The 144,179-nt window shown below is 39.6% G+C and overlaps 7 protein-coding genes and 1 long non-coding RNA gene across 13 annotated transcripts; 6 read left to right on the forward strand and 2 right to left on the reverse strand.

Annotated features, from left to right (window-relative positions):
* The first annotated feature begins 2,556 nt into the window (after positions 1 to 2,556).
* Positions 2,557 to 14,032, forward strand: LOC108424279 (acetylcholine receptor subunit alpha). The gene is made up of 9 exons (XM_017692190.2): positions 2,557 to 2,762; positions 4,927 to 5,069; positions 5,902 to 5,946; positions 6,304 to 6,413; positions 7,776 to 7,971; positions 8,364 to 8,601; positions 11,789 to 12,012; positions 12,972 to 13,211; positions 13,527 to 14,032. The coding sequence occupies exons 1-9, from the start codon at positions 2,717 to 2,719 to the stop codon at positions 13,653 to 13,655; spliced, it is 1,371 nt and encodes a 456-aa protein (XP_017547679.1). The 5' UTR covers positions 2,557 to 2,716; the 3' UTR covers positions 13,656 to 14,032.
* Positions 14,033 to 15,618: 1,586 nt separating this feature from the next.
* On the forward strand, positions 15,619 to 26,149 carry wipf1a (WAS/WASL interacting protein family, member 1a). Its single transcript, XM_017692356.2, has 8 exons — positions 15,619 to 15,700; positions 19,167 to 19,252; positions 19,533 to 19,662; positions 20,175 to 20,312; positions 20,427 to 21,341; positions 21,420 to 21,617; positions 25,158 to 25,271; positions 25,618 to 26,149. Exons 2-8 carry the CDS (start codon positions 19,202 to 19,204, stop codon positions 25,677 to 25,679), a joined length of 1,608 nt encoding a protein of 535 aa, XP_017547845.2. The 5' UTR covers positions 15,619 to 15,700; positions 19,167 to 19,201; the 3' UTR covers positions 25,680 to 26,149.
* A 373-nt stretch (positions 26,150 to 26,522) lies between these two features.
* On the forward strand, positions 26,523 to 41,269 carry gpr155a (G protein-coupled receptor 155a). The gene is made up of 16 exons (XM_017692357.2): positions 26,523 to 26,792; positions 27,162 to 27,604; positions 28,139 to 28,538; positions 30,079 to 30,247; positions 31,451 to 31,606; positions 32,382 to 32,465; positions 32,611 to 32,731; positions 32,866 to 32,950; positions 33,774 to 33,864; positions 34,228 to 34,429; positions 34,593 to 34,688; positions 38,051 to 38,181; positions 38,693 to 38,788; positions 38,875 to 38,939; positions 39,035 to 39,172; positions 39,507 to 41,269. Exons 2-16 carry the CDS (start codon positions 27,181 to 27,183, stop codon positions 39,715 to 39,717), a joined length of 2,469 nt encoding a protein of 822 aa, XP_017547846.1. The 5' UTR covers positions 26,523 to 26,792; positions 27,162 to 27,180; the 3' UTR covers positions 39,718 to 41,269.
* scrn3 (secernin 3) lies at positions 40,645 to 46,060 on the reverse strand. 4 transcript variants are annotated; one of them, XM_017692362.2, is made up of 8 exons: positions 45,922 to 46,060; positions 44,797 to 44,953; positions 44,407 to 44,588; positions 43,863 to 44,062; positions 43,276 to 43,488; positions 43,009 to 43,171; positions 42,589 to 42,769; positions 40,645 to 41,790 (listed from the first exon to the last, which is right to left on the reverse strand). In XM_017692362.2, exons 2-8 carry the CDS (start codon positions 44,950 to 44,952, stop codon positions 41,629 to 41,631), a joined length of 1,257 nt encoding a protein of 418 aa, XP_017547851.1. In that variant the 5' UTR covers position 44,953; positions 45,922 to 46,060; the 3' UTR covers positions 40,645 to 41,628. The 4 variants fall into 4 exon arrangements, with proteins under 4 accessions (XP_017547851.1, XP_017547849.1, XP_017547848.1 ...); XM_017692360.2 differs by lacking the exon at positions 45,922 to 46,060 and adding an exon at positions 45,310 to 45,421; XM_017692359.2 differs by lacking the exon at positions 45,922 to 46,060 and adding an exon at positions 45,223 to 45,302.
* cir1 (corepressor interacting with RBPJ, CIR1) lies at positions 45,463 to 52,118 on the forward strand. Its single transcript, XM_017692358.2, has 10 exons — positions 45,463 to 45,626; positions 47,081 to 47,175; positions 48,223 to 48,296; positions 48,419 to 48,432; positions 48,572 to 48,624; positions 48,742 to 48,790; positions 48,943 to 49,060; positions 49,961 to 50,067; positions 50,489 to 50,574; positions 50,904 to 52,118. Exons 1-10 carry the CDS (start codon positions 45,555 to 45,557, stop codon positions 51,787 to 51,789), a joined length of 1,554 nt encoding a protein of 517 aa, XP_017547847.1. The 5' UTR covers positions 45,463 to 45,554; the 3' UTR covers positions 51,790 to 52,118.
* A 3,049-nt stretch (positions 52,119 to 55,167) lies between these two features.
* Positions 55,168 to 57,818, reverse strand: sp9 (sp9 transcription factor). Its single transcript, XM_017692192.2, has 2 exons — positions 57,678 to 57,818; positions 55,168 to 57,193 (listed from the first exon to the last, which is right to left on the reverse strand). Exons 1-2 carry the CDS (start codon positions 57,696 to 57,698, stop codon positions 55,886 to 55,888), a joined length of 1,329 nt encoding a protein of 442 aa, XP_017547681.1. The 5' UTR covers positions 57,699 to 57,818; the 3' UTR covers positions 55,168 to 55,885.
* LOC108424281 lies at positions 57,757 to 91,545 on the forward strand. Its single transcript, XR_001857616.2, has 6 exons — positions 57,757 to 58,129; positions 63,341 to 63,476; positions 68,549 to 68,639; positions 81,434 to 81,654; positions 85,605 to 85,685; positions 89,316 to 91,545. It is a non-coding gene; the product is annotated as an uncharacterized LOC108424281 (long non-coding RNA).
* Positions 91,546 to 125,918: 34,373 nt separating this feature from the next.
* Positions 125,919 to 133,977, forward strand: sp3a (sp3a transcription factor). Of its 3 annotated transcripts, none has more exons than XM_017692363.2 (8): positions 125,919 to 126,073; positions 126,354 to 126,451; positions 126,634 to 126,729; positions 127,305 to 128,345; positions 128,566 to 128,794; positions 129,456 to 129,645; positions 130,278 to 130,474; positions 131,469 to 133,977. In XM_017692363.2, the coding sequence occupies exons 1-8, from the start codon at positions 126,067 to 126,069 to the stop codon at positions 131,786 to 131,788; spliced, it is 2,178 nt and encodes a 725-aa protein (XP_017547852.1). In that variant the 5' UTR covers positions 125,919 to 126,066; the 3' UTR covers positions 131,789 to 133,977. The 3 variants fall into 3 exon arrangements, with proteins under 3 accessions (XP_017547852.1, XP_017547853.1, XP_017547854.1); XM_017692364.2 differs by having other exon boundaries at positions 126,643 to 126,729; XM_017692365.2 differs by lacking the exon at positions 126,634 to 126,729.
* Positions 133,978 to 144,179: the final 10,202 nt, after the last annotated feature.

A 144,179-nucleotide genomic window follows, 5' to 3' on the forward strand; every position in this document is an offset into this window, starting at 1 on the left:
CTTAATAAGCAGAGTGGTGTATAATCTAGGTGGGCAGTGTCAGAAGGGGTATGTTAGAGTTCTCAAAACATCACCAGCAGCTGTGTGTTCATGTTCGGACTGAGCTCTAAAGAAACTGTTAATCACACATAGAGCTGAGATGAAAAGAGCAGGCCTGGGCCTCATACAGGGCTGGAAGAGCTGTGCGTGTTTGTGCTGTCTGTACACTCTAAGCATCTACCTCTGCCTCTCTCTCAAGGTCGAACGGGTTTAATGCAGCCAGGACAAACACGTGCAGGGCTGGGATTCAGGTGGCCCAGGCAATATTTTGTGCATGTGGGTCTGTGTGGGTGGGTGAGGTACTGATCTCTCTTAATTCAGCAGTTGCCAGAGCTGCCACTCTGTCTCTAAATAAGATGAATGGTGCAGGGGGGTGGGTGAAGGAGTGATGGGGGAAGGAGGCAGAGAGAAATGGTCTGCTGGTGGATGGGGGGTGTGTGTGGGGATGTTGTTTCGGTGTGTAGCAGTCAGGGCCACATGTACAGGGACAACAGCTCTGCAGGGGGGACGAGAGATGCAGTAACATTGTAGGATGCACAAATTCTCATTTATGTTCCACTTACATTTACAGCATTTGGCAGATACTCTTATCCATTATAAACTTATTCCAGTACGAGTCTGATCGTATGAAGCTAAAGAACTGCCAGAAGCAGGAATCAGTGCTGATACATAAATGCATAGAGATATAGGGTTTTATATATTTTTAACGCCAAGCTATGACCTCTCAAATTCAACTTGTGATTAGCATATATTAGCAGTATGTATATGTAAATCTACTGTATAAATTATTCTTGTGTATAAATAATAAAACAATGTTAATAGACAAAACTATTCTAAACTTTTGAAGTGTATTGGAATTAAATCTGATTAGATTAATGTATAGTTACAAATGTCTTTTCCTTCTCCTATAAACGTATTATATATTGCAGATATTGAGGCTCTGTTACGGAAGTGATGATATATGGACAATTTAACGGGAAATAGTGCCTAGGATCATGTCAGGGAAATTTATATGATGATGGTGATGTTTTTGTAATTCATTTGCATCTTTGTGGTCAGGAAATTTGTTCGGATGTCTAGCAAGATAAGATACTAGTTTGGTATATATATTATGTCAATAGCAGATGCAGTACAATAACATATCATCTCTACAAAAAGGATACAGATGTTTTGGTGCATTATAAAGATTATCTTGGAAATCCAGTGTTTTTTCTGTCTACAGTTTATTCATTTGTATTGTGTAAGTTACTTAAAGAAAAATATCAGGAAAAAAAGGATTACATTTTATTTTAGAAGCCTTTTGAACTCAGAATGTATCTTCAGATATTGCATTTGCTAGATATTTGCTAGAAATTAGGGAATACAGGAAAGACAGGAAACCTAAATTTAGCTCACTTAAAAATGATTGTATTTGAACGATTTCTTGACAATCTGGCATAAACAAATACATTATCCAATAATTTATACAATTTATAAAATAAAGTGAAATACTGTGATAGACTGGTGACCTGTCCAGGGTGTATCCTGCCTTCCGCCCGATGACTGCTGGGATAGGCTCCAGCACCCCCCTGCGACCCTGAGGGAGAAGCGGCTTAGAAGATGGATGGAATTTAAAGTGAAATATTATTCTTAGTGTTGTGTTTGTGTTCAGTAAATATTTCAGCTCAGTTCAGTCATTATATATTTTTCATAAAAATAAACAATTAAAAATAACTGTTTTTTTTTCATGTATATAATGTTTAATTTTTTACAGTGCAATTCTAGAAGTCTACATACACAAATGATGAATACTCACAAACTATTTCTCAAACACAGCCTGAACACCGAGCAGGTGAAGTACACTGAAACCTTAATGTGACATTAGCGCTGCAGGTTGTGGAGGGGAAAGAGCATTAGAGCTGCAGGGGGGGCAGGTGGGTTATTGAGGATGGGTGCAGTGATGTCAGATTCAGCCATCTGGAAAAGTCCAAGCAAAAGCTGGGGCCTCTCAGCTCCAGTTTGTGGAATGATTAGGCCATGATCTGATATAATAAGCCCATGCTGACTGGGCCTTTTGACATGTAAAACAGTCATTTATAATGTGCACCCAAATGCTAATACATTTTTCAGTATGTTTCACAGGAGTACTAATACATCCAAAAGACCACTTCTTAAAGGAAAAGCTTGACCAAGCCCTGACCAGAAACTGTAATACATACAGTATGTTGTTACAGTACCAAGCCAGCACCTTCCACGCTGGGGCTTTAGCTAGTAGTGTTTTTGTTGTGTAATTCTTGTTCATACATTCATGTATTCCTAAATAATGTAAACATATAAATAAGTAAATGTAATGATTTATAATGGTGTTCAAAGATCACTTCTATACTCTGTTACACTAACGCCATGTTTGTGTGTGTATGGGTGTTGAATGTGGAGGACACATGAGCGATGGATTACAGAAATATTTGTCTCTGGTTTCATGTGCTGGATGGCTGAAGACTGTATGTGACTGCTGTGCCAGTCAGCAGAGCAGGACAGAGTGCTCGGTGGGCATCTGTGAGACTGGACACACCAAAACCATTCAGAGCAGATATGAACAACAGAGGTTTTGAAGAACTTAACTAAGTTGGTATTGCTTCCGAACTGCTGACAAGAGAGAGTGACTTGACTTTACTTCATAGATACCATTGACAGCAACATGAAGTGGGTTCATTTGGTTTCTCTTCTCTTAACTGTAATTACAGGTAATATTTTTTTTCACTCTATAATCTGTAAAAAGTTTAAAGGCATGTGTAAATTTATGTTGTGCATGTTGCCGTCTATATAATGTGCTAGCAAAAATGAAATGAGTGCCTAAAATAATATTTCACTGTAAGCTTTTCATTATTGAAAGTGCTAGACAACTAGAGCATCAAGTTTGTTAGTGGAGTTTTGTCACTAAAAGAACCAATGCACAAATCATTACGGAGGTTCAAACATTTTCTCATTTATTTCACATATATTACTATATGTGGATGGTTCATGGTTTTGTAAATGTTTAAGTAATCTTTAAACAATATTCAGCAAAATGTTTATCAACCTTTTCGTCGGCCTATTCCTATCCTCACGGCAAAACCTGATTCTAACCTGAAGATTAAAGAATCATAGAGCCCAAAGTGTATTTTTACCACTTGAACGTCAACTGAGAGAGAGAAAAGAGGTTTATTGTTCAGTTGTAAAGTATGAGGTGGAACATCCCTCTGTTTTTAGACTGCACAAAACATTGATTTGATTGACAGCTACAAATGTCCAAGTGACTGCTGGTGACTTTATTCACTGCCCCTGCGGGAATCTTTATGTAGTTACTGCTTGTTGAGTCTGATCAATGTGAATGGAGAGATAAATTGATAAAGTTCTAAATTTTAAAGAGGTCATCTGTGTAAATATTAATTGAAGTGCGATTTACACTTATTTTGAATAAATCTATAAAAGGCCGAAGGAGAGATTACTGTTGCTGGTCTAGTGACAGAATGTAAAGAAGACATTTAATGGCACATTAAGGCTGGGAAATGTTGACATGAGACACCAGCGTCCTGGATGATAAACATGGAGCAGAACTCAGAAAGGCTTTCCGGTAACTCTAGAACTAATGGAACTTTCACACGTTTCCTCTCAACTCATCTCCAGCTGAGAGGCTGCCAAAACGACACACAGCATAGCCCAATCCCCCACCCAGTCTCAATTCAATTTATTTACTGGGACTACAGTAACACTGTCTAAACTTATTTTTTACAATTTAAACTGAGAAGAACTGGTACGTTTGGGTATCACTAATCCACTCAATGCTACGCTAATACATGCTTGATTCTGGCACATTTTATACTCTTAAAAAGGTGCTGCAAAGAGTTTTATGGAGTGAATTACCACCTTTGGTTCCCTGAAGAGTTTTTGTAACAAACCCACCTTTGAAAGATTCTTTTAAGGGAAACTGTGGTCTACAATCTGTTGCATGCATGCCTACTCACATCCTTTATCAGTGCCACAGTAGTAAACAAGATTTCCCAGTGTAAAGACAAGGAAAAACTCCTTCAGATGTATCTTAAAGGGGGAGGAACTTTTGAAAACTACAACTTCTTTGATTTTTGGTTCCTTGTTTGTCTTAATTAGATGGTGAATGCATAAGATACCTAACATTTCTGCTAGGAAGCCAAATATCTTATTGCAGCTGTATAACTGTAGTACTCTTCAGATCTTTACAATGCAGAGAACAGATAATCAAACAGCAGATAAAGATAGCTATGCTGGTTAATATATTGTGCTTACCTCAGTTTGCCTTGTTTTTTCTGGCTGAAAGGGTAAAAATCTTGTCTCTGATGGCCATTTTTGCTGAATAAGGTTGAAAACACTGTTTTCTTTACTATGTTTTTTATTGAATTAATAAGGTATAAGGTATGGTATATTAATATATGGTATAATAAGGTATATTAATGCTAGCCTGGTTGTATCTATTTCTCAATAGACTAGCAGTTACACCAAAGGAATTCCTAAACATGGTAGGATATATTTGCATAATGCATGCAGGTTATTCTAGTGAGAGAACAATGGCAAACAAAAACATGCAAATGATAGACAATTGTGAATTCTGTCATACCAATGAGGCTGAGGGATTGGATGCTGCGCTATGATCTGCTGCATGACATAAAGAAAAATATATGAAACTACAGTTTTAGGTTACAATAAACCAAAATTGGTCTAGCTCCAAAAACGTTTTGGCACATTTATTTTTAAGAGTGTATTTCAAGACAACCTGGTGATAGTCATTCAACGAGTCATGCGACAGAATACTGTTTTGTATTGATCAATGACATTGTATACTGTACTGTATTGTATACTGAGTGTTCTACTGCTTTGTTGTTTTGTGTTGAGCAGGGCTGGTGTGGTGTTCAGAGGACGAGTCTCGTCTAGTTAAAAATCTGTTCACTGGGTATAATAAAGTGGTCAGACCTGTCAATCACTTTAAGGATGCAGTCGTGGTCACTGTAGGACTGCAGCTGATCCAGCTTATCAGTGTGGTATGAGTTACTGTTATCACTCTATAAATACTTAAATATTTTTTTCATTGCTCATAATATTAGTGTGCTGAACATGTAGTGACCACTCACATACAGTCATATGTAAAATGCAAAATGCATATGCACCCCTGGTTAAATGAATGTTTTGTTGATTTTCTAAGTTAAGCTACTTAAGCATTTGGCACTTTTTGCCCACACACACACACACACACACACACACACACACACACACATACACACACACACACACACATACACACACTGGGATAGGTGCTGGAGCCTCTCCCAGCGGCCATTAGGTGGAAGGCAGGAAACTCTGGACCCTGGACAGGTTGCCAGTCCATCACAAGGCAAACACACAGAGGGGCAATTTAACATCTCTAGATGGCCTGACTGCATGATTTTGGACTGTGGGAGGAAACCAGAGCACCTGGAGGAAACCCATGTAGACACAGGGAGAACATGCAAACTCCACACAAAAAGGACTCTGGTCACCCAGCTGGGGAACCCCTTCTTGCTGTGAGGCAACAGTGCTACCCACTGCACCGCCGTGCCACCTATGGCATTTTTATACTAATTTAATGCACAATTTCTATTGATCTGCTGAGTTTAATATATTGGTCAAATTTAACAGTGTTGAAAGTGTGCCATAACTTTTGCATGTTAAACTCAGCAAATAAACAGTAATTGTGTTTTCTGTAGAGAATTTGTACTTATTTTCGCTTAGAAAATCAACAAAACATGTCATTTGCATACAACTACACGTGACTATATTTGGCAAATACTGGAATTAAACGTGAAACCTATTTTATTTTCATCTGATCTCTGGCAGGATGAGGTTAACCAGATCGTCACAAGCAATGTGCGTCTGAAACAGGTAAATACTTTAAAATAATGGTTTTGCCAACGTTCTTTAGTAAAGGCAATGGGTATAAGCAGATGAGTGAAGACTCAAGTTATCATTTAATGTGTAGGAATGGTTAAACAGCACTGTTCTGTGATGGATAGCTTTTAAAAATGGTTCTACATATAACCAAAAAGGGTTTTTTTTGGTTCTATATTGAAGCCTTTTTGCTAAGAGTATGTTAAATGGTATTTCCACTGGCATTGTTCCTTGTTAGTTATTAAGATTTGAGCACATAATATGACTTGATACTTCTTTTAAGGCTTTTAATATGATGTTATGCTTTATCTCTCTTATGTTTATTGCTTAATCCACTTTTCCGGCCTTTAGCAATGGAAGGATGTGAACCTACAGTGGAACCCAGAGGACTACGGAGGGATAAAAAAGATCAGAGTTCCATCTACTGACATCTGGAGACCTGACCTTGTTCTCTATAACAAGTACGACATCAGGCCACTCCCTTTTGATCTGATTCTTCTGCATTTGAGCATGCTTATGCAATCTGAGCTGATGGACTCACAGACTCACGTAAGAATGACGTGTTCTGTCTCATGACTAATTCACTCAGGGGGAGATTTGCGGGTGTGTATACGCAGTCTATGTGTAATGTAAAAGGGAATGAAAGAACACTCATACTCATATTGCAGAAAGCTATATCTGGACTTCTCATCACATTTTCCTACCTGTCACCATATGCTGTGCCTAACACATGTGCATACCCGCAAACATACACACAACCATTTCTCCCTGACAACCAGCTTGCTGTCTGTGAGACCCCTACCCGTTGCTATGCTGGTTGGCTGGCACATGGTACAGCAAGGGTGGTGTGATGCCAGGACCGTGGCAGTCTCCAGGCAGAGCTGTCTGTGCTTGTTAACCTGATTCTCTTCCTCTTTTTTATTCCCTTTTTATTCAATTTTCCCTTCACCTCCACATTTCCCACTGTTTCCCAGTGATGTTCTTGCAATTTGAGCTTCCCTCACACTTTTTTACCCTACTCAGTAAAGTCGGTTGTTTTCAGAATAACATTTTTGTGAGATGTGGTAGGTGGTTTAAGAGCCCCTTGATTATGGTTTTTCAATCAGGGGTACTTAAAGGGTCCATATTATGGAAAACCAAATGTCCTCACTTTTTAAGATAAAACTGTAAAACATGCCACACATGTTCCAGTTCATATCATTCATCAAGCTACAAAACAGGCTTTATTGATTCATTCAATTTTTTTTTCATATTCTTTTATTTTCATGTGCCCATTCATGCTGCATTTACAAGGAAAGTCTCAGCTCAGATCAGTTTAAAGCAGGCAGCCAATCAGAGGTCATTTACACATCATTTACAATAGTCCAAAAGGCAGTAAAGGGCCTTAATTTTTATGAATAAAGAGAAGTTGTAAAATGCCAATGTAAAAATCAATTATAATGGGTTTCATTCCATAAAGCTAAGGGGAAAAGCAAAAAGGTAAGATATAGATTTATTAAATTTGTCCTTTAACTGTGATCTAACACAACTACTAAAGCTGGTATTAAACCCCTTAACCACTGGTGGGCCCAACATTTTATTACATACTTTTAGAACCGAAGAATAGCTCAGCCAGTTTGCACTGAAGTCCCCATATTTACTGAATAATAAGCCTTAGTATGTAATAAGCCTTGGATTTTTAGGGGTTAAAGGATGAGTTGTGAGTAGAATCAGGGGAAATCACCAAACTGTACTGGACTGCAGCCCTCTAAGAGTGGAGCTGAATATGTCAATTCTAAACCATTAATACTCTTCCTGTTCCCTCTTTTATTTGTCCCTAATAGCGCAGATGGTGACTTTGCCATTGTGCACGAGACTAAAGTTCTACTAGAGCACACAGGAATGATCACATGGAACCCTCCAGCCATCTTTAAGAGCTACTGTGAGATCATTGTACTTCACTTCCCCTTTGACCTCCAGAACTGCAGCATGAAACTCGGGACATGGACCTTTGATGGAAACCTTGTCGTCATCAATCCTGTAATAACATTGCGTAATTACCAAGGATCACCAATAATGAATGAATTTGATAATAAATATGAATGAATGATAATAAATAATTACTTCAGGTTTATCAGTTTATGCAAATAAATTGTGCCACGTAACCATCCAGCATGGGCCTATATGTACACAGTTTAATATGGAACGTGATCAGATACACCTGACTTTATTATAGAAGTTCAGTTTTACAATGCATGACACACCCTCTATTGTACGAAAATGCTATCAGTTCAGTGACCCAAGTGTGGCATTATGGCTTAATCAGTCAACACTTGCTTCAGTTAAATAATTTTACACTGCATGTTTATTGTTTCAACTGTTAAATTACACTGCAGCCTTCATTAACCTGTGATTGTTCTTCCCATCTTTAGGACAGTGATCGGCCAGACCTGAGTAACTTTATGGAAAGTGGGGAGTGGGTGATGAAGGATTACAGAAGCTGGAAGCACTGGGTTTATTATGCCTGTTGTCCCGACACACCCTACCTGGATATCACCTACCACTTCCTCATGCTGAGGCTGCCGCTCTACTTTATTGTCAATGTGATCATCCCCTGCATTCTTTTCTCATTCCTTACTGGCCTGGTCTTCTACCTGCCCACAGACTCAGGTACTGGGCAAACATGCACTTTGTGGATGGACTGAAGATTAGAGGGATGGATGCATGGATGGATGGATGGATGGATGGATGGATGAAAGGATGGATGGGTGAATGAATGTTTGGACAAAAAAACAAAATGGATGCAAAATCATGATTTCTGTTCAAATCTGTGAGGTATGCAATATTGTGCTGCAGAATATTATATACTATGACAAATAACAAATAGAATGCTTAGTTTTAGATACCCCTTTCAAAAAGAACCCAAAAAAAGGCTTCTTTGGAGTGAGAAAATGGATATGGTGGAAAAAATGAAAATATATAGGGGTGGATGGATGGATGGATGGAATAGATATATGTATGAATGTGTGTATAGATGGATGGATGGATGGATGGATGCATGTATAAGTTAGATGACAGAAGAACAACTGGATGTATATGCTTCATTACCAGGATGGTCTTCTATTTCTGTGATGGGATTAACTTCTGCCTGCCGTTTATCTTCAAACTGACTGCATGTGTGACTGACATGAGTCCTGTCTGCTAAAGCTGAGTGTCTGCACCTCTGATGTGTGTGTTTGTGTGTGTGTGTGTATGTGTGTGTGTTTGTGTGTGTGTGTGTGTGTGTGTGTGTGTGTGTGTGTGTGTGTATGCATGTTTGCATATGTATTCATGTTTGTGTCACTGATATGTGTATGAGATGAGTATGTGTGTGTGGTAACTCTGACTGTGTCCCAGGCTCCATCTCATTAGGCTCTCAGAAGCTCTGGTCTCACTATATCTGCCAGTGTGACTGCTGTAATGTATTATACATCACATGTCTCTCTCTCTCTCTCTCTCTCTCTCTCTCTCTCTCTCTCTCTCTCTCTCTCTCTATTCAGTATGCTGTGATGAGATTTGGTTGCTAAGGGCTCATAACCCATCAGATTGTGAGCCCAAGCTTACTGTAATAATCATAGTGTGATTGTAATTTCATGGGTGACCAAAATGCTGTATGTAGTTTGTTGTTTGGCTATGTGTTTAATCTGAGGTAGTTTAGGTAGGTATGCACTGATATGAGAAATGTAGGCCAATGACATCCAATATTTACCATATTCACATATGCCAAATCCAATATCCTGTCAACTAAACATTCTGCTTTTCTGGAGTACAATAATAGAAATTTCAGTCAAATGTGAACATCTGCCTGATGCTGATAATTTTTAAAAAGCTATTGTGGTGCTGATACTGTTATGATTCTGATATTATTGTGAATCTCTAACTTTGGAAAATCTTTAGTAAACTAATACAAAATAGTGTGTTAGAGCCAGAACAAGCATAGTTCAAAGCAACGTCCACAAAATCAGCCTGTCAATGCTCAGCGTAGACAGCTCAGTCACTGGTTGGTGTCAGTGTTGATTTATCAGCTTGAGAAGCAGGAGGGTGTTTAAGTCTCCAGCTCAGTGGAGTGTGATAAAGGCAATAGTGCTCTTCAAACTCCATAATCAGCACACAGCTCTTCCCGTGTAACGACTCAGTGTAGATGTCCAGAGGCTGGTGTTAATGGACAGATCCACCAGCTTTACATAATGTTGCATTTTTGTGTTCCCACCTGAATTGTTTGAGGAGTTGTATTAGCGCTACTGGACTTGGTTGCTCTCAGCATATTTCACATCATGTCAGCATATTGACAGAGATACTCTCCACAGTACAACACAGAGGTATTGATTAGGTTGTTTAATTAAATTAACAGAAGTGTACTGTCAGCCTTTTGGCAGTGGATTAAATGATTAAGACATGCATATATATAGTCTTTCTTTATAATAATATTGAAAACAGCTTTATAATAATATTCAAAACATATTAACTGATTAACAATGAACAAACAAAATACATACATAATGACAAGAAACCACACTTGAAATGTTCTGGATCATCAGTAATTTTGCTGTTTGTGTTGCTATATTCCATAAGTGTGTTGTCTCGTGGTGTACAGCTGAGCAATGAACACATATAGCTTTGTCAGTCCAACATTGCCCTTCAACCTGACCTTGGGGCTTACTATGTGGTGTGAACTCATTAAATGACTATGTATAGACAGCACTGAGGCGCCACTGAAGTTTAGGAGCCTCCTGCACACATTTAGCCCAACTGATGGGCCGCCTGCTGGTAATGTGCATTACCACGACAGCTGAAGGGTGTGTAATAGGATCCTGTGTTAGTGCTTTTGACATGAGTGGTGAAAATGCTCAATTAAGATCAGCAAATTCACATATTCAATAATTGAGTGATTTATTAACTCTGGGCACTCTCAAATCCATTTTCATAATCTCAATAGTTCAATTAATTTGACTTGCAATAAGGACTAAAAGTATACACATTTGCATCACTGTATGCCTGTGACCATTCTGCTCTAAACAATCTTGGCTTCTCAGAATAATGAAAATGATGTTGTAATTAAAAACTTAACAATTACAACCATTATCACATATATCTGGGTTTAATACATGTCTTAAAATGGAGTCCACCATTTCACCATTCATGCTGTGGTGGAAGTGACTGTGCTGTAATTTTAACATTTTTTATATAAAAATGACAGACTATTCATCATACTATCATACTACACTCTTTAAGAAAAGATGGCTCTTTAAAGGTTTTATGTAGAACCATGAACACTCAAAGAGGCATTTACATGCTTAAATAGTTCTTTGCATTGTGAAATGGTTCTTCAGATTGACAGAGAATGTGATGTATATGATTCTACACAGAACATTTTTGTAAAAGATTCTATACTCCACCAAAAAGGGTTCTTCTACTGTAAGAAGCTTGACATTGTAACAATAGTGAAAGCTTCTTGGTGCTATATAAAACCGTTTTCAAAAAGGTTCTATGTACAGCCAAACAACCTCCAACGTTTGGGGTTGTGGAAGAAATCAATGGACCGTAGTATTCTTTAAAAAAATAACTATTTTTAATACAATTCTTTTAAAAACGATATCTTTATTACAGATTTTTACTTTGTAAGATTAAACATCTATCTGGGGCTGGGGCAAAGGTGATATAATTCATACATAAACCACATTTCTAAGGGATGGAGGCATGGAAAAAAGCTATATGAGAAAAAAAAAGAAAATCTGTGACTTTTAGAAAAAATCCTCCCCTGAAACTTAAATATACCCTTAAACACCCAATGTGTGTGTATGTATGTTTGTGGGTCTAGGTGAGAAGATGACCCTCAGTATCTCTGTCCTGTTGTCTCTGACTGTGTTCTTGCTGGTGATCGTTGAGCTGATCCCCTCTACTTCCAGTGCTGTTCCACTCATTGGCAAATACATGCTCTTCACTATGGTCTTTGTCATTGCCTCCATCATTATCACCGTCATCGTCATCAACACGCACCACCGCTCTCCTAGCACACACACTATGCCTGCTTGGGTCCGCAAGGTGGGTACAGCAGCCACACCTCTCATCACAAAATGAGCTTAAGGCAGCAAGCAGTCTTTTGATTATTAGTATATGTGAGTTCATTGTTTGTCCTTCTGGGTCTTTGTACAGTGGCTTACACTAGTCAGGTGCTTTATTCATTTGATATATTATACAGGTTTATACAAAGGAAGTAGTCTTCTAGACAGTCTGTCATGAACCACGTGTGCATTTAAGAGTACAAAATGCAACTAAATGTAAGATATACAGTGTTTACCAGCAAATGTGCTCAGGTTTACACCATGGCAGTGTTGTTATTTATCATACCCTACTCAGTGCTGCCACCTAGCCAACAGAGGGCCCCATTACCTCTCAGCAGCCTTAGTCCTGAAGTAGCCCAGTCAAGCACGTACCCTGTTCCCAGAACACTTAACACAGCTAATTTTCGAGCCCACCCTGACCTGAAGTGGGTGTATCAGAGCAAAATAAAAAAAAAAACACTATCATGTTCAAGAGAGCACTACTTCAGGGCAAGGAGTGATAACCGCTGCTTTACAAAACCACACACCAAGGAACAGAAGAGCTGCATACTTTTTATCTTGACCTAATGTCATTTCTCATTTAATTATATTTGTTTTTGAGTGGTTGCATTTGTATGTATTCTGAGAATCTTTTCCATGCCTAAACATCCTTTTTAGGGTCAGTTTCCTAAAGTAGGATTAAGTGTGGTCAGCGCAGGATTTTGAATGGAGGTTTTTAATTGAAATGGAAATATAGTCCATGACCAGGTTCAGTCCTTTGTTATAAGGCCTTTAATATGAGTATTACACTAATGTCTGATTTGTCTTTACTCAATTAGTTAATCAGCAATCAATCAATGCATTTCTAATAAAAAAAAAACAATCAAATAAGTAGGTAACTAAGTAAATAAATAAATACATAAAATATCTGTCATTTATCTCTTCCTCTGTCTTCTTCAGATTTTTATTGAGACCATCCCCAACATGATGTTCTTCTCCACTATGAAGCGGCCTTGTATAGAGAAACAGACAAAGAACATTTTTGCTGCTGATCTGGACATCTCTGATATCTCGGGGAAGCCCATGCCCACTGCTGTGCCCTATCAGTCACCCATCACCAAAAACCCAGACGTGCGCAGCGCTATAGAGGGCGTCAAATACATCGCAGAGACCATGAAATCTGACGAGGAGTCCAATAATGTAAGACCATGAAGTGTTTATCATTATTTCTTATATTCTTTAAAAAGTTCCCCATGGCAACTTGATTTTTTTTGGGGATTATTTAATAATATTTTTTTTATAATTGTTGTTTTCACTGTTTTTGTCTGTTTTTTTTTTTAATAAAAAAAAAACCTTTAAATAATTTTTTCTCCAATATGAGAGTGGACTTTAAACATACTAAAAATATCAATGCTGTTCTCTTCTTGTTTCAAATATACAGCATTTTGGAATTAAATGCTTTAATCTCTCTCTCTCTCTCTCTCTCTCTCTCTCTCTCTCTCTCTATCTCTTTAGGCCTGTGAGGAGTGGAAGTTTGTTGCCATGGTTCTGGATCATATTCTGCTGTGTGTGTTCATGTCAGTGTGTATAATTGGAACAGTTGCTGTGTTTGCCGGACGACTCATTGAGCTTAGTGTGTTATAACATGGCTAAGACATTATGTTCATGTTTTAGGGACCTTCACATTATATTACTTATTTTCATATATTACATATTACTTATATTCATAATTCAGGTACTAAATATGCAAAATTATAATGAAACATAGCACAGTGTCCACAGCTAAGCCGCTGTTTGCTGTATAATAATGCTTTCTGATCATTTTGTGTTTTGTCAGTTCACTCGTCTCATGACAAAGACAAGGCAGACAAAGCAGTGATTGCAAGTAGATTTATAAATATAGTATTTTATTAAAGTTAGGATACTTATATTTATATATTGAGTCTATTTCTTATAACATTTATACTGCTTTATTATGTGTCCTAGTTGTATAATAAAAACATTTAAGTCTTATTAAATTATCACATTCTTGCTCATCATTTGCTACTGGTTTACTGAGATTGTATATACCTTTTATATACCAAACAGTAGTTGTTCACAGGCTCACATGTCCTCTTTTTAAGCTGGCTTCCTCATACTGCAGTGAGTTATTCCTGCTCTACTTTACTGCAAACCAAATAGGGAGATACTTACTCATTTCAAGTGACTGGCTGAAAAGGAAGCAGTACTCAAACAGCTCATTTGTTCTCCCAGATTCATTCACTGACTCTTGCTTGAGTTTGTTGTACACAAAATCTAAATATCTAAAATCTTCGTTCTCTGAAATGATTCCTAGTTATGAAGTATGATCTCTGAATGATTGTGTTTGGACACCCATTAACCTCTTAAACCAGCTGACCAGGTCCAGATTTCCTTTTCTGACTCTCATATCCACATAACTTACGTATTCGTTTCACAGTAGAAACTGAATGATTCACAGTAGCTTTTAAGAGTTTAAGGAATTGAATGCTCCTTGCTGTGCTGCAAAAATGATGGGAATTAAAATGATCTCAGGCCTTTGCTCCTTGATGTGTTGAGACTGTGTCTCAAAATATCCTCACGTAAAGGTGGAATAAGTGATTCTGGAGAAAGATTGTTGATATTGTTGAACTCAACAGCAAAACAAGTACACCCTTTACTTCAGGGCTCTTTCAGAAACTCCACCTCTCCAAGTTCATGGACACATATTGGCAATGACACTGGGCTAGCGAATTTCATGACCATTAAACCTTTCATAAATGTGAAGCACATACTGACACATACCATGTCATTAGAGCACAGCAAGTAATGTAACTAATGTTAGTAAGGTTGTGGGTTAACAAACTGTCACTACAATTGCTATTGGGAAACCAACCAGGTGGAATTAGCTATCACAAACATTAACAAACAGACCAAAACAATATTGACCTATTGATTCTGTAAAACAATGAGTCAATGTTACCTGTTGTCAAGCAAACAGAGCAACCTACTCATCCCTTTTCATCCTTTTCACATCTTTTTTTTACCAAGTTCTTGTTCAAACTTTGTTTTGTGGCTTGGTCCAAGCTATTAATATATTTTTTTCTCATTAACAGAGCCATGGCTGTGTATGAACAGCAGATTTTCTTCCAGTGCCCACATTAAAAATGGTCAGCTAGCAGACCATGAGGAGATATTTCCTGAATTTGACAAAAAGTGTATACATTTCCAGTGCATAACTGAATGAAACTACATCTGCTACAGATCAATACCAAACCTCAGGTGAAGAGAGCAGTGTAACACATTCAGCTAAAAGGAATTTTGTAATGCTTTTGTTATTTCGTTTTTATTTTCAGTTTCAAGCTGTCTCTGGAAAGGCAAAAGGCCCTATTTTTCCCTGAATTATATTAATCACGTAGTTCCTCTTTCTGTGAATGCACTTAGCAGGAGCTCACATATCTTCTCATTTACAGTAGCTGTTCTCATTCTCACTGAGAGAAAGGGTGAGGAAATGAGTGTGTAGCATTCGTTTGCATGCTGTGCGTTATGGCCCACTCCCCTGTGTGAGACTATGCTATGCACCTTCCGATTGGTCTGCTGCATAGAGAGAGAGAGAGAGAGAGAGAGAGAGGAAGTTCAATGCAACTGTCTGCACAACTGTGGAAGTAAGTTCTCTACGGCTTCATACACGGGTGAGTCCAGCTTTTTGTGACTAGAGTGAGGGAAAATAAGGAGAGATAGGGTCAAAGGAGGAAAGAGAAGCTGTGGATGAGAGCTGGGGCATCCTCACGGGTCAAAGGTTGATGTTTTTTGATCTGAAGGTGGTTGTTTTTTTTTGGGCTCCACCTCAGAGGAAACTCAGAGGAGGAAATGTAACTGACACACACTGAGAAGGACAGAAATTTTCTGTAACCAGGCTTATGATATGGCCTGTGCTTTAAAAAATGATCATGAAAAATGATCCTAATGTGCTTACTTGTTAGAAACTGGTTATTTGCAGTAATATACATAATGCAAATTCATCACATGCAGATTCTTAAAAGTAAAGGTTTCTAAATGTATTTTGTCTTTTATATTATGTGGAAGTTCTCAAAAAGTTTTTGAAAGGTTCTTCAAACATCTTTTTCACCAAAATGGTTGAAAGTTTCTTTAGGGAGCTCAAATTTGTTAATCTGCATCATCACTCAAAACCACTCTTTTTCCACCTTTATTTTTAAAAGCATATGTTTGTAATACATTTTCAACAGCATTCATTTTTCAGTATGTATACAACCCTCATCAGGAAGGGGCAAAACTTCTTTTGGGCCTGTGATTTTGTGTCTGCCTTCAATCTTCATACAAACTCACACAGCTTGTTTATAACTGAGCTCTTTGCTGTTCTTTTTTGATTGTGGTAAACAGCTCTAAAACTGCCAAATGCATTTCTCAGATATACATGGCTTTTTTCATTTGTTCATCTCTTCACTACTCTCGACTCTTTACTTAGAATGTGTCTCACTATTCTTGTCATTCTCTTTAGAAGTACTTCTAAAGAAAAAAAAAACACAAAAAACGAAAAAAACAACAGAGCAGCACAACATTTTGAGTGATTTTGCAAAAAGGTCTGCAACAAATATCATGAAGTAGCCCATAGCATGCCTCTTCATATTGAATCCCTGTAACAGGTCCACATGTAGCCTCCTAACCTGTTACAGTGCATCAAACCCTCAAAATCAGTAGCATGCGCCTGTGGCTGAGTGCACTCTAACTGCAGAGGAAATGGTGATACACATTTTGCACAGAAGACATTTGTAGGGGTTTATGCTTCAGGAAGTTGCTGTGACCTCTTCTGCAGCAGATACTTAGACCACTGCTTCCCTCAGTGAAGCATGCTGATTCCACTCAATGCCTAGGATCCAGTGCTGCAGTTAACATACACAGCACTGTGTAAAATTACTGACTTTTGCACAGTACAGTAGCATTAAAATTATCTTAACTGTTGCAATCTTAACAAGATTTTGTATCTGACCTGAGATCTTGCAGGACTGAATTTCAGGCTTCTCTGACAACTGAAATTGTTCCTCATCTGAAATACCATGAAAAGCATGCTATACTGAAAAAGTTCAGTATTTTCATATCATTTGGCAAATTGGCAGCTGTTTCAGAATTACATAGAAACAGCAGCTGCACACCTTCTTTTCCTGATACAATATCAGGACATGCATCATCTTATATGTAGTACAGTGGCCCCCAAAGGTATTTGGACATTTGACCCATACTTAAAGGTATTAAGTTTATTGTGTTAAGAAGGAAATTCTCAAAGCAAGTGACTTTTCATTTAAACAGACATTCCAAGACGAAAGGTGGCAGGTGAGTTTCAAATTATCGTTTAAACCATTTTCTGCAGGTTTGCGTTCAAAACTTTTTCAAAAAATTTTTTTTATACAAGCTCGCTAAAACTACTGTATGAAAAACAGCTCCAGACTTTGATATTTCCACCCCTGTACCTGACAGTACATTTAGTGCAGTCAGGTTGAAATTCTATTCCAAATGTTCGCCACAGAAATCAATTTAATGCTTTGCTAAGTGTGTTTTTCTCTAAAACAAGTATAAAACTGTCAAACCATTACCAATGGTTGAAAAAAAAGTATTTCTGAGACCACTGTATATGGTACAGCCTGTATGTATATAATGAACTTTTGACATGCAAAATCCTAAACCTAAGCCTAATCTTCACACAAGTAATGAAAAATGAAAAAAGGAAATATGTAGATTTTATTTTAATGCTTTTTTATTGCTCCTAATTTACACTCACACACGCTCACACATACAAAAGACTGTTCTGTTTATGTGTGCATCTAACACATCACGGAGGCAAAACCACAGAGCTAGAATGTAAAAATGTATTTAAAGACTAAGGAACTGAAATGAAATCGGATGCAAATGTCTATGATACAGGATGTATATTAAAACACTCAAACACACACACATACACACACACACACACACACACACACACACACACACACACACACACACACACACACACACACACATTCTAAGCCGCTTCTCCCTCAGGGTCATGGAGCACTGATGCAATTTTCTTTAACTGTATCAATGTTCGCGGGGCAACCCTGAGAGAAAAGAGGCTTAGAAAATGAAATGTGTGTGTGTGTGTGTATGTGTGTGTGTGTGTGTGTGTGTGTGTGTGTGTGTGTGTGTGTGAATGTATCAATGTTTAGTATAGCCAGACTAACTTGATGTATCACTGGTGGCAAATATTTTAATCCACCTGCCTGAAATATCTGGTGGAAACCTGAAACACACATGGTCAACACTGTTTGTTACTCAATCAGTCAGTGACTCAGTAAGTGACAGCACCTCTTGTAAGCTGACCTGCTGGGGGGTCCACCAAAAAATGTGGCATCTCGGTGAAGCATCTGTACAGCCTGGGGCTTCTGGGCTGGAGAGCAGAGTACTGGTGAACCTGCCGATCTCCGGTAAGCCCTGGGCTATTGTAATCTGGCATCAGTCCTATAGTTCTGGACAAGTGGAAACTAGCCAGATTCTGCACAGCCTGCCATGTTAAATTAGGGAAACATGGACTAGAGTAATGCTTGCATCACTTGCCTTGTTTAGCTTCAAGTGACAGTGAACACAGGTAATGAGGTCACAGCTGTTCTCTTGAAATGACCTCATAAGGCAGAAAACACCATGTGTAACGTAAATACATTTATGGTGTAAAGAGACAAAAAAAAATCTACTATGCTAAAACCCATTTGTTAAAAAGCATTCAACCCAGTACACCACTGCTTGGTGCCATGCTAAATGTTTGGGTTTAGACATGAGAACTAAACTTCAAGAAAGAGGAAGCATACAAACAGTCAGTAACTTCTTGTTTTGTTAGTGAACTTGGCTGTGTTATTCTTGGGTTTCTGCAAATCTCCTTCACTGCTTATGAGTAGCTTCTTTACCTACTACAGGAAGATTAAGTGTGAAAGCTCTGTTGTGAGAGTGACTGTGTGTGCGGTGCCAAGCAAGTTAGTGTGTGAACTTTGAGGTTATGCATAGCATTAAATGTGAACACAAAAGACTATTGTAGTCTCTCTCTCTCTCTCTCCCTCCTTCTCTCTAATCTCTCTCGATCACTCTCTCTGCAATGCTTTGTGTGGTCTTTAGGTGCAGAGTTGGAAAAGGATTAAAAAGAAGAGAATATGCCTGGACCTCCACCACCACCACCTCCACCTCCTCCAACATTTGCCTCGGTAAGACATACAACTGATAAGTGAGTGGAAGCAAATTATCCTGATCCCTACAAAAGATAGCCAGGAGCAGACTTAAATTATTCATATTAAGATATGTTATTTTATACACCAGTACATTCTATACAATACGCTTTCCCACAAGAAGTGTTCTTATTCACCTCTGAAACATTGCATAGTCTTGCAAGCAGGAAACTGTTTAGCGTTTGTAACTGTAGAGAGCCATCTAGTGGTGACTTTGACTGCATTAATAGTCTCAGTAACTGTTATTCATCTGATACAGGCAAATACAGAGAAACCAGTTCTGAAGAAATCTGAACAACAGGGAAGGAACGCTTTGTTAACCGACATCTGCAAAGGCACCCGCCTGAAGAAAGCTGTCACTAATGACCGCAGTGCTCCAGTCTTTGAGAGTGAGTGACCTCTGCAGTTGTGGGATATGCACACCATGCAATGACAGCGCACATTAATAAATTCTATTTAGCCCACCAAAACATTAAAGTATGAACAATACTAATAATGTGCTGCACCATTGTGAAACATTACTTTTGAAATTTGTAATTTGGATTTATTCTGTCAGTGTAAACTCCTTAGTATTCTTTTGTATTCTTAAACAAGTATATTCAGCACACGAAGAGTTAAAAGGTTTTGTTGCAAAAAACACATTATAAACACTTTTGGAACATTTTCATTTATTTATGATATATATGTTGTTGGATTTGGCTTTACACATAAAATGAATATTAATGCTATGTTATGATTAATACCATTATAAAATAAAAATGGGTTTTCCATTGACATCTGCCGTTATTCTTTTCAAAAACTTGTTATATCTGAAATCACTACAAATGGACATACAGCATTTTGAACTTAAACATTTTCGTTGTTAAGTTCTTTCTTAAATAAAATAATATCTTTCCCACAGAGCCCAAAGGAGGAGGAGGAGGAGGTGGGGGAGGAGGAGGTGGAGGTGGCTTTGGAGGCGGAGCTCCAGGTGGGTTAGGTGGACTGTTCCAGGGTGGGATGCCAAGACTAAAATCCCCAGGAAGCAGAGACACCTCTGGTAATTATTATTTAATTTCTCATAAAATAAAAGCAACACTAGTGGACAGGTCAAAATGTGTGAAATTGCATATTTCCTTGTATGGGATGTTAATGTCCATTTATCTCTAACCAGCAAGGCCACCTATGCCTCCTTCTGGTGGTAGATCCCCCACACCGGGTGGTGGTGCTCCTCCTCGACTTTCTGGCACTCTTCCTGGGCGAAGTCCCATGAACAAGGGCAGCATCCCACCTGTGCCTGCCTCTATGCCGTCCCCTCAGCGCAATTCCCATCCCACTGGCCCTCCTAGTTTACCTGGAGGTCGACCCCCAAACTCCTCCCATTCTACACAATCCACCACACCGGGCCGACGCCCCAGCCTACCCCCAACCCCTGCAGGTGGTCCTCCTGGGCGGCAAACTAATTTACCCCCACCTCCTGTTCCTTCTAGTGGTCGTCCACCACTTCCCACAGTTCCCTCTCTCTCCTCAGATGATTTTCCTCCTCCTCCACCGTCCATGGGAGGAAGCAGGGGATCTTTTCCACCACCTCCAGTTCATTCTAGTGGCCGTCCACCACTTCCCACAGTTCCTTCTGCCTCTTCAGATGATTTTCCACCTCCTCCACCATCCATAGGAGGAAACAGGGCATCGTTTCCCCCACCTCCAGTACCCTCTAGTGGTCGACCTCCACTTCCCACAGTTCCTGCTGCTTCTTCAGATGATTTTCCCCCTCCCCCACCACCTGTAGGGGGACATAGGGCATCGTTTTCTCGAGATGGACCTCCACCACCACTGCCTCCAACAGGAAATAAACCACCGGTCCCTTCAGCGCCAAGGCCTACAGGCAATACTCCACCACCACCCCCTTCAGGAAGAGGAGACTTACCTCCGCTGCCACCTGCACCACGGGAGGAGAACAGAACTCCTCAGAGACCTCCATCGTCAAGCAGCCTGCCCCCTGTCCCACGTCCTGGAGGCTCTGGCCCACCTCCACCTCCACCCAGTGCAAGACCACCACAACAAGGAAGGAGCCCATCTGTACGATCGGGTATGAATCTTGGCCAGGTTTCATGTGTTTTTAAGTATTCTGTGGTTCAGCATAAGAAATGTGGATGTCTTTCTATAGGTCCTCTTCCACCTCCCCCTCCATCAGGAGGAAGCAGAGGTGGCACTCCACCTGCACCACCTCCTAATCGTCCTGGAGGAGGTGGAGGAGGTGGCAGACCTCCTCCACCCCCAGACCGGCCTGGAACAGGGGGCTTTCCTCCCCCACCTCCCTCCACCATTGGCAATGGCTACCAGAGCTCCCCACAACACAGTCAAGGTATGGAATTTACATGTACTCATGCTGTAGATGAAACTTCCATGAGGTCTGCCTTACTTTTGACCTGACTGGTCAGCAAAAAAAAATTGTGGAAAAAATAAAACATAAAATGTGGCTTGTGTAAAAATTATGGCAGATTTTATATTTCATGTTTTATTTTTATGTTAACCTCAGCAAAGAATTAAAAAACTGCACTAAAATGTACAAACAAATGCCATATTTAAGTTTCCTCCTTTTAGAGGATGTGATATTCACTGATAAAATCAACAAAACATGTAATTTGGCCAGGGGTATTCAAACATTTGCATATGGCTGCACAGAGTTCAACATGTTAGTGATACTGTAACATGCTGTTTCATTGGAAATAATGTTAATTTTGTGAAAATGCTAGCGATTATTTGTCCCACAGAGATAAAATATGTCTGCGAACTTAATGAGTGCTTGCACACAAATTTGGAAATACGTCATATTAGTGTGCACTTTAGCAAAACCCACAAACCCACAACTGGAGTGATACTCTCAAGGCTACATCTTCAGGAACTTCACTTATGGTGTGTAATTGCACCATATTCCAGTGCAAAATATGTACCTCTCCCCTGGGAAAGTTAATGTAGTATGCCTTTATTACGTAGTATTACTTTTTATTTTGAACAAAATAAACACATTTTTTTGTGATTAATAGACATTACTTTCACTTTTTTAGAAAATATTTATCACACCTTTTTCCATGTGATGCACACTTTTATTTTTAATTTTTGATTTTCTCGTGTCATGTTTCATTCATTTACACCTTTCAAATGTATAATTTCACAGTGGAACATGTTGAACTAAATTTCTGCATGTTACCACATGTATTTATGTAAAACACAGACATAAATCATCTCAAAAACATAAATCAAAACAAAAACATCTTAAGGTGTAACATCACAGGATTACTTCTTATTTACATTATGTCCCATATGTTTACGCACACACCTTCTGGGTTGCGAGAGGTGCTGGAGCCTATCCCAGCAGTCATCGGGCAGAAGACAGGATACACCCAGTCCATCACAGGCAGACATACACATTCACAATTTAGCATGCCCAATTGGCCTGACTGCATGTCTTTGGACTGTGGGGGGAAACCGGAGTATCTGGACATGGGGAGAACATGCAAACTCCACACAGAAAGGACCCTGGTCACCCGGCCGGGGAATCAAACTCAGGCCCTACTTGCTGTGAGGCGACAGCACTACCCACCGCACCGTGCCGTGCCACCCCATAGGTTCATATGTAAAAAATATTTTATTGACACTCCACATATGACATGAACAGCTTGTGACTTTTCTGTAAGATAAAAATCACAGTAAATGTTTCTTCAGCCAGGCTGCGTAGTTTGTTACCATTAGGCTGTGGTTACCAAGCAACGTAATTTGGTGCGCTAATAAATAATTCAACTAATGAATGCACTCATGTGCACAGCATATCAAGTACTTTACATCAGCTTCATATGTGGTTCAGGCAGTCAGAGTTTAGAAGCGGAAATAGATTTTGAACCTAGACTAAGCCTTGAAGGGGAATTCCACCATACCAGGAGGAATTTTAAATTTATACATAACTAAATTGCTAAGATATAAAAAGTCATTCAGAGTGTGTTGATTAAAAATGATTCATGCAAGAGAAACTTACATGAAATACTAACAAACACATCACACCATTCCTGACATATTGTTTTATGATGGTTTTGAGACATCTTTGACTTAAAACATTTTTATTCTTTCATGGTGAATACGTGCATGTATTATAAAGCAAAATAGTATTTACAATTAATAGTATCATCACTTTTAAAAACTCAGAAGATGTGTAGATTCATTGTTGAACCTCTGGTTTCTATAACCACCAATGTAAACAAATCTGAGTTGGTAAGTTTCTCTGCAGTGAACCATTTCACGTCAGACCACTCTGAATAGCTTTGTTAACCCTCTATTGCACAATGTTGCCTAAGGGCAACAAACTCATTTTTCTTATTTTGCAATAACATTATACATATTTAAAGACAATGAAATGATTAACAATAAAGGGAAGAGATTGTGTAAGTCAATAAAAAGCTTGTGCTTAGCCATACTCTCTCTTAGTGGACATTTCTAAACCTCTTTTTAGAACATTCAGTATCAGTTTTTTGTTATTTGCAGAAATAACAGCATTGTATAACAGTGGAATGGATTTAGCCAGGTCTCAACACTGCAGGGAACATGGCTCTATATTTCTTTTTATTGTCGCACAATGTTTCCTCAAGGCGACATACTCCAAAAGGTCCCTTACAAAAATCTAAATCTAAAAAATCTAAATTTATTTCTTTTTTTTAATGTTTTTAAACATAATAATCAAGTCCAAAAAAATTAATCAAGAATCATTTTATTCAAGAAAAGTGAATTGAATATTTGTTTCAATGTTTTCATAATGTGTGCAGTAGAGGGTGAACTTCACAATCACTGAATTACACAGAAATTAAAGCAAAATAGTGGAATTCCTCTATAAGGTAGTCTGGAAAGAATTGTTGTTATAATGAATAGTTGCTGAGGATATTAATTGAAGCCTCATTACCACTGTTACCATTATAGTGTGTTTAAAATCTTTAATACAGTTAATACTGTGAAGGTATCTGCCCTGTTACAGCACATCACGTCAGTGGGAGTTTAATCTGTGTGTTATGTGTTTGTGTAATGTTATTTTACTGAGCGGCTGTGTCCTAACAGGTAACAAAGCAATAAGCAATGTTTAGTCCCTGACGTCTGTTTGGACTTGATAAGCTCTGTGTTCAGCACTACACTCTAATAGACAGACTCTATGTTTGCTCTGAGGTCAGCAGTCTCAGCCTTGGACTTAACATAATACCCAGAGAGTGTTTTCAATCAAACCAGTCTTGGTGCCTTGTTCCTCTACACTTCTTCACATCTGTTTATGAGATTGATACTTAAGACACCATTAAGCTAGCATTTACATCTCTATGGACAAGCATTTTATTAAGGTAGAAGATACAACTTAAACATGATTGTTAATAATATTTATTCATTTCTTGAAACATTTTCATAACATAATATTTTAAAACAGAATTTAAAACAGACCAGATGTGTGGAGTCATTACAAATGAAAAAAAAAATAAAATAAAATAATTTCAAGAAAATATGATCCAGTTATGTTCCTTAACTAAAGGTACTGAAGACGGGTAACACCCAGTGACAGTTTAATCCTTTTTTTCTGAGAGTGTGGTAAGAGAATGAAATGAATAATTTCATTCATTGTCTGCAACATCTTTTTGTATTTGATTGAATACAGTGATCCTAAACTTCTGAATTGTGATTCAAGCTTTTGAATTGAAGCAAAGGGAAAAAAATGAACTCAGCTTTTATAATAGGGATAAACTTATCTAAATCTTGCAAAGAATCAGTTTACACTTGCAAACAGAGAACAACAGTTTTTAGTGGTGAGAATGTACTACTGCTTTGTTAAAATTAAGCCCTCATACTTGATCCACAGAGTAATATTATCCTCTTTTTTTAGATGACTGGGAGATGAGGTTTTCCTTCCATTCCCTATCTGAGCTGCCACCACCAGAGCCTTACGTCTCTTGCCCTAAGACATACCCCAGCAAGGCTGGTAAGAGTGAAGGCAAAGGTAAGGAACATTTTTTTGCTATGAAATATATTTTGCTTCATGTCCGTAATAGTGAAGTAATGTGACTGGATAGGAAAAGGTTATGTTACATCTGTACTTGAAAGACGGACAGACTTTTGGATGGACGATATCATCACCAATATGACTGCTTAAATTCTGGATTTATTCCAAAGATCTTTGCCTAATGTAGACTGTTACACAGAATGTTATATTTTGGTGTTGTTCATTTGTTGCTGGTGCCTCTTATTCTCAGAATTTATTTATTTATTTATTTATTTATTTATTTATTTATTTATGTTGCAGCAACTGATCCAAGTACAATAAAGCTTGTCTGTGTTCTCTACAGGATCTTTGCAGAAGGAGAGAGGTGCTCCTCCACTGCCTCCGTTACCTCCATCAGCCAGATGAAGGAGAATCACTCATACCTGTCCAGTATTATTGGGGCAATTTAGATTTTTTAATCATAGCTCCTTAACACTTTTGTTCAGAATATTTTTTTAAACATTGCTGAAGGTTACAGTTTCAGAATTCCACAACACACACACACACATACACACACACACACACACACACACACACACACACACACACACACACACACACACATACACACACACACACACACACACACACACACACACACAAATGACAATGCACAGACAGACTGTCAATAGTTATTTTAGTGCAATGTGTTCCAAATATATTTTTGAAAGAACGTTTATTTCTTATATCGACTGTTTTTATTTCCTTTTTGAGCTTTGTCTGAATAAATAAATGTATGGATGAATATATGATTGAATGGATGGATGTTTGGAAATGGTATGGAAAGCTGTGCTATTCTTGCTAAAAAAATAAAGCACATTTCTCTGCAAAATCAAGCACAGTATGTGGGCTCATTTGAACAATGGTGTTGAATAACGTACACCTCCATCTTTGGCTTGTAAAAATTGTCATCATTTTAAACGCTTCCTCTCGTTGCTGCACTTCTGTGGAGACTTTAAGGCGGAGTTTTACCCTCTATAGGAATTATCATGAAGAGGGAGGCTAATGCGAACAATGCCGAGACCGAATTAAACCGGGTGAATAGTGTACTGAGAAGACTTTTATTCAACAGTATTTTGTAACACTGAGGACTTTTATTCAAGCACCACGTGAAACATTCATGTGAAAATTTGCTTGTGCCCGCCTCCCGCTGTCTGTGATTGGTGGAATCAAGTTTCTATCCAACGGTTTAGGAAAACATATAAGAGGCCGGCAGGGACGGAGCGAGAGTGGAGGAGACGTGAGCTGTCAGACCTGAAATCCAGTGATCATACAAATATGAAGTCTTCATCTACCTTGAACATTTGGATATGGGTGTAACATCACGCCTTTACCTGTCTGTGGGCTGGAGAAACTGGTTAAAGCAGAGAGAGAACTAGCTTAGTTTGTTGTCATGTGGGGCTCCCGTGCCGTTTCCTGTCAGTTCAACTCGTGCTAACTCTGTAACTCCGACCGGTTTCAGCACCGCAGCTCAGACAGGTAAGAAGTGTGACGGTGATTAAGTTTAAATGCACCACTTTTAATGAAACGAGAATGTGATAAAGAACCTTTCGCACTGCGAGCTATACAGTGTTTGTATAGTTAGCGTTTGTTGTGTATTGAAAGATATACTTTCAAATGTGACCTCCGTCAGGAACTTGGGCACTTTCAAAATGAGCTTAGCTGGCTTTCTGCGAACTTGGACTGCAGTGGAGGTGGATGTGTACATGCTGCTGAAATGTCTTAGAAACCAATAACCATTCACTTTTAAAGCTGTTAAAGCGTTTCGTCAGTCGTAGGAAATAATTCGTCACTAATTTCTTTGATTAACCCACTGTCTCGATTTTGGTTGTTTTTTTTTCTCTGAAGCCTACAGACCTACAACAGGATGGAGTCCATCAACATCTCCATGTCCAACTCTGCACCAGGGGCTGACCCCTCACCTGCCCCACATCCTGCCATGTCCATCGATAAGCTTTTCCCCGCTCTCCTTGAGTGTTTTGGGATCATACTGTGTGGATATGCAGCTGGTCGTGCCAATATCATCACATCCACACAAGCCAAAGGCCTGGGGAACTTCGTGTCGAGGTTTGCTCTGCCAGCGCTGCTATTTAAGAACATGGTGCTGCTGGACTTTGGAAATGTTATATGGCCCTTTCTGTGGAGCATTCTGGTGGCCAAACTGAGCGTGTTCTTCATTGTGTGTGTACTGACATTGCTGGTGACTAGCAAGGACACCAGATTCTCCAAAGCAGGCCTTTTCTCCATATTTGCTACTCAGAGTAATGACTTTGCTCTGGGATACCCTATAGGTAAATAATATATATTTTTTCCTGGACAGTCAAGGAAAAAGTGCTTCTATTTGAAAGGGAAGAGCAACAGTCCAACCAACAACCACACAGTCATATAAAGTATTCACAAAGTAGAAAAGAAATCATAGTTAAAAATTTGAAATGCGATCTAACTGCCCTTTGTCCAGGTGTGGACAAACACTCCTATACTCTGCTGTCCGCTAGCTGTGTTGACTCAGGTGGCAGTGCTTGCACCATGCCTGTCCTGTACAGAGCTGCTTAATCCATTTGTCAGCTTGTTTGTTTGGTTCATGGCTAAGAATAGGTTAGACTGGTGTGAGTACAGTGAGTAACCGCATTCATGTTGTGAATGTTCTTTTTTACTGTCTCTTCTATGGTTTTCTCAGATCTGTCAAATGAATGTAATGGAAGAAACATCTTTTTTTTTTTTTTATTTAAAAAAAAAAAACAGTCTGAACGTGTGATCTTTTCAGTTGAACACTGCTTGCTACTCCCTTTAGCTGGGGTTTAAAAAATGTCTTTTGTTGTTCTCAGTTGAGGCTCTGTACAGAAACACCCATCCAGAGTACCTGCAGTACATCTACTTGGTGGCTCCTGTCTCCCTCATGGTGCTAAATCCCATTGGGTTTGCATTCTGTGAGGTCCAGAAGCGCCGGGGTGAGCATGTTCAGCATCAGAGTAAGCTATATGTAGTTGGGGTGGTGCTGCTCCAGGTTCTCCGGAACCCCATCGTCTTCATGGTGGTGGTCGGGATTGCATCACACTTCCTACTGGGCCAGAAGATCCCACCATTCATGGAGGAGTTTGTGGATGGCTTGGCCAACTCGTTTGGAGGAGCGGCTCTGTTTTATCTGGGTCTGACCATGGTGGGTCAATTGAGGAAGCTGACAAAGTCCACTGTGGTGGCTCTGATACTGCTCATCACTGCAAAACTGTGAGTTATCTTGATAACAGTGAACAGGGGAAGTATTTAGGTATAGTGGCAGTTATTGAAGATTAAAATGCTAATTTGTTTTTTTGTCACAAGATGGCGCATTAACTTCTTAAAAAAATGAAAGTTTCAGGCAATTTAAAGAATTTATTCTTTTATAAGATTAGTCAAATGAAATATACCTCTTTCTTGAATTCTTTGGTCATAAGAGGTTCTTTCTAAGCTTTTCTATAAGTATGTCATCTATCAGCAGTTTGGTATTGTCTCCTTTGGCTTGGTTATCAAGATTTATTGACTGCATTTGCACAGCCTCATTTGTTTTATGAGCAGATAGAAGCTGTTTCTTTGCTGAAGGACTGAACCACAAGAAACTTTTATAAATGTGAACTGTTGTTCTGCAATAACAGTTGTTTATTGTCCCTTAGGATCATATGGGTTAGGGTTAAGAGGTTCAGTGTTCTGTTTCCTCTTTTACTTTTAGAGAATTAGCACAGTTTCACATTCAGCATTTGCCCTAGATACATTGTATTCTAATGTAGCGCTGTTAAATACTGATTATTATTGCAGGCCAGTCTGTTCTCATGGATTACCTCTCTCTGCACTGATTACTTACATTTAAAAGTAGTGTTTTGACTCCGTAGGTCTGAGGTTTGGTTGTTGACTGTGATATGTGGGTCCTTTGTGCTTAAGAATTCTCAAGGCGACAAGCAAGTTTGGGCCTGTGTGAGGAAACATATTCCTGTGCGTGCTCTGTAATTTAGTCTGATCTGTAGCTTTTTAAGCTTTCCTGTTATATCAAGGGATTCCTACTGTACCTTAGAGAATATTGAATCAGTTGCCAGATGATCAGGATATGTGAAAACCAAATGTAGGACAGCTTTTAGAAATAACTTTCAAATCAAGCCAAAGAACTTGATAGCTCTGCCTTTAAAATGCAATTCCCCCAATCTTTCATGATTTCTATACAATACAATTGTTAAGATGCAAAGTAATTCACAATGGTTTGATGTAAAGAGTCAGAATTGTGTCTTCAGATGTCATAAAAGTTGAATGTCTTTGAAAACTACCTCATAGAATGTTATTAGGCAGAATGATTATGAATATGTTATGCATTGTTTTATGATGCCTCTGAGAATTTTTTGTTTAATTAATTAAGGGCTGAGTTATACATGCACAGAATTGTAAGGAAAAATTGTACCCAAAGAAAGCTTATCTTTCCAGATTTACCATTTTAACATTGTCTTTTATAACTAATATTGATAGACATGTGCAAGTTAACTTATGGTTTGGGATTGTGAATAAAAAGGCTATATTTGTGCTGAAGAAATCTCAATTCCTAGTTTGTATCACCACCAATATAAAGACATCCAACTTTCTATAGAATGGAGCATTTCACCTCAAAACTTTACATCTCAGTGACTGAATTATGCAGAAAATGTGAAATTTACCCTTTAAGGCGAGCATTATCATTTTAGCTCAAATATCGAATATATTTACTCCATATTCTTCTGTGAACAATGTGTGTTTTTTGTATTTTCTTTAGGCTGATGATGCCACTGATTTGTAGAGGCATGGTGGAGGTTTTGGACAGTGGAAACATTAGCTCTCTAAACCACAGCAGTCTGTCTAACTATGCTTTCCTGTACGGAGTCTTTCCCACTGCACCCAGTGTGGCCATATATGCTGCTCACTATAACATGGAGCTACAGGTGGTGAGTGCCTGCTGCAGTGCATGATATTTGCATGTTGTATATGAAAGGTGATATGGCAAAGACATCACAATGCTTGACGGCATTGCCATGGTATGTGTCACTGTGTTTCGTGATTTGCAAAAGCATTGAAACAGACAAAAATATTCAATGAAGACAGATAAATAGAACAGGACCTGACAAAACACAAACAATTGGTAGAAATAAATGAGGAAAATAAGAGTAGTAGAATAATGATCTGACACTCAATTAGTAACTTATTCCCTAAATCTGTCTTTCTCATGATGCATGCAAGTGTTAATTATTCTTGAAGTACTGTTCTTGAAGAAACTCATGATATGCTCAGTGGAGTAAATTGTTATGTGATGCATTACATAAGCATAATGTATTTTGTAGGGATTGAACAGTGCAATGTGTCAGATTTCATCGATTTCTTTTGTGGCTTATCGTACTGTGTCATTTTATTGTGACTAATGTAACTAGGCTAGTGTGTTAGATCAGGAAACCATAAAGCACAGCTTCAAATATCGTGCTTTTATAAAATTGAGTTGTTTAATTTAGTGTTTCCCTAACTTGCTCCTGCAGGCCCACTTCTCCATGTTCTATTGCTTTCCCAGCTTTACAACATCCATCTTAATACAGTAAGGGGTTGTTAAAAACTGATTATTTGGATCAGCTGTGTTGGGAGCAGTGAAAACACTAAAATATGAGTTGGGAACTACTACTTTAATTAACAGAATGTGGAAACATGGAAACATAAGCACATATAATGTAAATCAAATTTTTAGCCATTCCTCATTTTTGCTGTATTAACAATATTCTATCAATATTGAGTCAAATTATGCCTTTTTTGAATTATTACACCATTAATATTGTATTACCTGCCTTGAATTGTACATTTAATGTTTTTAAATATACAATTAATATTAGTAAAGGAAAGGAAATAAATACTTCAGTCATGCCTTGTCGAGTTAAAGATAAGAGCAATGTATTGACACTCATTAATGCATTTGTGGATAAGAGGATAGAAGATTTACATAATAAAGGCTGGTTTTAAGTGATCATTTCTCTAATTTTGTTTGTAGGTGTAATGTTCTGACCACAGTGTACATGATGTCACACATTAGCATAATGAATACTTCAGTTTGCAGTGTATTTTGACATTGCATGGCCACCTCTGATTGGCCCTTAATCTCCATTCTCTAGGTGACCTCAGGGATGGTCATCAGCACCTTTCTCTCTGCCCCCATCATGTATGTCTCTGCCTGGCTGCTGACTATTCCCTGGATGGATCCCAAACCGCTAGCATCTGCGTTGCAGAATATTAGCTTTAACATCAGCATTGTCAGCCTATTTGCGCTGGTAAGCAGACATTTATGCACGCAGGTCTGACTGTTCCTTTTCTTTTACACATTTTCATAGTTCCTTTATTTAAAAACTATGTTGCTACACTAGATATGTTAATGGCTTTTAAACGGCCTCCTTTGAACTGCTCATTCTGTTTTTGGCTCCTGTAACTCAGCCTGATATTATAGGATTACGCTAAATCAGTTGTTACCATAATAACTGGGGCACAAAAATAATAGGGTCTAAACCTTTTCATATTTAAACTGGAATAAATGTCCACTGTGACTGTTGGGTTATGGATATCAAAGTAATTACAATTAGAAATGTAAAACTGGAGTATTTGGATAGTAATTGGAGTAAAACTCAATATTTTAGCCAAATGGATAATATGAGAGAACTACCTTGTAATATAGCAGTTGTGAGTTCTTCTAATATGAAAAGTTAGCTCCGCTACAGCGGAGCTGCACTTCCTTCCTCTTTCTGGTAGTCATAAGCTCTACTCAGGAAACGTAAATGGGTTAACAGTAAAAATATAATAAATGTAAACTGGTCTCCTCCCAAATAGGTGGCCATTGAGCCAAACTGACTGATCACCTGATTGTTCAACTGTGTTTCTTCAGTGTCAAGCCCTGTGTATGACTGGGAAACTTGTAAACATGTGAAACTGAAATTTCAGGTTCTCCTTTCCTCATACCTGTACTCTTTCCAGTGCATTTTTTGCAGCTATCTTACAGTAACCGAATGTCACCTTTATTCTGTAGATGGCCAGATGTATGTGTTTCTGTTGCAGGTGTGGTGTGTGGCTGTAAAAATAATGAGCAAGAAGTTCTGCAGACTTCCTCATATGTTTACAGTTAATCTGTTTGTGGCACAGGTGAGGCAATTAAATATTTTGACAACATGGTCAAGAATAGTTTGTGGATGTTCATACCAGAGTGAATCTCTGTATATCTGAGCTTATTTGTTTTGTTTAAAGTGTTCTGACGCTCTACTATTTCTGCTCCCCACCCCATATGTAGTTGGGGGTATGTATAGGTATGATCGCTTGGAACTTTGTAGTGGTTAAAGATAACTTCATTGGTCAGGTGTTTACCTTTACTCTGCTATATGGCTCACTCTACAGTACCTACATATGGCCAGGTAAGACTCATGCAAGTACAGTCTTGCTGATTTGATTCCTCTTAATATTTCCCCAATGAATTGTAAAGCACTTTTCGCACCAACTTCAACATTCTGTGACTGCAGGTGTTAAATTATTATTATTTTTTTTATAGGATTGATAGCCATGTCTCTTTACCTGTTGAAGAGGAATGAGCACTTAACGGTGCAGCCAGGTATTATAATGATCATTGGCTGGGGGTGAGTGCTGCTATTTTTTTTTTCTTTACCTTATTTGAGGTTTCACGAGTGCATTTTCAGAAACCTTTTCAGAAGACTTATTTCCTTTTTAAGTTCCTGGTGTCATTTAAAAGCAATCTGTGGAGAGTTCATTGTAGAATGCTTTTGAATGACATGTAAAGCAATGTTCTGCACAAAGTATATGGTTTGGGTTGTATACTGCATTTTTTCACCAATTGTGTTTCTGAATTGGTAATATTACAGAAGAAGGAAAAAATCTTATTGACTTTAATGTATGGCAATGTAATGATAGTCTTGAACACACCCAGTCAAATGACATTTTGTTGATTTTCTTCATGAAAATTAATTTATACATCCTCTGCTGGGAGCAAACTGATATGGAAATTGTTGTGCAGTTATACAGGGAAAGAAAATGATATAAGATGTGCTATAATTTTCAGTCAAGAAAGAAAAAAAAAACAGTAATGTGCAGTATTGTGTTCTCTGTGGAGAAGGTCTACTTATTTAAAGGGAATCAAGAAAATGTCATTTGATCAGGGGCTCCCAAGCTTTTGCATATGACTGTGTTTTATTGCATATAATTTTGAATCATTTTTGTTGGCTTTGGTCTCTGTATTTGTCGTGAAATGTTGACACAGTTTAAAGGGCAGATGGCATAAGAAAGAAAATAGGAAAAGGTTTTTGATATGAATTTTTAAATCTTGTTTATTTGTTTATTTTTTTTGCTTTTGTAGTTGTATGTTATAATGTTCTGCAAGAGAGTGCGCAGCTGTTTATTTATACAACTAAGTGTCTTGTATTGTCTTATCACTACCATTCACAGAGTGCCAATGTTTGCAATAAGCATTCTCCTAATGGCGGGAGAGAAAATGCAGGACACCATTGACTCTGCCTTCTTTTTTGGTACATCGCAGGTAGAGAATGACTAAAATACATATTTGATTCTGAAGAGAGCTGTGACAAAATCTGGTCACAGGCATAACAGTGCTGATTATGAATGACATGACTTACTCTTTTATTTTTATGCACTTATTTGTAAAAGCTGACTTTCCTTAGCTTGTCTTTACATGTGCACAGAAGAGAGTATCTACAGTATCAACTTCCTGATAAGTGCACACACAGCCATGTATTGAAACATGCAATCTGTAATGTGAAGCCTGTCCCAAAAAATGATATTTTCATATGAGGTGAAAGATGTTTCCTATAGATCCCACAAGCTGCTGAATATGATTTCACTTCTGATTTCTGTTCCTCTGTCTCCTTCTGTGTTTATGTAGATATTTTGCACATCAGTGGTGCTGTGTGTGGGTATAGTTGTAGCAGGTTTGTCTCTAATGCTGCTTAGCAGAGGCGCCCAGGAATATCACATCCTTGAGCAGGAAACGGCAAATAGCACTGCAGAAGACCTGAGAGCAGACAACAGTGTGCAGGCCGGGTGCACTATTGAGCAGCCTTCCATAGAGGACGACATCAGGCCAGGTATAGCATTATACTATTCCTAACATGTACCTCATTTAGATCTAAATCACTTGTTTTGAGTCTGAAATTGGTAGCCTTACCTAAATATTGGCAAATATTAGTTTATTTTTAGCGCTTTACATTTTTGTCTCTTTTAATTTTTTTTTTTTCTCCCCACCTCCAGAGTGTCAGGGTTGTCAGTGCAGCAGTGCTTCTGTTCAGTCAATGGATAATATGATTATCAACAACAGTGTGAAGGACACTTCATCTACTCAGAAAGGTACACCATCACTCTTGTGCTCACTTATTATTATTACACCATTCATCTTTCACGCATTTTACATTATGTCGTGTTCCTGCATATTTCACTTTTATATCAAAGTCCTTCCCCCTGCTTGTTCAGCACTCATATTCAGGCACAATGTTCCTCTTTTTATTCCACAAACTAGTACTACTTCTACTACTACCACTGTGTCACTGGCTTGGTCTCACTGTCCAGTAATATGTATTATATTGTGGTTTACTCTCTTGGTCTAAAACACCTTAACTCTGATAAAAAACATGTATTAGATTATTACCTCATATTTTGTTGTATTTCTATTCTTTAACATTAAAAGGACCTGCTATATATTGTAAACTCCACCCATTTGTTTAGGCTTTATGTTGTCTAGAATCTGCTGCATGTTGAGAGATATTATGAGCTAGGGCTAGGCAATATGACAATGTACAACCCCAATTCCAATGAAGTTGGGACGTTGTGTAAAACATAAATTAAAAACAGAATATGATGATTTGCAAATCCTTTTCAACCTGCATTCAATTGAATACACTACAAAGACAAGATATTTAATGTTCAAACTAATAAACTTTGTTGTTTTTTGCAAATATTCACTCATTTTGAATTTGATGCCTGCAACATGTTCCAAAGAAGTTGGGACAGGGGCATGTTTACCACTGTGTTACATCACCTTTCCTTTTAACAACACTCAATAAGCCTTTGGGAACTGAGGACACTAATTGTTGAAGCTTTGTAGGTGGAATTCTTTCCCATTCTTGCTTGATGTACAACTTCAGTTGCTCAACAGTCCGGGGTCTCTCTTGTCGTATTTTGAGCTTCATAATGCGCCACACATTTTCAATGGGAGACAGGTCTGGACTGCAGGCAGGCCAGTCTAGTACCCGCACTCTTTTACTATGAAGCCACGCTGTTGTAACACGTGCAGAATGTGGTTTGGCATTGTCTTGCTGAAATAAGCAGGACGTCCCTGAAAAAGACGTCGCTTGGATGGCAGGATATGTTGCTCCAAAACCTGTATGTACCTTTCAGCATTAATGGTGCCTTCACAGATGTGCAAGTTACCCATGCCATGGGCACTAACACAGCCCCACACCATCAGAGATGTTGGCTTTTGAACTTCAGATGAGCTTGGGCCCAGAGAAGCCGGCGGCGTTTCTGGGTGTTGTTGATATATGGCTTTCGCTTTGCTCCGAGTTTTAACTTGCACTTGTAGATGGAGCGACAAACTGTGTTCACTGACAGTGGTTTTCTGAAGTGTTCCTGAGCCCATGTGGTAATATCCGTTACAGAATGATGTGGGTTTTTAATGCAATGCTGCCTGAGGGATCAAAGATCACGGGCATTCAATGTTGGTTTTCTGCTTTGCCACTTAATTGCAGAGATTTCTCCAGACTCTCTGATCCTTTAGATGATATTATGGACTGTAGATGATGAAATCCCTAAATTCCTTGCAATTACATGTTGAGAAATGTTGTTCTTAAACTGTTGGACTATTTGCTCACGCAGTTGTTCACAAAGTGGTGAACCTCGCCCCATCCTTGCTTGTAAATAACTGAGCCTTTCAGGGATGCTCCCTTTTAACTCAATGAACCTGTTCACCTGTGGAATGTTCCAAACAGGTGTTTTTTGAGCATTCCTCAACTTTCCCAGTCTTTTGTTGCCCCTGTCCCAACTTCTTTGGAACGTGTTGCAGGCACCAAATTCAAAATGAGTGAATATTTGCAAAAAACAATAAAGTTTATCTGTTTGAACTTTAAATATCTTGTCTTTTGTAGTGTGTTCAATTGAACATAGGTTGAAAAGGATTTTCAAATCAACATATTCTGTTTTTATTTATGTTTTACACAACGTCCCAACTTCACTGGAATTGGGGTTGTATATCACTATCATGATAAATTATGTCACAATACACTACAATATGCTTTTCTGAACATATAGTGCATATCGTCAGTTCTTCTTTGTTATGAAGAGACCAAAATATGTCTTGTTTAACTGAATTAATTGCAGCACAGTGGGCCAAATATTGAATAAAAATCACTGTTCACAGTTTTTGCTTTTGGTAAAATCTAGCACCTTGTTGTTTGTTGTTTTTTTTTTTTTTTTTTTTTTTTTTTTTTCTTCTCTATTCCAACTGATCAGATGTCTGAAAAAGTAAATACTGTGATATCATGTATCGTGAAAAATTTTCAATATTTTGACCACCTCTATTATAAGCTGAATTTAGGGAAATAAAGGGGGAAAACCGAGAGTAGGTCTGTCTTTCTGTGCTGTTTGTCTTCTTACTGTGCTTCACTTATCAACTAATCCCACAGGTGTAAAAAAAATCTTTCCCCAAAAGATGCTTGCGCACTCTGAAATTAGGCTGTACCACAACAGCTGTTACTCAACAGATGAGTAAGCACAGTTGACTTTACACAGTGGCTGTGTTTGGACACATTTTGTGTGGTGCAATTGTGGTGTCAGTTTGGAGGTGCTGGTTGCATCAGCTGTAAAGCAGACACCGATATAATCTTTGTTTAAAGACCAGCAAGCAGTTATCAGGATCTGAGCATATAATGATGTGTTATTTGCAACAGCTAACAATTACACATGTGTATGGCTATTTATTTTGCTGTTTAAAGGTGGAATTCCACAGATTTTTCACATTTTATGCACAATCACTGTCCAAAGGAAAACATGCATCTCCTTTTTTACATTTTTTTTTCTAGTTCTATACATCATCTGAGCATAGCAGCTGTCCTTTCACATTGTGTGAAATAATCATGATGAATGGACTGACAGAAATGCTCAAATTGCTTGGAATAAAATATCTTTACATTAATTTACATAGAAAATAAAGAATGTGTTTTGCCCTATATTTGAACAATGAAATGCAATGATGTCAAAATCCAAACACAGGAATTTTATGTACTATCCAAAATGGCTAGTAAACTTGGATGAGTTTTTACATGTAATGTTGATAACAGAAATGTTTTCACTGGGGAATATATTGCCTTACAATGCCTTGTATGTAGCCCGTCACCATGAATGCATTTTAAGAAATTTGCTATAGGCCAAAACTGGTCTCAAAACCATAATAAAACAATGACTCAGGCAACAGGCAGCATATTCATAACCATTTTATGTAATAGCTTTCTATGAGGGAGCTTTAAGAGGAATCAAACTCCTCAGATGTCTGGTTCCTGTGACCATTACTGTGCTAAACCTTTTTTAATTACAGAGAAAATTTGAGAAATCTGTATAATTCCCCTTTAGGGTTAGAGGAGTGTTATATCTTGTAAAGGCAATAAACATGGGAACATGCAAGATGGAAAATGTCACATTTGAAAATATGATTTTTGCAGGTCAGTGCGGGAGATGCTGTGACTCCTCTCATTGTTTGCTGGTGGAAGAGGAAGAGAAGTGGCAGAGTGCAGACAAACAGATTGCCAGACATGTTTTGCTTTGCCTATTACTCACTGTCAGTCTTCTTGCTGTAAGTATGAATTTACTTGGGGTCTTTCCTCCATTTGATGCGCATTTATAATATATTCTCATTGTGAACAACTTTTATTTTAGACCTAAAGGCAGGAGGGAGTCTGTACACACTTTTAGCAATTAGTGAAATTACTGTTACATCAGTGATTGCGAGGGACTGGTGTCAGCTTGTGGTTCCAGTGTCAACAGATACTCAAGTTCTATATTGGATGGCACTTGGGTAAACAACCTTTTGTAAAAGAGTGAAACTGTATTATGTCTGCACCACTAAAACCTCAGTATATCAGATCAGACTTCAAATCTACCATCATTTAATAAATGGTGAAAGGTGTTCAACACTGCATTTATAACCAGTCATCTCACCTTCCTTAAGCACTATTACATTTCCATTAGTTCTCTGTGTCGTTGCTGTTGTCCTCACTGTCCTGCCTTTGCTATCACTGGGTGGAGATACTCTTATCTCATGAACATGCCACTCACTCATGGTCCTTTGACCCACATTGTTCTAGAATCTCTCCAGCTGCCTCTGGTGGCTCCTTAGTTCAGTTCCAGGCAGGCTGTACTTGGAGCTACAGTTCTTCTGTGCTGTCCTTAACTTTGGACAGGTAGGGATGATATGTCATCTCATTCTTGCATCAACAGTTTAGTTGTGCATTGAGTTAATGCTGTATCTGTTCCTCTCCCCCCACAGGGTTTCATATCTTTCGGGATTTTTGGCCTTGACAAACATTTAATTATTTTACCATTTAAAAAGAGGCAAGTTCATTCAGTTGCTTTAGACTTTTTTTTAGTATTTGTTCTAGAGAGTAATTTGTGGTGATATTTTTTGCATTGTTTAAATAAAAATGTAGGTTAGCCAATCTGAGACAGGCTTTTGGTCAAGAGGCAGCGATCCAGTCAGACGTGTCTGAGGAGATCAGACTGACCTGTAATCAGTTCCTTAAATATCACAAAGAACAGTGTGTGCAAGACATAGTCCATAAGAAGAGGTAGGCATGCTCTACTGTCTCTGTTACCCTGTTGGCATCTTTGCGTAATTAGACACATCTGAAGTTTTATTTAACAAATGTATCCTAATCTATACGTAATTATAATCATAATCTATGATTTTTAAGTATCAAATGTTTTAGAAGGTTGAATTTCAGGTTTGAATTCTCAGTATGGGCTTTTATTCCTTCTTATTCCTTGTTCTCTTTTTCATTCTCACTTTTACCATGTCAGTTCTTTATTAATATGAGCCAGTGTCTGTTTTGCCTTCCACCTCTTCCATATTTGACTGTGTTCCTTCTGGTTGTAGTGGTTGATTCTTACTCTTCTGTGCAGGTGTGGGAAGCGAAGCATAGCAGAGACCTTTCTGGGTAGTGAAATGGTACAGTGGCTTCAGACTGTTGGACTTGCTAGTGACCAAGGGGAGGCACTATTGTATGGCTCACGGCTGCTGGAGGGTGGAGTCATCCACCATATCACCCATAACTATGGTTTCCTGGACGACACCCTGCACTATCGTTTCACAGAAAACATGGCTAATCACTAAAGCTAAATGAATATAAAGGCTACAAAAGGCTAATGTTGGTTCAATTTCACCTTCAAAGTAATGCACAGTGCGCTTCATTTAACCTGTAGTGTGTTATTTATGGCTTGAGAGTAGTTTACACTGGGCTTACATTGACCCTTTCCTAACCTATTGGGTATGGGACGGAAAAAGGGATGGTAAGGTTAACACTGTGCTGCTTATAGGACTAAGTGATGGTTTGCATGCTAAGTTGCATGTATGGCACCACTGTGCTCTGGGTATTTTACATGTAAATACCACATATTGAAGCTAAAAGAGCTTCAAATATAGAAGAATATATGGCCACTAAAATACAAGCTATGTTAAAATAATGCAAGTAGAAATCTTGCAGCAACAGGCACTTCTTACAGCATGTGCTGGATACTCTCTATATAGAATATTGCAAACAGCTGAAGGTAAAACCTTTGGGATCAATGTTGGTCATCATACAAACAGTCTGGAAGTGTGAAACCTTTGTCTTTTACAGAAGTTTCACTTGGTTACTGTTACTTCATATTACAGTTGTATGCAAACGTTTGTGTGCCCCTGGTCAAATGACCTTTTTATTGAAGTCAAAATAAGTACATATTCTCCTCAAAGAGCACACTCCAACATGTTTAAAGGCAAAATTACTGTTTGCTGAATAACATATGGCCAGTGCAAAGGTTATGGCATCTTATATTTTTTTTGCAACTCAGCAAATAATTTGCAGAATAATACCATATAGGTTTGTTCCCTGTATTATTAGTTTTTTTTTCTTCAAATGTTCACTTAGAAAATCTATAAAACTTGTCATTTGACCAAGTGTTCAAACTTTGTGTATGATTGTATTAATGAAATTAATATTGCACTGAAAAGTCTTCCATTAATGTTGTTGGCCATTATAAAATAATTTCTCCAGAAATTTTGTCACATTGTGAAAGGTTCCTTTATTTGCAACTCACACTCACACTCACACTCACACTCACACTCTAAGCCGCTTCTCCCTCAGGGTTCCGGAGCACGGATACAATTTTCTTTAACTGTATCAGTGTTTAGTATAGCCAGACTAGCTAGCATGAAACATTAAACATGAAGTGCTTTTAAAACCAGAAACAAACAAAATATGCTTATATTGAAAGGCAAGTAAAACTAGATATTCTCTACTTTACTTTATCCAGAACTCCATGCCTACTGCTTTAACATAAACATTATAACTTATGACTCCAATTTCAAAACTTTTCCCCAATATTTCTCTTACACCTCTGCTACACTGTAGGATGGAGCCATAAGAAAATGAATTATTGAGGTTTTAATGGTCAATATTGTTTCACCTTCTCAAAGCCAAAGCTGAGAGAGGAAGTGTGTTCTGTCACTTGATTAACTCAGGCGGTATGACACTAACACTGTGTAATTCCAACTTATTGTATAAAACTTGTTTAGTTGCAGAGAGACTATTTGTGTTACTTATTTTATCAGAGTAGTACAGTTCATGCCATTTTGACATTACATTTGCCACACATTTGATATTTTCATTAATAAACTATTTCTCCAAGTTTTTGTGTTAATGTACATTATTTTATTTATGTATTAAGTATAGGGGGCTGCTTAACAATTTCCTTATATACAAAAAAAATAGCATATGTGATAACTGTTGATGATCCATTCTTGCTGATATTAAGGACTGACATGAAGTCTTCCTATGAAAGGTAATTTTTTTTTTTATACCCGGCTTAGTGTGCTATTGTATCTGTACATATTTTCAAAGATAATGTACATAAATGATTCGATTTACAATGTGCAAATTTTGGCTGCCAAGTTAAGCTGGCATACTGATGATTTATAATCATGAAATAGTTATAAATTCGTAATTTTTTAATAACCACTTTGATTCAAAGAGTTCATCAGTCTGGCTCAGGCTTTGTTGTAAGTGCTGATCTCTTCCTCAACAGTATTTGAGAACAGATGGACCAGCAGTGTTGAATCTTCCACGCCTCTTGTCAGGTACTGCTCCATTTCTGCCACTTTCTGCTTCTCCAGCTCTCTCATTTTCTGGACGATCCTCTGGCCTTTCTCCTGTTGCATAAATAAAAGATGTTTGGTTTTTATCAAGGTGAAAAATAGAATAGGCAGATCTCCCTTGCATCCAACTCTTTTTCTTTAGTTTTCTGTTTTTTAGGGATTCTGCTTAAATCTTTTTAAATGAATTTTTACTTCAAATCACTTGGAGCTAAAGCATAATAATAATAATAATTACAAAACATACTATGAAAATCTGATCTACTGAAATAGTTTTCCAGATAGCTCAAAAAATAGGTTTTGAACACATTTTGCACTTAATAATAACATACCAGTTGGCACATGATCATCAAGGGGGCCAAAAACGCACTATGCAGGGCACAGAGTGGGGCAGCCTAAGATGGTGTTTTTGTTTTTTTTGTTTGCAAAATATTTTTTCAATTATTAGAAGAAAGCTAATATAATCGACCTACATGTCTCTTTGTTTCCAGAACCTACCATTTATGAACAGTTCACCTGAAACAGCTACGTTAACTGTATAATATAATAATATAAGTTTGACGTCTGTGACTCATACACATAATTTGATGGAAAAATGGTGGAAAAAAAAGTTACATTTATAGTTAAAAAAACACTCTTTAGGTTTGAAGGTGGATTGAAATTTGCAGATGGTGTTGCAATGAGAATACGAGAGCATGACTAAAAATGTTTTACTTCAGCCTGTTTAACTTCATTAAATATCCATGTTACATTTTACCCTGCGTTAGTTTGTGCCCGGTGCTCCCCTACTGCTGCATACTAAAATCATTGTTCATTGCTCACTAACTCATTAATCATTCAACTTGGACAACTTACCCTTGTGCTGTCTATTATGGCAGCCACCACCTCATGCTTTATGAATAGAGAGTGTTTACGGTTAGGTTTACTCTGAAAGCGTGGTTTCTTCTTTACTGGGTCATCCTCCCCAAAACATGGAGAACATGTGTGCTTCAGCTGCTTTATGTCAGCCACAAAGATAAATGGCTTAAAAACAGATCTAAAGAAAGAAAATGCATTATTAATGGATCAATTATTTCAGTAAAGTGTGGTGAACATTTTTGCTGGTTATTAATAAGAGTGTTCTGTACATGTAATAAAAGGGAATTAGAAATCTACATAGGACAGTCTATGGTTTTCATAGTTTTACTGCAGTTACTCTGTAGTGCACTGGAAAGATTTCTTAATATTTGTACTACATCATTTGTACAACATCAGGCTCCACCAGACCAGACCTACCTTTCTGGGTCAGGTGTTGCAGTGAAGAAGTGGACCCCAGGGAATAAGTGATCCTTAGGGATCACAGACACCATACTTCCTGTTGTCATGAACATGCCCTCCATATTAATGCCACTCTCTTTATCTCTTAGTATGTCCATCATGGTCTCAGCTGTGATATGACCTGTAAATATGGCAACAGTTCTTAGAGAGGACCACAAGTTATAATATGCACTTCTTTATGTGAATTAAGATGTGATTATTTCTCATTTTCCGTTCTATGGTCACCTTTGCTTTTTTCCAGTAGCCTGCGGCCTTCGCAGTAACGGCTGCCAGAGGCCTCTATACGGCCTTTGGTCAGAAAGGAATAAACCTCGGCAAAACTGAACTCCACTTTTCCATCCCACCAGCCCTGCTCCTGTGCATACTGACGCATCCTTGGGTGCTCCTTATCAATCTTGGTGGTGATGGAATACTGGTTGGAAATGTTCCGATATCCATCTTAGTAGGAACAAAACAGAAAAGGTATATACAATGGACTTTTGTAGTACAATACTTTTTTTTGGTCCAACATAAAGGTTGAGCATGTTATTCAATTATTAGGTATTCACTGAGCTGAATCAGATGTGTCAGAACTGGGGTAAGACTAAACTGTGTAGCATATGTGTACACCAGGACTGAGACTGGGAAGCTAAGAGCCAGTTTCCCACATCCAGATTAAGCTTAAGTTTAAACTTAAAAGGATTTTACTATTGGCACTGCAATTTAGTCCAAGGCTAGGCATAATCCATGTCCAGAAAACTATCCCTGAATATTTAGATGAAGTGTCTAGTGACTGTAGAAGTAGCTACTGGCAAGGGTTAATTCTGGCTTACTCTCAACTCTTTCTGCTGCCCAGTATTTTCCAGAGGTTTCTACCACCCAGGCTTCAGTGCGGTCACATATGAGAAAGCTGTTATGGTAGGTAAACGTGCACTCATCTTCCATGCAATTGCCTCCCTGCCCATATTTCTCCAACAGCTCCACGATCACATCCACAGCCTTCTCTGCAGTGTCTGCTCTCTCCAGACCCAGTCTGGAAAAAAACAAAACAAAGCAGATACATGACAGTATTATCATCATAACATGTTCAATGTTGGAAGAATGCAGTTATTTAGAGGGATTTGTCATTATCCAAAAGAAACACACAAACTGAAAAGATTAATATTTTATTAGCTTTCATACACTACATGTCCAAATGTCTATAGACACCTGCTTATTCAGTGTTTCTTCTTTCCCTTTTAGCTGATGGCTGGTTTTGGGCATGGTGTATTCAATAATTAGAATGGGGTGTCTGGATAATTTTGGACATATAGTGTATATTTTATATTGCACTGAAAACTACATGAGTGTTATTTCAAACTGGACCAGTGCAATCACCTGACTATGTCCATTCCCAGCAGAGCCTCCTCGTGGTCAGCACTTTCTCTCCCCCACACAGCCTCATTTCCGATGCAGACCTGGTGTTCATTTGCCCCCATTTCGGCTCCCCAGAGCCAAGCTGGTCTACTCAACACTACAGCATAGGTATGGGCTGTCTGCTCTATCTCTATGTACGTGCACTGTGAAAGATAAGAACCAGTGAATACAACAGATGAATACATTTACTTTAACGGACACCTGCCATCATCTGCACACCTGTATTCCGGCAGGTGTCACAATTTGTCCATGGATAACAAGCGATTCTACTTGTAGTTCTACTCTACATAAAAAGTGCTATTTAGACTGACCTTCCATCTTACAAAATGAGCTATTAGTCTTGCATCATACCTCTACTTTTTCGCCTGGACTGTAGTCCTTGGCGGGGAAGTAGACCACCTCTTGGACTTCATCGCAAGGTCTGTCCGAGTTCTTCCCGAAGATGATGCGCTGGCCCTCGGTAGACGGAGGTAAAGCCACGAACGTGTCACAGGACGATGGCTTCATCCTGTGCAACAAAAACAAACCAACATGACCCATGGAGCTCAGCATGATGAATGCGCAAATTTTCATGAAGCCATCTCAAGCTATTCCCATAGCTTTCACTCTAAGACCCCACCATCACGTTCTCCATCTGCTGGCATAAGTACACTACTATGTAAGTACCTATACTTTTCGATTTCAACAAGCTCCGAAGCGTAAAAAGGCCATAGGAAATGATCAAAACCTCAGCTAATTAAGAAAGTAAACTCACTCTACAGTACAGCAATAACCTACTCATTCAAACACTGCACTTCTCTCCGGGTTGAAACTGAACTGTCAGACTTTCATTTCCCCGTAAGCGAAGTTAAAACGTGTACTTACTTTCCCTAGACGTACACGGCGATTTGTAGTGCAACCGAAAATAGATCACCTGGATTTGCTGCATGTGCCTCAAAACACTTGTTTCAGACAGTTCGTTTACATTACAAATCAGCGGAACTGTTCTTACGAAAGGTCAGAGTTTACACTCGCACACTCCGGAAGCACTTTTGGACCTAGCGTAAACAGTAAGCTGTGTTTTGATGATTCGCCGCTGATTCCAGTGGCGCTTTGATTAAAATTCAGTCATGGGGAAGTCTTTTGCTAATTTCATGTGTAAGAAGGATTTTCATCCAGCGTCAAAATCCAATATAAAGAAGGTAACCAATGTTCTGTGCTAATTCAGAAGCGATACTTGATAAACACCAGTTAGCTTAACCACGCAGCTATCGACTTAGCATATTAGCAAGGCAAGCAGGCTCGCTGTGTTACTCATTTAAATCACTATTTGTTCACTTAACGGCGTTATATAGCCAACTTGTTTTGGTTTGACGTGGGCTGCCAGCTGAGTTATTTTCATTGAAAGAATATTTTGAAAGTTGACCGCTGGTTAGCGTAATGCCGATTCTGGCTAGTTTAGCTAGATACACCATGTTGCCAAAAGTATTCACTCACCCATCCAGTCATTGAATTCAGGTGTTCCAATCACTTCTATGGTCACAGGTGTATAAAACCAAACACCATGGCCTGCAAACTGCTGCTACAAACAGGCCATGTAAAATGACAGAACGGAGTCAGCGGATGCTGAGGTCGACAACTTTCTGCAGAGTCAATCGCCACAGACCTCCAAGCTTCATGGGGCCTTCAGATAAGCTCAAGAACAGCGTAGAGAGCTTAATGGAATGGGTTTTCGTGGCTGAGCAGCTGCATCCAAGCCTTACATCACCAAACGCAATGCAAAGCGTCAAATGCAGTGGTGTAAAGCGCCGCCACTGGACTCTACAGTAGTGGAGACCTGTTCTCTGGAGTGACGAATCGCGCTTCTCCGTCTGGCAATCTGATGGACGAGTCTGGGTTTGGCGCTTGTCTGACGGTATTGTGCCAAGTGTAAAGTTTGGTGGAGGGGGATTATGGTGTGGGGTTGTTTTTCAGCAGTTGGCCTCGGGCCCTTAGTTCCAGTAAAAGGAGCTTTTAATAATTCAGCAGACCAAGAGATTTTGGACAATTTCGTGCTCTCAACTTCAACTACAAAGCAATGTCCGTAAAGACATCGATGAGCGAGTTTGGAAGAACTTGACTGATCTGCACAGAGTTCTGACCTCAACCCCATAGAATACCTTTGGGATGAATGAGAGCGGAGACTGTGAGCCAGGCCTTCTTGTCCAACATCGTTGTCTGACCTCACAAATGCACTTCTGGAAGAATGGTCAAAAATTCCCATAAACACACTCCTAAACCTTGTGGAAAGCCTTCCCAGAAGAGTCACTGTTATAGCTGCAAAGGGTGGGCCCACATCTTATTAAACCCTATGGATTAAGAATGGGATGTCACTCAAATTCATATGTGTGTTAAGGCAGACGAGTGAATACTTTTGGCAATGTAGCGTAACTTGCACTAATCAGCTAACCTAGCTAACTTGGAAATTCTGTGTTAAGATTAAGTGGATTCGCTTGGGCAACCAAAGAAATGAAATGACTACAGCAATAGCGGTGGTTGAAATAGTAGTTATTATCTGTAGCTCTGATCATCCGTTTGGATTTGATAAGAGAATTGTCAGCCCAGTTCACTAATCATCGATACTGTAAACTAAAGCCATTTATTACCTACGTCTTAGGTATGGATAGCAGAACAGAAATTAAGCTTCGAGAAGAAGAAGCAGGAAGACCTGATGCAGGCTTACGTGAAAGAACAGGAGACCTACAACAACAGGTGAGAATATTTATAGACTGGTGCAGTAAATTATGCAGTGTTTGTCTTGCTTGTTTATCAAACTAGCTATTTTATCTATTTTAAAGGCTAAAAAACATGTTTTCAAGAAGAGATGTCCAGTGCTTAGGGAAGTAATGGCTTAAATTTGGCTTCCTGCTACTCAGCTGTGATTTAGGAATAACCAACATATTAAAATCAACTCTAAATGAGACATGCAAACAATAAGCAATTTTCGTAACTGATGAAGTTTTATGTGTCATTCTGGTGAGTGTAGATTCTCCCATCAGATTTCCTAACTCGTTGTAATCTTTTGAGTAGGTCTGAAAAGAGTGTTTTAGAGACAAGGACTAAAACTATACTGGTATAACTTCTTTGTGCTACTTCTGTTTTATCTTTCATTTTCAGAAAAACATTACAAACAAGCTATAATCATGTATAAAGCTAAAAAGTTCCATGTGTCATGTATTTTTCCCCCACATTTGCACTAAACATTTTAGTATTAAATACAATGAAACTGCAGATAACTTTGTTGTCCTCTAAAGAGTTCAGTGAATGTCTTTCCTGATCAGGAGCCTGTTTTAGAGATTTGCTTTAAACAGCACAATATGTGCAAAGAACTTAGGCTTCAGTGTGGCTGTCTTTTTTTTTTTTAACATTTGATTTAATATTTTTATTTAGTCCAATTGGACATGCTAAATTGCCCCTAGGTGTGAGTGTGTGAGTGAGTGACTGTCTGTGTCTGTCTGTCTGCCCTGCGATGGACTGGCGACCTGTCCAGGGTGTATCCTGCCTTTCGCCCGAAGACTGCTGGGATAGGCTCCAGCACCCCCCCGCAACCCTGATGGAGAAGCAGCTTAGAAAATGGATGGATGGATATGTAAAAACATTAAGAATTGCCCCGAAACATAAGTCTTTAAAACCGTGAACTGTAGTTTAGTTTTTTTTTTCCCCTTGTTGTCAAAATCTGTTGTTGCCATAAGATGGCAGCATCGTCACCTGTAATCATATTTATGTGTTAATCAACTTACTACTGACTGTGTGTTTTAGGCTGTTAATGGGTGATGATAGAGTGAAGAATGGTCTTAATTTCATGTATGAAGCACCTCCTGGTGCATCTAAAGGTAATTATATTCTGAATAGTTGAATTTTGGGTATGAAACCACATGCCTTCATAAAGTTTTGTCTCTTGATTTCTTGTTTGTCTTTCTCTGCTTTTCTCCACTAATTCACTGAAAATGAGAAGAGGAGACCAAAGAGGTATTTTTTTTTTCTTTAAGATCATTGAGCATCTTAAGTATTGAGAATATGTTTCTATTATGTAATGACAGCACTTTTTTCCACATGTATTAGTCTTAAAGTTGGTGTTTTAAATCGCTGTTTAATTTGGCCTTTGCAGGAAGGAGAAGCTGAATATAAGTTTGAGTGGCAGAAGGTTGCTCCTCGTGAGAAGTAAGTACTGCTAGTCATTGTGTAAGCAGAAATAATTGACTTTTTTTCCCCAAGTTTGTCTTTTTTTTTTTTTCTCTTTTTTTTTGTTTTTCCTTACTTTGATCTTATTCTCTTTAGATATGCAAAGGATGACATGAACATCAGAGATCAGCCTTTTGGGATCCAGGTAATGTGTGTCTTCCCTATGTGTATTTAAGTTAGATTTTAAAGGTTGAACTAAATATTTATTCAGGTTGTCAGGTTTTATTAATGTTTTTGTTCTTTATATTTCACGCTTTAAATGAACCAGTCTGTGAATTTTTAGTATTTGTTCTTCAGGTGCGAAATGTGCGGTGTATCAAGTGTCATAAGTGGGGTCATGTGAACACGGACAGAGAGTGTCCCCTCTTTGGCCTGTCAGGAATCAATGCCAGCTCTATGGCAAGTGATGAAGCAGGTATGCTTAATTAATTACATATAACTAAATACAAAACCATCACCTTAATACATTTGATTTAATCTCAGATGCTGTTTTACGGCTCTGATTGCAATGAAATCGATGTTATTAACTGGAAGTAATGGTCTTCTTTTCGTACTGTATCCTGAGTTGTTTGTCATTTTTCTTTAAGCCTTTGTGGCTTATGATAGCTGATTATTGAGTTATGTTGGTCATCCTTACGAATGCTCTTTGTGCTCTCTCGCTGGCCCTAGAGGTGGCAGTGTTGTCATCTCAGCATATATTAACACATGTATTTGAGATTCACTTTTTATCTGAATCTCATTTGAAAGAAGTTTTTTGTGATTGTTCATTTTTGTACACTTTTCTTTGACTTGTACAATTAGACCAAATCTTTAAAAAGACAATATTTGCATAATGTAATTAATTATGTGAGTGTCGTGTAGCAGATTTACCGGTTGCACAGAGCACTTGACATTTTGTGCCAAGAGTCATGAAAAATGTTTTAGCTTTAGATCAGATGGATTTAGTTTGGGCAGTCTGTTTCAGTGTTCCACGATCTCCTGAACCGCTCTTAGTGCAGGAAGCAGTAGTTGTGTGTGCCGAGGGCTGTAATCAGAGTCTGTAGCAGTACAGTAATGTGTTTACTGCTCCTGGGTCCAGCTCTACAGTTCTGTGACTAGCCCACCTCCTGTGCTTCGAGAAAAATGCAATTATTTTGTATTCTGATTTGCTCTAACTGCTGCTTTGGCAGAATAATATGGTATGATTTGCCCAGTCAGGAGACGAGTGAGTTGATTTGGTGTCCCTTTCTGTTAACAAAGCCGATGCTGTGCTCCCCTCTGAGGGGGATGCAGACACACATCAATGGGACTCTGAGGCTGTGTTTTGTGCTAACAGGCCCGTCGATGCACCCCTCCGAGTTAATGGCAGAGATGCGGAACAGTGGGTTTGCGCTGAAGAAATGTGTCCTTGGGAGGAACGCCACTGTTTGTGATCCAGCACAGGTAATCTCCAGGCCCCCCTCAACTCACCCCCTCAGGCTCAAATAAGACCAATGATATCCATGCCCAGTCCTGAGTGAGGAGGAGAGGGAGTGTGATTGCAGCAAAACGGCCAATTATCAGACTGGCAGCGCACAGTGATTCCAGTCAGTGCAAGTTTAGTCAAGAGGGAAGGGTTGATGAGACTAACTGCCGAAATTATAGGTGAGCAGGGAAGCCGACACACTGCTTATTTTACAGCTCTACATAGCTTATGCTGCTCACGTTGATTTGTCCTTACATACGCATTCTAGTTTCTACTTGTTACAAGCTCATATGCATCTGGTGCATATTATGTGTATTTGTCCTTTTAGAGTTTGCAAGTTTCTTGAGTGTGTTTGTGTGTGTTCTGCAGTTCGTGATATGATGATCTAATTTACTACAGGATTTTGTGGCCAGTGAGGAAGAGGAGGATCCTGAAGTTGAGTTTCTTAAATCTTTAACCACAAAGCAGAAACAGAAGCTCCTCAGGTGTGTATAGTCAGTGTTCCTTGTGGAAATTAATTTATCCACTCTCTTAATGATCTAGTTACATTAAAAAAAACCCACAGAAAATTACACAAGGAATGTGCAGCTATTGTTCTTATTTATTCCTGTTGTATGTGCATTACTTTCGTGAGTATTTGTTACACATATTAGTTCAGTAAAGTCAGAAACTGATTTTTTCTCCTCTTATAGAAGTATTAATGCGTATTATATGGAGGAAGCATAGTTAGTTTGCATCCACTGTTTTAATTTACTCACCCATTGACATCTTAAAAGGTATTGTCGTTCTAAGGTATCTTTTTGTTCTTTTAAAGAAAACTTGACCGACTGGAGAAGAAAAAGGACAAGAAGAAGAAGAGCAAAAAAGAGAAAAAGAAAAGTAAACATAAGCGGAAGAAGAAGATGACTGACAGTTCCTTGAGCAGCACCTCCGACAGTTCCAGCAGCTCTGACTCTGATTCAGAGAATGAAAAATGCAAAGTAAAGAAAGAGAAGAAGAAGAGAAAGAAAGACTCCTCCAGTGAGGGCAATTCTGATGATGAGAGTAAGGGCAAAGGCAGAAAAAAATACAAAGAGCCATGCAATAGAAATCGCTCTCATAGTTCTGAGGCCAAGCACAGAGATAATAAACATACACATGCACAGTCAGACAAGCATGATAGGAGAACAGAAAAGGGTCAGAGGTCACCACATGGAAATGACATCAGAGAGAGAGAACGTAGGAATAATGACGGGGACAGGAGTAGAAGTCCTCAGAGGAGAGGAGAAGAAAGAGGGAAGGGTAAGGAGCAGCACAGGGATGCAGATGGAACGAGCAGAGAGGATGAGAGAAACAGGAGTGTGAATAGGGAGAGAGGGAGGGAAAGCAGAGACAAGTGTAAGGACAGACATGATAAAAGAGAAAAGGAAAGGAGTGTCAAAGAGAGAAATGTGAGTAGGGATCGGGATAGAAGTGAAGAAGGAAGGCGTCGAAGCTTGGACAAAGACAGCGAAGGGAGGAGGCCTGAGAGGAGCCACAGCTTTGAGCGAAGTAGAGGTAGAAAAAGAAGCAAAAGTCTTGAGAGAGGGAGGGAAAGAAGTGAAAAAAGGAGGAGTAGAAGTAGAGACAGGGTGAGGACTGGGAAGGAAATGCACAGGAGTCGAAGCAGAGATGATAGGAAGAGACAAGAGAGAAGCAAAGAAAGAAAACGCTCAAGCTGAAATGGCTCTCATGTTGCTGGTACAGTTCATGCCAGTCCATATGTATATTGCTGGGTGCTTTTATTGTGAGTATTTTAGAGATGGTTGTCATGACCATACTGCAGTGTTTTTTTTGTTTTTTTTTTCTTTTTTCCTGTTTTTTCCTCTTATAAATTCTCACCCTTCAAATAATGTTTGGTTAAGACTTATTTCGTGTTGTGCAAGTTCTGGATCATGCAGCATCGCCATGCAGCTGTTATTTTGTCCCTCTGCGTCCAGTCTGCCAGTAGAGGGCAGCAGACTACTTTAGAAAAAGCCATGAAGCAACATTAAAATTCTGATGTAGAATACGGCACTGTTTTTTTGTAAAGTTTATAAGATTGCTTTGTACATAAGTTAGCACTGCTTTCTAGAGTCAGACGCTCACCTGCAGTCAGTTTAAATGGGAGCACAGAGGAACTCCTCTGTGATTGTCTGTTGATTTATCATGGGGAGTTTTGTATGGATGTTTTCATTAGAGAGATGACCATTTGTTGTTATTTTTTCCACAAAATGACGTGGTAATTTTTTTTTATATAGTGAGAAATAATATTCGCGGATATCCACTTTCGATTATGGAACAACACAATTCGCATATAATATAGGAAACAGAAATTATTCGTTTCAATTTGGTTGCTCTTGAACCTGAAATGTGTGCAGAACTTAAATTGATCTAATTGGGATATTAGAAGAAAAGTTCTTCCAGTTTTAACAGTAAACATTGTGGTTGCTGTTGAATTTTGTCCACATTGTGTACTTAATAACGCATCTTTCCTGATTCCCTCACAGTTCGGTTCTGCGCTTTCAATTATGACTTTTGGGTCACACAAATCTTGCTTCAGAGTTTTGTGTTCACATGGCAAACGCCACATTTCCGCCAGACTGGAATTCTCTATTTTTGTCCGACCTTTTGCAAAAGTCTCCGAGGTCTAATACTGAGGCGCTCACGGCCTGTTTCCGCTCTCTCATTATTTCATATGACTGAATGAAATCGTAGGCGCTGCCGGTCCTGCGAAAGGCGAGAAAAGCGGCAGTGCTTAGTTCAGTGTTCGCGGAGTGAGGTCTTCGGTTTTGGTTAAAGCCTCAGTCTTTCAGTGCAGCGTATTAGCCGCTCATCCTTTTATCACAGACCTGCTGAACTTATGTTACAGTTGAATATCTGTCAGTCTTAAATTTCTCTTTCATTTATTTCTGCAAATTTGAGCTACTTGATTTAGCACACACGCTCAAACTGTTTTCCAGATCCAGCATGTTTTTAAAAAACATTAATCGAGCATTAAGCTGAGCAGAGGTGGCGCTGCCGTGTGAAATCTGAAGTAATTGTTGTCATTCAAGGGCCATGAAGCTGATATGATTTCCTGCATGATGAACTCGTGAATGTGAGCCCGCTCCCTGACTGTCCTGAGTAACGCAGGTAACTGAACTCTGGATATTGAAAACGCGGTTTGAAATGTGTGAACTCAGAAAAACAGGATATTTAAATTGATCTAAACGAATTAAGTCCACAACTGAGCTACTTGTAATCTGTAAAGACGCGTTATCTCATCACACAAGATGGACAAAATGCAGAACAAAATTGCACAGGCACACCGCTCGCTCTGTCTAATATGAGGTTAAACTGTCCGTTTTGATCAGATATTGGTCATTCTAAAGTAATTTGGGCCATATTTTAGTTTCAATGGCACTCAGTGGAACAACACTCAGCACAACGTTACTCATGTGATTTAGGCCTGTATAGTTAAATATATAACTTTGGAAGGCCGCTTTAATTTGAAAAGCCCCTCAGTAAAGTAAACGGGTCTGTCCGGGTCAGGCCTGGTACTGATTCTGAGCGGCTCCGTCCTGCGCGGAGTCTCGAGCTCTGCGGCTTTAGCTGCAGGTCGCGCGGGTGGCGCGTCTCTTTGATCTTTTTTCATTGGAGCTCGTGCACAAAGCGGCTCGCAGCACGAGCAGCGCGACTGAAAGAGCTGAGTGACCCTAAACGCCCTAACAGCCCTGAGCCCCCCTGTGAGCGCGGAAGGCCCGGTGTGTAAATCCTGGCAGCGCCGCGCTGATGATCGCCGCTCCGTTTGGAGTGGATCCGCCATAAACTCGCAGTCAGGCTCTCCTACATTAACTTTTAAAAGGCTGCAAATCAGGCTCCGCCAGGCGCCCGCTGTTTGATAAAAAGCTTTACAAGAGGAAAACAAACTGCTGTCATTTATTTAACGCTGTTTGTAGCTCGGTTTATGTGTCCGCTGAATTTTAGATTTGTATTTATTCTTTTTATTCGTTACAGCCGATGCGGAAATAAAGAAAATCTAGACCAAATTTCACCGTGTCATTAAACGATAATGGCTCGATTTCTGTTCGTGCATTTTGCCCTCGGCGTCGCGGGTACGACGGGCCACCGGCGCACAAAAGGAAATGAAAATAATTTTCGTCTGTTGCCTTCTGGTCAATTTAGCGCGAAAGAGAAGGAGCTTTGTAGCGGGGTTCCCAGACCGGGCTCGGCGCTGCAGCCTAATTATGCCACGCTTTTTTTCTTCCGCACAGCTCGGACGCAGCGCTGGACAAACACAAAGGAGTCCGGGAGCATCCCTGGACCCTTTCAGCTCCACGGCCAGTGATATTCAAATACCAGCCAGAGACCATTTGACTGCGCCGCAACAAGAGCATTCGAGATTCGCCATTAGCATATGGCTTTCCCCATTTTTTTTCTTTTCAAAAGTGGCAGCCCCCAAAAAGGGGGGAAACTGTTCCCATAACACCAAATCAAGTGCAGCGCTAAGAAAGGCTAAAAGCTGCTTTATGCCTCGGCCCTCTCCTAGATGGACGTTTCCCGTTTGACATGCAAATGTAAGCAGTTAATTTGAGCGATTAAAATAAATATTCAGGGGCCTTTTGTCACCGAGCCCCCCTCGGAAAACGCTCTGATAAAGAGCGCCTGAACAAATGATGTCTCGGAGATTAATTAGATATTTGATAAGACACGAATCCCTAATCGGCAGTACAAGACACATGGGGCTGCGATGTGCTCCAAGTCATAATTAATACTATTTAACAGGATTTTCATTTGGCCATAAAATGCCTGTTCCGGGGCATTAACTATTGATTTATCCCACTGGGAAAGTGTGCGGCGATTTGCGTTTGCAGAGCTGCATAATTGATTTATACTATTTACAGGAGTACACACATGATTTCCCTTTTTTTCTCAATATGAAACACCAAATCAGTTCTGAAAAGCCGATAGATTCTGTAAACCTGAGCGAATGCTGGAGACATTCCAGGAAAAACAGACACAATTTCCCAAAAACAAATTCATTTCCGACAAATAAAAATAACTTTCTTCAGCACGTCTTCCAAACAACAACAAAAACGTTTCGATTTTAAATCCCTTTAATTACAAAATCAAAGTCTTATACGCGAGACTTTATACAATTAAACATTTATATATTTTTAGCAAGGTAAAGAAAGGAGTAACTGAATTTTAAATAGCTGTGTTACATACATACTGACATCCACAAAGTGCGTCGAAAGTAAAGAAAACTCCCTGAATTTCAGGATCCACCACAAAACAGTCAGAAGGGACATTTACAGAGGAGGGGACAAAAATAATAATGTGTTTGTGGGTGTATCTACACAGTTTAGCTCAGCTCGCAGTTTTCCAGCCCTGTTCGGTCGGGGTCGCTGCGTCACGCACCGATCCAAAGCAAAGATAAAGCAAAGATATTCTACCCCCTTCGCCTACATTTTAACCGATCGATCGTCCCGCACCGTGTCGATACAGCATAGAAATAACCACGCTTAGGTTTAAATATGTATATCCCAGTTAATGAGCTGGGATTTAAAAATGTTGGTTTTCTCTATTTTCTCAAAAGAAAGAAAAGAAACCGAAACTGTTAAACTGTCGCCAGAGCAGTTCATGAAACTCCAACATAAAAGAAACAAGCAAAGAAAGAAAATGGCTCTGCCGCTGTGTCAGAGCAGTTCGTGAAACTCCTGACCCGTTTCTTTCTCCTGTGTCTGTCACAGCCTAGCAGTCGCGCTTTCGGAGAGGGCTAGATGTGTGCGTGGTCAGCTATGTGGTGAGTGTCAGTCAGGACTCGTGGTGGGGAGACTGCTGCTCTTTGACCGTGACCCGCGGGTTCACCGCCTCTAAGATCAGTTCCGGTGACTCGGACCTCGGCGTCTCCAGGTTGCTGGTGTCGGTGTCGCTGTCGCTGCCCTTTTTGCCCCCACCTCCGGCCGTGTGTGTCTTAATGTGCTTACTGAGGTGGTCGCTGCGCATGAAGCGCTTGTTGCACACCGGGCACGCGAAGCGCTTCTCGCCCGTGTGCGTGCGCAGGTGCCGCTGCAGCTCGTCGGAGCGCGTGAAACGCTTGCCGCAGAAGAGCCAGTTGCACACGAAGGGCCTCTCGCCGGTGTGCCAGCGCAGGTGCGCCTTCAGGTGCGACGTTTTGCCGTAGACCTTGCCGCAGCCCGGGATGTGGCAGCTGTGCAGTCCTTTCCTGCGCAGGCTCGCGCCCGCCGGTCCCAGCCGCTCGGCCTCCTGGCAGTTGGGGCAGTCGCACGTGGCCCGGCCCGAGTATCTCCGGGAGGAGCGCGAGGAGCTGGCGATGCTCGAGCCCGCGCCAGAGATCATGGCGTTGGCGGCCGCAGACGTGTCCGTGTAGGCGGGGATGACGGTCTTGAAGCCGTCCTGCGCCAACAGGTGCTGGCCGGTGGACAGCAGGTGCGACGCGCTCGGGCTGATGCCCGTGGAGCTGAAGGCGGAGTGCGTGAGCGCGGGGAAGTCGGGGTTGTAGCCGCTCAGCTGCGAATGGATGGCCTGCGGCGTGCCCGAGTGCAGCGACGTCTGCAGCGAACCGGCCGGGTTCTGCACGTCCAGCCACGAGCCGGGACTCGTGTGGACGTCCCACCACGAGCTCGCGCCGTTCGCCACGTCGCCCGAGATGGTGGAGTGGAAGCCGGACTTGTACCACGACTCGTACGGGTGCGCCACGCCCACGCGCGGGTACAGCGTCTCTGCGGACGTGTGCACTTTGGAGATGAACGCCGACTGCCCCGAGTCCTGCGAGCTGACGCCCGCCGCTGTGTTGGAGAACAAGCTGCTGTACTCGCTGGAGAACGCGGACGACGTCGGAGACGTGGAGGCCAGGCAGAAGGCGCTGCTGCTCGCGCCCGTTGTGGCCGGTAGTCCCGAGCTGCTACGGCTCGTGGCCACGCTGAAGCCGGGCAGGCTGGAGCCCAGGTTGCAGCTGGACGACGATCTTTTCCACGGGTGAAATCCGCCTTTGGAGAAGGCGCTGGAGTCGGGCAGCGTGGTGAGAGGACTTGTGTTGCCGATTTTGTTGCAGGTCGCCGCCAGCATTGCTAAAGGGGTAGTCCCAAAGCGAGGCTCTTCCTGGACAACAACAAAACAAAGTTCGTTTTTAACTACCAAACCCAAACAGCAGTGGTTGTTTGAAAAAAAAGAAAAAGGAAAGGAAAAGAAAAGCGTGAAAGATCATGCGAAGAATTAATTTCTTTGCAAGAAAAAGTTTAAGTGAGAAAGTAGCGCGCTTCAGGCGGACACTTGTGGAGCTATCGTTCATAATAATAATAAAAAAAAGTTGAAAATGTTTCTCACTAAAATCGATTCCTCCTTTAATCCCAACATTTCTACGATGTTGCAAAACAGCAGGAAGATTCGCTCGCGAAAGTGAGCTGTTACTCTTCTGACATTCGCAACGAGCCAAAACACAGGCTTGTGAAGTTAACACGACGGAACGATGAAGTTTCAGGCATGATAAAGTAGCTAACGAAGACTCAACGAAGAAAAATCACAAGCACAAGCTTCAGGAAAAACAAAACAAAAAAAAAAACAGCCGAACGCCTTGTCCACTCACCCCAAGTATAGACGTAGCCATAGCCAGGGCCTTTAGTGCGCTGGATGCTGCGGGACCCTGGTGCTGTTGTGCTCCAGTTTGAGTGGGACAGGGCGCTGTGCTGCTCTCCGTTTGTCCCCAGGCTCAGCTCCCCTCTCTACACAGTTGTACCCAGCGCCTTCTTTCAAGTACAACCGGCTGCGCCTCTCAACCAATCGGAGCCGCGGATCCTGCGCGCCCAGTTCGAGCTCGGCCAATAGGAGGCGCTTCCCTGACAGAAATACTAAAGTAGCGTGTCAATCAATAAACTGGGCTACTGATCCCACTGTCAGACATCGAGCGATCTGCTCTTTTTAAGGGCTTTATATTTATATATTTATGTGTATGTGGATGTCAAGGCGCAGTATCTTCGCACATACACTAGAGCTGAGTTCATGTAGGGTTTTTAATAAGCCCGGCGTCCTCTGTTGTCGGTAAGCGACTCCTATTTGTCTTGTGCATGTCTTGAAATGTTTGATGTCGTTCCTCACATTCGCCGGCGTCAGGCTGCTGGCGTAAACGAGGACGATGACTCTTGTGCGTCAAAAGATTCAAGTCAAAATGCGATCGTGAACTGTTTCTGTTGAGGTGGAAACGTAAAGCTCCAGCCTCGTCTTGCGTTTTTTGTGATTCTGTTGTTAATTGCGAGTAGCCTGTTATATTGTCAGCAGTCTTTGACAGGGCATTTGGTTCTTTTGGATCAAATTAGATAATAATTTACGAAGCAGCCGTTGGGTTTGCAAATAGCTGTGAACCGCTCGAACTTTTAGCATTTGATGGAGTCACTGTGAAAGAAACGAGGTTGAGGAAATCTGGGGGGAATCACTGATCTCACAACAGGTGTTAGAGGCGTGTGAGTGTGTGTGTTTGAGAGAGTGTTGGAGCTGTTTTGTGTGCGTGTGTGTGTGTGCGTGCTGGGTGGTGCGCGCGCGCGCTCTCAATAGCGCTCCTTTTAAATGCCTTCAGAAAAGCAACGCGCAGGTCCAACACAGCGTGAAGACAAATGCGCCGCAACAGTTTCCACGCGCAGTCTGTCTCGTGTTAGACGTCGAAAATGTTCAGATCATTTAGAAAGGAGGAAGTGATGTTATCAAGAGACTTCCATAAAATAACATGATATTAAAAAACATAACCCACGTCACGTCGCAGGCGTTTTCCTTATTGTTTAAAACGCGAATGAAAACGCAAATGAATTCTTGTCCATATTCACCTCTCTTCTATTTTTCCCTTTCATCAGGTTTATTATTATATTTTAAATATATCTTATTTATGTATTATATACATACACACACCATATATATATATATATATATATATATATATATATATATATATATATATATATATATATATATATAAATGAAGATCAATGCATTATACCAATGTGTTCTTCTGCTTGTTAAAACATTTAAGGGTAATGGCATAATTTAACAATGGCCTGCTTTGGAGTGAATCATCATCCTTTTAAAAGTTAAAGCAATTTTCTTGAAAATGGCCTCGCAGAAAGCTGTGCATTACAGTATTCAAAATTGCCAAATAATGCTCCATTATAGAGGCTGAGCGGTGCCAGGCAGCCCGGGCGCAATTTGCTCCAAAGCGAAGCGCTTTAAATCCCTCCTATGGAGAGGGGAATCTAAAACAATTTATTCAAATCCGCCTGGTGGAGCCTGCAAAATCGCTTCATTTCTGCAATCACTGTAAATTGACAGGGAAACAATTAACACTATTAAATATCCGTTAGGCATAAACACATTTGAGTGAGCTGACTGAGAGCAGCGTGCAACTCTCTCTCCCTCCCTCGCTCTGCCTCTCCATGTTACACTTGTTCGCGTCCTCTTAATTAATTGTGGTGTCAAATCTTATGAATACAGATTTCCTGAACGAATGTATTCCGAATTTGGGGGATTTTTGTACTTCAGCTGTTAGATTTAGGCTTGGCGAGTTCTAAACGCTGGCTTATTGCTTGCGTTTTTTGGGTTAAATCTGAGAAAATAGTTGTGGCTAAATCACTGATAACATTAAATGATCTGATGCGAGGACAAATATATATTTTTAGCACACTTAAGAGGACTCATACCGAAAAAGAGCATTGATTAAAAACGAAAATCAAAAGCTTAACTAAGCTTTTATATATATATCGCAGCTATGTATATAATTTTTTTATTTGATTAGTTTATACTATAAGTGAATTTTATGAATGTTTTTAGTTTTTAGATTTAGATTTTGCACTATATAGGCTATATATATAATGTGTCTGTGTGTATATAGAAAGTTTGATTTAAATCTCCAAAGCCACCGGACTGGCTGGCCTACCTGGCGAGCAGTTGTCTGTGGCAATTAGAAACCTATTACAAGTCATTAGACTGATCAATGTACCTTAAACAATGCGAATGATTTATTTGCCAGGAACAAAAAACCGCTCTGCATCTATTGTGGTGAGTCTGAGTGACGCTCCACATCCATCACGCCTTTAAGCAGCTAAAGATAAATGATTAATCTGCACCTATTCGTTAAAGTGGCCTCCTACAAAAGACGCCGAGTTCGCTTCAAATCTGCCCCATTCCAGCTGCCCTTCGTGCACGGGTGAAGGCGCAGGGTGCGGGTTTACATCGGGCCCTTTTTGTTTGCGGCCTGGGATTAATTTGTCCCCACCCTTAAGAGGAAAAGCGCATTTGTGGATAATTAACTAATCTGTCTAAACTTAAATCCCTGTTACCCACAGGTCCTCTGGCCGATCACCTCAAATACGCCTGCTGCCCACTTCTCACACATCAAAAAAGAAGACATTTTTATAAAGCTTATTTCTCACCGTCCTCATCGGACCGCATTAAAGACCATTTTGATGGTATTATAAAGCAAAGAGTAAATTAGTGGTGTTTCTTTTGAGTCTATAACAAGAGAAAAGAGTCTGTATGTGTGCATATCGTGTGTATTTGTGTGTGCGTATCGTGTGTGTGTGTGTGTGTGTGTGTGCGTGCATTTCGTGTGTGTGTGGGCTCACCACGACTCGAAACGCTTGATTGGGATGAGGGTACGTTTCGTCATCCATGCGCAGGAGATCAGAAGTGGGGAGATGTGGGAAATGTTTAGTGTTCATAAACAACAGACTAATAAACTGTCACATCATCCTCTTTGCCAGCGTGCTGACGAGAGAAGAAAATACCCTTCGAGCTAATTTGCAGTTTCTGCAAACCCATTGCTACGCGTATTCGCCTAATTTTTATCTGAATTCACAGCTTCTTGTTTGTTAACGTGGTTCATAGGAAGACGATCGTTTCTTATAAAAATATAAAGCAGTCATCTGATGACCTGATATATTAAGGAAAAAAAATAACCGAATTGATTTGTATTTCAGGCAAAATGTCAGTATTAAACCATTACAGAATCGTGAAACGTCTTGCCAACAAAAATTGGTAAATGCTTGGCTGAAGAAAGTTGAACACGCATGTGAACATTGTGCTACGTCACCGAGAGACCTGTTCAGCACGATGACATTCAAATATATTTACATAGAACCGATCAGATTTAATCGATGATCCAGTGAGAGCTTTGTGTTAGGAAGTCTGTACTTTTGAACCGATAAGCTCCGACGTCATATTTTTTGCTTGGTACAGGTTTTGGGTGGACCTTCCCAGTACATGCATGTTCTGTTCAGCACTCCTATATAGTGGCTGCATATTATAAGCCTGCGTATTGCTTAATTCAGTGCACTAAATTCTCAGTGCCTACCTGTTTTTCAGTGAATGTCTCAGCATGTGGGTCATTTTTTGTGTGTTGTTAAAGTGTCCAAAGAATAATGCCTGTTATTTTCTCCCATGTGGAACGTGTTTCACAATGAAACAAGAGCGAAACTATATGCTAATTAATACATGCAAGATAATTTATAATTTGCATAAGCCTTTAATAAAAGCCCAGCAGCTGTAGGTGCAGAGAGCTCCCGCCAATTCGATCTGGGCTCAGTTTCCCAAAACCATCTTAGAGTAAAGATCAGCTTTACTGCTAGAGGGAGTGATCAGTGAGATACTCACTCTACCATTTAAGAATCATCTCTGTGCTAAGATGCTTGTAGGAAATCTAGCCCAGGATGTTTTTTTCTCTTAAAAAGAAAGTGATGGGAAGAAACTCATTAAATATAGGGAGGTTTAGGAGGTTAAATATAGAAGGTTTAACTGACTTCATGCCTGAGCATGAATTTGTGCAGCAGTTTGTGCAACACAGAAAGTAAGCAGCACTCTCTTTGTTTACTTATTGTATTATGTGCTTGTCATTGTGTAGATGTCATGGTACTATAGGTTTATCTAGGCCTAATAGTCAATTAGGTTTTTGAAACCAGAGTCAGATAAACACACAGCTCAACAGGTGCCGGGTGTAAAAAAAAATCCTTTGGTTTACTGTACTGCAGCAGCTCTCGCTCTACACGATGCTGTCCTTGCCTGTAATTTTTGCCTGAGAGTGATGGGTGGGAGTTGTGGACACTGGTGACAGTCCACTTGTGATAATCTCTGCTTTATCTGTTAGAAATGGAGCTGCCCAATAGGGTTTTGGCTGAGCTGCTCTCTCTGAGGCTGGAGTTGCTTCTGTCTTAGTACTACTGCAGTGGTGAAAGGGTAGCAAAGAGAAAAAACCTAAAATTGCTAAGAAAATCAACTTGATATGGTTTCATGCACTGTAACGCAAGACATGTATTTACTGAAATTATGTACAATGTTGGCTACTGTAACCAGTTATCTTCCAGTAAACAGTTGCCTTCATAATGGACACCTTATGGTCTTTTTTTTTAATGTGTGGCAAGCCAAGGGAGCCCCGCCCCCCCCCCCCCCCCCCCCCCCCAACCAAATCACACATACATAACCACTGCACTGATTTGTGTTTACAGGAAGAGTTTATTAGTTTGCATTCTTCAGCTGAAATCAGCAGTAGTCTAGTCATTCTCACTCTCAAAACAGTTCAAAAAGGTATAACAAGTTTTTAATCATCCTATTTGTATCCTGTTTCTAAAGTGTTTCCTCCAGTATCTCAAAGGACACTTTGAAAGTGCCCTTGAAATATTTTTGACTGAGAGACACAATAATCCCTCAATAGTTAAAAAAAAAAAAACTCAAGCTCCGTCTCATCAATCTACAGCAATTTTATCCCTGTTGGTTTTTGAGTTTCAACCAGCCAATCATTTAAATCCCAAGCAGCAGGTGAGGTAGAGATGGAACGCCCTGGGCTGCTCTCAACTGTCGTCCCATTACTGCACTCATATTCGTGCCTTACAGAGTGAAGGACTCTTCAGCTTCTTTCACGGAGCTGCAGACATCTCTCGTTGAGCTCACCATGGGGTTGCGTTCTGTAAGATCCACTCTGTCTTCCTAAATCTGCCACAATAGCAATTTGCTTCTGCACCCCAACTGCAATTGATCTATTATAGGATTGTCTGACCTTGTTATTGGACTTGGTGTTTCAGCACAAATGTGTTTTTGTATTTGTTTTAGAGGATCAGAGTAAAATGCCTAATTGTCAACTGTCTTTGAGGAGAAATAATGTAGCGTGAAAATGTTCTGTAATGTCAACAAAGTTTCTGCACCAAATATTGGAATCAGTGGTGCGTTCGAAGACAGTCGCAGGTTATGTCAGCTTGTGTGCTGTGTCTTTATTTTCAGGAAGTCAGCCTTTTCTCTGCCTGAACAGTGAGCTGCATCTGAACGCTTCCCCTTCTGCACCACTGACCCTGATGAAAGCAACATTCCCTCCCCGCCAGCGCTGCAATTTCCCCCATACAACACACAGACCTGCAAGGTATGGGTCCCATCTGTCTTCCTGTCAGTCTGCCTGAACATCTGAAGATGTATTAGTCTCAACTCAGATTCGCTCCAAGTTTAGGATGTTCATTCAATTTTTTGTTCTATTCTTAAAATCAGGAAAGTGAGAACTGGCAGGATGTGCTCCGATCTGTAAAACATACAGTACTATGCAAAAATCAGAGACAATCCTTCAAAATAGCCTCCAAGTAAAAGTTATTAAGCTTTCTTAATATATTTCTAAGGGGATTAAATGCAAGATATAAGATAATTCACTTTCTCACAGGAAGGGAAAAGCCAAAGGAAAATGACAAAAAAAGCCCTACTTAAAACGTACTTAAAAGATACACAGAAAAAGGTACTTCAAACAACCATGCAAGACCTGGCAGACCACTAAAACTGTCACCATGAACCTTTCATCTTAGATAGAGAGGAGAAAATCATACTCCACTCTAGCTTAAGATCTAAAAAAATCCAGTTTCGGTCCATCCTTCCACTGTGAGACGACAACTCAGCGCTATGGGTCTGAAAGGATATGTAGCGGTCAGGAAGCTATTACTGAGAAAAGAAAACAGATAAAAAAATTGGAAATTTTGTGAATCTAACAAAGAAACTGCCGGTGTTCTCAAAATAATTGACAGTCCACCCAAGAGTCCAGAGACCTCAGCATCATTGAATGAATTTGAGATTACTTGGAAAGCGAGTAGCAGAAAATGCAACCAATGTCTAAGACTGAACTTTATGTGTGGAAAAATATCCCAGCAGATTTTTAAGAAACACTGAATGCAGGTCTCCCTCTCAAAAAAAAAATGGAAGCTAAGCTATAATAAAGACATAGTGGATGCATTAAATATGAAAATTTTAAAAGCATGTTGCTGAGGCTTCTATGTGATTCTCTCTCAAACATATGTTTTCTGCTTATTCCAATGCTGAAAAATATACAGTTTGTACTGACCCTTTTCACTAGAAAGTAAATAATTGAAAAGGTGGTCTCTGACTTTTGCACAGTACTGCATTAATACCATGCAGTACACCTAACCTTGACGCAAATCGTAGATAATAAATGATAAAACAAATGTGTAATTTCTGGAATATACATTGACTTTATTTAATACTATACGTTGTGAGCATGTCAACACAAGTTTGACACTCCCTCAAAGCTATAGGATGTTGTAAGGGGCTGGATTACTCTACACTTTAGCATGAAGTGACACAATACACACACTAGCCTTGCCATGTTGTATGAGTATGTTCTCATTTTGCTGGATGGTTGCACACAGTATGTGTAATATATATGTCTGAGGTCATGTTATAGGGTGTGTGAGGTATGTAAAGGCTCTCAGTCACGCTACAGTTTTGTGCTTAATGTTGAGTCATGCTGATGAACATCTGTCTAGTCTGGTTGGGATGGGACTGTACCTGTTCTACTCTCACACGTACACCTGACTGTACCATGAGCCACTCTCAGCTTTACAGTTTCCCTCTTTTTCAGCATGACTCATTAGGACTTTTCACAAAACTGCTGGGAAACATACTTCTCAGTCCTTTCACTGAAAGCCTGATGTTTGTGTGTTGTGAATTTGGATTATAGTTCATTAATTCATTATTTAGTATTTTTTCATAGATATTATATGTAGGTGTTCCATATAGGATTATCTATAGCATTAATATCTCAAATAAAACATTAGAATGTTTTCAAACACATAGTGGCATTTTTTGCTCTCAAATGAAGATGATGATGAACAATGTAACTCGAAAAGATCAATATCTTTGAGAGGTAACCATTCCAGTTCGAATGCTGAAAATGAAAACCATTGTTTAGCTGCCGATAAAGTGATCTAAGAACAAAATTTTACATGGCTTGTGCTTGATATGGCCCTAACTGCATTTCTTTATCTTCATTAAGAAACTGACATTTGCAACAACTTAAAGACAAACAATTTGTCTCAGGCTTATTATGGCAACTAACTGCTAACTGTCATTTGACATCGGCAAAACAGCCCTCAGCAAAGCAGAATGCTTATCACATGTCATCTCTGCATGGCAGCGCAGAAATTACGTGTAGCTCTCGCTCCACTCCCAGCTCCTTTGTGCTCTCGACATCGTCTTTGTCTTACACAATTAAGGTGTTACACGGTAGAATAATTTAAATTGCCGGCTCTAAAATGGAGACAGAGGCTCTTTTTAAAAATAGCAGAATTTGTTTACTGATTGTATGCGGCTATTGACTTTCCCATTATATGAGAAGAGCTCTGATTAGTGGCTGTGCGATGTTTAGACAGAGAGGCAGAGCGGACAGGGTTACAATACAGAGCATTTACTCTTATTGTTCTCTGAGCCTTTCTGCTCTGGATTACTGCTGGACACAGTAATGAGGGTGTTGCTGCAGGTCCAAGGCCATTTTCCAGTAGTCGCTGAGCGGCCCCTGTGTGACAGACAGCATCTGTGGCTCCTGGAGGCGCCTCAGGAGCATGTTCTCAACCTGTGGATATGATTTCCATATACTGTAAATGTGATTGGAAGGTCATTTTCCTCATGTTTTCCACTGGCTGTAAGTGAAGGTTATAATTCTGGTACTGTTTGTAATGTAGACCTGAGTCAGGAAGGAATTGTTTTGCCAGAGTAATACACAGGCACTAGAACTGGAAGACATAGGCATGCAGGATCACTGTCCAAACTGGAGAAACAAATTGCTTCAAGGACGTTCTTAATTTTTCACATTTGATTTGTGCTGTGTGGAACCAAAAAAAATATATTGTTAGTCCATGTTCTTCATCATTGTGCTGTAAACCGAGCATATATTTAACTAAAACCAGCTCCGTTCATTCTGTCTGTTGTAAACACAGCTTGTGTATAGTGGTGGAAAACCAGAGCATAAAACAGATACTTTTCTTTTATGAATTTACAGCTCTCTGTTTTGACCTACTATTGTTTTCCTAAAGCAGATTTCCTTTGAGAATAAGTGGTTGCTCCACCGCTTAACCATTAACAATTTCAGCCTTTGTTTTGTAATTATAGAAATGTTTTATCCGGTGTCAGATGGTACATGTTTCAGCATCCAGGGCACTTCTTTTATATTGTCTGATTACACGGTAGTGGGAACACGCTTTTTCTTGCTTCAGATGTTTGCCAAAATGTGTGGAGCGTGTTACAAAGAACTGGGAGATGACTTATAACTCAGCCCCACTCGTGTGAAAGGCGTGTTTGTTAGTGCTTGAATTCATGCCAGAGCGCCTAACAAGAAGGTGAGAGGGGATTTGTTTTTACTGGTATGTGAAACCAATGTCATATGAACCAGAAAACTCTTCCCTATTGATTTTGAGCTTTGCGTATATTCCCAGTGTGAATGACAGGGTACAGGCCGTGTCACTGTCAGAGTGTTTATCAGAGCATTGGGAAGGCATAGGGCATGATAACATAGTGAAGACAAAAATCTTACACATTTCTCCCCGTTATTTTTTATACGTTTCTCCCCATGTACACACAATGTCTGTCCAAAAGTATCCAGACATTGCTTCTAATTAGTGAGTTCAGCTATTTAGTTGTGCAGCCATAGTTGACATGGGTGTTTAGTTGTGCACATACAGCTTGTAGAATCCCCATAGAAAAGCGTTGCTAATAGAACGAGATGCTCTAGAGATGCCATACATTAGCGTTGGATCACTGTGTACGATGCTAAGCACATTCTAGAGGGGTGTGATGCCCCCATAATTTGGCTGAGGAGCAGTGGTACTGTGTCCTCTGGAGTGATGGAGCTCCATCCAATACCTAATTACTAACTAATATAAATTACTAACTAAACAATACATCACTTCTGAGTTACTCTGTAAAACTTATATGTATAACTAAAGCTAGCCAGTCGAATGTTAATGAGCTGGTTCTAAATGAAAATCAAATTTGGCAAAAGTTAGACTGTCTCTTCCTTATGAAGATCTTTACACATCAGATTCATAGTTTAATATTAGATGCTCCAACAGATTGTTGGGCAAGTTTACTGCTCTTCCAACATTGTGCTGTCACACATGCAAATAACATACAAGGACAGGGTAAGAGCAGGTTAATCTATATGGTGGAAATGTATGTTTTAAATGTATTGTGCATTATTATTATTGTTCTTTTTGAGACATTTAAGTAACACAAGTAATGTAATTATTCATAAGTCAGTAACTGTATTATGATTACAAGAATTTATACTCTAATGTGCATGTCATTACTGGAATAAGCTATTAAATTATTGTAATGCTTTACTTTGTGTTGCGTCACCCCCAAAAGTGTCATTATGTCTTCATCTAGCAGTTCAGGTGGCTCTATGGCTGCATCCATACATTTAGCCAGTGGTTTAGCAGTGTGATTAAAGCCAGGCAGTTGTCAGCTGTTTTAAGGTAAAGTAGCTGGAGTTGCTCAACCTCTTTCAGTCCTGTGTGTTCGTTGATTTTTTATTTATTTTGTTTTTTCCTTTTTACCATCTAATGACTTTGAAAATTGTGTGTAAACATTGGATTTACTTTCAGCACATGCTTCCAAAAACTACATTTACATTTACAGCATTTAGCAGATGCTCTTATCCAGAGCGACTTACAAGAAGTGCTTTGTCAATCTAGAGAAAGTATCTTTGCTGGTTACCAATAGCTTAGAGAAAAAGACAGTCCTGAGCTCAGATACTGCTAGAAACAAAATGTCACCACAGACACCAAGAGAAAAAGAAACAGAGTTGAACGCAGAACTCTGTGCCATTCAATGCAATACAATAACAATAAGATACAAACTATTAGAGGGCTTTCTCAAAGCTGATGCTCCAGAACGGTTTATGTTCTAAGAAGGAGGGAAAAGTTTCATTCCTAAATGCTCACATTGCCTCACTTGTGACTAGTGAATATGTGTGTGCATTTATGTGAAGGGGATGGGCTGTGGGACGAAAGGATAAATGCTTATCTCTCCCTACACATGATTTTCTATTCTATTCTATTCTATTCTATTCTATTCTATTCTATTCTATTCTATTCTATTCCTGGAGATTTCTTGAATTGTCCCCACTCACTCAGACCATCTCTTCTTTGTTTTTTCTTGCAGTGGTGAGGAATGAAGTTTTGCTCTGCTCCCTGCCCTGTCCCCAGCTCTCAGCGAGGAAACCCACTCCTCTTTTCCCAGCTGCCTCAGTCTGGTACGCATTTACAGCTTCTTTTCATCCTGACCTGTTATTCTTGCTCAATATCTACAGCAGCCAAAATGCCGCAGCGCAGCACATTGCATGGCCTGGATGTGGCTGATCAATTGAACCACTGCTGTTTTACTTGGCTCCTCCAAACCCTCCTTTTCACTAATCGCTAGTGACACCAGCACCTGTGTGCGTCTATTCAGAGCAAGAAGCATGTGGAATAGTCTCAGCGGAATAGCTGAGTCTAACGGAGAAAGGTCGTTATTTTACAGAGCCTTATCCCTGATAAAGCTGCAGAAATAATGTCGGACAATCAGGGAAATCCTCCTGTGTTTATCCATAGCAGGGGGATGGAAATAAAAACAACATGCTATATGGAGATGCCTTGCTATGATTGGTTTGAGGCATAACCACAAAGTCTTGAATTACAGTGGCTGGCACCTCTAAGCTGTCGGAGGCTCACTGAATTTCATATTTCATATAGTGTGCTCAGGATTTTTTTTCCTCTGTTGTGGTTATAGTAATATAATGATACATTTTTGTACCCCTGGTATGATAACAATCTGTCACCATAGAATCTTTTGCATAGCTTACAACAACAATGCTGGGGTTGCCCATTTATTGTGGGAAGACTCTGTTTTTCTGTCAGTAGTGAGATTTTTTTCTCTCCCCTTCCATCCATGGTTTAAAATGAAGGTTAACAAGTGCAGTCTGCTGCTGTGTGATGTAAAGTGTTGTCAAGCTGTAATCCCAGCTTTCACTTTAGTCTCATTGAGTGCTCATCATCTTGACTACCTAAGTGAATTGTCACTTGGCTTCACTCTGAAACACTGTTCAGCACTTCAAGACGGCAGTGGCTGTAGGGAGAGCCATGCATCACAAAATGACGTCAGGGTAAATTGAGTGCTCAAGCAATATGTCAAATGCAAAACTTTGATTTTACATTTTAAGAAATATCATCCAGGGAAAACATGGATGTTTAATTAAATGAGCAAACTGGTTAGGAATGATTAGCAAAGGGTTAAGAATTTATAAGTTAAAAGAGAACCAGAACGATTACTGTTAACATATGTGCTCTGTACTGTAGGTTGATATTGCTTTGGGTTTCAGACAGAGCTATGATACCTAGGGAGCAGGCAGAGGCCTTTGGCAGTGGGTTAGATGTAAGACCGCATAAAAATATATGCAATTTGTAGTACACAATGATGCATTTACACTGTCTGAAGTCATAATGAAAAATGTGATTATAGTCACTGAGCAAATCTACTGTATTTTGAGATCCATTTGCAGACAGACACAAAGAGAGGAGGGGGTCTAAATCCAGGGCTGTGTGTTTGTGGTGTGTGTTGAGACATTGTCAGCGTTTAAAATGAGCATTTTGATTTGTCTCCGATTGAGGAGCCTCTGTCTGCCTCCACTTGTCCTGGGTGATTAGACTAAAACGTTTGCTCGTCTTGACTGGAGATCACAGCAGCTCCACATAACGCTCCTTGATTGAAGGTCGAAATATTTTGAATTCTAATGGAGACTGGCTAGATGAATTGCCTGAAATAGACTGTAGAATTTCAGCACTTCCTCCCCCTCACCCACATCAGCCCCCACACCTTCCCCTCTGCGGCCGCTGTGAAAAGAACGGTTGGGAATGGCTGTGCCTGATGATCATAGAATTACTGGATGGTGATTCTAAACCCCTCAAAGAGGAGTTGCTATGGAGATCTCGTTCCAAACTGTGAAATGATTCCTCCTCTGAAAGGCTGGGGAGAAGAGGGCTGAACACATCATTGTTCAGGTGGTGGTTGGTTAGGAAATTGCCAGTGCCTGAGCAATCAGTGCTGCTGCTGTAGTTAAGGATCTAAAACGGTTTGTTCTCTGAATGATGTGGGGCAACAGTGATGTGCATATGATGGTTCCTTTCAATCAGGCTCCACTCAGACTCACCGGGCTAGGAGAAATGACAGAAAGAGTGGGCTCGAATGAAAGAGGAACGAAAACCATTATTGTCTCTCAAAGCTAATGAAATCTGGGCCTGTCCTGATCCATCTTTTCTTTGCCTGCATAAATCTTGAAGCTAGTTTGAAAGGTTATGTTCCTTATCAGGTGAAATCTCTCAACATATTACCATTTCCCACTGTTTCTCCCCTTTTAATATTATGTTAATTACGTATTTCAGGAAAATTGACCTTGGTTATCTTTGTGAATTGATATGTTTTGCTATTACATTTCAGAGAGATATGTCTGTCAGAAAAAGATGAGACATTCTGCATTAATGAAGGTTTAAAATGGCCATTGATTAGCATTATACTGGTTTATATGTGCACTAAAAAAGTGAATTGATTTTTTCTAAATGTCAAAGTTACACAACATGGATTCATCTTGTTTACAACTTCTGTCAAGTACCCATGTAACTACAGCTCAAAGATAGCCAGGCCATTGTATTATGTATGAGTATTATTAGATTATTTTCCTGTTCTGAAAACAGAGGTAAAAGGCTTCTTTTGACAGACTCATAAAGTAGCTTTTATGGCTCTGAATACCAGAGCAATTGCAGCCGTGTATTTGTGTAGAACCTCTTAAAAGCAAGCCAAGGAATGCAAGTGAGCTAGATGTTCTCTTCCCTTTTTACGTGTGAATACATGCAAAGGAAGTCAACTGCCACTGAGCACTGTAATTTGCGTGAATGATGTCGATCACATGACCTTCTAGCCATCATCAACTGAAGATAGAGCAGGAACATTATCTGCATCAATCTTAAAAGTGTCGTTTATGTTTTCCCATAAGATAACATTAATATTTTTTAATTCTACGATTAAAAATAAATAAATTTGAAGGGAAGATTTAAAGATCTCTGAGTTACCAACATCAAGTAAATCTTTCCTTGATAATGTCTTACACATTAGAGCTGAGAACAAATACATCCATCAGAAAAGCTGTCTGGCTTCATTTTATGCACTGTATACAATACACTGAAGTTTGGAAAACCTTCATTAATTGTAAAGCATTTTAGTTTTTGACTATAATGCACTATATAAATCCAGTGCACTTACTAAATTTCTGTCACCACCTCGACTGTAAAAATGTTATTCACAGTTTAGAGATGTGACTTATTTAAAAAGAAAATTCTAGTACAAATACATACATTAAAATTTATCAGTGGACTCAACAGATCAATTCAATTATTTTACTCATTATATTTGTAACAGCTGTCTGAATTGTGTCATCCTCTTAAAGCACAGGAAAAGCACTTTGTGTGTGTATATGTGGGGGGATGTATATATGGGTGGATCTGTGTGAGTGGTGTGTGTGTGCATGTATGTACGCGAGTAGTTGTGCTCACTTGCTAGTGTTGATGCATGGCAAGTCTGTTTTCATTGTGAAACGATCCAGTCTGGAGGCTGATGACTCCTTTAAAGATAAAGGCCTTTGTTAGGTCAGACAGTAAAGACACACCTGCTAATGGGCCTTCCAAACATACAGTAACTAAAGCTCAGCAGTAAAATGCTAAATGCCAGATAGACTTGACTTCTGAAGCTCCCCCCTCTTCCCCAGACTCGCTTTTACAGTCTTCCTTGTGGCTTGCCATGGCGCCGCAGCCTCGTAAGAGCAGTCTTCACAGAGGCCTACACAGACCCATCGTTAAAGGACTAATTGTGGAGATTTCCCTTTGCTTTTTTCCCTCTTCCTGTACAATCTCTGTATATGTTTAGGAAGCACAAGACTTAAGAAGATCTTGCAATGTTGTAGCTGATGTGCAACAAGACATTTAAAAAAATTACATGGATATGAGTCAAATGTGTCAAGATTCTTTTAGCTTAAATGTTTGATAAACAGATAAAGCAGTGACAACACGGAGCACATAATGTATTTGTAGATCTATGTTTAATACATATATATATATATATATATATATATATATATATATATATATATATATATATATATATATAGGGTGGGCCATTTATATGGATACACCCAAATAAAATGGGAATGGTTGGTGATATTAACTTCCTGTTTGTGGCACATTAGTTTATGGGAGGGGGAAAACTTTTCCGTGACCATGGCGGACATTTTGAAGTTGGCCATTTTGGATCCAACTTTAGTTTTTTCAATGGGAAGAGGGTCATGTGACACATCAAACTTATTGGGAATTTCACAGGAAAAACAATGGTGTGCTTGGTTTTAATGTAACTTTATTCTTTCATGAGTTATTTACAAGTTTCTGACCACTTATAAAATGTGTTCAAAGTGCTGCCCATTGTGTTGGATTGTCAATGCAACCCTCTTCTCCCACTCTTCACACACTGATAGCAACACCGCAGAAGAGATGCTAGCACAGGCTTCCAGTATCCGTAGTTTCAGGTGCTGCACATCTCGTATCTTCACAGCATAGACAATTGCCTTCAGATGACCCCAAAGATAAAAGTCTAAGGGGGTCAGATCGGGAGACCTTGGGGGCCATTCAACTGGCCCACGACGACCAATATATATATATATATAAAACACACACTGACTGATCACTGCAATTAGTAGGCCTTCTTGTATGTACTTTTGTTCAATTTCATCCAATCAACTCAATTTACCTTATAGGTGCTCTCTGTAGTTCTACAGTTACTGACTATAGTCCTGTTTCTCTGCATACTTTGTTTGTCCCATTTCTGAGTGTCTGTTAATTACGAAGTAAAATAAAATGACAGAAACAGAGAAACAAGGTTTTTGCATGACAACAATGATATACAGTGCTGTGATAAAATATTTGCCCCCACCCTATTTTGTTTATTTTTGCTCATTTGTCACATTGAAATGTTTCAGACCACCCAACTGATTTTAATATGACCTAAAGACAACATGAGTAAACACAAACTGTACATTTTAAATGATAATTTCTTTTATTGAAGATAACACCCATGTCACCCATGTGAAAAAGTCTCAAAAATTCCCCCTAAACCTAATAACTTGTTGTGCTTCCCTTGGGAGTAACAACTGCAATCAGATGTTTGCAATAACTTGCGATAGGTGTTTTACATTGCTATGGAGGAATTTGTGCCCACTCTTCTTTGCACAGTTGTTTTAATTTTGCTACACTGGAGGGTTTTCGAGCATGAACTGCCCCTTTAAGGTCTTGCCACATCAAGCCAGGACTTTGACTCTGCCACTCGAATACCTTAATTTTGTTTCATTTGAGCCATTCAGAGGTGGACTTGCTTATATGCTTTGTCCTGCTGCATAGCCCAACTGTGCCTGAACACTGACTGGCAGACATTCTGCTTTGGCATTTTTTGATAGCTGAATTCATGGTTTCATCAATCATGACAAATCGTCCAGGTCCTGCTGAGGCAAAGCAGCCCTAAACCATCACACTACCATCACCATGTTTCACCCATGTTCTTATGGTGGAATATGGTGTTAGCTTTAAGGCAGATGTAACAGGACCCATGACTTCCAAAATGTTCCACCTTTGACTCATCACAGAATATTATCCCAAATGTCTTAGGGTCATCTACATGTTTTCTGGCAAATGCAAGATGACCCGTTGTGTTCTTTTTAGTCAGAACTGGTTTGTGCCTTGTAATTCTCCCATGGATCCCATGTTTGCCCAGAGTTTTTCTTATTATGGAATTGTGTACATTAAGTTTAACAGGGACAAGTGAGGCCTGTAGTTCTTCAGATGATCATTTGGGTTATTTTGTGACCTCCTGGAGTCATTGACATGCTCTTGGTGAAATTTTGGTAGGCTGGCCACTCTTGGGAAGATTCAGCACTGTTTCAAGTTTTCTCCATTTGTGGATAATGTCTCTCACTGTGGTTCACTGAAATCTCTAAGAGTCTTAGCAATGGCTTTGTAACCCTTTACAGACTGATAGATTTCAATGACTTTGTTTCGCATCTGTGCATCATGTGCTGCTTTCTGAGACCTTCTATCCTACTTCACAATGGCAGACAGGTTCTATTTAAGTGATGTTTGGATTCAATAGGTCTGGCAATAATATTTTCTGGGTGTGTCTCATGAAACTGAACCCAATGATCAGTTGAATTTGGTTAACTAATTGATTTAGCAGCCAAGGGGGCAATTACTTTCTCACATAGGGCCAGGTAGGACTGAACAGCATTTTTCCTTCAGAATCATCATTTAAAAACAGTATTTTGTGTTTACTTGGTTATTAAAGGTAGTTTGATTATCTAAACTTTCACTTGTGAAAAATATGCAAAAAAATTGGAATTGGGAAGGGGCAAATACACAGCACTGTATGGAGAAATAAAGATATACCACTCAAATAACACCTGTTCAGTGGTGGTCTGGTGGTTACTGATGGATAGGGTAGAGTATGGCTGATAAATTGTGCATCAGATGGGCTGTAGTCAAACCTGTAAATGCCATATTGTACTAAATAAAATGCATATATATCGCTGCTGTCGGACGAAAACCTTGTATCTCTATTTTTGTCATTTTTTGTTTATGACATAATTTGAAAATGCATGTTGTGTGTGGATTTCATTAACAATGGACCAAATAAATGGCCCAATATGACTTGGCAAAAACGTATGTTTCCATTGATTTACATTAAAAGTAAAGTAGCTTTCTTCTTTCTCCTGTAAAGTTACCAATTTGGACATTTTTTTTTCAGCAATATGTAGTTGTATAGTAACATAATATGTAGATTGGCTGGATGTTTACAGTGGTCAGCCATTCTCAACCCAGGAGCATCACTGAGGTAATTAAAAACCCAGCAATTACCTAATACTTTACCTAATTACCTAATACTGCCTTACCTAATACTCTTATACCACTGTAACACACTACCATGACACTACTATGATGGTTCTTTGCTGAGAATGGTCCACCAACCAAACGATATCTGCTCAATGGTAGTCGTCTGGTGGTCCTTTTGCATGGATGAAGTAAAGGGCAGCTGCTGAACTGTGTATCAACAAATAAGTTACAACCAGTATCGTGCACCTATGTGGTAGAATGGCTATTAAGTATGCATATTTCATGTCATGTTTTCTTTATTTTGTACACTCTCTTAATTTTATTATTTGAAATGCAGAAACTAACTACTGCATTCTGGAGTGAAAAGGAGTAACAGGCACACTAATGACATTAGAGGGCACTGATTGTTCAAATGGAATGTTGTTTCAGGAACAGAGAAAGGATGTTGGTCCAGGAATTTTTTGCTTGACCCTCTTCTGGTCACCAGTTGGTGAAGAGATTTATTGACCTGAAACAGTCAATAACCACACCATCAGTCCTACATCATTCAGACTTTACTGATTGTGGTGGAAGTATATACTGAGGTGGAAGTGGGGGTCATAATGTTCCAGTGGCAGACAAACCTGAATGGCTCCAATCCCATATATGTACCTCTTTAAGGAAATGTTAGTGGCACAGGGGAACTATGACATAGGTAGCCTTGAGATCTTGGCCATTGAGTTAACATTTAAAATGTGGTGTTACAGACCAGAAAATGAACTCCATCCATTCAGCTTTTGCACCAACTACAGAAACTTTATTAAGACCTCCAAGTCAGAGGGTAATACACAATCTTAGTGACAGTGTATCAATTCTACTTCCAAGGCCTCCTACTATGTTTCAGATTGAAGAAGCACTTTTCCAAGTGCCACAACATCTGTTCCACCATCGTGGGTTGCTAAAGGATATAGTCTCATACTGAGGAAACCGGTTCACATCCCACATCTGGACAGCTTTCATGGAATGATTGGTTATTCCTGTGACTGTGATACCTAGGCATCATCCACTCAAATTGCCAGGGAGAGAATCTAAATCAGGAACTCTGTTGATAACTTTATAGCCGCTTTAGAAAGTCTGACTCAAGTAAGTTTGTCTTCAAGGGCAAATATGCCCAGAACTTTTTTTGTCAACAAAATTTGACATCTTTCCGTTTTTTCTACGGAAAAGCTCATCTCTTTCCCTAGATCCCTGTGCCAGAGGAGATTACAGCAGCAGATTCCTTATTCTGGTACAGTAAGAAAGTCTTATGATCTCTGAAAGAATTAAAAGGGTGTTTTATCATCTTCAGTCGCTTACATTGTATGCATGTATTCATTCTCCTTTCATCTATCTGTTTTCGTGTATATCAAGGGTGTCTGATGTTGAACCCGTGTTCATGGTAGTCCTGCATCACTGCCAAATGCGCAAATGGCTGGGCCAGTTCAGAGCTCCGTACTGTGATTCTTCTAGTTCTAGTCCAGTTTTTCCCTGAGTGTCCTATTTACATTTAGTACAAATAGAGCTTTATACACCTGGAGTTTACGGCTGTAGTGCTCACCATTTTTTGTGATTATAATTGTTAATGATAAGTAATTGTTTTGTCCAGGAACTCATTTTTTTAAACTCTCGTGGTGCATTAGGGTTCTAATATACTAAAGACATTCATACAATTTAAGTTGTTGTCTGAGCTGTAAAAAAAACACATATAATGTAGAGGGCATCCCCAAAGAAATTGAAAATATAAAGCCTAATATTACAATGCAGTTTAAATGCTGTGCAAACCTCTCTTTTAATTCATACATCTCCGATCATCCAGGAGCGATTCACATTGCATTATTTTCACTTGAAGTTCAAGCATGAACAGGCCACACAATAGCACATTTTCATCCCAATCAGTGCCGAACTCGTAGCTGGCAAATTGGAGCAGCAAAACAATAATTCCCTTGATTAGCCCCTTTCTGTGTGCAGTAAGTGAACTGTTTATACTGTGGAGTACCTCAGAGAGACGAGAGCAACCAAAACAGGCTGATTAGGCACAGAGTAATTGGATAACTTCATTTCAGCAGGACGACCAAGAGCCTGATGACAGCTCCTTCCAGAGAGCACAGCCTCAGATGACACAAATGAGGAACAGGGCTGTTTGGCCTGAAAATAAGTACTGTATGTTTGATGTATTTACTTATTACTTTCGAGGGTCTTCTGTTCTATGGTATCATAACTGGTGACACAGTTACATCATTGTTTGTGTTAATTTGTAGTCTGAGGGTAAGCTGAAGTAGAAATGAATTGAAGACATTTTCCCCAGCCATGCTTTACTGACTGTACTACTTGTGCTGCCTCAAATGAGCACTTCAAAACTGAATCCAAAATTGATTGTATTAACATGTTGTTATAATCTGTCACAGTAGCATCACTGTGTGTGTGTGTGTGTGCGCATGTATGTAGCAAAGGAGGATTTGAAGTGTAAAGTGGTCTCTTGGGGCACAGCAAGCAGGACTGAACCTCTCTAAGCCTCATACATTAACTCTCTAGAGCTGACAGAGAACTGACTGTCCCTCTGGAGCTGGTACAGAGAATAGAACATAGAACAGTAAACTAAAATGGGAAATAGTTCTGGCAACATTACATTTTTAAACAATTAGAAAGGTTTTGGCCTATTTTTCATCTTTTTCCCCATCTTTTTTAATGACTTCTACCTCCATCGTTGTGTAAGCGAACAAGAAAAACTCTTTTATAATTTTGAACTGGAACACCCAAGCCGAGCCAGGCCCCATTTAGAGAAATGTTTCAGAAAAATCTAAATAAACATGCCTAACAAATAATCTAGACTAAATAGTCTATTCTGTTTTCCTTGATATATGTTAGAAGCATGAATCATCATGAGCATGAATCATCAATAGTTTCTTAATGCAGCATCGCAGAAACTTGCTTGCCACAGTTAGTATGACACCTGTGATGAATGGTGTGAAGATCTAGCATGATGTATAGTCTGCAGTAGGTCTGTGCTGTCATCAGCAGGCTCCACTGAGGTCTCAGTTAAACTGCCTGAAGGAAAGTAAGGAACACACGAGAGGGAGAGAACAAGTACATGCCAAACATACTTGCTCATGTGTTTCGACACTGAAATGTCATTCATCTGGACATCTGCAATAAGTCAATGATAAAGTACCAATGTTACATCAAAGCTTTACATTTAGACAATTTTCTCTTATTAGTTGACTTAAATATTTGACTTTAAGTCATGGCAAATGCTTAAGGTAAAAGCTTAAATCTTTGCCACTGTATACTACTGGATGTGAATTTGTACATTTTATAAAGGTTAAAATAGGTCACTGATCTTTTTCGTCTAAGATGCCAGACTAAATGTTATTTATATATAGGGTATTTGGCTAATTGAAAGTACTAAAAAGTGTGAACTTTGCATTAAAGACACAATTCTTATCCAAATCATCCAATTTGGCTATAAAGAAATTGGAGTCAAAATTAGCCTTGAAAATCCATGATTTCCAGTCTTAGAATAAATACAAATAAACATAAATATAGTAAAAAGTAACAGGAATTTATCATTTTTAAAACGGTTACTAATATCAAAGTAATCACAAACGCATTCCGTGATGTTGAGGTCTTGACTCTGTGATGGTCAGTCCACTGTTCTGAGAACACCAGAAGTGTCTTTGTTTGATTTACAAACTTTCTTCCTATATGTCTGTTTTCTCACTAATAACAGCTACACATCATTTCAAACTCACAGTGTTGAGTTGTCTTCTGACAGTGGAAGGATGTACAGAAACCCCTGTGGTTTCTTTTTTTTTCAGATCGGCAGCAAGAGTAGAACATTTTATTTGTATTTATTGGTTTTAAAACAATTATTAATATCCTGTTTAGAAGAACCCAATTAGAAAAACACAAGTTTGCCTCCTGACTTCTCAGTGCTCTCCAGTCATTCCAAGAATTTGTTCAATTACCAGCACACGTGATTTAATTTAATGAAAGATGTCAACTACTTATTGGAAAGTAAATGTGAATACTGGACTTCCTCAAGGAAAGTTTAAAAAAGATAGAAATGATTTCTGAACAAACTATATTAGTTTATATATATATGTATATATATATATATATATATATATATATATATATATATATATATATATAATACTGTACTGTACTTCTATATGTACTTCTTTATTGTTTGCTATGTGCACAAGCACATCTAGCTTTTGTTCACAGCACTAGTGAATCGGGCCTTAAGTGCTCTATTATCTAATCACTCCTTTGCTCTACCAACAACACACCCTGATTAGCAGAGAAGAAAGGACTGTGAACTCTCTACGTAGCATTTTCAGACACTCTAGCACTTATTCAGTTAGTCTACTGCATAAAATTCACATTAAGAATATAGTAGCACAATAAGGTGATAGAATGTGCATGGGCTATGATACATTGTTTAATCTTTACAACAAATTACAATACTGTGCAAAAGTCAGAGACCACCTTTCATTTATTTAATTTCCAATCAAAGCAGCAACATTATGCAGAAAGCTCAACAAAAAATACCAAATTTTCCATATTTAGTATTTCTCCCAGCCTACATTTTTTTCAAGAGACTTGCTCTTGTTTTTTTTTTCAAAGATTTTTCCCCACACCTCTTAGACGTCATTGCATTTTCTGCTTCTCACTATCCAAGCAATACCAAACACATTCAGTGATGTTGAGATCTGGACTTTGGGGTGGCCAGTCCATTGTTCTGAGAAGGTTGGTATCTGTAAGGATGTGTAGCTGTATATTTGCAAATATACAGCTACACATCCTTTCAAACTTTGAGGAGATCTTACAGTGGAAGGATGGACAGAAACATAAAATAATTTATTCAGAAGCAAGAGAAGAGCTTGATCTTTTAAAGATGAAGCTTTAAGTTTTAAGTAGAGATTATAAGAGTAAGTAACATTTTTGGTGGTCAATCAGGTCTTGCATGGTTGTCTGGAGTCCTATTTTCTCTATATTTTTCATACTTTTTAGAACTCCTGTTTTGGAAACACTTGTTTTTAATGTATTTGTCTTTAAATGTGCCCTCTCTTAAGCAGATGAATTGTTTTATCTCTGATCTACTATTAATTACAGCTGTTTGGGTGACCCAAACTATTGATTTTCTAAGTCAAGGGAAGTACACATCCTCTACAGAGAACACACTTTTTCTGCACATTTACTGTTTATTTGCAGGATTGAAGATGTTGGGTTAAAAAAAAAAAAATAAGAAAAAGTTAAAAGAAACTGTGGCTTGTGCAAAAGTTATAGCACTTTTCACATTTTCATATTGTATGTTTTATTTTTTTCCAAAATGTTATATTAGCAGAAAAATTGCATATTAACTGTGTTCCCTGTAGAGGATGTGTTAAATTATATTCACTTAGAAAATCAACTAAACATAATTTTTCCAAGGGTGTTGAAACTTTTGCATACCACTATAAGGTTTTCCTCTGACTTTTGAATGTCTTTTTCAGATCTTCAGTATTATGCTTGTGGAAGGGTTTGAAAGGTACTGTTGATGAATCTGAGATCTGTGTAAGAGAGAGGAATAATAAAGGGTAAAACTGCTGTTTAAAAATAGTACAAACATAGTGACTGCTACTTATTGCAACATGGCTATAGACACAATCTCTCAACAAATTTCAATATGAGCATTCAGGGAGAGCATCCTTGTTGAAGGCTTACACCAAAATGCCTTGAGAGATATTGCGTCCATAGTTATGTTGGGAAATAAGTGGAGGTATTGTATTTGGTTTGAACTGCATTATAGCTGATATTTCTCTGATTGATTTTCAAAGCACTTTACCACTCTTTTCCCTTTTCTGTTTATGCAGTGCAACATTTACAGTATATAACACTTGTTTGTGTGGGTGTTCACACCTGCAAATCTGTTTCCACAATCTAGACGCTGTATGTGTGCGTCTGTTTGTAAGACCCTATATTTGATTTTTCTGGCTTATGTGTGTGTCCTCTGCACATAGACTGCACTACATTTGACGGCATGGCTCTGGGTAATTGTAGTAATTGTAAGCCTGTGTGTGTTTATTTGCAGGTGTGAGTTTCAGAGGGGTGATGGTTGCAGTGTGTGAGTCTGAAGGGTGAGGGGGTGATCGCCTGGATCATCAGTACAGACACATGCACACGCTCTGTGACATCCAGGAGGGGTGTTGCCGAGAAACTCCAACCAATCGATGTCCCAGCATGCTTTGCTCTCCACACCCTCGCAGCATGTCTGAAATCACAGCCCCCCTGCACTGTTCCAACCTGACAAATGTATGTATTCCCCCCCCCCCCCCCCTACTTCCTCCTCTCCTCCTCTTCTCTCTACCCCTGCAACCCCCCCACCACCCCCACCCCCCCAGCCTATTTCTCTTCTTTTTCTGCAGAGATTGAAAGTGCTGGTGGGTCAGGGGGTTTTCTGCTGCAGAAATCATTAATAGAGAGATACTTATTCAGTGGCTGAACCTGGGTCACCCCACCACGCTAATGAAAGTGTTTCCACCAGCGCCTTTTCTTCTGAAGTAATACTCAAATCATAGCAGTGGTTGCGCTCAGTGCACCCACCACACCGCAAGGCATTGTGGGAAAGGGCTATACAGTGGTTGACCCACAATTCCACATTAGATACTAATACAGTAAATGTTTAGATTGTTCTTGGCTGAGATGTGCTTATGTGTGCTTGAGTGTCCTCTTTCTTTTTTTTCTTTCTTTCCTTATTGTCTTCTTTCTTTCACTGCTCTTATGCTATATAAATAGGGCTGGTTAAAGCCTTATACTCAAATTAAGGATGCACCAAAATTCTGGAGACCAAAAAGTTTTGTCCAAAAATGGCCAAACATTGAAAGAATTTTGACTGAAAAAGCAAAGATTAAATAGGCTTACAACTAGGTGTCAAAAATACTTTACAAATAATTATATTCCATTCCACTGATACAATAAAAAAAATAAATAAAAGTCTGGCGAATATGAAATTTCAGCTTCATTCACTTTCGTGTGCTGGTCAGAACAGATGCATTCAAACAGCTTGAGCGGCAGATGATCAGCACTGAAAATGTTGGCAATGTGGATCTATTCTGAGGTTTTTTTTGAAGCACATTAGACAAGAGATTTGTAATCACTGTTCATTCTAAAACACGGTGAAACGGCCAAGAACTTCCCCACGACAGGAAAACATGACATCATGCTCGAAACAAAGAATGCCAATGCTATTTGTAGCCACAGTTTTTGAAATTATGAAATAATGTCAGTTCGAAAGTACAAATTACAACCTAAACAACAGTGGAATCTATTGCCTTGAATGAACACCTGTCAAGAGTCTTTGATTTCAGTGACATCTACTGACAGCCTACAAACTATAATCATTTTAGTAAGTTTATTTAATGTATTTAACTATTTATTAACATTATTTTTTCAGTTTCAGTTTTTGTCCCAGTGTGTCCTGAATTTCAATTTTGGCCAAAAAAAATATATTTTCAGAGCATCCCTAACCCAAATGTATGTGCCACTGCTGCAGCAACATAACAACATTGTGAAGGTAATGAAGCAGTAAAGGGCTTCTGCTGGTGTAGTGCTTGCGTTCAGACACTCTTTTAAATGCAGAGATAAAAACCCCCAGCCTGTGTTGGGTCGTGTGTCGGCCATGTTGAGGGCAGCGTCTGCTGTGACCCCGTTTGTAGACAGCAGCAGAAAGCGTGTGTAAGTGAGGGGGGTTGGGAGTGGGGGCGCTAATCCTGCTTTTCAGCCACCCCATTTCAGGCTGGGCACACGCAGACCCTGACCGCTCATTATCCTAACAAGAAGGGCCATTTCACCTGCGACTGGGGGCCCTGCATGGCCCCTGTTAGTGTAATCTTCCTCTCTCCCTCACACACACACACACACACACACACACACTTGCACTCACACACATACATGCGCACACACACACAAACTCCGCCAGACCCGCCACCATTCAGGACAAGCAGGTGGCCACTGACGCACATAATTGCTGACAATTTGAGGCAATGAATAAAAATGATCTACATTACTTCTTGCCGAATGTTGTATGTGCTTGGTGCCAAGAGAAATCTATGGAAGGGCCTCTTTAGATGCTAAAGAAAAGGGCCTATCAAAGGCAGTTCAGGAGGAAAAGGGGGGGTGTAGGAGTGATTAATTTCTTAAAGAGTGAAAGAGAGATTTAGTACATTCAGCTGACTGGCATCGCAGAAGGAATGAAAAGGCTGCAACAGAGAACATCTTTCATACTGTTTCCTCTATATAATCTTCATACTGTATGTATTCCTGCCTCTATAGACTTTCCACTGCTTTCTTTAATGCTTGGAGGCTTCAATAGTTGCTAATCTAGTTTGAGTTCAGCAGTGATGATCTGAGTGTATTCAACTTATGTTTGCCACATTTCAGCAACTTTTCCTACTGGACAGGTGTACGCTCTACCTCTATAATTAATTTATCAGTGTGTGCTCTATGTGTGTTTTGCATCAGCCAAGCCCTCTGTCAGGTTAATAGTTGAGATGATTGAAAAGTGTGACGTGCCTGTGGCGTTGGAGCTGATTGTGTCCGATGAGGCGTGAGCAGATTCAGTAATTGCTGACCTGAATCTGCTGATAATGCATTCACAGGCATTTATTATAAGACATCCAATTACAGCACAATACGCCGTTCCTGCATTCAGAGTCAAATTAGAGGATATTTTTATTGGTCACTCCAGTCTGTTAGAGATAACACGGAGAGAGAAATAAAGAAAACAAAGAAATGCTTGTTGGGAGAGCCGAGAGGTGGACGCCTGGTCCTTGACAAACAAAACAAAACAAAACAAAAAAAAATCTTAAAACCCCCTAAAGTCTTTCTGCTTCCATGTTGTGTGTGCATGTGTTTGTTAGCCTGTGCATGTGTGCTTGACCCTGGTGAAGCCGTGTGTCTTTTATTAACACCTGCCCAGCGGAGCGGTGCTGTGTGGTGTCGGCTAGCTGATGAGGCTGAGCTGGCTCAGGTTCAGCATGTGCCACCGTCGGTTTGCTGTTTCCATTTCACACATGATTAATCTCTCTAGAGAGAGAGAGAGAGAGAGAGAGAGAGCAAAAGAAGAGACAGAGAGTGTGCAATGAGAAAGGGAGGAGAGAGAGAGAGAGACAGTGAGACAGAAGTAGAGAGAGAGAGAGAGAGAGAGAGAGAGAGGGTGGCCCGTGTTCGGCCTGCGTGGCTAAAAGGCCTTTAGAATTCCTGCAGAGAGGGCTGAGGGGTGAGTGAATGCAGCCGGCCGGGGGTCACTGAGCCTTTGTGTAATTGAGGCAGTGGCAGCCTCCCTTTCCTCTTCCTTTCAAAAGGAGCGAGGGATTGTGAAGTGCAGGGAAGGGCTGAGGGAGAAGGAGAGGATGGAGGAGGGGAAGGAGGGAGGGAGTGGGCTGTTACAGGGGGCTGGAGGAGGGTCCCTTTTTTCCTTCTTTTTTTTATGAAGGGGGAGGTTAAGTTGACAGGAACAAAAAGAATGTGTTCCGCTAATTTCTACGGAGCTGCATCAACAATAATAGGCTCAATTTCTTTATTGCAAATTTTATAACTGGTTCCCTCCCCTGTTTCCCACCCATTCTCACTTCCAGAGCCTTTCATGGTTCACATACACCTGTGGTCTAAAGCCACAAAACCCCCAGCAACCTGCATCGGGAAAAAGGCCTGAGAGCCGCTCCTATGAGAGTGTTAATTAATACCTTACTGTAGCATACAGTCTGTGTGACAGTACGCTGCAGCGAAGCAGAGGGGAACCGAAGCTTGAACAATTCCCTTCATTCCTACTTAATCCTTTTTATTCAAAGCCTCTTATTCAAACCAGGTTAACATGTAAAGAGAGTCAATAGATGTGTTGGATGCAGAGAATTATGCTCTTGTGATGAGGCATCTGGATCTGTATAAAGGCATGTGTATGTGTGTATGGGAGGGCTGTCTGCATCTCTCTCTGTGTGCATATGTGCTCTCATTCTTACATATACAAGTGTGCATGTGTGCAAGCTGTTCTTGTGCATGCATTTGTATGTGTATGTAAGCATGTGTGTCATTCCTGTCATGCCCATGGCGCCTGTTCACTGTAAGCAGCAGGGTGAGCAGCATTGTTCAGCGCTGCATCAGCATGCCGTGCATTTAGGAAATAATTACCCAGCGTCCTGCTGTTTTTATACTCTGTTTCATCTTCTTTAATGGCCGCTTCTTCATTCGCCTCTAATCCCAAACAGGACATAATGTGCAGAATCAAGCACCGGCCTTCGGATGAAAAGAAACATGTCTGCCACTGTCCCCATCGGAATGGAGAGGAGGTAGGCCTTTGATCTTCCACTCAAAAGTATTAATGTTCTGTGTCGGGCCCGTTGTTTCATCTATGCTTAAAGTCAAAATATCCGGTTTGGTGCCGAGCCTCTGCTATGCAAATCACAGGCCCAAGCATGCTGTGTTTTTTTTTTTTTTTGGGGGGGGGGGGGGGGGGGGGGGGGGGGGGTTGGAGGGGTAGGAGAGGGGGGGGATATTTTCTATATTTTTCAGCAAACTAATGACATCTGTGTGGGTTGATATTGATCTGAGCACTTTATAGGCACTCCCCGCAGAGCCGGGACGCACTTTCATTTGGCTCGGCCTTGCTTTCTCTCCCAGCGTGCCCCAGAGAGAGGGGAGACTCTGAGCTCCTCACTTTTGAAAACAGCTCTTCTCTCTGCTTGCCACTGAGCAAAGTGACACATAGTAAAAACACACCTAGCCACATTGCTTACTCAGATGCCTCACCTCAACTCATAAAAAAAAACAGAACTTGCAAGTTTGCTCATGTTACATCTGAACTCACACTTTGTTTACACGTAGACTTGTATCACCACTGTCAGGAAAAAAATCTTTTATTTTATCTTTTGTTTTGTTTTGTGTTGTTTGTCTATTTGTTTTTTGAAAATGCTCATGAGAAGATTTCATGATGAATGGACTGATAGCAATGGAGCAATGGTTCAGAATTACTTGAGATACACTGACTTACATTAAAAATGAAAGACCCTTGTGTTTTCATTTTATAAAAATCTGTAACATTTTTGTGGTTTTAATGCTAAAAATGCTGATAATTCATAACCTTTCTTTATCCCTTAAAATCAGACAGGCCTCCCTCTCCCCCTATCACTCAATTCAATGTTAGCTGACACAAAAGCATTGGCAGTTAATGTTCTCCTCCAAAGTAGTTCAGCTCCCAATTACGATGTGTTAGCAGCAGTTTGAAAAGTGGCTATCTTTACATAACTTGGAAGAAGCATGTGCTAGCATTCACCCTCCTAGCACTGGTGCTATCACATGATTGGAAGAGACTTAGCTAGTGGGTGGAATAGGAAAGGACCAAATCGGGATGAAAATAAAAAAAAAATGGCAAAAAGCTCATATATTATAAATGTTCCAGCAAAAAATGGATGATTTTTAGAGGAGAGCTTTAGCAGTGTATATTGTTTATTTAAGGTGGAAAAAGCAGGAGGATGCTCTGTGCTCTTTTATTTTTTGTTGTATAATACTAGGTTAATCTGGAATTCAACAACGTTTAGCTTCCCCCCAAAAAAAAACTTCCAGGTTTTTTCACCTCTGTGGTCCATGGCAAAAGTTGAGAAAACTAACTGACCGTTGCAGTCTGCAGAACTTTCCGTTTTCTGCAGAATTTTCTGCCACAGCTCCATTGTAAACAATGGAAGTTTCCAGTATTCAGTTTGCTGTCAACTGCTTAACGCCAACATGTAAACACAACATTAGAACTTAGACGTGAATGGGCAAGGCTAAACTGCTGTAGGCTGAATAGGTGGATATATGTAAATGAGTTTGTTCTTATGACATTACAGAAACAATGTATTCAAAACAGCCTGTTTTTGAACTGTGACTGAGGAGTGAATGGTACATTTTGCAACTTGAACAATTTTTGCATAGCGTTTCAAACTCAAACTTAATTTTGTTATCCATGGAATGGGCCCTTTAAGAATGCCGTGACGTTACACTCATATACAGTAGTTAAGATTCAGATTCAGATTCCTTTATTGATCCCAGAGGGAAATTGCAGTAGTGTCTTTTTGTCACTTTCATTCTATGGAGCTGAGCTTTTCACTCTCATAATACAGCCTCTACTTTTATAGGATCAGCAAAGCTTCACAGCAGACTGGGAACCGTACCATATAATGTTTACATGTAGGGTTTCCCTTTTGCACTGGTCTTATGGGTAACTCGCTCTTAGCCAGCATTGCCCCAATACTCTGCACTTCATTACAGCTCCGCAGCCACATGGTTCCTATTCCCCATTAAAATATCTAATTTTCTTACGATATCAAAGACCATGAGAAACGCTTTAAATTCCAAAAAATAAACATTCATAGACTGGAAGCCAACATGCTAACTAATATCACATGGCAAACACCAATAAATCATAAGAAATGTCCTGTCTGAGTATTATGATGGCTATGACTGTTTTCTCTTAATCGTTGGTTTTGTCTGTGTGTTTGAATTCCCCCTCTGTGCAGATGTTTTCTGGTGTTTGCAAAATATCTGAGCATTATGTCACTTTGATCTGTTTGAATTCTCATCCAATATCTGTGTGACTTTGTCTCAGCTCTAAATGCTTGTGGGAAACCAACTGGCTTATAGACTTTTGTGTGTTGTGCATTGTGCAGTCATTATGAATGCATTGCAGGCTTGGTTCTTAGTGTGATTATATATATATATATATATATATATATATATCTCAGTGATTATATGCACAGTTCTAATTTTTGATTAGTTCAAACTGTAGTGTCATGGTAAACTATATAAAACAGTCAACTATTCAGGCCTTAGATATTTTACAAGGATTATGTTATTATCTATTTAACCCAATGCATTAATACACTATAAACTTAAATTAGTTTACTTTATTATGAATTAATGTGTGTACAGCTGTTCAAAGCTGTGTCTGCAAGTCAGGTATTGGCTAGCATTTTTGAGTTCTACTCGAAATTAGATAAAATTGTGACTACTGAAACATTTGGTACAGTTTTGGTAGTGCTATGATTGTTTTGGTAGTCACAAAATGCAGTATTCAATCATTCGTTTTAAGAAAATAGACATGAGGTCACTCAAATCAAAAAGGATTTTAGTCTAAAGTTCAAGTGAGTAAAAGTCTAAAATGGATTTTGCACTCTGGCTTTGAGCCAGTTCAGTAGAATGATCCACATACAAGCTCAGATTGAGAAGAGTTAAATATCTCCTCTTAGTTCACAGCTGCACCGTGTGGTTTGTGCATAACATTCCCGTTAACTCCCATGTCTATAATATACTTATAACAATCTACCTGCCTGTGATTGGCTCATCTGTGTCTTATCACAGACAGGAAACGACCTCACTTCCTTAAGGAATGACTTCATACGGAATTATGTGCCGCCACAGTGTCTCCCAGTTTTACTGCGTCTTCCCAGTGTAAACGGTCCAGTTTATCCCAGTGTCACCAACTCACAGACTCCCATTCACACTGGCCTGAGGGCACTGACCCTTCTCAAATGAGCTTGAAACTCGAAGAGTTAGGGCACAGCATGGGTGGAGGGGGGGCTCTGAAGGAAACAGGTAGGCCAAACAGATGCAGATATACTGTATACAGATATAACAATGTACATCAGCATCAGATGTGAAAAGCATATTTATTTCATCACCCGTACTTGTGAAGTGTTATTTGGCCTACTGCCCTGCTCTTTTGTGTTTACGAGTTAAACAGCTTGTTTTTCTGGCTGACTCCTTACACCATTCCTCAAGCCTCTCTGTCTCTGTCAGCCACCGGAATAAATCGGGTGATTCATGACTGCTAGATCATCAGTCACCCGACCAAAAGGCTTTTTCTGCATATAGCGTGCATGCATGTGTTTGTGTGTGTGTGTGCGCTTCAAGTTATAGAGCATGCAATAAATCTCTTCTTTTAGCATCGGGAGCATGTGAGTGCGTCTGGAAGCCGGAGTGGCCCGAGGCTTCGCTCACTGGAACAATGCAAAGATCAAAGCCCTGAGGACTGACAGGTGATGAGTGGCTTCCCCTGGCCAGAGCACCACAGCCAGGCTCACACCTGTACCAGGTGATTACAGGTAGATCTGCCTGCCTCTAATTGGACAATAAATGCAGCTCTCAGCCAGCTAATGGTAGCAGTCTGCCTCAGCGACGCCACGCTGCCATTTGACTGTCGCCAACCCTACCTATGTCTCTCTCTCTTTCTCTCTCACAGCTGAGATGATGACATAGTCAAAGTCTATTCAGAGCAAACAACAAGACAAATTACAATCCAAGCCTTTAATGTGAGAGTCACAGAAAGGAGAGAAGTAGAGAGGGAAGTAAAGTCTCCTGTACTGCTCTGTTGGATCTTACTGATGGAAGATTTCTCTTTGTTTATTTATGTTTTGTCATTGCTTAACCTCTACATATTTCTACATACCTAACAGTATTGCAACTGAGGCTCACACTAAGAAGGAATTCACATATTTTAGGCTTTAATCAGTGGACTGTGTAAATAAATTTTTTAACCTCTTTAAGCCTAGAATTATTATTCAAGTGAGCAACTAAAATGTTTTTGATTGCATCCCTTTGTTACGTATCATCATGTCAGCAAAACAAACTCAACAGAACAAAACAAACTTGGATCTCCTTAAAATTTCATAATGAGTGGACCAATAGAAATGATCCAGTATTGTTTAGAATACATTTTTGCTATATTAACATACACAAAGAGTTAAAATGTTCCTGTTCTTTTGAAGTTTTGTGTTTGTTAAGAATTTTTTTTCCTGTTCTTTTAAAATTGTATTTTTTGCCATGTGGCTGTCAACACAACACAGCAAATCAGTCAAACTACATGTTACTGCCATGATCAACACTGAAAACTATATTTTTAAAACCAAAGCTGTTGCCTTACTGTAAATTTGTGCCTAAAGCAATTTCACTGTCCTTTAGATGTTTTTAAAAGGGCTCATATTCCAGAAAATGAAATTGTTCCTTATTTTGGGAAATTAAAGTGTTTGAAGTAGTATGTAAATATTGCTAAAATTCAGAACTGTTCTCTCCCCCTACATACAGTCCATACATGGAAACAAAACTGCAAAAACAACCCAATCTGAATTCAGTGATATCACAAAAAACAATATATTTGTACATATCCAGCCCTTGAGTTTGCGCAAAGAGGTGGATATATGTTTCATTCTGAAGACAGCAGCTTTTTCTTTAAAGCACAGTACAGGTCAGCCAAACAGAATAGAGGTCTTTTATATACATGAGTCTTGAAGACACACACACAAAAAAACAGCTTGTTTAATTCTTTAAAGGCTTAAGCAGAGATTCAATGTAAGAATGAATTATGGCTGTGTTTTTGGCATATGAAACCACAAACATCATAAGTAAGCCCAGAAGAAAAAAAATGCAAAACAATGTAGAATATAGCCCCTTCAATGTATGAATGTCCTGTCATTGCTGGCTGGATAAAGGCTAGCTATCACACACCTCCTGCAATGTGCATGAAGCCTGAAACCAAAAAAAGGTTTCACAAAAATTTTTCTTTGAGTGAAGCTGAAGAAGAACTACTTTGCTTACATGACAAACTATTTTTTAAAAAGATATTTTTGAGTATGTTGAACCTTTTCAAGTTTTGAAGAAACTACAAAGGTTCTATACCAGTGTAAGTATTCTTCCAAGAGCCTTTGCATTATGTGGAAGTTCTTTAAACTCTAGAAAGTTTCTTTACACTCACACATCTCATTTACAAAATGGTTCTGTAAAAAAGGAGAACCCTTTTTGATGTGTTTGCTTTTAAGAGTGTAGATGTCTTATTCACTCTCAGTTCTGTGTAATCATGTAGATGCCAGACAGTCTTCTACATCATATAGTGCCATGACAGAGACGGACCCTGACACACTTCCTCTCTGACGACACAGCCCATGACATGCTGAAAGACCTCATGCTGTAACAGGCACATGGCATGGCTCAAACTATAACCTAATTCCCAGTATGGAGAGTTCACATCTGTGGTACAAGGTACATATGACTTTCCTGTGGACTTAATAATTTCAGTGTTGAAATGTTAGTGCTTTCATTTTTATTATTATTGATATGCAGAATTGTGAAATGTACTCTGACAATTTCATTTCATAATAAAAAAATCACTTTCTACAAAAATGCTTTGTTGTATAATTGCTCAATCATTTGATTGGCATGTGATGTAGCACCTTAAAAATGTAGTATACACAATTACTTAGTACACCACTGTCACACACAGGAATCCTTTCTGTGGGCTTTTTTCTGTACATGAATTTTGTATACAGTCTGATTGGTCTCTGTGTATAAGTATGGGAAATTTGCATTGCTCTCCAGCTGAAGATGCTTCCTAGCTTCTGTGTCTCTGGAGTGAGAGGTGCTGAAGGGAAATCAGGGCTTTGGCCTCTAAACCGCAGTGCGTGTCCTGGAGAGCAGAAACCACTCACAGCTCCAAACATTCACTAGTGCGTCACTTTAACCACTGCACACCCCACTGACCCATGCTCCAATGAGGAAGCACGCAGACACATACACATTCATTAATGCAGGGATCAGAGCACCAACACAGCTGACTTTCATCCACATTTTCACTGCTGGAGACACTCCGGTCCTTTGTGTGTGCGTGTGCGCGCATGTGTCACGGTGGTACAGTAGAGTGTATGTGTGTGAGAATGTGTACATGTGCATGTTTGAAGTCTGTTGGGGTGGCGACTGGATGCTCGTTTGGATGTTAGTGTAATTGCGGTGGAGAGATCAAAGGCTGGCAGGACGAGTGATGTTTCAGAGGAGGCTTTAACTGTTGCTCTCTCTCTCTCTCTCTTTCTCTCTTTCTCTCTTTCTTTCTCTCTTTCTCTCTCTCTCTCTCTTTCTCTCTTTCTCTCTCTCTCTCCCTCTCCCTCTCCCTCCCTCCCTCTCTCTGTCTCTCTCTCTCTCTCACTGTCTCTGTCTCTCTGCGCCCTCCCCCCCCCCCACCTCTCCAGCCACTGGCTGCCCCCTGCATATCCTTGCTTGTAAAAAATGATTAAGGCCATGTTTGTCATGCATTTATGGCATTGCGTGATAGAGAATAGCATCTAATGCCGCCTGCCCCTGAGTTCCTGTCCTGCTGCATGGCCTTACGCAAATTACCTATGTCTCAATTTGTGTTCCAGAATGTCATCTCTCTTAGGTTAATCACACTACACTAAACAGTCATCTCTGCCCTCACTGGCTTAACGTATTTATTTATTCATTTATTCATCTAATTAGCCCAACTTTTATTTTTTTTAACAGGGTGGTTCCATTTTCATTAGATTTATTATATTAAATATGAAGAATACAATACAGTTGCTGCTTGGAAATTTTAGCGTAAATACTAAGACCTCTGCTTTCTGGTGGGCTCCAGGGAGATAGAGGCGGTTTTATAATGTGCTCTAAAGTCAATTGGTGCCTCTTGAGTAGGTGTGTTGACCTTTAAGAGAGAGGGAGGCATGACTGCACTGAGTGAGTCTAGCAGAATGCCAGAGTGCTAATGCCACTTAGCAAGCATCTTAGTAGGGTTGTGTTTGAGTGTGTGTGTGTGTGTGTGTGTGTGTGTGTGTGTATGTGTGTGTGTGTGTGTGTGTGTGTACTTATGAGGCATTGCAGACATTTGTTCTTGGTACTCTACGTGTCTGTCTTTGTATGTTTCATCATGTATGTAAGGTAATGTGTATGCATGTTAGTTATATGCATATGTGATATACATGTACATACATATACACATCACCCTTTATATGAAAAGATGTACAAGTTCTAGATAGCTTGAAGGTAGACTCACAAAGCAGACTTCTGACTATTACCAGAGAATCTGGTGGATTTTGTTGCTGAACACTAAGATCCATGTACTTTGACAGGGAAGGGCCATGTAACTGTCATGTAAAATAGCCAACCACACACTGTAGTTTTACTGGGAGATGGAAAAATACAGAAAAACTGCACTGAAAGTATGGAAACCATATCAAAAGACTGGAGCAAAAAATGGACTTGAGTGAAAGTCAAAACATATCTACATTCAGACATGCTCAATTATATAAAAGTAAGAGTTTTTTTTAAACAGAAACAAATATTAAGAAAGCACACTTTTTAAATTAAAGTAACTGGAAATCTGGAGCTTTGTCTAAAAGCTTTCAACAATCTCTTAAATGCTTATAAATTTCAAACAGATTGAGAAAAACCTGCACGTGAGTTTGAACAAAGATGAAATAGTAAAGTTACAGGCAGTTCAATTTACTCTGACATGAATGTGATTGGATGTTTAAAAAATAACATTGTAATGTGCAGGAACTATTGGCAAAGGACAAAAAATATAATTGAGTCTGCCTAAAGTGTGTTTTAAGTATTTATGGCAACTCTCTTGACATAAATACTTAAAATATATGAGCTGTTTAAGCATAACACATTGAAGTACATGTGGATTGTACAGTGTAGTTCACTGCATTGCTTTTATTTTATTTTGAATAAGTCACATTAGGTTCATGAGCCTTTTCACTACTATCTGGATGATGAATAAAATTTCCAAATATGAATAATGAAAAAGTTTCAAGAACAAGTAAATCTGAGACAAGTAAATTGTACTATTCACATTTAATACTTATTAAAACATTTCATCATGATAGGATAAATATACTGGCACTTCAGAGATTTATGAATATTCAGCCTTTTAACTAGCGAGCTTGTTTGTCTTGTTACTCTGGTAGCTACCCTGCTGCACTGCAAATCAGATAAATTATTTAAGTTGAATTAATTTGAAAGTTGATTAAGTTGGTTAAGTTGATTTAAGTTGAAAATTAAGCTGGGAATCAATTCGCTAGGTGACTAATTGACACCAGCTTGATGAGCAGGATAACTATCTTCAGTAATTTATTTATTTGCAGTAACCTCCAAACATATTAGATGGTAAATTCCATATTCCCTGAACTCAGTTTTCAGATAGATAATAATTTAGCTTGTTGGTTTGTCAGCTAACCTTGGTTAACATCAGTCTCTTTGGCTAAGAAACTACTTATAACCTAAAAAAATCTCATGTTTTAAATTAGCTAGCAGTAGTACTACCCTTTCAACTTACCTTTTACCACTATATTTTCTTACTAAATCATTTAAAAATTCCAAAAGATAATTTTATTTTAGTGGGTTACATATCGTCATCATCCTCATCAAAGCCAGGCTAGCTCTGTAAACAGCGAGGTACAGAGTTTATGCATGTGTTTAAAACATGGATTCAAATTTTTTTTCCACACATTCATACTGATTGGACTGCAAATAGAATGGCAACATAAAATGTGAGAAAATTCAAGAAAAAACCTTTTACTTTTTAAAAATGTATGTAACTCAATTTCAGTTAAAATGTCAAATAGAACCTTTTACTTCTAAGACCACAAAATACCAATTTTCGAAATAATAAATAGCATTTAATAAATAGTATTTTCCACCTCGGTTTTAACGTGACTGTTTTCTGATTTGGGGCTACAACAAAAACACACCTGTTGGAAACAAAGTAGAGTGTGTTTGCAGATGTGAGATTTTGTCAGATACTCACTACTAAATGCCTCAAATAAAACTATTGAATTACTGTGACATTGTGACATGGCAGTGCGGATAGCCAGTGGGAATGTAAATGTCATAATTTCCAGAAGTTGTGGCTGGCTTAGCATGTAATAAATATCAAACAGTCCAGCTGCTGGGGGGCGCCGGGACTGAGACTAGCTGGAAGGTTGTGCCACTACCCTGGAGGAGGTGCTGGAATATCTACACTCCTAACATGTATCATCCCATCCATAGAGGTTTATTTGAGTTTGTACCATCTTCAGTTATCTACCTTTCTCAATTGCACTGCAACAGCACAAACATGTCAGGGAGCTTTTGAAAAACATGATGTAGTGAGCAGAGGAGGAAAGAGTCGTAATCACATGAAAAGTGAACCATAAAATTTATGCCACAATGCAGTCAAATGGCTGCTTCAGACCAGCAGTTTCTCCAGCACGACTGAAACTTTATAGAGTGCAAAACCGCTGGCTCCATCCAAGTTTTTAGGAACTTGCTGGTTCCTGGCACTTGATTAGTTTTTTGGAGATTTCAAAGAGATTCAGAAATGATATATGAGGCTTGAGTCACCATAATGCCCCACGTGGGTCTGTCTCTCAGCTTCTTCCTCTTGGGGACTGTGGCATCCTGATTAAAACAAAACAAAAAAAAAAAAAAGGAAAGCTCTTTTTTTTCCCATGAGGAGAATCCCTGCTGTCTGCAGGAGCAGCTATTGGGAGCCTGTATCTAAAGTTTAGTAATGAGTGAGAAAGAGTGGAGAGAGACTGCAGAGTTTAAACAGAAGCAGATGCTACTAATGAAGTACTCTATATATGTGTGTGTGTGTGTGTATTTGTGTGTGTGTGTATGAGTGTGTGCTTCGTAAAGACTTCCCATTGTCACTTTAGGTATTTGTGAGATCATGTCTAAGAAGGGAATGTTTTGTGTGTGTGTTTATTTTGTCCTGCTGAAACTGTTTGTAGCGGCATTATCAGTAATGAGATCTTCACTAAAAGTGTCAGAGCTGCTCTTGCTTGCAAGGCTCGTTTGGGAGGTGAGGGTGCTGGTGGCACTGCTGTTGTTCTGAGAAACGCTCAGCCTGTGGGATTGAGACACTGATAAATGCAGCGTTCAGCTCGTGTATTACCTGCTCTACCACAGGAGATAGCGATCAGAGGTTAAAGGGATTCAGTGAGATCAAATACAGCCCATTTAATGCTCATCCTCACAATGGTCTTTGCTGAAAAAAATCTTTTTCAAATCTTTAAACCTTTATGGGTCTTCTGTGGACACCACCTGCAGAGCATGACAATTTTGTTTCATCTAGAAATGTAATCATGGTAAAGTGTATTGATTTCTATTGGAGACACAGTGGGAAGAATTTTAGCACTGGCACATGTTCCAGGAGCAGCTTTTTTTCTGTTTTTCTTTCACCCAAATACTGATGAAGGTCTGAGAAGTCAGTGGTTAAAGCTAATTAGACCCGTATTTCAGTTTTAAGATGGTTTGTGCATAAATATGGCTGATTTAGTTTGTCTACTGCATGAATGTGGCATAATATGGTTTTCAAGTTACAGAGGAAAAAAACATATGTTTGCACCAAGCTTCCTCTACAACTAGAGGCATATAGTATTTAAATGGTTCATGTATTATTATTCAATTAATGAAAAAAATAAAGTAATTACAATCGATAATTTAGCACCCTATTTTTAGCTTCTAAATGCAAATTTATGCACACATAGTCTTTTACAAGAATGGATAGAATAGTGGATAACACCACCACCAAACACAGAAGATTGGAGCTTTTAGTGCTTTCACTCTCAAAACCCAGTACATTACTGGCGTATCTTTACAGCACTAAAACGATATTTTAACAGGATGCATTTTCACATTTGATAACATGCCTTTAATCAGGATATGATGTCCTCAATGTGAGTGGCCAACATCGGCCTCATTTGTGAATCATGTACAAAATACATTGTTGTGACATTTTTATCTTGCAAAACATGGAAACCCGACTGCAAAAAGTTTCACTGAAACATGCTACTTTGCCGGCCATGACATAAATCATACAAAATGCACTGCTGCGACGTTTTCCACATGTGACAACTGAAAACTGAACTGTAAGAACAACAGAAGCTGATACATTTCTTGGCTTTCCTGAGAATATTTCACATTCTGCACTGTTAGAAATAAAGGTATTGTACAGGTACATCTCCATCCACCAAGGTACAAACAATATTAATGTACACTTACAGGTAAAACAGTGGTTTTAAGGCCCAGTTGTGTATCTTACTTTTTTCCAGGTGAAAAGTACATATTGAGGCAGGGTGTGGAGTCAATACAACTTATAAAATACAATTTCAAAAGATTACAGTACAATTATTATTATTATACTGAGATGTACCTTTGAGAGTACCACTCCAGTGACAAGAGGGGCACTGCTCCAGTGCCTTTTTCATATCTTTCTTTTTTTTTTTTTAAGTGCGTTAATGTGAGTTGTCCTGGTAGTTTTGCATGAATTGCACTTGGTCTCATACAGGAAAAATTGCTGTGTTGATCTTCAAACCCTTTCCATTTCATTACCATTGTATTCCCACTTATAAGACTGTTTGATGGGGGGTGGGGGGTGAATCAAGGATCAATCTTTAGTGTCTTACAGATATACAGATCGAGGTGTGAATTACTTTTGCACATAAAGCAAATAATAAAAATGTTCAGTTAATATTAGCCTACAAATGCTTTGCTTTGTAGTTGTACCTTTTATTTGTTCAAAGAGAAGCCGCTCTCCATCTCTGGGATGGCACAGCACAGGCCCTCCCTCAGTTTTTCGTTTTGATAAGGGAGATTATTTCAAAACTCCACATGTTTTTAGTCAGCCTAATGATAGCGTGCAATCGCCAGCGCTGTGGTGAGCAGCTTTGTTTATTAGCTTGGTGATAAGGGTTATAACAAAATACACATGTCACAGCCAGAGTCCCACGGCCTGCCAACTCTAATGAGATAAATAAATGAATTTAGCGCCGCCACGGAACGCTCCTGAAAGCTTGTTATCAGGGTGAGAGGTGCGCGCTGGTGAAGACGAGAGCGGCGTAGGGGCTGCGAGGCCCTCAGAAAAGGCCTGATGTACATATGTCCTTGATTACCGCTCGTTCCTCTGCTTTTATTCTAATAAGTGACATTCTTTGTACTCGGTCGGACGACTAGACAGTCTGACAGTGGATGAGAATAAATATTGCATGTGGTTCACATTAAGCTGTCAGCGATGGGGCCGAGCGAGAGATGGAGAAATTCACGCGCAGCGCTGCTACACTTTCCCTGCTCTTGTCACAATTGTCACATCTTGATGATCCCCCTCTCTCTCTCTCTCTCTCTCTCTCTCACACCCCCCTTCTACTCTCCCTCCCTTACTCCCCTTCCTCCTCCACCCCCCTCCTTTTTTCCTGCAGTCACTTCTGCTGAGTGACAGCATGGTTGCCCAGGGTACAGAATTATTTTGGGAGATGTATGTGCTCTTGAGGGGGGGGGGGGGGTATTGTTTGAATTTTTTCTGATCCACAGTTCATTTTTTGTCTCAAATTGCGAGCGAGCCACACTCAAGCTATGATAATGCATCTCCGGTCGTTTAGAGGACAACATTTTGCAGGGAATGTGTCAGTGTCAGTGATTTCTAAATCACAATGCGGTTGTTCTTGTGTGTGTCAGACAGAGAGAGAGAGAGAGAGAGAGAGAGAGAAAGAGAAAGAGAGAGAAAGAAAGAGAGAGGGAGAACATACATCTGCATACATTTGTGCATGTATGTATTGTGTTTTGTCATTTTGCATGACTTATGTTGTGCTTGAGAGAGAGAGAGAGAGAGAGAGAAAGAAAGAGAGAGGGAGAACATACATCTGCATACATTTGTGCATGTATGTATTGTGTTTTGTCATTTTGCATGACTTATGTTGTGCTTGAGAGAGAGAGAGAGAGAGAGAAAGAGAGAGAGAGCAAGAGAGAGAATTCTACATGTGCATGTATGTCTGAGTGTGTGTTGGGGGGGGGGGGGGGGGGGGGCAATGTGTATCTTCTACTCAGTGAATTCAAGGCTATACTTGGTAGCAGTCTTCTGAAAATTCCTTGCCACACAGGCACATTTTCATGATTACAAGCTCTGTGTGTGTGTGTGTGTTAGACACAGATAATGAGGTATATTTCTGAGCTTTGTCAGTCTTCTTTCTTGTAGTTGACCAGCTGCTGAACTGCTGAGGAAATATGTAGAATCCTGGCTAGTATGAGGAGAGAGAGAGAGAGAGAGAGAGAGAGAGAGATGGAGAGAAAATTGGTGAGAGAGATATTCAGCCGCACTGTCAGAGTAAAAGAGTCATAAAGAGGGGCTAAGAGTAGAGAGAGAGAGCCTTTCCTTACAGGCCAGACAGGCCATGTCTGCAGCCTCTTCTGTGAGTGTGTGTGTATATGTGTGTGTGTGCGTGTGTGTGTGTGTGTGTGTGTGTGTTCGCAGGGTGCAGTGAGCGTCTGCTCTTGTGTCCTTGCAGCCGCTCACTGCTGTGAGGATGAAAGGAGTCACACTGAGCCCTCCACAGCCCTGCTCACACTCCTCCATCAGCTCATCCTCTCTTCCTCTCATCTCTCCATCCCTCTGCTCACCCAGGGGGGCTCACGCACTCGCCTCGCTCACCCGACATGCTGAGAGAGGAATCTGAATTAAAAGACAGAGAAAGAGAGGAAACTTTTAAATGAAGAGAGAATGGGGAGAGAGAGGGTAAAGACAGAAAATGAGTGAAATAGAAGGAGAGAAAGGGAGGAGAAAGGAAGAGATGAGAGATTGCAAGATAGAAGAACAGAGAAAGAAAGAAAGAAAGAAAGAAAGAAAGAAAGAAAGAAAGAAAGAAAGAAAGAAAGAAAGAAAAGAATGCTGCAAATGAGAGAGGGAAATGAGAAATAAAGGAGAAAGAAAGAAGAAGAGACATATAGTACAGGAGCAGGGTGAGAGATGAATGAAAGATGAGAGAAGGGAAAAAGGGAAAGAGGAAGAGAATGAAATGGAAAGAGAGATAGCTAGTGAGCGATATAGCAAGAAAGAGAAAAGAGAGTATGTGAGAGAGAAAGGGAGACAGAGAGAGAGGTGGAAAGAAGGGGAAAAAAGAGGAATAGTTGAGGTTTGGCTGAGTTAGTGGCTAGCACGCACACGGGCCAGCTGAGCCTCATCTCATCTGAGAACATCTGAAGGCAGCATATCCACCACATCTGGAGCAGTGGAACGGTGAGGAATATCAAGGGAGGATGGAGGAAGTGAGCAGCATTGAGGGAGGGGTAGCTCGAGTACTTTTGTTTGTCTTTGTCTGTGTAGCAGTGGGAGGGAGTGTAATAAAGTTGTGTGTGTGTATGTGGGGTTGTTGAGGGGGATTACCCCTGTACTCTGTCAGTATTCAGTGAGTGAATTGGGCCTTTAGAGCTGTAGCTCTCTTTCTTTGTCTGTTTGCCCCTCTCTCGCCCTCTGGGAGCTTTATCTGCCTGAGCTGAGAATTAAGCCACTCACTGAATACACTCTTAGAGGGCCAGGACATGGGTTCAGGTAGAAACACCTGTACTCCTACCCTCCTATTGTCTTTCCCCTCCCTCCCTCTCTCCTCCCCTCTCCTCCCTCTCTCCCTCCCTCTCTTTCTCTCTTCTGCTCTCCCTGCTGTGTCCTTTAACCAGATCAAAGCAGAACTGAAGCCCGAGGCCACCTCTGGCATGTAAAACTGCCAAAATTAGCCTTGTTACTCAAGGACACACTCATGCATTCTCTCTCTCTCTCTCTCTCTCTCTCTCTCTCTCTTTCTCTCTCTCACACACACACATACACACACACACACACACACAAGTTTTAATACAGGATGTGGGATTACATGTACCAAATGTATTTTATGTCTGTAACTATCAATGTGTGTCGAGAATGTTCATTAACTCTTCAATGGGGGCCCTTTTATTGTGTTTATTAAGCATCAACAAACCAGTAGCTGATAACAGGTCCTCAGTTCATTATATTAATAAGCAGTAACCAGCATTTTCTGAAACTCTTCTGATGCTCTGATTGAGCCTTATCAAGCAGTTGTTAGTTAACCATGATTCATAATTAGCCATCATTTTCCTCCTAAAGTCAAAGTGACTTTTTGAAAAAATCATTATGATGATCTTATGTAATAATGCATGGGAAATTATCTGTAAAAATATTTCAAATCTTTATTTTTCCTTAGTCTCAGTCTTGACCCTATCTTCAAAAAGCTTAATAAGAGCCCTATTCCCATTTGATAATTTTGATTAAGAGCACAGTAATGGACACCCACAATGATGTGCAAAAGATTAAGATGTATGAGACACAAATCAAGATGCTATGGATTGTTTAATTCATAATTCATAAGTGTCAAACTCTAGAAACAATTTCCTTATATTCAAAGCCTCCAAAATGGGCACATTCACTGATATACATTTAACACATTACTAACATCAAAGTCATTACCTACAACAGTAATATGTTGAGTTTTGTTTTCTTTACTATGATATATTGCTCTAGTAATCATACTGATTATTTTTACAGAAAAAAAATATTATACTAGAGTGTCAAATAAAACAAAGTAAATACAAATCTAAATGCAACAGAATAATTGATGATAACTGTCCAAAAAGGGATAAAGCTGTATTATACTAGATTTTCCATATGCCAGCCTTAAACGGCTATATACCTCCAAAATATACCTCCAAAATTGAGAAAAAATGGGTTGACACAAAGTCTTATTTCAAAAAGCATTACAAAAGCATTACACTTGCTCCCTATACTGAAGTGACCCTCTACCCTTAACCTTTTTGCATGTAACATGTAGCACTTCACAATGTCGGGGTCATGTTTTTCATGGTGACGTTGTTGGACAGGTTCTGTTTTCAATGCATTTTTGTCCTGAAATGTACAAAAGCAAGCATGCACATGCAGGATACTACCAGCACTAGTATTTGGTTATCCATTAAGAATCCCTCATCCTGGTTCAGTCCATTAGTGCTGTGGTTCCCCTCCACGAGACTGACATGAGGTGACCACATACAGCTAAATGCACTGCTCATCTAATCAACCACTGTCTTCCATAACAGCCACAAATTACTAATGCCATTTGATGTTTTTTTTAAAAAATATATTTCTACATATTAGCACATTTCAGTGAAATTAATGGTTTCTGTATTGATTTCATTGTAATTGTGCTTCTTCTAATATGCTAGTAGAGCAATCGCTGTACAAAAGCATAACAACCTGCAAAGATCATGTGGATGTAACACTATAGTGCTAAAGTTCAGTGGGTTTTTGATCATCTATTTAAAGGCACTAGCAGAGCCTAGCGTGTTCTGCAGTCATGTTTGAGCTTTTCAGGCCCTGAATGATTAGCAGAAATAATGTCTCTGTCAGCCTTAATCACATTAAAACGTGGTTAACATTTAATTTTTCCCACTTGATATGCAAAAATTTCCACTAGATTTGCAGTGAAGGCCATTGAAATTCCATTATAAAAAGAATAAAAATTTCAGGCATCATTTGTTCAGAGAGAAAGACCCAGAGCAGAAAGTGCTGAATCTTCCTATTAGCAATGATTTGAGAGATGAGCCGCTCACCACAGGATGTAGAACAGAGAAACAGGGATTAGAATCCCACACCACACATTCTCTCTCTATCTCTCTTCCTCTCTCTCTCTTCTCCTCCTCTTCCTCCTCCTCCTCCTTCTCACAGATACACAGTTTTGTGGTTTGATTAGAGCTGTTGTAGATATTTTTTTATTTGAAAAAAGAAAAAAAAAACTAAACTTGAAGGTGTGAGCAGTGTATATATACATTACTGTGCAAAGGTCTTTGGCACAAAGATATTTATCTGGGCAGTAAGTGTTCACATTTAGTAAGTGTAAAACATTTAAACAAATACATATAACATTAATAAGCTAAGTAGGGATTTTATGCATGTCAGTATTTTCATTTAACCATTTCCCTCTCTTGAGGCATCTGTACCTGTATCTGGTTTGCTGATTAATGCTTGATTAAATGAAATCAGGTGTGATACTGATGAATCGATGATGATCAAGGAGAAATCTGGAACCAAATATCTGTTCTTCTAACCAGCTCACAAGACACAGCACTCCTTTTTGAAAACAAGAAACACCTGTTACTTTTTACCGCATTCATGTTTGTTCAACATTTGTTGTAATGATTTTTAAAAAAACAAAAATACAAGTACAGACCAGATCTTTTTTTTTTCATATACTTTATTGGAATTAATGCTGGCACCTGGACCTACAGAAATCCCTCATACATCTAGTGCTATAAAAAGATTCCGACTTTAAAGGGCAATAGCAATAATCTGTTGTTACAGTGTAATGACCAATACTTATTTCAGCACCTTTTCATGTCTAATATTTTTGCTCTTTTGTTTTATTTATATATTTTTTTGTTCATTTTGTCCTATTATATTTTGCAGGCATTTGTACGTGTGTGTGTGTGTGTGTGTGTGTACGTGCTTGTAGGCCTATAATTTGCAGAGAACTTTAGCTTATTAACTTCAAATTCTAAGCACTTCTTTAAAAGAACACCTGGCAATATGACACTTTTACAAGCCATTATTTTCACAACATAATTGTATTCGTGTCCAAATAACATCCCTGCAAAATGACTTGGCAAGAAACAATTTGATGCTTTGACATTAACATCTTTTCAGTTCATTTGTCAAGTTGTTTGTTCATGGACAGATAATTGGGGGAGACTTATGATGTTGCAGAATTGTGATATATGTCATAAAGTTGGTTCAAATTGGTCATGAAAGCAGTGTTGACAGAGCATCACATTTCTTAATTGACACTCGTTCGTGTGTGTGCGTACACATGGCAAGGTGTGTGTCTTGCATCCCTCAGAAAGTGTGTGTTACCGGTCCCATGTCACTCAGTGGCAGGACCCCTAGACCTCTGTGCTCATTTAGTGTCTCTGCGGCAACATTATGAAAATCATCCCTCAATGCTGGCGGAAGAGCTTCTTTGTTATGCTGCTGCCGACACCCGGCTCTGTCAAGCCTTCACCAATTACAGTCGCAGGTACAATGGACTATTCACGGGATCGCAGCCCTTGACTAGTGTGGCAAGAGTGATTTGTGAATCATTACTCCAGCGCCTGAAGAGAACGATACCTGAGGAATGCAAATAATCTGCCACATGGCGAACAGCCATGCGGCTAAAAGTGGCAAACTCGCCTGCTATTACCCAAGATTGGATTTTTCTCCTTCCTTCAAGAGCCATTTGTCTCCTCGCACTTTCAGGCCCTGCAGTCTTTGAGTTCCCACCTAAATGCAAATTTCTCTTTCTCAAAAGTGGCCACAGGTTCAAAACATGGGTCTGAAGTCTCAGGTCTGGCTGAAGAGGACCTGGGCAAAGTGTTTGAGGAATAAGAATGACTGTGAAATGTAGATACGAGACCTGCATGGCATAGAAAGGCCTGCTGAGGTATGCTGGAGTCTGAAGGTTTCAGTTAAAGGGTGTGCAGGTGCAAGTAGTACAACTAAAGTCTGACTAAAGCAGCTGCAGTTGAGAGGAAATTTGATGATCCTGTTCAGAGTTTATAAAGCTGTGGGATTGCTGGAATACCTCTGAGGGTAATGTTTTTTTTTTCTTGGCATGAGAAACAGGAAGTTGAGGTTGTGGATAATGACGGGCGTAGCCAGCCACTGAATGCTGTCAGAATCAACGTGAGGAAACAGCCCTGAGATTCTATTCTTTGAATCAAGACCAGCTGAAAGCATGGCTCTAATCTCATAATTGCCCCACAACCCCTCCAATACACACATTGTTCTGATAGGAAGGCACTGCCTTGCCCCATACTGTCAGGTGTCCCACTGTGTAGAAAAAGAAGGGAAAATCCACTTAAAAGAGCTCTAGAACGAGTGATTGACAAAGATGTTCTTGGCACAGACTTTTTCAACATTTTCCACCTGAAAATGCAGTCACTCAACATTAAAGCCATTCTGACTAAAACAGGTGAAAGTGTGTCTGTCAAGAACTTCTGTGCTAGACATTCATTCTTCCTTTACTGAAGGAGCCACATGTAAAAGTAACTCTATCAAACCTAACAGCTTTTTATTGCCTCACGATGTGTTGGTGGAAATTGTTTCTGGTACATCAAGATGTAATTCAATTCTGTAGCAGCACAAGACACATAAACATACTATATAACACATATGCATGAAACAATATACAATATACAAAAAATATGCAACATTTAGTATGGGAGAGCCATTGAAACTTAACCTTAGTAACCTTATCACAGCTCACAGTAGGAAAAAAACTATTCTTGAAACGAGTTGTCTTAGTGCTTAAATATCTGTAGCACCTCCCACAAGGAAGTTGTTGGAAAAGACAGTATAGGCAGAATCTATAGTTATTGTCTTTGCTTGCTTAGGGGTGTACTGAGTATAAACTGTTGGTGCGCTGAGTCCACTGATGGAAGAGGTATTCTAGTTATCTTTGAAGCCAACAATGCCTTGCAATTTATTTGAATGTGTATATTTACATACCAAGCTGTAATAGATGAAGTAAGGACACTCAAAAATAAAAAACGAATGAAATCTTCTTTCTTTGCATTTTTAGCTGTCTCAAAAAGAACAACCATTGATTTTTTTGATGATATGATCAGAACTGAAAGCTCTGCTTAAAAGACTCACTAATGTTCCCAAAAACTACAGATTTTACACAAGTGCTACCCCTGTGCTTTTGTGTTTCCTATTGCTATATGAAGGAAACAAGATACTGTCTTTATTGTTAGATCACTGTAATAGTTTCTGAGTTAGCTTGTGTGCACCGTCAGAACAGGTAATGTTATTTCAATACATCTTCACAATACATAATATATATCATGACATTAAGCCTTTCTGAGATTTAATGAAAAAGTATTGTGACATAATGTGACAGAATTACACACAATACATTTTGTCACAATGTCCTGCCTTATTAATAATGGCTTAATGATAAAAGGCCAGTAGATGTGAATTAAAAATGTACAAAATATCACAAAATAAATGTAAAATTGAGACATCACACTGTCAGAAGAGAAAAGTAGATTAAAAATCACAAAAAGGCACTTTTTTGAGAAGGCATTAAGGAGGTTGTCAAACGAACCAGCAGAAATGCTCCAACATTATTTACTTCTGTAAGTAACTTTACTTTCTAACTTACTTTTGTAAGTTAAAACACTAAATTGTTTTTTTTTACAGTACACTGTTAGAAATAAAGGTTCTGTGCAGGTACATTTTTCGTTCATCAAGGTGCAAGCTATGTTCCCTCAAAGATACAACAGTGGTTTTAAGGTCCAATTATGGACTTAAATAAGTTTTTCCAGGTAAACAAATAGGTACCAATAAAACAAAAAGGTACTGATATGTACCCTTGAAGGTACTGCCCCAGTGACAGTTTACTACCTTTATTTCTGAGAGTGTACTGCTGAGAAGAACAATTCACACCTCCTCCACAAAGCCCGGCAAACATCTACAGCTTTCTTGATATCAAACAATCCTGTACAACTGCAACAATACAAAAATTGTTTTAAAATACAATAAAACACTTTAATAAGTGTTTACTTGCATCCTACAAAGACACATTTCCATCACACATGTATATTCCATCAATGTAACTGAAGAAAAAAACCCAAAACAGACTGAAAAGACATTCAAAAAGAACTATTTTCCTTTTAAAAAGAGCTATTATGAGAAGTGTGAAGAAATTTTTGAAGTGTAAAGAATCTACACACAATGTAAATGTCCTCAGACGTAACTTAACACTCATATATCTCTTTTTCAAGCATTGTTCTACAGGGAGTCAATGGTGGTTCTTCTATTGCATTCCTCAAAGGACCCCCCCCCAACCCCCCCCCCCCCCCTTTTTTTTAAGAGTGTGCATTAAAAGTTGAGAATGTTTTTAATCTTTTTTATTTCATCCTTTGTGAGATACAATTTTGGGTGATTGACATACAATAAGGTTGGCAAACAATTCCAAATAATTACTATTAATTCTGTAAAGATACATTTAGCAATCTCAAATCCTTCAATTGTAAAAGTTGCAAAGAGTTAAAATGCATATTGAAGTGATAAAACTCCAGCAACAGATTAAAGTAGAGAGAATGTGTTGCGGTCTTGAAAACTGGCCATCCTGAAACACTATGGTAAACAATGACCAATGATATGATTACAAAATACCACTTCTAGTCTGTAATTGCTGTGGCTATGGGATCCAGAGCTAATTCTGAAGTTGGTGGTCAGACGGAGTAGAAGAGGTAGCTGACTGGGTCATGGCACCATGTGGAGGAGTGCAGAGGAGGAAAAGCACAGAAGTAGAGGGGTGAAGCAGCAGAGACTGAGAGAGAGAAGCAGCCATCTCTTAGGTTAATTAGCATTCACTCTCCCCACACTTTATTATCAACTGTGTCCTCCGCGCACTCGTTTAATTGCGTGCGCTGATAGAATAATAAATGGCAGAGTAATTACCATTATAAAGCAAGGATCCCTCTCTTTACGGAACAACTCAGTCAAAGGAGATTTTATTCTAAATTAAGTTTTTAACTGTCATCTGTCATCTCAGGTATAATTATAACTTAGACATTTTGGGCTCATTGTTCTCGCAATGTGAAATTCTCGGCGGAGAGAAAAGAAATTGTGACAGCAGATTTTTTGGAGCATGGAAAATGATGTTAGGAAGAGTTTTGAATGTCTCTAAATGAGACAGCAAGTATGCTAATTAATCAAATGCGCTCATAAGGGAATAATATATTCGAAATTCAGACGTGAGGTCTTATTTTATTTATATAATCAGTCTATATATATTGGAAGAAATATGGCCCCGTCCATGCAGGAGAACACGAGCTGCGAATGAAAAGAGTCTAGGGGTCAGAATCAGCCTGATGTGTTTCACACTCTAACAATAAGTGCTAATGAATGATTATTCTTAAAAAGTTGGTTTGGTTGTAGAATATTTCATTATTGTTGACAAGGGTGCACTTTGTGACCTAAAGCGTGATGTTTCAGAGTGTGCTTTCTCCACTCAGGTGAAGCATCCAGGAGAGTCCTGCTCCCTTCTACCTGCTCATACTGCTCCAGCGCCTGGTCAGTTATCGGCCACATCCAGCCTGGTTGCACGGCCACCGCAGCTGCTGCAGGCCGCAGAGAATTTCAATTACAGCTGGAGCTGCTGAGCAGCGAGCGAGGGGCTGCATTGATTGAGGAGGGCAACAATTGATTTTGTCCATTACGTGGTGAGAATGTTTCCATCCTGCGCAGATCAGGCTGCCCTCCTCCTGCCGCTGGAGATAAGGCCCTACTGCATTGTGGCTGCCTAATCTGTGTGACGGCGCTTGTCTGTGCTGAAATTGATGTGGCTTTTCATGCGGCCGTTTGTGGGCCTGTACAGGGGGGTTCCGCCCCCTGCGCTTCTGTCTCAGTTTTGCCAGGGCCACCGAGAGTTGAAGCACATCAACAAACATGAGAGGGATTTGCATCAATACAGATGTTTGGCTTAGCATTCACTCGTGCAAATGTTTGTAAAGAGAATAAAAGGCATCGGAGCACTTGTAATGAAGTCTGTGACTTATTGAGCTCTTGAGTTCTCTTTCACTGACACAGTTGTATACTGGTTAGGAAAAGCACATTTGCTCCAGTCTGAGGAATTGAAATCAGGCCTCGTTCTAGCCATTTGCAAGAACAAAGATGCAGAAGTTCATGAGATATTTGGTTTTTACAAGCAATGTAGGCCTACTTTTGAAACCGATGACATCATGGTGATTAAGTGTGTGGTCCTCTGTGTGAGCACTGCCCTCAAGGAGAACACTTTGTTTGTGTAAACATGAAAGAACTCTCCAAAACCTTTCAACCAAGGACAACAGCAGCAGCCAAAAAACCCATTCGTTTCGGAAAACAGAGCTGGGAACATAACTGATTGCAGCCAGCCTTGATTCGGAATGAAGGGCATTTAGTCAGGTAAGCATCAGTGAGTAACTATATTAACGCAATACATCTTACACTGTAAAAACTACACTCTGTAACACGGCGCTGCTAAGCCCTCTGGCATGCTTTATTAGGCAGGCTCGAGGTGAGCATTATCTATCAGGCTGTTCTGCATAGCTGTCGCTCTCCCTGCCGCATCTTCCCCCAACAGCAACCCCGTACGAGGCAAATCACACACTCATCTGTTCCCCTCCACACAGACAAACCATGATGCTGATTAATGGTAGTTAAACTTACAGGCACTCTGTCAGTGAGATTACACAGGGTGGGTAATGTATTGGAGTCATTAAATACACATCATTCTCCTGGCATGAAATATGTTGACCCCAACCTTATTATATACATAATTAAAAGTGCTCAACAGTTCCCCGGCCGCGCTCCATGGAGCAGTGAAGGGATGCAGTGCAGCTCAACGACAGGCTGAAGTCATATTGATGCAGAGCAGGAACGTCATTTGTTTGGCTCATTTGTCACTCTCCTTCCACCTCATCTATGCATATAAATGGTCTTTTATTAGAGAGAGCAGCTATGCATTTTTGAAGAACTGGAGAAATGGTCAAAATAAGTAGCACTTTGTGTGTTTATGCATTTGTGTGTAGATTGTTTAGATTGCATGTGTTTGCAAAAAGCAGTGAGTGTGCAAATACAAATTCCATTATGTAAAACCAATGTAGATCTTTCAGTAAACATCTGCATAGAAAATCGTAAGAATACATCCCTTGGCCTTCACTTTAAGGTCTATTTTTGCTTTATGTCCAGGTCTGGGAGTGTTGCTATGAAATGTTTTGTTCACATTGTTGATTAGCTGTTAAAATATGTAATCAGCAACCTAATCTACTAAAGTAATGTAATCTGATTACTTTCTGTTACTTTTTAATTACTTTTCTTTTTAAACCCCGATCATCACTGTCCAAAGAAAAACAAGTGTCTCCAAAATGGTAACTTTACAGGAGAGAACAAAAACATTCTTAACTTTCAGTGTAAGTTAATGTAAAGAGATTTTATTCAAAGCAGTTTTTGAGTATTTATATTGGTCCAATCATCATGATCTTTTCACACAGTGTAAAAAACAGCAGAAAAGAAAATAAATAGAGACACTTGTTTTGTTTTCTGACAGCGGTGATATTCAAATAAAGACATGAAAAAATGTTTCTTGAAATATTTCCAACAACAAATGACATCTATTTTAAATATCACATGGCAGACACCCATACCTAAGGCTATCCACAGGGGGAACTATTAGCTTTTGTGTGCCTTTTTGGAAAATAGGAAACCCACACAAGCAGGATCTCCCCAATGCATGCACAAATGGCTAGCATGTGAAAAAAGGCTCAAAACCATAATAACAACACACTAGGGTAAACACACAATTTAGGATGACCAATCCAACTGCAGGGTTGCATCTGGATACTACTGCAACAGTTATCACACAGGCTATAAGCTCATTAAAATTAGGCCATAAATATTTACTGAAGGATTCACTGTAAGGTTGCAACAAGGAAAGCAAAGAGTATATCTTAGAAGCATCAAATGTGTGCATATCTAAGCCACATCTCCCATAACTGGTAGTAAGCCCAGTGTGGAAAAGTGTATGTACATTAACATTAGTTTGGTACTAACATAATTTTGCAAATCCCATAGCTGCTAGAGGAAATTAACATTATCACAACACTATAACTGGTTAAGAAAGGGATAACCAGGAACGCTATTTTTAATATAGTTTTGACGTGATCCTTGTGATTGTTCTGTTTTTATCATTTTTGTTAGTGGTGGAGGCAACATGGTAGACAGTAACAAATTACTTTGCAACAGTTAAAGTAATGTCATTAACTTTTTCCTGTAAGCAGTGTAATGCATGAAAGTATGACTTTTTACGATTACATTACAGTTTCTGACTTAACAATGTTACTTTCAAACTTAATAATAATAATATTTACGTGCCACATTTATAACATAAATTTCTATATTAATGCTAATATGAAACTGATGGATGGAGGTCCAGTGCAAACAAATATATATCTGACTTGATTTTCCCTCAGAAAAACTGTAAATAGTTTACATTACAAAGGTTTTATTTTGAGGCAGCTATTTTTGAACCAGTTGTAGAGGCTATTTTCTAGGTTTTCAAACAGCATTAGTCGCCTTTATTATTTTAAGTGACACACCTTTTAAATAATATTTACTGTGACTGACTATGTTTTTCTAAATAAAGCACTGAAAAGGACTGTTGAGTGTACAATTATTTTACAACCAATATAGATTTGTATAAATTTTACAGAGTAGCATAGAAGTAAAGCAGTGTGTAATGAGATTATTTTTTTTCCAGGAATACCATTACACTAACTACTAGGGATGCACTAATATGGGAATTCTGGGCCAATATCCAATATTTACCATGTATATATTTTATGAAAACATTTCACTGCTGTTGGAGGAAAACCTCATATCTTTTGCAGTTTTGGACATATGACCTTTTCTTCCAACAACAACAATTTATAAAATTTAAAAAATGAGGATTAAATCTAGCTGGATTATTATTACAAAGAACTTTTTTTTTTTGGTAGAGTTACTGTCTTTTAAGTTTGTTGTCCATCCATTACATAAAAGTTCTACTTTTCAGCAGTACAGTACATCATCAAATATTGATTTAAAATATCAGTCAAATCTAAGTCTTTTAAAGCAAATATCTGCTGATACCAATATGCTTCTGACATTATTGAGCATACCTAATAACCTCTGCTGTTATGTTCTGTTACTTCCCAGCTCTTTATATCTTCATGTTTAAAGGCACTGTGAGGGCGCTTGTGCCAGATGTGGCTGGAAACCCAAAGGCCCGTTCTGCTCTCTCTCACAGTGAGCTAGGATTGCCCCTGCACAGATCAATAGCAGGTGTGGATGTGGATCAACAGTGAGGCTGGAGGGCATTGATATCTGCTCCGAGGCTTTATCAGACCAAACAGTGTTTGAGGGCAGAGTGGAGCAGAGTGGCATCCGCAAAATTATCTGCTGAGGACGCGCTCCACCTGCCAGCAGCCCTCAGCCCTCAGCCCTCAGCTCTCACCTATTCACATGCCCTAAACCCCTTAAACACCTTAAATCTCTCTACGCCCAGTGATCAGAGACATCAGTGAATCCTCTATCACGCACCAGGACACTACCTCACCATAAGCCATCCACTCCTTCACAATATATTCATCTTTCTCTGTCTGCTCTTCTCCTTTCTTGCTGTCTTTCTTACTTTTTCTCCTTTCCATGTACTCTCTCTCTCTCTCTTGCTCACTCTCACTTTTCCTCTGCCCATATCTGTCTTTTTCTTTTCCACTCTCCATCACTCTCTCCCTCCCTGTCTGTCTTTCTCCTCCTCTCTCTTTTATCTGTCTATTCCCCCTTCCTCTCGCTCTCAACCCCCCTTTATTCTTTTGGTCCTATAGCAGGAGAGGAGCCGAGACTCTGCAGGTATTCCACAGTGATCGGTGTGGGCTTTGAAAAGGGGCTTCATTATACCTAGAGTAATGAAATTCGGCCATTTCCAAAGCGGCTGGCCAAGGGAGCGCTGTCAGGGTGCAGATGAGGGAAGTCTCTGGCGATCAGAGAGGACTGACAGTCCCACAGCACGTAGCAGCGGCTCACCTTTACCTTTCCACACGGGGAGAAATTACTGCACAGGCCTGACAAGACCACTGATCGCCACTCTAAACACTGCTGCTCCACACCCGCTGCATATCCACGGCACCAGCTCTACTAGCCATGGCCCAGGCCTACACCTCTCTCTCTCTCTCTCTCTCTCTCTCTCTCTCTCTCTTAGATTTCGTCTGTTTGTGAGGCTTTCTCTGTCAGGGGAGCAGGCCTGCTCTATTCACTGGCAGCACCCCTCAGACGCTGCAGCACAGTGACACTGATAGCATCAGGCGAGTTAAATAAAGTGTGAAATTCTTTACATAAGGACTGTTACACGGATGAAGAGAGCAAGGATAGAGGCTTGCATATCTTCTTTCAAGACTGCTGACATGTTCTGACCTTTTAACTGAGCTGGCCTGTTTAGATATGAGTACAGCTTTGGTCATATTGTTGCTGTCATATCAAAACCATGTATCTCCTCTTTTTGTCAATTTTTATTCTTTTAAACCATTTGCTCACAACAGCTGCCTTTTACCTTGCATAAACATTGTATGACCAATCGACCAACAGAAATGGCCCAAGATTTACGTGGAATAAAATTGTGTTACATTAAAAGTTAACTCTACATGTGTGCTTCATTAAATGGTTAACATGTAAACAAGTCCTTCAGAGTAATTTGATGTGAAATGCACTTCAGATGGGACTTGCTTAAAAGCTGGCATGATGGGTTTATCACATAGTCTTGAGATTACTTTGACAACACACTGTCAATAAATAAATTATGTCACAGCATCCTAAAAATTAAGATTAAGATTAAGTGACCCTTATTAGTCCCACAACAGGGAAATTTCACCTCTGCATTTAACCCATTCATGAAGTGAAACAACACATACACACTAGTGAGCACACACACACACTAGGGGGCAGTGAGCACACTTGCCTGGAGTGGTTGGCAGCCCTATCCGCAGCACCCGGAGAGCAGTTGGGGGTGAGGTGCCTTGCTCAAGGATATACTGGGGATCAAACCAGCGACCTTCCGGTCACAGGGCAGATTCCCTAACCTCCAACCCATGACAAAATGCAAGTTAAGACTGTACTATTCACAGTGGAAGTCATACTTTATATCAAAAACATCCAGAAATGCTGCCAAATTCTCTGAACTTGAATTCATCTGAAATTAACTCATGCACAGTGAAAATGTGCACTGTGGTCTCACAAGTCAACTTTGTCTGTTGATGGAAGTAATGGATGAAAGCAGAAAAGGACCATCCAGATTGTTACCAGGTTAATGTTTAAAAGCCAAGGTCTCTTGTGGCACGGGGCTGAAGTAGTAGGATTTCCACATCTGTGAAGATACCATTAACACTGAAAGATATATACACATTTGGAACATTGCTGCTTTTTAGAACTTTTTCAGGGACGTCCATGTTCATTTCAACATGACAACACTAAGCCACATTCTGCATGTATCAGCATGGGAATCAGAGAGTAATTGGTGTAGACTGGTCTGCCTTATCTAAAAAAAAACTATGACAATAAAGGACCCACATGTTTACACACCTGAAGACATGGGTAATTGAGGAATGAGGAATGGCAAAATATCCACTTTCAAAACTGGATCAAATGGTGTCTTTGGTCCCCAAATGATTATTTAGTATTGTCAAAAAGAAAAGTAAGAGAGAGAGATGTTCATGTGCCGTGTTTTGTAATATGTTGCAGTTTAAACATCATATATTGTGTTTTTGCATTGTGCTCAATTGAATACAGGTCAAACAGAATGTACTGATCGCTGCTTTCTGTATTTATTGGCATTTCACATACTATCTCAATTGGTTTTGGATTAATAATTGTATTATATTTTATTACATTATATTGTATAATATTTTTCATGTGGAAATGATGAACCCATCTGAACCAAATTCAGTGCATACATTTTTTCTTTCAGTGTGTTTCACAAAGCTGAGAGAATAATCATCATAAACTTCAAAAACAAAAAAAGAACTACTACAAAGGAATAATATTAATAATATTTATAGTATAATAAATATAACTCAGAAAAGTTATTGAGCATTTAGGTTACATTTTTAAAGGCAAAAGTATTATAATTAAACAATGCAAAAACACAAACATGCACAGACTCTCAGTTGATATACTGTCATGTTTAAGCCACTTCAAAAGCACTGCAAGTTCTACAGTGCTTTATAGTTCTAAAAACGTGTTATAAATATTCAACACAGATCAGAAACATAAATTTGAGAAGTGTCTCACAAATGTGCTGGTTTGATAGAGGCCTCTAGCTGAAGACAGAGGACAGCTTTTTAAAAGTTTTCTCAGGCTCTGGATGGTCTGTGCAGATGTGTCTTCGTCCTGAGGGCGACTGTGAGACATTTGTCTTAACTGCCGCGTCGCCTCATTGCGGCACATTGTGGTTTTCCCGGGAAGTGCCCAGAGCCAGGAGCAGCATTCCATAACACTCTATCTCACACATTAGGTTTATTTCAGCTTATGCGCTTGAAGCTCAACTACACTGTAACATCTGATTGTAAGTACTGCATTCTTAAGAGTAATGGACACTATTGAGCCACTATTGAACAACCTTTGGTGCTTTAAAGGACATTTCAATGGGTACTTCTTTAAAGATTTGGTAAATTAGATTTGAGACCTTTTTTCAGTTTAAAGAACCACCAAATAATGTGGAAGTTCTATAACAATTAAAAGTTTTTTCACTAGAACCATACATCCAAGCCAAAAGCTAATTAGGAGTCTTTATTTCTAACAGTCCTGAACTGAGCTGAGTATAGATTTCTTCAGTCTGGATTTGGAATCCAGCCATTGAAGAAATTCTAACAAAATGTTGACACAAACGTAAGTGATGTAAGTGTAAGCCTGTTTAATGAAAACCCAAACTCTTCTCCTTTCCTTAAGTATTCTTAACGTCTGTGCATTTGCATGTTATCAGCAGTAGTACATTGTAATGAATGTGTGGGCTATTCAGGTCAGTCTCTAAGGGAACGCATGCCCTGCAGGTATTTGTGCTACAACACCTGTTCATGCTAATTTGCTCTTGTTCTCAGCAAAATTTTGTAACGAGGTACTTTAATTGGGTTTTGTATGGCGCTTAGTGGGAGTTAACATATAAATACAGCCCTCTAGTTGAAAAGCATAAAATTAAGTCCTACTTAATATGTGCAGATCTCAGTTAATATGTAGTGTCATTGATATTACTGATTAAACATCACGCAAAAACACAAACAGACTGCTCTGAAATTGTTATTGATTTAATAACACACATTTAGTGGAAATTTAGTGGAAGTGAATATAGCAGCAGAAGCATTAAACATCCAATGGATTCATATTACTATTTACTATACTGCATATATCTTACTGAATTCCTTTCACTAACATAAACATCTATCTATCTATCTATCTATCTATCTATCTATCTATCTATCTATCTATCTATCTATCTATCTATCTATCTATCTATCTATCTATCTATCTATCTATCTATCATACCTTTGCCATGTCTGTGGCCTGTATTTTTTAAATTTTATATCCGTAATGAATGTGAAGCAGGGGGATTTAGAATGGGATTCTATCATGATAGGTGGATTAAACAATTATGGATCAAATGATAGCCCAAAGCAGTTTGAGCTTTAGAACCAAGTGTTAAGCAGTTATCCAAACAGTATGTGTGTGTGTGTGGTGTGTGTGTGTGTGTGTGTGTGTGTGTGTGTGTGTGTGTGTGTGTGTGTGTGTGTGTGTGTGTGTGTGTAATTGAGACAGCCCTTTAACCCTGATTAGGTGCAGCTCAGGGGACCTGACACATTTGTCCTCTACAACAACCTACATAACCTGATAACGTCCTTCATTTTCTATTCTTTATTTGACATAGCTTTTCTAAGAAATGTCAGTATGCACTGTTTCAGCTTATATAAATCTCTTAGAAATCTCAAACTTTCCAGACCAGTGGTCAACATCCCTTAGCTTATATATTGTAGACTCGAAATCATAAATGTAATTTATGTAAAATCTTAAGCTGAGTTATTCTCGTGTTAGTCCTGTAGCAGAATCTTATAGAAAGCGTATGAAGTCTCACATTAAGGTGATTTGATCTCAGGCAGGCTAATCCAGTTGTCTGGTTAATGTATGATGGGATGGTTGGCTCTTTCAGGTTTTTAGACTTCTGCCAGCATCATCAGGGTGGGACCCTTCATATTCATGTTAGTGTCAGGCCCCTCTTCTATGTACATTCTCTCTCTCTCTCTCCCTGTCCCTGTGTGTGTGTGTGTGTGTGTGTGTGTGTGTGTGTGTGTGTGTGTGTGTGTGTGTGTGTGTGTGTGTGTGTGTGTGTGTGTGTGTGTGTGTGTGTGTGTGCGCGTGCATGTTTCACTGTCTATCTGACTTCTCCCAAGGCAGAAACCAATGCTTTTTAATTTCAGCAGTGGGAATTGGCTGTTTGAATAGGCTAGTGTATGGGTATATCACATTATTAGTAATCATATCTGCTTAAGCCAAGCTTGCTGCTCCAGATGGCTGCTTTCAAGTGCAAATGAAGCAGCGAGACGAGGCTGTCTTTAATACATACTCACGATTCACAAATAGCCATTGATTTTTTTTTTCTGTCTCCCTCTCCATCCAGCCAGTCTGCTGGTATTGAGCTTGGATTAAATGGTCTCCTGAGTCTTTAAAAGGAACATTGATTCTTCTAATTAATTGTGCGCTGTTCAGAACCAGAATGCATAAACTCGTCCGTATTTGCACTTCAAGTCAATTATTTTGAGTTTGGCCGGAAGGGGAACAAACGGACCTAATGTATACAGAGAGAGATGATGGCAGTTATTTTGTTTCCTTGGGAAGTGTGAATACTCTCAAATGAAAGAGAGTTATTTCCATTTTAGTTGTATGTTTGAATAGGAATTGACAGAAGAAGAGGTATAGTCGCCCAGTGGGATCCTAGATGCCCTATGAATAAAACATGGTCATTTTTCTTCTGCGTGTGGGGGTGTAAGGGGAAGAAAGAGAGGGGAGAGAGAAAGACAGAGAGACAGCAGCCTATGTGGACTTGACCAATTCTCACTTTTTTCGCACCTGTCATTATTTAAAATGAAATCTTTGTCCTAGCCTTCACAAACACAAACAAGGTTGAAAACAGCAGTGTTTTATGAATTCCCCTATCATGGAAGAGCATCTTGAGAGCATTATTTTGTCCTATAGAAGTGAGTAGTAAGGGAATTAGTTTAGTGCGAATGAGTGGGGAGATTCTGATAGCTACCTGCCAGCAGACACCCGGCCCCCTCTCTCTACCTGCCCTGCCGTCCCTGCTGCCGCTGCTGCATTATCTGTGTCCGCTGTTCTCTGAGAGCACTGTACTCCTCTGTGCCAAAGCGAAAGGTCTCTCACCGCTGACAGCTTTGCTATTTAAGACTGGGATGGCCCTCTACTCCAGATTGTAAGAGCGCTTGAAGAAGCGTATTACTCTCCTGATACTTCATTAATCTCCATCAAACGCTACGACTCTGCCACAGCTGACAGCGGGGACAAAGCGGGCCGCTGCTCCACTCCCCGCTCAGATAATGCATGTTTTACAGTAGCCCAGATGTCCACACTCAATAAAACATTGGAGAGAAGCAGGCGCCGTGTGTTTAGGGATGTCTGTATTGACTGGCTGCTGTGTGGGGACGGTGATATGGGGAACCTGCTGTTCTCTGATTACAGAATTAAAAGACTGGCCTGACAGAGGGACACAGAGAATAGTATCTGTGCAGGGATTTCACCACTGCGTCCAGTCCTGATTATTTCCTGTAGGAAGAGCTGCCTCTGTGAATTAACCTTTATTTGCTTTTTGTGACCGGGTGTTTTGTAAAGAATTCACATGTGCACTGTTTTTTTCACACTCGAAAACTTTTTTCTCTAGGTTTGTCAGGAACAAATCTACTATTAATAATTAACTTATTTAATCTTACTGGTCACAGTTGACTGAAAACAGATGTTTTGTGCTTCCAAAATATGCCCTGTATCATGAGCAATTTAATTTTCATTTTTTTAAAATAAAAAGTTGTATATGTGAACATAGTTAAAGTTTCCAAAAATACTATTCACTTTCCAGTCCATACAATCCAACTACACTCATTTTTTGTGATGCCTACAGCCTACAAAATTTAGCCTCACCTATTCACACTGAAAGAACGAGGCATCGTACAGGGCAGCCAATCAGAACAAAGTCCTTTTACATACCACTGCTGTCAGAACAAAACGTTGTATCTCCAAAATGATAACTTTACAAGAAAAGGAAAAAACATATTTTACTTTTTTTCTATGTAATTCTGGGATATATCTTTAGATACATTCAACATGAAATTTACACACAATGTAAATGGCAACAGGCCTTGAAATTTAAAAATAATGTAAATGGATTGCTAAGCATAAATGCCCACATTATTTTCACACAATAACATTTTTTTCTGAGGCTCTGTCCAGTCTTTTCAGAACCTGTTAAACACTTTATTAAACATTTATGAAACACACAACAACAACCCAGTGTATCTTTTTAAAAAAGTTTTCCATTATGATAAACTCTACTGGTTTGGATATCATCTTTGATTTTTCATATGCTAGGATAGAATGAGGTTGTACATCATAGACAGATTGTGGGGCGTGTGTGCATGTGTGTGTGTGTTTGTGTATGTGTCTGTGCATTTGTGTGTGTGTGTGTGCGTGCATGTGTGTGTGTGTGTGAGGCATTTACGTGTGTGTGTGTGTGTGAGGCATTTACGTGTGTGTAATGGCATGGCAATGGCTGTAAGGCGAGATTGCGTTCTCTGCAGGAGTTCGAATAGAGAGGCGATCGTTCCTCTTCTCACAACACTTCTCTCCAAGACACAGCAAATCACTCCTTTCACTCTGACTAGAAATTGAATAAAAATTGTCATCTTTACTTGTATTTACGAGACAAAAGTCTGTGTTGATTCTGTCTAGTGTAGTGTTCACCACTGAAATTGCACTCTAAGATGTTGGAAATGAAACGACCTTTTTTCATTTCTGCTGCAGTACTTCAGCATGTGATTGGCTAGAAAATATGGCTGATAAGATGTGAGAGTTGATAGAATATTATAAATTGTAGTGGTTTACATGTTTTGATTGTGGGTCATGTTGAGAGATATCTATATTTACTCCACAGGAAGTCCACACATCCATAATAGTGAATGTGTCTGTTTCATACCTCCACACACACAAACACAAACCATTCCATGATTTGAGCGATCCTGCAAAAAGTTTTCTTTTTTTGTGAAGTAATCACAATGTATATCAGGGAAGGAAATGTGGATGGTGTTGTCAGATGCGGAGGGAGAGCCAAGTTTATTACTTTCAGGTCAGGCTAACTCTCCATTCATTGCATGCTTCAGAATGTTCTGGTCAACTCTATGTGTATATGTGTCTAAGACAACAAGAAAACCCAAAGAAAGAGCAGTGAGACAATTTGAATCACTTATATTTACATGAATGGAATGTGTTACATTGTTGCTTGTTTATTGGCTAAAAGTAAGATTGCGGTTTCGCCCTGTTAGGAAGTTCCATGGAGGAAAAGTGGGGCTTTGGATTTCTCTTTCTTTTCTTTTCATGTATAAGCCTTAGTGGCATTACCCAAGCCTGAAACCCATTATTGAGGCCTGCTCGTCAGACTTAAATGGGCTGGGACTGACAAGTTGTTTTCTGTGGTTTGACTTCAGTGTTTTGTTTGTCGTACAGTCACTAACATTTTTGGAGCAGTAATAAAGTTATTTAGAACTATGCAGATGTACCTCATAAGACAGAACATCATAAAACTCTGGTATTTCATCATGTCAGAAGCACAAACATGGCTGGGACTGAATGCTAGCAGGCTGACTCTAAAGTCACCAGAGAGGAATCCATGTGATTCTGCTTTGCTAAATGAACTACACATCTGCAAAGCTCCAGCTTTGTCTCTCATTCTTAGCTGTTTTCATCAGATTTCTGCATCATTGTAACAGATTTGTGAAATGAAGGATTAGAGGATATCAAAGGCTGATTAGTGGCTGGTTTGAGCTCTCTGTGTCTCTGCTACAAATGCACTGTCAGTGTCATCAATCAAATGGTGCCACTCCGCCCAGAGGCAAACCACAATGGCTCCACACCAAGACAGGCAGAAGAAATAAAGAGCTAAGCCCATGAAAGACCAAAAATTCTTCTATAATAAATCAAACCAGTGCAGTGTTAACCCTGAAGCACTTGGAAAAATGCAAACATTCTCTGACACTGAAAATTGTGGCAGAAATAAGAATAAACTGTGACATCTTTTTGGAGCATGTGATGAACAAGCTCAGAAAGAAAGCGATAATGATTGTTTTACTTTTAATGTTGCTATGTTTATTCCATGCAAAAGCAAAGACATGCCTGTATTACTTCTAACATCACCATGTTTATTCTATGTGCAAGCAATCCAGTTCATGGCATTGAGTATAATCCATATGCATGCTATTAAAATAAGCATGTCACTGAACTATAATTGCCGTTGATTTTCTTGGTTTCAGTTTAATTAATTTGTGTTTATCAAATATATTTATCATAATAAGGAAAAATGCTTTTGTCTGAAGTGATAAAAATTTGCATAATTATATAAACATCTAATATAACTCACTTGACTTTGTTTGGTTACATGTCATTTTCATACTATTTTCTTACTGTTAGTACTTTCACAATCAAAGTAAAATGTCTATTGTTAAGTTAAAAAAAACTCCCATGTGACCAAAGGGCTTGATATGATAAATTAAGTCTACATTTTTTTTCATGTTTTCTCATATATGAGTTTGATTTTGTGATGTCACAAAAATTAACGCATTTACATATATCCAACTATTCTGCCTACAGCAATTTAGCCTATTTATTTTGAAATGAAACAGTGTATTTCAGTCTGCACTGGTTTTTGAATCTAGCAAAACACAGGGCAGTCAATCAGACCAAAGCAATAATCTAAAAATAAATTATAACCGTTTCTGTTGCAACCGCTGCTAAGCAGTGATTGGAGGGCTGTGAAAAATGTTAGAGCTTGGAGGAGAGCATTGCCAATTTTACTGGTCATAATACAATGACAGCACTTACAGAAAATAAATCAAACTTTGTTGTCTTCAAAATGCATTTTAATTAATAGTCTTTCTCCATTTGATTCTGTGTTGTATGATGTATAATGTATTTCATAGGGAGAAAAGCAAGTGTACAATGGCGATGTATCTGATATGTTTGGAAGAATCTATGAAAATGTACAACATTGTCCTGCTCCAACCTCTTGAGTAGCTACTCTATAACTTCTCATACAATATACACATTTGAGTCACTTGAAAAAGTCTCTTTTGAGTTTCAGTATCTGCACTTCAGTAATGTTTTTACTGGCATGTCATTGAGACACATTTCATATTCTGGCCACACTCTTCCCAGTGGTAGCCTACTGTTTGGAAACCTCCCAGTGAGGGTCCATTTCCCCCCAGCCACCAGGAATCTCCAGACAGAGCAACTCTCTCCATGTGGCCCCCCCACCACAAATCAGGCCCAGCTAGTGTCTCTGTCAATATGTTAATGTGACACTTTCGCAGAGTTACTTGGTCAGCAGGCCAGCTATTTTCACTGACACTCACAGTGCATGCCATACAACTGCACTTCACAAAACACCTGACAATGACTGATTTCCCTCCATGAGCCAAAAATGTAGATTACTGAAATAAATCATAGGATTTATATTCAGTGGCTTTGAAATAGTTCTGTCTCGTCCGTTTAGAAGTGTGCAATCTTGATTCATCAGAGAAACCAATTTTACACATATCTGTATGTGGAAGTTAGCGCACATAACCTCGGCCCATTTTGTGAGACTCATGTTACCTTATTCTAACTCCTACAAAGCCTACCAGATAAAGCAATTGTTTCACTTGTCCTTACTTTTGCTGCCTGCGAGTTGACTCATGTCACTCCCAGCTGAAGTTATCGAGGCTGAATCAGTCAATACCACCAATACATTCTCATGTTCAATGCTTCTGCTCTGATTGTCTGATGATTGCAGATGAGTCTGGTCTGCAAACCAGTTCATCGACTTCAGAATACATCCTCTCACATACCGAATTTGATGCAAAATCACAGCAATTAACTTCTTGTCTCTACCTAAAGATATAAGACTAAGCTTTGCACATCTGCATTTTGCTTTTCCACTTGAGCATGGGGTCTTTGTGTGGAAGATTGCTGGCAAGTTTGCTCCTGAGCAAAGCTAAGGTGAGTGAGAGAAGCACAGCTGTGAAGCATTCTAAAGGCTCCGTCTGCCAGCCTGTGTTTACCTGACACTTGGACTGACAGCAGAGTGATTGGAAATATCCACCATTCACTGGCGCGAGCCCCTGAGTGCAGGGAAAGTGCTTTTGTAGTCTGGCTGTAATGGCTCAAGTTTGAATTGAAGGTTGAAGGAAAATGCTGCACTCTGGCCACTCTCAGGGAGGAGCTGACACAGTGGAAATGATGCAGGAACAGTCAGAGTCTCAGAGCAGGAGCACACTGAATGTTTCTGAGCTGTTATCTCAATGCACTCTTTCTAATCTTTTAGCATTTATAGGAGCAACACCACCTCTATGGGTGAAGTCCAATACACATTTTCTCTCTTTTCCCCTTCAAGACATGGAACAATAAGATCTTCAGTGTTTTTTATCTTTGCTCAGTTATTTAAAAAATGGTTTGAGCAACATTAAATGTTTCTTATAAAACAATCTACACATCTCTGCTACAGATGAAAATGTAAACTGTTTCCAGTACCTAATGTTTCAGTTGAAAGTGATGCGAGTGGAAATGTTACAATGAACACTGTGGGTGATTTAAACTGAAACAGATACGTAAAGTTAATTCAATGCAGCTCTATGCTGAATAAGTCAAATAAATAAATAAAATCCAAATAAATAAAACATATGCCTCATAAATATGATTACATAAAGGGGTGCAACGGTCGAATACTGGCACCTTTATTTTTGAGCACAAAATAATAGAGCTTTTCTAAACCTCTGATAAAATTAATGTTTTTATTTGCATAATATATGCTTTACTAAATTTACTGACTTAAATTTGTGTGTGAGGGTGGGGGTGGTGAAAAGACTGCTCTCATTGTTAACTCTGGAAGATTAAGTTGTAACACTTTGTAGAAGAGGCTGTACTTTAGCCTGTCTACCTCTCACTATAAGTTGGTTATATTACTTGAAAATAATGCTACAGAAAGGTATGTCAGACAGCTGTCAACTCACATAGATTTGGTAACTTGAAAAGCAACCAAAAGCATGCTCTATATTGACTGTGTATCTAAAAAAAGCAAGCCATGTTACATTTATAACCCTTGTTAGGTTGCACCCTGCTCTGCTCTCTTCTACATAAAATGTACAGTATAAAGACAATTATGACAAAGCAGAATTTACACAAGCACTTTTAATACATGTATGCATATTGTGAAACAACTAGTATGATAAATAGTACGAAATAGTATGATCAAGGCACTTTTACATTAAATGGTCGATATGATGAAAAATCTTTTTCCTCACTTTTTAAAATAAAAAGTAGAGTTTGATGCAATATATAAACATTGTTAAAGTTGTGAAACGTAATCTACACCCCCATCTCCATGGAGTCTATAATTAGGAATTGAGCTAAAAAAAAAGCAGCCTGTTCTAAATTGGTTGTTTTTGTGATGTCATGAAAAACCAAAGTATTTGCATATGCTAACATGCTAAAGAATATTTCAGTCTGGCTGCTTTTCTAAATATAGTGCCAGTCAGAACCAGAATCATTATGTATATCAGTCTTAAAAGCACAGTACCAAAAATGCCTTGTTTACTTGGATAAAGAGAGGCTGGAAATGGTCATGTGAAAATAGATTTTTGGTATATAAAACCAGACAAATTTCACAAGCAGATCTTAAAGGGGTGGAGGGTGCAGACACGTGTTTTTTTTGTTTATTTTTTTAATAAACTAACATTAATTCCATCATGTTTTGCAGATGGTAGCAGATGTAATTTGTCTGTTTAACCTTCAGCATGAAATTTACATCTCATCCTGTCATTCTTAGTTCCATAGGTTTCCAGACTTATCTTTGCACATCTTGTGCAGTTTCACTTCACCCATGACACATTTATGAAGTCAGGAAATTTCATTAGCTGGGATGGTGCAGAGGTTAAGAGACTTAGGGCTTCTAGCATATTGTAGAGCAGTGTTTGCAATGAAAGAACTGGAATAAAATGTATTTCTGTAAACTGTATTATGTGATTTATTTAAAAATATTAAATATGCTTTAACAACTCTTTCATGTCAACATTTCATGTAGGCCCATGATTACAAGGAACTTCATTCAACATTATTATTTAAAACAAAAAACTTAACTACAGAGAAAAACGTGTGCTTCAGATTGGTGGAGAATGTGCTGTAAGAGTAGTTCTATTGCTACTTGACATGGTAATAGCAGAACCCTTTTGGTGCTATACAGGACCATAGGTAACACATTCTCTATCATTCTGGAGAACCATTTCACCATGCAAAGAACTGTTTAAAATGGTTCAATATAGATCTTCTTCAAGTGTGTTGGAAGCTGTGCAGGAATGCAGGACCTAGCATATGGGAAAACAACACTTGGAACGCCATAATACTCTCCTTTAAACTCGTGATTTCATCATTGCTGCCAATGTTAGACATAAACGTGACCACGTAATACAAAGCTACGTTTTCCTGTTTCAAAATACAGGGATTAATTTCTACGTGCAAAGTTTTAAACCTATACCTTGTCACCGTTAATGTTACATTTTTACTGTCTGTAACTGTAGGGTAGGTGAACCGGGCATGATGTAGGTAATGTTAGATGCCGTACATCCCGACATATTAGATTTAACAAGACAAATAAGAAACAACGTTGATTTTCTTAGCCAACGCTTGTTGCTACTGTAGCTATACAACAAACAAGGAAGAAAATAAAAGACCTCAGTGTTATGGAGCTTGTGTGAGCTAAAAGATAGTCGATATTACAGTCCACATGCTCAAATAGATGCTGTTTTTAGCAGATTGGTGGCCAAAGAAATCACATAAATGAACGTAAAGCTTACATCGATTAACATTTAAAACACTTTTTTTCCGGCCAAGCTCAGTGTTTCAGGAAGCGGGAAATAGCGTTGTCAGAAAATGACTGACATGTCGTTTGCCCAATCAGAAGAGGAGGTATCGAATACCGCAGCCAATGGTGTGGAAGAAGAACGGCGGGACATCCTGTGCGTGACGCAATTTTCACAGTCAACACTGGAAGCCCCACCTTTTGTGTTTCCCGCACCGTCAATCAAAATAGAAAAAATAGGCTCGAATCACCGATCGCAGCCCGCCTCCGTGTAATATAATCATGTTTGGCGTTTAATTAAGCCGAGATTTTTCCTATTAAAGTAATTCCCGTAATGACTGGTATGTAACATTCAGCACATTTTTCCTCTGGGCGCTTTCCGCAGCCCTGTCTGAGCTAAGCTAATGCTAAGTATGCAGGCTGGGTTTGCTAATCTCTCTGTGCTAGCTGACTGTTAACATTAGCTAGGTTAGGTTAGCCGGCTCCGGAATCGCAGATTCTCTTTGTCGAGCTCGTTCAGACTCTCTTTGTTGTGATGCGGCGGTGTGGAGAGTAGAGCTGGTTGTGTGGCCGACTGAGCTGTTTTGCTTCGTTCCTCTGTTTCTGTTGCCTTTTCTCCAGCGCCTGAACAGCCTGTGAATCGAGAGGAAATGGCTGCCTTAGACGTGGACAGTAGTCAAAGCGAGTTTCCGCAGCAAGATGGTAGCAGGGGAGATCAGGTACTGTGCTCCGTTTCGTCTCTCTTGCTCCTCGGGCAGGTTTGTTGGAGCTAAAATGCATGGTGCTTTGTGAAGTTCACACGTTTTTAAAATTGTTGTGAAAAAAAAGTGGTACTTCCTGTGTGGCTCCGCACTAACGGCCACCCACTTTCCCTGTGTTTAAACCCGCCCATTGTGGGTAGGACACGCAGCCGTCACCGCTCGCGCTGCTGGCAGCGACCTGCAGCGAGCTCGGCTCGCCGGCCTCCGAGAGGGAGAACGGCGCTGCCGCTGCTGTGGTAAGTCACCGCCTCCGCTGCTAAAGATGAGACTAGTCCAAAAACCAACCACCTATTATTCCTGTACTCTGTCGAATTTGACAAATGGATCAAATTCAACCCTTAATAGTTCAGCAATGTGTATTTTTAGGTTCCAGTCATAATGGAAATGTGCTTCATTTACACTACGGCTATATACACATACTGGTTGTAATCAAGCTATTACAGGCCTTCTGAAGGCACACTATAACTTTTACATTGTAATGCTATGAAGAAGTGAATTCTTGGAAGACTTCACATCGTGTGAATCAAAAACCACCATGTTAATTTCTGTCAAACAGATCTGCTCATTTTCTTCATGATTTCTTTGTTTGGATCATTTATGTAATTGCAAGTGGTACTTTTAGCTTAAACTGTGTACCTACATTTTGAGTCACTTATATGGTTATTATATATGCATTCATTTTAATCAAATATACATAACTTTACAGTGTCTTGTGAGCTGTGCATATGTTATACAGTCTTGGTTCATTCTCTTCCAAAACTGACATTTTCACTTTGTCAGTTCAACAAAATGTTTTTCCTTCATTACATAGGCAGCAGACCCTACATCAGTGCAGTTAACCAGCACATCAGAACGATGGGATGGAACCAAGGATGAGTCAGGCATTGTGCAGCTGCCTGGCACGGGCATAGTCACCTCCAATGGGCAGTATGTTCTTCCTCTTCAGGGCCTCCAAGGCCTTCAGAGCCAACCCATCTTGCTAACATCAGGAACAGACTCCTCCGCCAATGCAGTGCCTAACATCCAGTACCAGGTTATCCCTCAGATCCAGACGGCAGATGGACAGCTGAGCTTCTCTACCTCAACAGTGGAGGGTGCCTCGCTGACTCAGGATGCCTCGGGGCATATCCAGATTCTCCCTGATGGCTCTCAGACCATCAGTGTAGCTGGTACTGCATCAGCTAGCATCCTCAGCAACAGCCAGAACCTCATGGCCCAACCTGGCCAGGTCCAGCAGATCCAGGGAGTCACTTTGGGAAGTTCAACCTTTAATAGCCAGGGGCAGGTGGTTGCTAACGTGCCTGTGGGTCTGCCTGGTAATATTACCTTTGTGCCCATAAACAGTGTAGATTTGGACTCGCTGGGTCTGTCTGGGGCCCAGACAATAGCCACAGGGGTGACTGCTGATGGGCAACTAATCATGACCAATCAGACAGTGGAAAATTCGGAGGGTTCAGAGAAAGTAGGAGAACCGTTATCACAGCCAACGCTAGTGGTGAACAACACTAATGCAGCAGCAGACATGTTTGTGCCTACCACATCTTCCTCCTCCTCCTCATCCTCACAGATGCCCACCAGCACGATAGATGGCACAGGCGTGCTGACCCAGGCCACGGCGGTGCCCGAGCAGACAGACGGCTACCTCTCTCAGGGCCAGGTGTCGGCAGGGCAGCAGGTGATTCAGCTGCAACAAGTGCCCCTCCAGACCAGTGATGGGCAAGTAGTCCAGCAGCAGATATCTGCTCAGGGCCAGCAGCCTCTACAGAACGTACAGCTCATAAACCCAGGGACCTTCCTCATTCAGGCGCAGACAGTCACACCATCAGGGCAGATACAGTGGCAGACCTTCCAGGTAGAGTATGGAGTGGATTGACAGCATTGTAATATTAGCAATGATTGAGAAATTAGTGTCTGCAATGTCAATTTGGTCATGTAGACTGTCTAAAGTTTTGTGCTCTGTTCTGGTGTAAATGTTCAAAATATAATGACACTTAGACTGAAATTATTTTGGATATTGACCTGACCTAATTGTTGTCATCAACAAGTTAACTTGTTTCACTGTATTGCTTCAGGTTCAGGGTATTCAAAACCTCCAGAACTTGCAGCTCCAGACAGCACCAGCTCAGCAGATCACTTTAGCCCCAGTGCAAACACTATCTCTTGGGCAGGGGGCTTCACTGAGCTCCACGCCTGTAAGCATCAGCTCTGGGCAGATCCCAAACCTACAGACAGTCACCGTTAACTCAGTGGGCCAAGCAGGGATCCATCTCCAACAATCCGAAGACACAGACAGCCCTGGAGGTAAGATTGCTACTATATAGAGAACAAAGTTGATGGTGTCTCTGAGCATCAAATGGTTGGATATAGAGCAGGAATTCTATTTTTTGAAAGGGACAACCTTTAAAGACATCTTAATCTTTTTTTTTTTTTAAACCTTGTCGCATCATGTCACTGGTCATATTAAACATAATTCATCATTTGATACAGTTTTGAATGCCAAATTCTTGTTTTCCTGTGATTTTAACCCCCATTATGCACCAGTGGGCAGGGAAAAATAATGTTAACTTAGGACGGGAAGGTGTAACATCATATCATCTCAACTGTCGTTTAGCAGAATAGCTGAGATAGCACAGAGACCCTCTAATTTGTATTTGACTTGGAAATACATCACAGTACAAAAGGACAATGCATTAGTTTCTGGTTGACATTAAATGTCCTCAAAGCAAATTGTAGTGTGCAGGCAGAATAAGGGCAGGGTATTTGTGCTGACTTCATTTCTCAGTTTTACATGAAATATCAGACCAAATACTTAAAATAATACTTTGTTACATATGTGGAAATCAAATCCATGCAGTCCAGTTTACATTGAAACTAATGTCAAAGTTTGATTTTGTTTGACGTTTATGATAAGTTGGAAAAAAAAGTCACTCTCCATTTATATATTTCTCCATTCTCTGTTTAGATATTCACATAAAGGAGGAGCCAGACTCAGAAGAGTGGTCTCATGGTGGTGACTCCACTCTGAATACTAATGACCTGTCTCACCTACGTGTGAGATTGGTGGAAGAGGACATGGAAGGGATGGGCCAGGAGGGCAAACGGTTGCGCAGGGTCGCATGCACTTGCCCTAACTGCAAAGAGGGTGGTGGGAGGTAACACTTAAAACCATATTATGTCCGGACAGAAAAACACATGACATTTCATGCTTCAGGATTCAGTTACAAAACAGGGAATGTTCCCTAATATATATATATATATATATATATATATATATATATATATATATATATATATATATTTTTTTTTTTTTTTTTTAACATTTTAGTATTCTTACCAGCAGTTTTCATCTCTGATATTAAGTAACATTTCAGTCAAGGCACAGTTCGATTACATTTGCAAGCCATTAGATGGCAGTTCCTTATTTGAGGTGCTTATTAGCGATCACTTCTGTCTTACACCTAAGTGCTATTATGGCTAGCAGTTGTAGCCTCTTTAGTATGTGATAAACCACAGTAAGAGTAAAGTGCACTGTGTTTAGTTTTGCACAATATAGTGGATAACATACACATGCACTACTGCCATTTTCAGCTCAGTAATTACTAAATGTTAAAAAAAAAACATCTGGCCTGGTACTTAAACTTCAATTTTTTGCAACCCATGACTGTGACATGAAGGCTATGGTACTGAACTGAAACATGTTATCTTAATTTGAGCATTAGCTTGCTTGTATAAAGTATGCGACAGTTGTTTATAACTACATGTAACACTAATGAATGTGTTGTAGGGGCTCTAACATGGGGAAAAAGAAGCAACATGTGTGTCACATAGCAGGCTGTGGGAAGGTGTATGGGAAGACATCTCACCTGCGAGCCCATCTGCGCTGGCATTCAGGAGAGAGACCGTTTGTTTGCAACTGGATGTTCTGTGGCAAGAGATTCACACGCAGCGATGAGCTCCAGAGACATCGGAGAACACATACGGGTACATACAATCATGCATATATGCAGCTCTCTCTCTCTCTCTCTTTTTAATTAAATTTTTACACATTTGAGCACCACTAATGTTCCATGCGCTGTGCTGATATGTGTTGTTTGATTATGCTAACAAGATTTGGGACTTAGCAAAGTACATTTAACTCAGTTTTGTGCAATGGCTTGCCATTGACTGAAGTGATTTGCTTAAAAGAATGTGGGCAGGTAGAGTTTTAGATTTGTATTTTATTAAATTTTTTCTTTCCTCTTATCTCTTATACCGGTACTGCAATCTTAAGTAATTGTGATGGGTTTATTTGTTGTGTGCACTACAGTAATGCATATATACAAATTCTGTGTTTTGAACAGTGTCTTAAGTGAAAAGAAATCAACACATCCTTAAATATAGCATTTGTCTCTTTTTGCCTTGTTTAACTCAAAGGGAGAAAAATAGAACTTAAAATGTTTTTCACTGGCCACATCTTTCCCCAAATATGTTAAATGCAGAAAATGAACAGTAATTGTGCTGAAATGTGTTCCCTGTAGAGAATGTGTACTAATTTTCACATAGAAAATCACAAAAACATGTAATTTGACCACACTGATCTGACCACATGACTGTGTACTTTTATGCTCCAAGTGCCTGCCCTGAAGTAAATGATACCTGACACCTTTGTGGAGTAGTTTCTTCCTAAAACAAACTTTCTTTTAACTGTGAATATGCAATACTAGTGCTTGAAGAAGCTGTCATAGTTGAGTGGATAGCTTTCTTGTTTATCCAGGCTAAGCTAAATTTAATCACATTTGGTTTACTGAATCCAGATTCTGATGAGAAACTAACTTTACATGCTAGAATATCACTATTTTTTCCATGGACCACTTTGAGCAGTGTCTAATTCAGTGTGCTGCATGGCAATGTCTTGTGAAGCACAGCACCCATAAGCAAAATTTGAGACTTACTCAGTTATATAATTTGTAATGCAATCTTCTTGTTTGTGCAACAGGGGAGAAGAAATTTGTGTGTCCGCAGTGCTCCAAGCGTTTCATGCGTAGCGACCACCTGGCCAAGCACATAAAGACACATCAGAATAAAAAGGGCGGAGGTGGCACAGTGGTGGCCAGCGTGGACACATCCGCTTCTTCTGACAGCATCATCACTTCCAGCGGTACCACACTCATCCTCACCAACATCCAGCCGGGAGCCGTGCAGGGCCTTGCTACGGTCAACGCTACCGTTAATACGTCCAACTCGCAGGATTTGCTGACTACAGCAGAGATGCCCCTGCAACTAGTCACTGTCTCAGCCAGTGAAGCCACTGAGTGACCGACACATGGGAGCTGAGTAACCAAAGGGGAAGACATGGTAGACTTTTATGGAAGAACCACATTTAATTTGGCTGCCAAGATTCAGTGGCTTCCTTTTTCCTTTCCATCATCCTCTTCGATTTCTCCCTCCTGGACCTTGACCATAGACTCCCCCCTCACACATTTATCGTGCTTTTTATACACACAGATTATTCTCATTTACGTAAATACATATATTTACGTAAATGCATATATATACATATATATATGCATATATATATTTTACAAATATAGAATATTGATTTATGTTTGTCTGCAGTCTTTTTATGGTGAGAGTGGAGCAGAAGAGAATCGTTTAATGTGGTTCCCATATAAAAACACTGAAATGCCTTATTTTGTATCATACTCTGTTGTGTACAAAAGTAGAGTTGCTGATGAGTTATATAGCAACTGTTTCAATGTGTATGTGTCTGAATGGGAATAGTCTTTATAAAGGAAGCTGCAGATCCAGTAAATAGGAGGGATGTTAATCTAATGTTGTGGCTAGGTTAGGTAATGTCTTGGCATTAGTTGGCCACACCATTAAGTGAGGTTTATCAATGTAAAACATGACAGAACGCTAGAATGAAGTGTGCCACTGGCTGTTATGAAGTTCTTCATGTCCAAATGTGTCTTTAACTGTTGCTGATGCTTTTTTCTGAAAACATGCATTTATGATTTCTTCTATGTGGCCCTTTTGTTCTGTTTAGTCAAATCAAGGCTTTGCAAGGCTCCCTCTCTAAGCTGAAGCATTGTGAAGAAATTTGCAGGTGGCAAAACAACAAAAAAACAATCAATGTAATTAAAAACTGTTTCTTTTTCTTGAACCTCTTACAGCTGATCCGATGTTATGCATTTGTTGTCAAGTCTTTTTGAGCAAGAAAATATTTATATGAGGCTTTGCATAGTAAACTGGTTTTGTGGTGTCTACATCTCTTGAATGAGCTTTTTTAAATTTGTTTTAATATGTATAAATATTCCAATATGTCACTTTTATAAGAGTGAGCTATCTAAACTGAATCGTAATCAGAATCATTGATATAAAATGGGCAGATTTGTGTTTTAGATCTGAGAAATCACTGAAGTTTCACAGTGTTTGGTTGCATGAAGCGGGAATGATTTCTGTGTCAGACATGTCTGGTATTTCTCTTTCTGGGTTATGCGTGGTGGTGTGCGTGTGTGTGTGTGTACAGTTGTGCCACATTCTGATCAGGTAGGAGTACTGCGTTACAAGACCATTCTGCCTCCAGTGTTCAAATTGTTTGGACCAAATTCAATCAAATCACTCTCAAAATGCTTACTGATATGTGGACTGAACTAATACTTCTAACCACCATCTAACAAGCAAAGAGTTGACTTTATTCTTTAGGTCAATCTGGTCTGTACAAGAAGTGCAACATTTTAATCCTACTGTATTGCGATCACTAGATTGACTGTGGTTCTGTATAATTTGATTGAATGAGGTCAGAGTCAGTAGTTTTGTCTTTGCTCTGATCCACCATGGCCCTGTTAGGAAGAGGCTGGAGCACTCTTGGTCTAAGATGCAGTAGAGAGAGGAAAAGAAATGGTCCTTTTCACACCTGTTCATTTTACTCAGTTTGATAAAGAATTTTTGTAAAGACGACGTGAATCTTTTTATATACTGCCCAGATTGCTGAAGGACACTCTTTTTGCCCTTGGTATGTGTCTCTCCATATGCAGTTTGGTCTTCAAGTGATAGTGTAGAATTATTTTCCCCTTGATCTGTACGGTGGTTTTGCACTTTCATATGAAAGATTATTTCATGTAATCGAGACATATGAATTTTGATTTCTGTTGCCAGTCAGTTTTTGGGAGATTTGGGCGATAAAAACAAGAAAATTAAACAATTATGATCCAAACTAAAGTACTCGATTTTGTTGAAATGGAAGTTTTCATTACTAAATTGTAATTGATGAAACACTATTTTGTTTTCTGAATTAATGATTGTTTTCTTCTTAAAATTTGCAGATATTTTAATATGATGCCCTAGTTTGTGATGTCAATCCGATTTTGTTCATTATATATAGCATTGTAACACGTCTCTTGTACTTTTATTTGGTTGTTTTTCCAAAAAAAAAGCTTCAAATATTGTACAATGCCCACTTTTGAGGGCAGCTTTTTATTTCACACTAAAATGACTAAACAGAACTCTGGTTGTCAGCTGTCCTATTTTCTTGCCAATTTGCTGATGTAAATATTTTTCTCTGCAGCTATAGTTGTGTAATAAGATAAATTTCAGCGTATTAGGGGTTAAATTTTGCTTGTTTGTTTTTTTACAAAACTCGGTTCCAAAAACAGTCGGTATAGTATGTGAAATAACAGAATTTTTTTGTAAATCCATAATGACCTGTACTTAAAACAGTATGAGAAAAGATATTTCATGTTTTACCTCATTAACTTCATTGTTTTTTGAAAATTTGCTTATTTTAAAGTTGATATTTCCAGCATACCAAAAACGTTGGCAGCATTTTAAGACTAGGCATGTTGTACAATTGATTGAATCATGTTCAAGTATATATATTCACGCTTTTCGCTTCTTAACCGTTAAAAAGATTCAGGAAATTCTGAGAATCTGTGTGTAAAGGGCCAGGCTGAAAACCACAACTGAATGTTAATGACCTTTGATCCCTGAGAGGGCACGGTGTTAAAATCTTTCATGTTTCTGTGATGAATATCACCACATGGGTTCAGGAATACTTTGACAAACTTGATAGTTAATACAGTTTGTCGCTTCTTCCTGAAATGGAACACTTATCTGGGCTCAAGGTCATCTAAAATGGACTGATCCCAATGGAAACACATTAACCTTTCAGATTGTTTATGGTAATAATGGACATTGTGTTTTCTGGGTCAAAGAAGAAAAGAACAATCCAGATTGTTACCAGCGTACAGTTCAAAAACCAGGGTCTGAGTAGAGTGGGGGTTTATTAGTACCTATGTCATGGGTAACTTGCACATCTATGAAGACACTAAATGTTGAAAGATACATACACGTTTTGGCATAACATGCAGCCTGCTACACAACATTTCTTCAAGAACATCAATGCTTGTTTACACATAACGCCAGGCCACATTCTGCATGTGTTACAACAGCATGGCTGTGTAATCAGAGAGTGTGGGTGCGACTGGCCTGCCTGAAGTCCAGACTTGTCTCCTACTGAAAATATGTATGCCACATTATGAAGGGCAGAAAACAACAACAAAGACCCTGTATGGTGTGCAACTGAAGACTTAAAACTCCACTTTTAAAAACGGGATCAGTTGCTGTTTTCAGGCCCCAAACGATCATCAATTGTTGCTAAAGGGAAAGGTGAAGTAACACAGCGGTAAACATGCTCCTGTCCCAGGCTTTTATGGAATGTGTTGCATATCAAATTTGGAATGAGCATATATTTATAAAAATGGTCAAGAAAAACATCAAAATGTCATATTTTTGTACTGTTTCAATTTAATCACTGCTTTCTGTTTTTATTAGCATTTCATGTATTGTTTTGTGTTTTTTTGGAGTTGAGGTTTGTAATTAAATATGTAAATATTGAAGGTTCATCCTCTTAGACCATATAAGATTTTAGGATATTGGTGTGCCCCTCCTCAGAGCATGTGTTTCATCGCCCTGCCTGTGTGTATTTCTTTCTGTCTTTAGTCTATCCCCGTAATGTGTGTTTGTGTGTGTGTGTGTGTAACCCCTGGGTGTAGTCCAGCAGATGTCACTGCTGTCACAGCCGCAGAGGGGGAGGTCATCTGACCCTTGGACCACTTCCTGCCCTTCTGTGGTATGCTCTAATGGTCCTGTTCAATATGTTTCTTAATGGGTGAGAAGAGGTTAGAATGTGATAAGGCTGTAGAACATTATTTAGTGTGGAGGTCTGGAAACTGATGAAAGCCAAGCGTACAATTTTACTAAGTAGTTTTGTTTAGAAGTAAGTTAAAGCACAGTATATGTAGGTGACATTTCTGCAGGACTTTATCACTTACAATGGAAAAATAACAATATCTTGCTCATCTATCTTACATTTTGATAAATTATTAAATTATTAATGATTTTTATTCTTAGCGTGTATATACTTAAATTTCAAATTTTGCTCATTGTGTGAAGCCATACCTGAGTCTTCTGTTATTTAGATATTCTGTTATTCTTCTGTTATTCTCTGCCTCTGTACAGCAAAAGAAAAAATCCCTGACACTAAAACACTGACATTTTGAACAAAACGCAGCATCACAAACATTTCAAGGTGCCTTTTTTCTCTGTGAAGAGGATTGCTTGATTGTGTGTCTTCTAAAATCTTTTATCTGTCATATCAAAGTGAAAAGCACATGTTCCTGCATTAAAGTCAATTTGCAATAGATGAGATCCAGAGAAAAGCGAGTGTACGAACGTTAAGAAAGGACACGTCCATTCCCTGGCACCTTTCATTTGCATAATTTAATGAATTCAATTCATTGTAATGCAATACGGAGTGCACGACGAACATGGAATGACAGTTTGAGTTAATGAAATGTGTTAACGGTATCATCATTTACTTGTATGTTAATTAGTCCAATTAATTTCCAGTGCACGGTAATCTGAATATTGTAATAGCGCTGTGCAGGCCTGCAGGAAGAGGGGGAAAGAAGGGCAGAGATGAAGAAAAGGGCGATTCAGGGTTCATGAATCAAAGCCTTACCTTTCCACTGCATGAACACAGCCATTACTGCAAGGTCTTGCTGGAGTTTCAGCCAACTACACTCGGCTATGGGGTCAGGATTCAGTTCTTCTGAATATGGACCAGCTGTCCTGGCCTTCACCTGCATACCGGCAGATAAGACTCTTACAAATGCTCTCTGATAGGTGAGTTTTGTGTTGCGAGTTCTTTCTGACCTTGTGTCATGTACAGTGTTCGCTTTTTCTCTCCTGATAGAGGGATGAGGTGCAGAATGCTCTATATTGCCATAAAGGCAGCGCCCGTGGTGCGAAGAGATCGATTTTGGCCCTGCATGGAGCCCTGACCACGCTGCGGTACTGATAAGTGGAATTGCTCCAGTGCGGATGGAGGAGGAAAGGGGAGAGTTTCTGCTGGACTGCCCAGATAAAGGCTGCCATCTGGGGCCACTTCTCTCCAGCAGGCCTCCTGGGGGGAAGGTAGCTGGAACTGCTGTGTAGGTGAGGGCTACACTGCAACTCTCATCACTGTTGTATTTGTTTGTTTTTTCACTGTTTTTGTTCCTGTTATTCATGTCTTGATCAAGTAGTGCGCTGCTTACTGAAAGCACAGTATATTGTACGAGTATATTGTGTGAGCACCCAGAAAGAAAAAAAAGGCAGACTGGAATGTCCGCCTACTGATTGAAGATTATAGTGAGAGAATTTCATCTCCAGTTATTGGAGAGAGAGAGCACTCTCTCTCTCTTTCATATAAACATTTACATTAGGGCACAGCTTCTCCAGCCTTGTTGAGATGTTAATACTGGTGTTACGGTATGGTGTTTGTAGAAAACAATCGCCAGCCCCTCAAGAGGTCCCAGCACAGGACAGTGACAGAACACGACAGGTTTTAATTTAAAGGGAAAAGGGAATTCAGCTGTCGCAATTTTAGGTGTGATTCGAAATGGAGAGGTATAATTCCAAGTGTTCTCTTACATCTTTGAGGCCGTATGAGGTTTGTGGAGGAAAATGGCTTTTGCATATTCCTCCTTCGCTGGCCCACTCATCCTGAATTGCACAGTAATTGCACAGTCTTCCACGTTTTTATTGCAATTCATGTGCAAAATACATAAATAAGATAACTAGGAAGATTCAGAAGACTAGCAGGGAACACATGGTATAATAGCATAAAGGTATTTTCTGCTGTATTTGTGACACAATTAGATATTCCTTGGGGAGCGGGGCTTTCTGAGACTGGTTCGTAATGGGAACAGTTGGTAGAAATGGTGTATTTTATTATCTTTACTGAAGGATTTCACACATAAAAAAACTGAGGCCTCGTGTCTTTCCTATTTAATCTAACTGCTTGTCTAACTGCTTCACTCTCTCATTCTCTCCTTTTTAGAGCTCTATAGCAGTGTTGAAATATATAGCAGCAATTTGCCAAGATGACCAACATTCAATCAGACTGAAAGAGCCAACAACTTTGCACAATGAGTCTGAAGAATCGTTTAAAATGACGTATTCGGGAGTCATACGAACGGTAATTCATTCAGTGCTATTCAGAAAGCCTATACTACCTTGATTTGACAGGCTCAGATTGGAACTACATACTATAATATGTTCACTCAGTGAACATATATTATTTAGATTCATGTACATGATGTTATGAAGGCAAATCCTTTGGCTTTACCCACTGTGTTGTTTTGTTAGTGTTTATCAGGGGTGTAATAATGGCTTTTCCAAAATGCTTGAATAATATTCAGTAAAATATACAGGTCTGGTACATTTTGAGTTTTGTTCCATTTTGTATTACTTCAATAGATCATTAATTTTGTTTAATTGTTTAATTCATTTGTAAACAGACAGGCTGGTCACAGAGATGATTATACTAAATCTCTTCTACTATAAATTGCATTTCTATAATTTTTGTGACTGTCAAAATGTTCCCTTTTATTAAAAGAATACTGTAAATTAGAGTGAAGTTCAGGAGTACATTTACATTTTTGTGTACTGTATAATTTTGTGTATATTCATTGCAAAGTAACCCCTTTCATGTGAACTTTTCCTGTTCAAATCAAAGCATCATGATGCACTAATGCTTTATATGAACAGAACAATTCTAATTAATAGGCAGTTTGATCGTTTCAGTGCATCACAATGCTTTGACCAATTTTATATCCTGGCTCTAATGTAAATGTTGCCTTTATTACCATTTTTTCTGCAGTGCTGAAGTGCTGGAGTCCTGGCAGTGCTGCTGTCAGTTTGTCAGATGGAGAGTGATGAGGCTGGAGCTGAAAGTTTCTCCTCCGCGCTCCTCTGTCTCCTCTAACTGTCTTTAGAAAGTGAAAGCTCTCGGCGTGCCTCCTACCCACTCGCTCTGCATTCACTGCACACCCCTGCCCTTGATCAACTGCAGAACACACACACAATGAAGCAGATCATTTTCCACGGACAAGACAACTCAGCATGGATCAACTCAATAATCTGATATTCCCCCACTGCTGAATATGGCCAATTTTGCAGCAGGTCAGTGCCTTTTTTCCTGTTTTTTTTCTCTCTCTCAAAGTAGAGACAATTTAGTGACCTCCCTCTACACTGCCAGCAGGACTCGATGGTGTGTATGTGTGTGTGTGTTTGAAGACAGAAACGCAGAGATATTGGAGAGTGAGAAAATAGATTTAGAGAGAGGGAGAGAGTGACATTGTGGTCAGGGCATTAGTCTCAAGGTGATGGGGTACCTGTGGAGAGTGAGACGAGGGGGGATATTATGCAAACAATTCCCCCTGCAGACCCAGAATGCATTGCTTTGGATTGTTTTTTGTCTGTGAGTTTTCTGCCATTATTTGTCATCTGCATTTAACTGAGGTGTCTTGTAGGAAGCAAGACTGAGAGAAATAGGGCGAGCAGAAAAACAGAAAGCATCCTGAGCCGCAATTGTTTGATGTGTTTTCTCCGGCCGAGAGAGGTGCGTGATGCTCACAGGGTCTAATTAGGTGCTTTCTTGTTTCAGGGGAAATTACAGGTTTGTATCTCTCTGCTCTTCCAGGGAGGAAAATTTAAATAATATTATTCTTTGTCATCTTTGTTTGTTTAAGAGTTGTTTAAATGACACTTTGCTTTTCAGAAGTGCAGTGCTGCTGAATTCACAATTCACAAACAATAGAATATGCACTTTGGCTTCTTTCTTGTTCTATTTAAAATAAATAAATACACAAATTAATAAATAAATATATATATACAGTATTGAGCAAAAGTCATAGGCACATAATAAAAATGTTTTAAACCATTTAGCTGTGTTTTTAAACCAGAGGAATCTTTATATAGTATTATGCAGTAAAATGCAGTAATATGCAGTAAAAATGTCTTCTTCTCAAAAAAGTAATCGAGAAATCCACTACCAACACACATGATTTAACTTCATGAAGGATTAACTGAACCAGATGTTGGATTATATCTACAAACAATACTGGGCCTCCTCGAGGAGAGGTTTGGAAATGGTTACTGACAGGCTAAACACACTGATAAATACACAATCAATACTTATAATATTAATTATTTGTACTTATTCTAAAATTAGTGCATTTTCTCACATATAAATGCTTACTGATAAGTTGTAAATGTAATTTATATAATCTCAGGGTCTAAAACATTTGCACCTTACTGTCTATTCTTCTCTTGTTTCCTTATTTCTCTTCTCTATTCTATTGACTAGATGTTTATTATTCAGTTCAGCTCTTTCGGTTCTGTTTATTCATCCCATTTTCATCAATCTCAAGGCCTTCCAACGCTCTTTCCGCTTCACTCGCTCAGCAAAAAAATGTATACAATCAATAGATTTTTCCATTCTACTTTCAACTTACAGCTGTATAATGCCTTTCATTTCCATTTGCCTACCTAAAACCTCAGCATTACTTCCACCCTTTCTCACCGCAATCACATCTCAAGAGCAGCCGTTCACTATGAGGGTCTGAGGTTCAGGTAGTGATCAGACAGGAATTGTCTCTGTTTTGTGGAAATGTATATTAAACAGTATGAGCTGCTGAATGGAGGGGAGGTCAGTGCTGGGTCCTCATGCTAAAGTAAGGGAGCAAACATCCCACTGCTTCACCAAGCTCCTTGGAGTGGCAGGTGTCTGATGGCTCTGCATATCTTCCATCATGCCTTTGGCAGGTTTGACACAGGTAATATGCGGTGGGGTGCCATGACATCCATAGCAATGGTGATGTACATATCATTTTCCTGGCTGGCTGATTGAAGACTGTAATCTGGGCAGGACTGTCTCTCTGATTACAGCCGTCCGTCTGCAGCAAGAAAAAACACAGTGCCTCAGCTGGGCTCTGTTCTGCGTATGCGGCTGCTCTGCGCTCTCAGTCTCCACAGCCCCAGCGCTCTGCCCCAAAGGCCAGCGTAATCTCCATCCCATTTGTACTCTGCTTACGCTTGTTGATGAGACACACCGTGTGCCCAGTGGTCAAACAGCAGCTGTCTGCAGGCGTCCGACTCACACACGTTTGACTCCCAAGGTCACTGCACTACCCCCCCCCCCTCTCCAACAGAGCACAACGTTCAGAAGAAGAGGAAACTTCTCGTAATGCCTCTTTCTTTGAGTTGTGTTTCTCTATTTTCTCTGAGTAGCCGTGATTACAGACTAGGCCTCTCTACAGGAGTGACCCCTACAGCGGTCTACACCCAGCTCGCAGATAGCTGAAAATGCCAGTAAGTGGCTGAAAGAATGGGTGTTTTACATGAAGGAACACTTTTCTTTTGAAAGCCCGTCACACATACAATTCTCTCTCCTCACATACGCGCACACTCTGTGATAGAGTGCCCTGAATCTATTTTTCCCAGGGATGTCACATACACACTACACACTCCACCATCCCAGTAACCTTGTCTTTCACATTAGTCTTGTCTATAAATGAGGAAGATTTCAGTTTTGACAGTAGGTCGCTGCTCAGCAGACGGTATGTAACACATTAGCGCGTGTTCCGTATCACATTAGCATGGTTTCCCGTGGGAGAGGTGATGTGTTCAGGGCGATTGCCCCTGACACGCGTTACTGCACTTACACTGAGTTAGAACTGCTGTCATTACCACTTCCTGCCCGTTCTCATGGCAACTCATGGTCATGTAGAGCAGCATTAGCAGGTATCGCTATGGTGAAGTGAAAACTGTCAGGCACCTCAACCGAAATAGGCTCTCTTCATCTTATGATTGGGTGCCTTTGAAGCTTTTGAATCGTTTGCACAAAAGGCAAAGTTGACGGCTATATATACATACATACATACATACATACATACCCACACACACACACACACACACACACACACATCATTGGGGATGTAACCAGTCCTGTTGCCCTGCCTGTATTGCTCCACCAGAAATTGACAATATATTTCAGTTCAAATCTTTATCTCAAAACAATCATAAAAGAGCATCTTCACCATCACACACTGTATCCATAACCATTTCATGTAATAACTTCCTATGAGGGAGCTTTTAGAGCCATTAAACTCTGGAGCTCTGGTTCCCATCACCACCACTGTGAAGAATTCTGATACAGTATGTTTCTCTAGAATGGAGCATTACATGCTTTATCATTGTAAAATTTGTGAAATTCCACTTTAAATTTTTGAATTCAGTCACAGTAACCGTAGGCCCGCAGTAGCACGCGTGTGTCCAGGAGTGAGAAGGTCCCAGGCCTTTGCAACCAATTGTTTTGACTCAGCTTTCAGACTCTCCAGGACCACAGTGACAGCAGCACCCTCTTTGTCTTAGCTGATAGCTATCTATCAAGTTCTCATGCAGATATCCCCCCCATATAGTTGACAAAGTCTCGGCTGAAACTATTTATTCTTGTAAAGTAAGCATCAAATTAGTTTTTGACTCCTGTTGTCCCGTCCACCCCCTCCTCCCCCTCCTCCACGCATCCCCCCTCTCAGATTTTCTCGTCAAATCGTCTCCTCCGCCCACTCTTGTCTCTCTCCTTGTTTTCCCCCGTCCAAAATGAGCGGCTTGGGAAATAAAGGAGAGGAACTTTACATTGTGCTGGAAAAGGGAAGGAAAATTACGGGCAGTGTCAGATAATTGAGCTTGTCTTAAGAGACGCGCTAATAACAGGCGAACATGCGGAAGACGTGTCACTCGGCGCCCGCCGCTGACAGACTCTCTCCGCCGCTGATGAGCTGTTTAGAGCGAAATTGTTCCACACAAACAGCTTCGTTATTACGAGCTGGCACGCCGCGCGCGTGTGTGTACCCAATTCAGCTTGAACTGACAGAATCCAATTGACCGGGACACATTCATGCACTTTATTTTCTTTATGCTCGCCAACAATGCATATAATTACTGCGGCGAGTTAAAAACTGAAAATAGAATTTCGCAGCGTGCACTTGGCGGGAAAAAAGGGGGGGTAAAAAACAATGCGCGCGCTGTCACCCAGAGCGTTCCGGTGCCTGACGGAATTGGCCCGGTTGGTATTTACTCTCGGTAGGGGGGGAAGTATTTCGGTGTGACTCCCACAGCCTCCAGCTCTCTGCTCACCTTACACTCGCTATCTAACAGCGACGAAATCTAAAAAAGTGCTGAAATCTGCTCGATGGCCCTCGAGCTCGCGAGGCTGACGCGAGATAATGAAGAATAAACAGTACAGAGGACGCAGTGTCCGCCATTTTGTGAAGCGTGTCTTGTGCGCTTTCTGGCAGGGACAGTGCGCTTGTTCCTCTGAGAAGTTGTTATTTTGTAATCAGCAGCCAGACATCAGCGGTTTTCGAGGGGCGATCTCTGTCCACCCCCTGCTGCTCCTCTCTGCCCTTGCCTTTGGCCTTTGACCTCTTAGGACGTGAGACGGCTGACAGCAGGCCAGAGGAATTCCTCACGTCCTTTTCCTCCGTCTTGTGTTTTGTCTTTCCTGCATTGTCAAAGCCCGGATTCACTTACGCCTCTTGGCCCTGAGCTTGGGGTATCCAGCAGTTTCAAACAAGGAACTTATACATACAAATCATGCGAACTTGCACTTTTGCTGTCCCAGCCCACTGAACTACACTTTACCATCCAGTATTATCTTAGGAAAGATTATCCTTTACAAGTCATCCAGTATACACACTTAAAAGACATGACTCTTCAAGGGTTGTTGTATAAAGTCAGTGCTTCTATTTGGAACCACAAGTCCTATATAGAACAATTTCATACTTAAACTGTTCTTCAGATTGGTGTGGAATGTGTTGTATAAGGTTCTATATACAAACTTCTTGAAAATGGTTCTGTATAGCACCAAAAACGGTTCTGCTGTTATTACAAGCATGGCATTGTAACAATAGTAGAACCTTTTTTGGTGCGATATAGAGCCATTATTAAAAAGGTTTGTATAGAACCATGTGTAGCACACTGTCCTGCAATCTGAAGAACAGTTTCACCATTTAAGCATGAAGTGGTTCTGTTCATAACCACTGCCTTTACTAAAGAACTCTCGAAGAAACATCTTTCTTTAAACGTGATTATGACAAATGTACGTTTCAGTTGTGTCGCACATTGTCAGCTCTGTTACTTTCCACAAGTCACATGTTCAACCAGAAGTCACCTAAGATCAGGATGAAGGAAAAGTTTGATCTCTCATTTTTTTAATTCTTTGTTTCCATTGATACTGTGATATTGACTAAGATCACTTTGAACCCACAACCCCAAGTTATAGACTGAGAGCAAATGATGAATTTAGTTTTATATTCTT

Source organism: Pygocentrus nattereri, chromosome 6 (genome assembly GCF_015220715.1).
Source record: "Pygocentrus nattereri isolate fPygNat1 chromosome 6, fPygNat1.pri, whole genome shotgun sequence".
Taxonomy (NCBI): Eukaryota; Metazoa; Chordata; class Actinopteri; order Characiformes; family Serrasalmidae; genus Pygocentrus; species Pygocentrus nattereri.

Bases quoted from the DNA above. Each gene is read 5' to 3' on its own strand.
- LOC108424279 (XM_017692190.2), top strand. From the start codon at position 2,717: ATGAAGTGGGTTCATTTGGTTTCTCTTCTCTTAACTGTAATTACAG. The intron at 5,070-5,901 runs GTATGAGTTACT...GATCTCTGGCAG, and splicing joins TGATCCAGCTTATCAGTGTG to GATGAGGTTAACCAGATCGT. The intron at 12,013-12,971 runs GTGGGTACAGCA...TGTCTTCTTCAG, and splicing joins TGCCTGCTTGGGTCCGCAAG to ATTTTTATTGAGACCATCCC.
- wipf1a (XM_017692356.2), top strand. From the start codon at position 19,202: ATGCCTGGACCTCCACCACCACCACCTCCACCTCCTCCAACATTTGCC. The intron at 19,253-19,532 runs GTAAGACATACA...CATCTGATACAG, and splicing joins CTCCTCCAACATTTGCCTCG to GCAAATACAGAGAAACCAGT. The intron at 21,342-21,419 runs GTATGAATCTTG...GTCTTTCTATAG, and splicing joins GAGCCCATCTGTACGATCGG to GTCCTCTTCCACCTCCCCCT.
- gpr155a (XM_017692357.2), top strand. From the start codon at position 27,181: ATGGAGTCCATCAACATCTCCATGTCCAACTCTGCACCAGGGGCTGAC. The intron at 32,466-32,610 runs GTGAGGCAATTA...CCCCATATGTAG, and splicing joins TTAATCTGTTTGTGGCACAG to TTGGGGGTATGTATAGGTAT. The intron at 32,951-33,773 runs GTGAGTGCTGCT...TACCATTCACAG, and splicing joins ATAATGATCATTGGCTGGGG to AGTGCCAATGTTTGCAATAA.
- scrn3 (XM_017692362.2), bottom strand. From the start codon at position 44,952: ATGAAGCCATCGTCCTGTGACACGTTCGTGGCTTTACCTCCGTCTACC. The intron at 44,589-44,796 runs GTATGATGCAAG...TATCTTTCACAG, and splicing joins GTCCAGGCGAAAAAGTAGAG to TGCACGTACATAGAGATAGA. The intron at 42,770-43,008 runs GTAGGTCTGGTC...TTCTTTCTTTAG, and splicing joins GCAACACCTGACCCAGAAAG to ATCTGTTTTTAAGCCATTTA.
- cir1 (XM_017692358.2), top strand. From the start codon at position 45,555: ATGGGGAAGTCTTTTGCTAATTTCATGTGTAAGAAGGATTTTCATCCA. The intron at 48,791-48,942 runs GTAATGTGTGTC...TTTGTTCTTCAG, and splicing joins ATCAGCCTTTTGGGATCCAG to GTGCGAAATGTGCGGTGTAT. The intron at 50,068-50,488 runs GTAATCTCCAGG...AATTTACTACAG, and splicing joins CTGTTTGTGATCCAGCACAG to GATTTTGTGGCCAGTGAGGA.
- sp9 (XM_017692192.2), bottom strand. From the start codon at position 57,698: ATGGCTACGTCTATACTTGGG. The intron at 57,194-57,677 runs GTGAGTGGACAA...GTTGTTGTCCAG, and splicing joins TGGCTACGTCTATACTTGGG to GAAGAGCCTCGCTTTGGGAC.
- sp3a (XM_017692363.2), top strand. The intron at 128,346-128,565 runs GTAGAGTATGGA...GTATTGCTTCAG, and splicing joins TACAGTGGCAGACCTTCCAG to GTTCAGGGTATTCAAAACCT. The intron at 130,475-131,468 runs GTACATACAATC...TTTGTGCAACAG, and splicing joins ACATCGGAGAACACATACGG to GGGAGAAGAAATTTGTGTGT.